This window comes from Phragmites australis, chromosome 15 (assembly GCF_958298935.1).
Source record: "Phragmites australis chromosome 15, lpPhrAust1.1, whole genome shotgun sequence".
NCBI lineage: Eukaryota > Viridiplantae > Streptophyta > Magnoliopsida > Poales > Poaceae > Phragmites > Phragmites australis.
Window position 1 is genome coordinate 16,735,084 of NC_084935.1, and position 144,179 is coordinate 16,879,262.

Consider the following 144,179-nt stretch of genomic DNA (forward strand, 5'->3'; position numbering starts at 1 on the left):
TATGATAATCTTGCAGTTTATTCGTAAAGTCTTTACTAACAACTTTATTCCAAAAATATATTTTTGGAATTGGTACGAGAAACTTTGAGATTTGCAAAGTTCAAGAGGCTCCTAAAATATAACATGTTTATGATCACTAGGTTATACACATTGTACTCTTTTTATTTATGAGTTTTTCTTATCAAGATTCTCATATAATGATTTTAACGAGGCAATATCAATACAAGTATATACGTAACATTATTTTCTCCTAATTTTTCTCACGGTTGTTTTAAAGAGTTTTTTTATATCATATTATAATTATATTTCTCATCATATTTTTCCCACAGGGTAGAAGAGTCTTCAATTTGATATATACAGATGACAATATTGAGGGAGAGAGTTAAGAATAAAAATGATCAATAACCACCGATGACAATTATGCCTGTCGCTTGGGATAAGCATCTGTCCACATTGTATATATTCATCAACAATCAATGAAAGAATGATCGATGCACTCCATTCTTGAGTATTTACTCTCTCAATTAGTTTCTACTAGCAATATTCTGCATGCTACAGTGGCAACCGTGCAAGCCATCATCTCTCTCATTTTTCCTCCACGTGACATCCGAACCTACAAGGCTTGACGGGGCTGCCATCTAGCCTGGAGCGTTGTACATGCTCTGAAAGACATGTTTCGACTACTACATTTACACGGTCAATGAGTGATCAATATGCCCAATCTCCCATATTGTGCTTATGAGTTAGCGCATTTGTTTACCATCTGCCCCATCATAGAGAATACGCATTCGCACGGTTGCTACATGTTTCAATGAAAAAAATCTGGGTGTTGAATGCTGTCAGGGATCCAAATTTGGGTGTCGCAACCACAATACATGAGTTGTGTGATTTTTTGTTTGCGTTATGTTGCCAAGGATGCACATCCCATTAGTAAGTTCTCCACCTGGCCTGATGATTCAGGTTCGTTGCTAGGATCAGACCAGTGATTCTCATACAAGCACAAATACAGCACCCGAATTATGGCCCAAACCGATTCACATCATTACGGGCAACAATGCCAAGATTTCTGATAGACCAGCACCGGAAATATGGTAGCAACTACACCACGGCAAAGATGAAAAATTCAGATCATCCTACATCTATTCTTCCAAACAAGGCAAAATCCGAAAACCTACACATAGTTGGGCAAGAAGGAAACAAATAACTTTGAGCCTACAGCAGACCAATGTACGGCACAAATCTCAAGCAGCAAACCTAGGTGGCCACAAATGGCTGTGTCCAATCGAGAGCCCCACAAACTAAACATCCAAAATATTCTCCCAGTTACTCACAGAAAGTACTGATTGCCTGATTGCAAGTTGGTGTATGCGGCGAGGTCCCATCACACGGAACATCTCAACTCTCAGGTGCTGGGGTCGGCTCTGAGGCAGCCGGTGCTGGTCTTTGTTGGAGGAGAGGAGAGAGCGCCTTCACAACAATGCTCATATTGGGCCTGAACTCTGCTTCATATTGCACGCATAGAGCTGCCACTGCAGCAAGCTGCAGATGAGAGTGCAAGGAAATTCCATCAATAATGGCACTGTTCGATAGGATGGTCAAAATTGAATTAATGTCAAATAGCTTTCACATAGGTACGAGTTTGCGTGTGTAACTGCACGAGAGGGCGAAAGAGAGACCTTAGCGACTCCCTTTGGAGGATATTCACCCTTCAACCTAGGATCTACACATTGTTTGACCTTGTCTTCACTTAATCTTGGAGTAGCCTGAAAGAAAAAATGCACATCAATAAAGTTAGACATGGATATTTCCCCACCTCTTTCCTGATCTTGCTACTGCGGTATTCTGGCAAAGGACGAACACCAATTTTGTACCAATTATTACCTGGAAGTAGTGAAAACTGGCACTACTTGATAAAGCTAAATTATCGATAGAAATTGTGTGAGGTTGACGACCACCCACTTTTCAGTCACTTTTCAGTTAGATTTGTTGTCCAGATACTAATTGGTTCACTACTAGAACCGGAAACAGGATTGTTTTGCTTCAGTTTAGTTTATCTCAGTCAAAACGGAGTAAACTCAATTCCAAAGTGACCTCTAACCAACTAGGCTGTTTTTTGAGAATCCATTTCAGTCTGGCAATGGCAGTATCCTGTAGTGACCAGCTAATTGCTATCAGGATTTTGAAGAATGAAAATGCAACAAGTTGCTATACTATTATTGATATTCATTCCACCATCCTCAACATACTGTCATCGGCCAAATTCGTATCAATCATAATTCCTAAATGGTGTACTGCTTTCTCCCACCGCTATTTGTTTACAATTTTTTGGAGTTCCAATTTTACCACTTGATATACCCAAGTGACTAAACTTTACCCAGCAGCAAGTTAGCAAAATAACTTACCCAAGTGACTAAACTTTGTTGTCCACGAGGCATTGTGTGATCTACTGGTTTCCTTCCAGTCAGAAGTTCCAAGAGGACCACACCAAAGCTATAGACATCGCTCTTCTGTGTCAGCTGGCCAGTCATAGCATATCTGTACCAAGTAGCACCAAATTTAGAGACGGTGAGCAAAGCAGGGCTTCAAATATTTCTACAACTCATGCAAAGAACATAATACTATTTTATCTGCAATGTTGCAACAGAAATCATTGATCTGGCTAGATATACATTACTGTGACCTGATTTACTTTATTTAATAATTAGCTTACAAAAAATGGTATCATGATCAACCAATGTAGTCAAGCCAAAATAGTCAATAAAGGGGGAAAACAAATCTAACTTTAGTATATAAACAGCTTTAATGAACAGAATTTTCCCTAGTACGCTTAGAAAAGAAATGTCAGCAGGTATCGACAGCAGAAGAAAGATATATCTGAGTGTATCCCCATAATGTTAACTTTGCATATAGGGAAAACAAACACAGCAATTTCTGCTCAAGTAGGCATGTCATAAAAGGTTGCTGGCTAGGATTAAGTAGGTTATTGATCAATAAGATGGCACAGATAGCTGATAGCATATGGCAGATAACATGTCAGGTGGCTTGACACGAAGTATGAATGCATTCTGAAAATATATTGACTTTACTGTCCTAATACTCTCAAAAATGAAATATTCACCAAAATACACATACTGTAGTTTCTGGGCCAAAACCATGAAGACAGCTGTTGCAGGTACTTTTTGAAACTAGTTTTTGGCCCGTGCTTTGCACGTGGCAGGCAACGCGGTCGGGCGCGGGATGCAACGCGCGAGGGCGCATGAGCGTGCAAGCGCGTGCGGGACACACGGGAAACACGATCGGGCGCGGGAGCGCGGGCGGGGGCACGCGGGAAACGCGGAAGGGTGTGGGAGCGCACGGGACGCGGAGGCTGCGGGACCCACACAAGTGGCGCGGGAAGGGGAGGCGGGCGCGGCAGACCATCGCACGACGATAGGAATTTAACAAACGTTTTAAGTAGGAGAGATAATGGTTATGAAAGTGTCTACAGGCCTAAATATCAGAAGTTAAGAGTTCAATACTTCAAGACAAATCTACCCGTGTGATTTTTTTGTTTCCAAACTAAATATTTTGGAACCTATTGACAGTCAAAGTTTTAAAAGTTTGACTGGATCTTAGTCAAAGCGACATGTATTTATGACCTATTGACAGTCAGTTCAGGAAAATCTACTATGAATGCTAACTATAATGAATTGCCATTGCCGCTACCCAGGGTATAAAGAATCACTATGGGGGGCATATAGCCAACCAATGTATACAGATGAAAGTTCTAATAAGTTGATAGCTATGTTAACATATAATGGCATATCCATTTTATAAGTAGGGACAAATCAATGCCAATATACAATAGGACACCGATACCAAAACTGTACCGGCTAGACAAAATGACCTATAAACAGTCATTGCTTCAGTTGCGAGTGGTTTTAAGTAGTCACAAGTGATTTACAGGAGAAACGTGTAAATAACTAAGCACGATGTCATAACCTTCAAAATATGACCAATCATCGACCTAGCCAAGGTCCAGATTCACTAGTGGAACTGACTGTTCCAAAAATGGTAATCTTATGTATCTGTATACTTGCAAGTCCATTTGTTTGAAATGTAATTATATACATAGATGACCATTGGGGGAGAAAAAGTGACCCCAGTTTTTTTTTTATCTGTGGTTATTACATAAATGAATAACGACTGCAGGGAAAAAAAAGTGGCCCTAGGTTTACTAGCATATACAACAGTTACCAGAGACATTGACCTAGCGTTCATTCACAGCACTATGTGTGGGCTTGATGTTACATTTAGGAGGAAAATTGCTGTGCCATGTTTCACATTCCTTGTAACCACACCGCATGCCAATACTTTTCTGTGCCACAGAATGGTCAGGAGCACTGGTCGGGCAGCAATTTATCTTTTAACAGAGGTTGTACATAATGGATCCGCAACATGATTTTTCTTCAAAAAAAACTGTGCCTTCATCTGTCAGGGTGCATGTGTGCTTGATAGTTGCCACAGATTAGCTGGTAATATGCAGTTTGGAATCCGAGCCAGTTTGGTGAGTCTATTGGATTTTGACCTGAAGTCTATGGTGCACCCTGACCCTAGCCAGGTTGCCCCAACAGACTATGAAAGGTTGCACCACTGTAGTGAGATAATTATAATTTTGATCCATGCAAACTATAAGCAATTCACTGTAAACTATCAGTCTGATATTTCACAAAGAAAATGACCTGAAGTCCACAGGAATCAACCAGATGAGCATGGGAAAATATAGTAGCAAACAATAAGAGCACAAACAACAAATTAATCATAGAAACAAAGCATATCAAATCTTTAAGGAAACAGTTATTTAGTAATAGGCTTTAACCAAACTGACATGAATAAAGATTGTTAGGAATATAGAGTCCTTATCCATTATATATAGGTTAGGTTACTAGAGTCCTTATCCTATACTCATGTATTTTATATATTGCCCTCAAGAGCTACTATTGAAAACAAGTTGCTATTCCTAATATTGTATTCAGAGCCAAAATTAGGGTTAGGTTTTGTTTTCTTGCGTGTTGCAACTTCCACGCATCATGGCCTGTTTCCCCTGTGGCTCCTCTTCCATCGCTCCGATCTACCGCACACGCTCGTGGGATCCATACGCGTCTGCGTAGTTGAAGAAGCTCGGCACCTTGGTCTCGCTCGAATCTGCCCAGAGCAACCCGCCTCCTGCTATCCCACGACCCGATCGACACGCTTGCACCATGTCTCGTCTCTCCGCTCAATCGGACGGCCATGTCGCACTTCCTCCCCGTCGACCTCCGCGACTCCACCTGGCCGGTAGATCCGGACCGCCATCATGTCGTGCTGCGCCACCCCGAGGGCGACCTTGTGCTCCACCCGGCGTACCACGTGCTCTACGACCTCCCGACCTCGCCCGAGCTCCTCTTCGAGGACAACGCTCTCCAGAAGGGGCGCATCTAGGGCGAGGACTTCACCTTGTACACCGGCGTCGATTACCTCACATGCGTCGCGGCAGGTGCGATCGCGAGACTCCGCCGCACGGCCATCAAGGTTGGCGAGTCCACGAAGCTACGCCTCAACCGAGTCCTCAACAATTGCGGCTTCGTGGGGCGTGCATACGGCAACCGGCTACAAGTTCATAGATCTTTTGTCCATACCGTGCGAGTCCACATATTCTTTTGTCCATTAGTCAATTTCTTTACAACGTTATTGATGCAACTTAGCCATCTAGATCTTTCCGTAGCTTTAGTGACAACTTCATTTATTGTCTTTCTACTTGTCATTACTTTGTTTGTAAATCTTGATCTAGGGCGTTCTTGTATCATCTTGGTCTTTCCGTAGCTCTAGTGACAATTTTTGTTTGTCGTCTTGCTACTCATTGTTGTTTTGTTGCAATTCTTGATAAAGGGCATTCTTTTGTTGTCATCACCACAGCTCTACTCCTGTGCTCCGCTTTGCACTTCTTTGGCTTGATTCAACAGGATTAAAAGACTTCACTCTACGATGGCTTTGAAGAGACATATTTTGGATGTATTAGCCTAAGTTTATTACTTAGTGTCACCTCTTTCAAATGCAACGCTATTGCATACGCCTTACATTTGAGGGGGGTGTTAGGAATATAGAGTCCTTATCCATGACGTATAGGTTAGGTTAATAGAGTCCTTGTCATGTACTCATGTACTCTATATATTGCTCCAAAGGGCTACTATGGAATACAAGTTGTTATTCTTAACAGATACCATGGCAATACTCTCATTTTGCAATAAATGTTAAGATATTTTAGCTAGTTCAAGACTTATGATCTATGCCAACTGCAGACAAGCTGGAAAAACTGCAGTTGAATAACAGAGATGAAAACAAATATGGCATGCATGAGGGCATTAGTATCAATTAGGCAATTACTCTGAAGCGTGATATCCAAAAGTAGCAAATATGGCATGCAGGAGGGCATTAGTATCAATTAGGCAATTACTCTGGAGCGTGATATCCAAAAGTTCCCAATACACGAGTTGAATGGAGGCGAGCTGCCATATCTGGTGCTTGATTTAAGAGATTGAAGTCTGCAATTTTCGCCTTAAAATCCTCAAACAGCAGTATGTTGCTTGATCTGATGTCCCGATGGATGATTGAAGGCTGAACCTTCTCATGCAGATATTCTATGCCTTTTGCAGCCTCAATAGCAATTTTGACCCTCTGCATCCAGTCGAGCACAGGCCCAGGCTGTGCACCTTGAACGCCTTTTCTTCCTGTTGTATAAAGAAAAATGATGCAGGTCCATCACAGATAAGGATGACATCCTAAAGAATATATTTATGAGCATGTGGAATGATAAGGATACTAGGTGCTTGATGTCTTACCATGCAAAACATCATGAAGAGAACCCATGGTTGCAAATTCATATGTCAGTATACGATAATTTCCCTCCACACAGTAACCCAACATCTCAACAAGATTTTCATGTTTTAGCTTTGATGCCAATGAGACCTGTGGTAAGGAAACATAGATTTTTTTTATTTTTCATGTTTTTGCCTTCTGACATTGTCATCAAGGTATGGGGAATACGAACAGAAAAGGTAAGAAGCTAAAAGTACTGTGGGTGCTCACCTGTTTCAAGAATTCATCATTAGGCTCATTTTCGGATGCATCAAGTTTTTTTACTGCCGCTTGCCTCCCATCATCCAAAGTGGCATGATATACTCTTCCGTAAGAACCTTCACCAATCAGAGCATTTGATCCAAAATTGTCTGTCTTTTGTTTCAAATCTTCCAACGACAATTCAGGGACATCTATTGTAGGAGGGGAAATCTCTGGCTCAGGTTGACTAGCAGGAGATTTCGAAGACTTCTGCTTGGCTGAAAAGATAAAAATAAATCAACAAGGACTCAACATGTAAATGGCATGATCCATAAGATAATAGACCGGGATTTAACATGCACATTTAAAATTAGTCATTCAAATAGATTGTAGCAGAATACCTTAGGACACTTCTATTTAAATAGAGGACAAAGGGAATCATATAAGTATGAGACAAGACAAATAGCATCCATGTTTGCTTCTCACAACACAAGGAAGCCATAAAAGAGTATTAACTTTGTATGACTTAGGTCCCTTAAAAAGAACAGGGATAAATTGCGTAACCCAACGGGCCAAGAATAGAATAGGACATTAACACTAGAAAAAGATGTTTCAATAAAAACAAGGAATGGTATTTAAAAACATCTTCGTCTACCTGAACAATGGTGCATACATTAGATATAAGAAACACTGATGTGATCCTTGTATTTGCTGTGCATAAATTTAATATGAGAAAACACTACAACAGTATGTATTTTCTCTGCATAAATATGATATGAGAAGCACTATGATGGTATCCTTGCATATTCAAATTGCTAACTAGTGTCCACAGTGATATGCGAATCCACCTTATTCATATGTGAATCCTCAATAATTAATTCATATTACAACCTGAAATTTTTTTGTGAATGGACAGAAATTTGCTTTCAGCTACTATTCAAGCTGAATACGACCGACTGAGTTCCTAATTCCCATTGGACATCAAGATTCAAGAGAGAACTAAAGGTTTGCTTATTTATAACCATCAACTTGACCTAGTAGCACCTGAATTCACAAGATTAAGGGAGGAAAAAACAAGCATTGAAAGTTAGCATCGTACCGTCTATCTTATTGCTCTGAGCTTTGGATTGCTCCTTGTCATGGCCATCTTCCTCATCGTCAAAGTGGCAATTACAACAAAACCACTGCCTCATATCGTCCCCTCACCAGTCAGTCACCACTTCAGTACATGCAAATGCAACAAATGCACAAAAGAGTTAGCCATAAATGGAAACTTCAGAACACACGGTAAAGCCCATTTTCAGTACACAAACAGCACAACTACATGCAATCAATCACTGAACAGGTACTAGTGTACAACATCTATCCCCATCCGTCCGTACTCAACACACATATATAGTTAGCAAGACTTTACCAATTCGCTGCTATGTGAGAAAAGAAAAATGTGCAGATAAATAATAGGCCAACATTACTACTCTGATAATCACTTAGAGGTACCACTCTATTGCTTTTTGGGGGGCTTTGGGGCTCTGCATTTCAGATATCAGGCGCGTGTATATGCAGCAATTAGGGTCGCTTTCAGCCTTTCCAGAAGCGCGTGGAGAGTAGTATATACCAAAACGTGATTCCCAAATTCGATAGACCCAATACCTCCACTATCACCAGGGGCGGCGGACTTTGGGGTTTCTACCCACCCAAAAAAAAAATTGAAAAAAAAAAGATAATAAACTCTTAACAGCACTCCACCACGCAGCAACCAAATACAAATCCGCAGAAAGCAGGATTGATTGGAGAAGAATCGGGCCCAGGAAGGAAAGATTCGGATTCGAGGGCTCGCAGCAAAGAGAAGGCCCTGCAGAGGTAAACTAAATACTCTTCTATTGAAACCAATCAATCCAAGCAAGAAGCTAGGGCTTCCTTACCAGCGAAAGACGAAAGCAATCGAAGCCCGGATGGATGGATGGATAGATCCCCACTCCACAGCAGTCCGGCCGACGAGGAGGAGGAGCACGCTTAACGAGCGGGCAGCAAGCCAGCAAGAGAGGTGGCGCCGCGTGCTTTCGGTTGGGACTAGAGAGGACGGCTGGACTGAGTGTGGCGTGGAGGCGTGCTCAGCGAAAGAGGGGGGCGAGTGCGACGACAGTGTGAGCCTGCGGGACCACCAAACAAACGTCAAGTGGCCCTGTTTCTCTTTTCTATTTTTGGTTCTTTAAGTAAAACACAGTACTTTTCAACTTCTCTGTAGCATAATGTAGATCATAACGTCACTCTTAATATCTTGTTTCTTAAGAGAGAGTAAAAAATTATTATTAAGAAATAAACTTATAATATATGTATATGTGTTACTAGTTTGTTGTGTCTTCTAATATAATTTATTGTCTCACAATTATTTAAAATTGTTCAAAGAACTAATTTTTTTCGTAAAAAATAAATTTCTTCGCTCTCATTTTTAAATTACTTATCATATCATCTTTTTTATAGGTATCTAATTAATATTTAAAAAATTAGCATTAGGAGTAGTCTAAACTCTCATATTAATGTGTTTCTCTTATACTGATTTTTCTTATAAATCATTACCCGGTAGTCTGCGCGTAACCTTTATAAATCACCTGTCGGTCTGCGCAGGTGACTGACAATCGGTACGACATGTTATCTTAATTTGAGGATCAATGTAACAAGAAAGCAAATCATCGCAGTTGTATGGCAAATACGGTGCAATAGTGTCTACATCATCTAGTAACACTAAATTTTCACTGTGAGACATTTGTTTTAGGAGACAGTGACCCCATTCTCTTACACCCTTTCTGTTTGTATAATATCTAAAAATGGCAATATATAATAAACATTGTTAATAGCTAATGAGGAAGAAATGGTGGGGAAGAAACACATGACGCGTGGGGGTCTGCTATTAGAGAGAGAAGGGGGTGGGTGGATTTGCAACATGGTGGGCTGACCGGATATGACAGCATTATGATTCAGGCTTTCAGGGTTAAGGTTAGGGTTCAAGTTGTCACGATTAGGGCTAATATATACCTCGAGATATAGAAATTAGGAAGAAGGCAGGATAAATGGTGGGTAGTTTTGTGTCGCTAAGGCACCACCATCGGAGGGTCAAGTCACAATGGGGGTGTCATGTCAAGAGTGGTTAGTGGTAGGCGGGATTGAGGCGTCAGTAGCACGAGGTGGGCGGCGTAGCAAGGCAGCGGGGACACCGTAGCCCATGGGTAGAGGAAGGGGAAGGGAGGATGAGCCAGGTAGCCACAACACCGTCAGGGGCGTCAATGCTTATGATGGTCAGTGGTAGCTTAACGAATGCAGGGGCAGTGGTGGAGGGGCTATGGTGGCCGGAGGTTGAAAAAGGTGGTGAGTGGGCTATGGTTGGCTTGGGTCTGCCCAACGGACCTGAACAAGCTCCATGTAAATGGCCTTATTGCTTAAAAAATTACTTTTATATTTTTTAAATCAGAAAATTGTAAATATATACGTCTATTTTGAAATTTTGTAAATCTATATTCATATCATCTATTGAAGGACAGCATACTACTTATCGCCTGGAGCCGGTCCTAACATATGGTGGGTCCAGGATAACAGCGTCCCCGCTACAGAGTATCTCCAGTGAATCTCATTAGGGGTGTTCCTACTTGACCTTGATGACGCAGCTCTAGGTTATACAATAATTGACTTTAGTTCAACTTTTTCTATGGGTGCAATAAATTTGGTAGGTCATGAAGTAGAGTTCTTTAATACTTCTATTCATAATACTTAGCGCTATGCATTCGTCCCTTTGGGGCTTGAGGTGAATAAGTGTTTTTTTGGTTGGTTCGAGGGGTGTGGGGGAGCGTTATGTTTCTTCTTTCCATTCATCTTGGTTCTGAGCTTTCTTCACATTGGCTTTGGGCATGGAAGGCATCGGAAGTATCCACAGTACATTTGTTTTACTGTCCTCGTCCATGCGTATGGGATCAAGGTTTATAAAACTATTTGGACCTTGAAAATCACTTATCGACGGTCACTGAAAAATCACGATTATTGTGATAACCAGACAAAATTTGGTAAGAATTCGGTCAAAATTCACTCGATCAAATTTGAAATTCGGCGAGAATTCAGACTGAATTAACTGAACGGTAACTGGTCAGTTTGCTACGGTTACTGATCGCATTTAGCGCATTATTGAGCGGTTTTTTTGCATTTTTCGAATTGTCGGTAACTTTTCTAATTCGTCAGTAAACATTCAGTTTTAGCGATTTATTGAACGATTTTCTCGAATTTTAGTGAAGTTAAAAAAATAAAAAATAGTTCAATCTTGTAAAATCAATAACTAATTCATCTGAGCTTCAAATCAAGTGAAACAAATTTTGTTGGTTTCCTTGTAACATGATCTACATGATAAAAGTATTTGTAATCATAAAAAAGTTGATTATTTTTTGTGAGAAAATGTATTTGCTAAACCTAGTTAAATGCATAGTTTACTCTTTACTAATCCAAAAATTATGAAATCAATTTTTTTAGTCTTCTTACATGATCCTATGTTTTTTAAAAATACATGGCTCATGAAATAGTTATTGTTACATGCATGATTGTGTAAATGTGGTGCAACTAGATTAATTCATAACTAATCCATCACACCTCAAAAATTAATGAAACCACTTTTATTAGCTTATTTATAATATGCTTTATGTAGAAAAAATAATGCTAGACAAGAAAAAATAAATAACAGTGCTATTTCTTAATATATTCACTTTATGCTTGTAAACTTTGTAAAAATTATGAAGAAATTAATAAAACTTTAAATAAAGTGAAACTAATTTTAAAGATCCTATTAAGATACCCCTACATAAGAAAAATATTTGTTTATATGTTAAGATTTTTCTTAACATAAGTTAATAAATGAGTTGCACGCTTCAATTTTTTTTCAACTTCCTCCCAATAGAATAGGATGCAAATGATATGTTTTGAAATAATTTTTCATAAAATGCCTTAGAATTGTTTCTAGTTTTATATTATTTTTTATTTTTTATGTATTTGAATTTTTTAATTCAAATTTAAAAACTGGTTGGTTTATATTTTCGATACGGAGCGTTAAGCTTGGTTACCCGTGATTTTTTAATGGTAACCGTCGATAAGTTGAATCCTGTATGGGATTGAAAAAGATGATTTGTGTGCCTGCCGCCACCATGATAACTTCTTGGACATTTCCCATTCATCCATCGGTAGAGCCATCAATTTGCACCTTTTTACCCTGGCTAGAAGTTTATACTGACTCTTGTGCCACAATGGTTATATTGACGGCACCTGCTATGTGAATCGTTGAGAGAAGAGAGAATTTAAGCAAGCCAAACTCCCTGACAGGAAAGATTGAAGGCATCCATGACAATGTTGGGTCGCACAGTACACATGAACCAGCGGGCGTGCCACGGTCTTTCGTGGGGACACGAAGTCCGTACGCTGCAGCTGCCTCCCATAGCATTTGTGCCATGCAACGAACATAATAATTTAGGCAGACGTGGTCAGCGTAGAGAACATCTTTAATTGCAATTTGCAGTTAGTGGTTGTCGTTGGAGTATAAGAATATATGGTTTGTTTAATAATACACTTTAGACAGCATTGGCACACGCATATAAATATACCATTTTTTTATAAAGGGAAATCCTTTCGGAGAAATCAAGTGAATATGTAATTTGGTTTATATATGATAAGTCATTGATAGTATACTCAATGAGATTAACATATTTGTTAAGTATATATTTTATTAGGTCTCATAGATGCAACATATAAAGAAACTATTAAATCTAGGATAAAGATTGAATTGAATTGGACAAGTCCTAAAAACTATGTACACATCAGATGATTCGATGCAGAGACATTTGTGTATGCTGGTTGATCTGGCAATGGAGAAATTGTGTAGTCCGGTGCTTGCAGTTGTGCATGCCAGAGTCTTTATCGGAGCATTTCCCAAAAGATTCCTTCGGTTCAATGGAAGATGGAATTATACATGGCCGATGGTCCGGTGATTAAAATTATGGACGCCGAATGCTTCACCGGAGCAATTTCCAGAAGTGTTCATTCGGTTCGATGAGAGAAATGAAGTTGTACACACCGGATGTTATGATGCTTGTACTACTGCTAATGCTAGAACATCTAGTGTTCCTGATTTTTTTATGAAGCTTTCGACAGAGAATTTTGATTATGACTAACTGGATGGAGAGAAATGGAGTTGGAAAAATTTATGTACTTGTCTTATGATGTGTAGGCGATAGATGCAACTTGACGGTCAATAGCGAGATGATCGGAGCTAAGCGGGGTGCTTGGTGTCGGACGATCAAGGAGGGCCAGGCAGAGTCAATGATGATCCTAACTGTAAATATAGAGAGCAAGCAAAGCATGAGAAGATATATAAAGATGACGTGTTGATAAAATCAAGCGAAAGAGATACCAATGCAAGTGACAATGCGGTCTGAGGGATTGGGAGTGGGAGAGACTTACCGACATTCGAGATTGCAAGACAGAGTAGACGTGTCATCATCAGAAGGTTATTTGAGAAGCAAGAAAGCTAGGTTACTTAGGGAGCAAAAAAGCTATGTTACTTGGAGAATAAGAAATCTAGATTACTTGTGGGGCAATGAATCTAGGAAACTTGGCATTCAAGGAAGCTCACAAAGCCTATAAATATGGGGTGAGCTGTGAAAGCCTCCTTGAGCAAGCCATTTGAGAGTGTTGTGCTAGGGTTCCAAAAGAGAGAGAGGAGAGCTTTGCCTATGGTTTAGGTGAGAGCTATGTATTTAAAAATATTTTATAATCCGTCAAAAATAGGGTGTTCCTTTGCAAGTAATGAATATTGTGTTTCCTCTTACACTTGTGTTCACCTCTTTCTAGTTTCCCTCTTGGCTCACTCGCATGATTGCAAGTTTTTTTTTTTGGTTTTGTTGAGATTTTCATTTTTTTTGGAGAGCTGAATTTTTGTATCGTGTTGAAGTTATTCTTCTCGATGCTAGAGGGATAAGAGAGAAATGGAAAAATATCAGTTTGTCGTGCTATGAACACATCTAGCATGTAAAGCTAACTGAAAGATAAATGACCCTCTTATATATTTTGGTGATTAATATCAATATGATCAATGAGACTAACAAGGTTTGCTAGTATGTAAAGGTTTAGTCTTCTGGATGAAGAAGATGGACTTAGGGTTCCAACCACCCCAAAGTATTCAACATAAAGGTTAAAGAAAAGCTCTATGAAGATATATGACATGTTGTTTATACAAGTAATCATAGTATTGAGAGCATTACTTGTGTAGATAGGTTTGTTTCTCTTTAACCGTACTAAAAAATGGGTTTATGTTTAGTAGATTGATCTATTGTCTTTAGGTTAGTTACCCAGTAAGTGATACACACTATGTTTGGGTAGCTCTATTAGACCAGATGAAGACCGACATCAAGAAAGTGAAGCCATCGAAGTTAGGACAAAGTATGAATTGAATTGGATAAGTTCATGTTGGATTGTATACACCAGATAATCTGATGTGTTCATTGGAACATTCATTAGATCAATTATGGAGAGAGCTCTACTCTGGGGGAGATCTTTGGAAGTTGTACTCACCGAATGGTTCGGTGACTTCATTGGAGGATTCATTAGGGTAAGTTTCTGGAAGTTCTACTCCATAGAGTTAGCTGACCGAGGAGTTTGGCCCTTGCTAGGGGCTCCAACTTGAACTAGGGGTGAGCGGCAATTCACTGATACCACAGAAAAAAACTCATAGTACTGAGTTTATATTCTCTCTACCATTTGCATCCCACATTTATTTTTTGCACTTAGTATTTCGTATTTTCCTTTCCTATAATTTCCATGTGTAGTATATAGGATTGGTTCCTAGGGTACAAAACTTTAGTATGGTAGAGTAGAGACACTAGGTAAATATAGAGCGCATTTAGATAGAAATTGATTTGGATTTATCTAGCTGAATTTGAGCCTTAGTTTTAGGTGACCCTAATTCACTCACTCCCCCACCCCCTCTTAGGGCATCACCGATTCTTACAATTGGTATCAAAGCCTACGGCTTCTATTTGGATATTTAGGCTTGACAACCTAGTAAGAAAGTGATGTCCGATGATTGGATGGATATTTTTAGGGCTCCATACTTTGACAGCATAAACTTCCCCCATTTGGAGGTTTACAAATGCCGGCATGAATCCCATGAGTAGGCCTAACAATCCCACAAATGTCGATAGGAATAGTTGCAATTCAATGCTATAGCTAGAAATATCTTATTTTTATATCTAGCATTGCTATTTTTAATTGTGTTTATAGTCTCACCAATACGCATGATATTTGGATCACGCTCATTGAAATTCATGATGGTATTAAATATGTCCATGAGGAAAATATCATGTTGCCAAATCTAAGTTGAGCGATTTTGTTATGCTCCCCCATTAAAATGCAAATGACATGTACTCCCACCTAAATTTTATTGTCAATAAGCACAATGGGTTAGGTTTGACACAAGGATGAAGATGTGGCAAGGATAATGCTTCAAAATCTTCTTCGTAAAAAATGCTACAACTTCACAACCGCAAAGATTTGAGCAAGATGACATCCACACAAGTGCCTAGAAACCTTACCACACATGATCTCTACATGAAGATGGGTGATAAAGCTTCATCTTCATCTAACAAGAAGAGCCCTTCTCTTTCAAGCAAACAAGAGAAGATGGATATAATGAGGAAGAAAGAAGAGTCAAACTCATCCTCAAGTGAAGAAGAAGAGGATGAAGATGAAGATAATGAAGACGATCAAGATGACACAAGTGAAGACATCGAGAAATTGGATAAGTACATGAAGAAGATCAAATCCTAGGAATATCCAATTTCAATTGATGACCTAGTCTTCAATTCAAGGAAACACAAGAAGATTTACTTTGAGTGTGGAGAAATTGGGAACTTCACCATTTATTGTCCAAGAAAGTCCATGAAGAAGACTAGGAGCAAGCTCAAGTAAAAGAAGAAGGAAGAGAAAAGAAGGAGAAAAGCCTGTGCATGCATAGGGGAGTAGATGGACGAAGATTCAAGCTCAAGCTCTAGTGATGGTGAACACCGTGGCAAGATGGCCGCACTATCCATCAAGAAGACAACTTTATCCCCTTCATCATCATCATACAAGTGTCTCCTGGTCAAAGGTAATGAAATCGATATAAGTGATGATGACTCTGATTTTAATTCTGAATCTCCCACATATTATGAGCTTGTTGAGATTGTAAATGAGTAGCAAAAGGCATTAGCAAAATTAACTAAAAGGTTTGAGATCCTTAAAGAAACTCATGCTCCATTTGTTGCTAATTATGAAGAATTAGTTAGCAAATATACCTTGCTTAACAAGGAGCATGAAGAGCTTAGTGCAAATTTAAGAATCTTGAGCAACAATCTAAGGCCTCCAAGAAACCATCCATCTCACTTTTTCATGTTAATTCTAAGATGAATGCATCTACTTTTTGTGATAATTTAATTAACATATCATGTTCTATGACTTGCGATGAAAATTTTTGTGTTGAGACTAACCTTGCAAGGGAGAACAACAAGCTTAAATAAAAAGTAGAAAAGCTCAAAAAGGACTTGGCAAAAAATTAAGCAAAGCAATGTCAAACCTCCGCAAGATATTAGTGGACATGGCCATGAGCTTGAGACGGCAATTCATAAGATTGGATCAAGACCAGGGAAAGGGTCCACCAAGAAGAAGCTTGCAGAGGGAGCAAATGTGGCTTGCTATCTTTACCATGAAGAAGGTCATAAGTCCTATCAATGCAAGCAACTCAAGAAAAGAGAAGAAGAAGGCCAACAACAACAAGAAGAAGGGCCCCCACTATCTCCTTAAGAATAAGAAAGATAACAAGGTGGCCTATAAGGTTGGCATGCAAGATAGTGAGAGGAACCAAACCATTAGGGTGCCCAATGATGTCATTACCAACATTAGGGGCTCCAAGGAGAAATGTGGCTTAGATTTTGAGGGACTCGAGAGTATTTGGAGACGTGGCTCACAAGAGAAAATGAAGTGAAAATTCATGTAAAAGAAGCCAAGTACAAAATTCAAGCTTATTGTTGAAATTCTTGATCATCATATGCCCAAATCCTTCATTCAAACATAAATTAGGGTAACTAGATTCAATTCTATGCATTTGTTTCATCTAGTCTCTATAAATGTCTAAAATTGCATGAACATGTTTATTTACTTTGTATCTGCATTTTTAATTCGGTATATTTTAATTTCATGCAATGTCTATTTGCCTCTTTTTTATGGTAGGTTGTGTCGACGATTTGTGAACCGTCGATCTTATGAATATGTTAAGGATGTAGGGAATACTCCTATAGCCGAATTGTACACCAAAACATCAAGATTTATATAGGTTTAGGCCTCCTGAAGGATAATAGCCCTACGTCCTATGGTCTTGTATTGATCTTCGAGACAGATTACAAGAGGGTCTTGGCTAGCATAGATAGGATCTAAATCTAGTTGAGGGCTCCTTGCTCGTAGTCTTGGTAAGATATCGATGTAGATCATGATTGTGGTTCTATTTTTTCTTGTCCTCCGTAGGTCCACTGGCTCTGTATATATATATGAGAGTTATTGTGTAGCATTTGAACTCCTTTCCTTCCGAATAGGATTATGTCATCCTTAAACTTAGGGATAGACTTCCTTGTTTAAGGGATATTCTAGAACTTGTCAGCAGCTTTCATACGTCCAGGGAATCATTTCCTGGATACAATCATATGCTTCGAGAATCCAAGAAACACTAGTGGATTCATATACGTATAGGATAGTCATATACTACTCATCATCAAGCCCCCCATCAGTACGTGAAATGAGTTTGTGATGGATCAAAAACATAACCTAGACAAGGGAACATCTTGACAGGTTGTTTTCTCGAGTTATAACTTGGGTCTTTGGGTAGGATGTACATCTAACCGGGTATCCAGATGTCCTCAGGTCATCTAGTCGGGACTTTATACTTTCTCGGGTAGCTCCGTAAGCTTCCAAGAAGGTGCCTCATCTGAGTAAGGATTCCGGGTCACCCAAGGGATATCTTCCCAACTTTTCGGAGTCCTAAAAAGGGTGGGGAGAATTGGCTCTTCACCTGGTGGTTTTTTGAATTTGAACCATCATGGTAGAAATTTCATGTGGTGGTGAAAAGAATATTTTTCTGGCAAAAGATTAGGATGACATATGGAAACAACAGCGCATTCATCGAGGTAGTGCTCTGGCTCTTCTAGGATTTCGTACCAACAGGCCACGCATGCACCGGAAGAGATCCCAAACAAAAAATGTGATGGGACCCTGGCACTTAAGATCATAGCTCCGAGTAGCACTCAGGACCGCCACGGTAGCTAGTCGAAGAATCACCGAGTCCGCTTAGGCTTTCTTCTGTCTCTTGTGCTTGGAAATACAAATTTATTCTTTTGTTAGTAAAAGAACAAAAAAGAATGTAAATTAAAATGGCCAGACTTCTAGGGAACTTGATACCGAGGAGATACCAACAACCTATCATGTTTATTGCTACTCGCTTCCTCCTATGGATAGGGTAGGATGACTTCATTACTAATCAGGTTAGTCCTAGGTCCGGTGTGAGTGGGAGTCGTCGTAGCCCCCGAGCACTCGAGGACACGATAAGGAACCTCTGTCACATCCCACAAGTTCGTAACTTAGAACATCATCTCCACGCGAAGGAAGTCACTTTGGCACATGCACAATATATTGCCATTAGCTCTTGATATATTGTGTTCATCCAGCCTCGACTAGTTATCTGGGAAGAAAACTCAGATAAGCAATCAGATATAATAAGATAAAACTACCGACCGGTCATTATGGATTAGCAAACCAGGATAAGAAAAAAAAATGAACGCTCATACTTCCCCTCAGGTTTACAGAAACTCTTGTTTCCTAAAGTTGATTATTGTGTGTCATTGTCCGGGCTTATCTGGGTGCGCACGATAGGTAAAGATACCCAGATTGCAGCTTATCGCCGGTGCATCCATCTTACGGGTGACATAAGTTTAGTTTAGGGAATAAAAAAACACAAAGAGAGTCAAGTGACCTTACGAGAAATGTGAAACTTTACTAGTGTAAACTTACTCTTAGTACTTATAGATAAAACTTTTAGAGTTGGTCGACGTTCCAAGAATTATTAAAGACTCATCCATCCTCCATTGCTAAGCAACCCAGGATGAGTAGACTCGACCACCATGTAGAGACACTCCCCCTTTAGGGATAGCTTGTTGCTGTTACGTTGGCTCTGAATTGGTCATAGAACTAGGTTCCTAGCTTGGAGGGTTCATTATCGGATGACATGGTCGTAGTAACTCCGAAGGGATTTGACATTTGGCTGATCATATCATTGCTTGAGTCCTTTCTTAGTAGAGATATCGAAGGATACAAAAAGGAACTTGAAGCCCTCAGACACTACCGGGAAGGGATCCTAGAATATCTAGACCCCAAGTCGCGATAAGCGGATCGCCTTTAGAGCTTGAGCGGGTTGATGGACACAACTATTGTGAAACTAGCACTTGGCGAATCTTTTTATCATCTCACTTGCATCATGGAGAATCGTAGGCAAGTAGAAACCTTATCTGAAAGCCTTTTTGACTAGGGTTCGGAAGAAAGCATGAGCTTCGCACAACCCTCTATGGATTTCTTCAAGTAGTTTGCTACTCTGCTTCCACGAGACACATGTCATGAGCACTCTGTGGGCACCTCTTTGGCAGACGACATCTTCTACCAAGGTATACGTCCTAGCCCACAGGAAACCTGCTCGGATAGTGCCTTGTACTCGAGTATGACTCAAACCTGAAGAACTTGTGGATTAGATATATCCACGTATCTTCGTACTCGAGCGGAGTTATGAGTTCCCCCATGAATCCTTGTGGAGAGTCAATTCCTGGTGATGTCCGAAGCTAGTTATAGGTCTCTTAGACAACCACTCCTTCAGTTGTGTCATCTTACGATGTCACGGACATCTTTGAGAATCTTTCTTAAAAGATCCTGGAATGTTCTGGAGATTGTGAGGTAGCTAGTCGGGCAAGACTCAGCGAGACAGTTGTGTTTCTTGAGTCTGATGAATTTCTTTTGTAGCTTCCTCACCTCCACAAGGTAAGTTGTCATGGTCTTATATGAGGTTTAATACTCCATGCCAACTTGCTTCACCACTAACTATGAATCTCAATTCATGAAGAGGCGGTGGATGTCGAGTGCAAGAGCTACTCGAAGACTGGTGAGCAATCCTTCGTACTTGATAGCATTGTTTGTAACCGAGAAGTCAATCTGCAAAACATATAGCAGGCATTCTCCACTCGGGGAGAGGAGGGTTGCCCTAGACCCTAAGCTGTTGAGCATTAGCAATACATCAAAGTACATTATGTACCTCGGGCGCCCAGTCGTGGGCATTCTAGGGTTGGTTCCTCGTCCGAGTAGCCGGATTTTGATGCAGTCTTGGGTGAAGTCAGCGACATGGCTCCTGGTAAAGATACATCATTGTTTGCCCTAATCTCCATGAACGGCAATAACTATTGGCGATTTATGAACCGTCGATCTTATAAATACAAGAAGGATGTACGGGATATTCCCTGTAACTGAATTGTACGCCAAAACACCGAGATTTATACAGTTTCAGGCATCCCGAAGAATAATAGCACTATGTCATGTGGTCTTGTATTGATCTTCAAGACAGATTACAAGGAGCGTATTGGCTAGCCTAGATGGGATCTAAACCTAGTCGAGAGCTCCTTGCTCATAGTATCAGCAAGATGTCGATGTAGATCACTATTGTGGTTGTTTTTTGTCTTGTCCTTCATAGGGTCTCTTGGCTCTGTATATATATAGGGGTTATCGTGTAGCATTTGGACTCCTTTTCGAATAGGATTATGTCATCCTTAAACTTAGAGATAGACTAGGGATATTCTAGAGCCTACGAGAAGTTTCCATACATTTAGGGACTACTTTCCCAGATATCGTTGTATGCTCCGAGAATCTAGGAAACCCTAGGGGATTCGTATACGTATAGGATATCCGTACACTACTCATCATCAAGTTGCTATGTGTTAATTTGTGTTCTTGAGCAATATAGATGCTTTATGAGTTGTAGGTTAGTTTGTGGCACATATGATCAATTCATATCCTTTATGTGCTATGAGTCTAAAATATTTGGTACACTCAATTTGTCATCAATGACAATGTGCATGTCTCCCACCAGTAAATCAAATACTTATATGCATAAATTTAAGGGGAACATATCCTATGTTTTGTGATTTTGAGACTAACATGTTTATGATGTTATTTGTTTAGTCTCATGTTGAAAATGATGACAATCCATGAAGGTATGTTATGTTTGCTTCTTTTCAATTAGTATTCTCCTATTTTTGTATCATTTATCTAACTACCTTCCATAATATAGCTTAAATTCCCTCACTTGACTTAAGTATTAAATTGTGCATACATTTTACTATCCACCATATGTATACACAAATTAGGGGGAGTTTAGTTTATATTATGAGGCTTCATGAATTTTGATCCATATGCCTTCCACATCCAAAGGATCATGATTTGTGAAGCTCTCTCTTTTGCTTTTAATGTTTTCCAAACAGGAGAATTTTGGGGACTAAAGGAAGAGAAGAGATGGTCAACGGATTAATAGGGAGCCTTACATTCATCATGCTCATGAAATGGGGATGAACTTAAGATAATAGCATGGTATGTATATTTTCAAACTTTTCATGCATTCTTGCAATTTGCATCCAAGCAAGTAGTTGTATGTAATTCTATAATTATCTCTTGCTATGGTTGTGTTGTCATCAATCACCAACAATGGAGAGAATGAAATATCAATGAACCTAGCAAAGAGTTAATATGTTTTGGTGATTAATGTTAACATGGTTAATGGGACTAACAAGGTTTGCTAGTATCCCAAAGTTTAGTCCTCGTGGATGAATAAGATGGGCTTGGGTTTCCAAACACCTCAAATGATTCAACATAAAGGTCAAAAAAGAGCATCATGAAGATATATGGACATGTTGTTTTGACAAGTGATCATGGTGTTGAGAGCATCACTTGTGTAGATAGGTTTGTTTCTCTTTGGCCGTACTACAAAAGAGAGATTTAGGTTTAGTAGCTTGATCTTGTATTTTTAGATTAGTTACCTAGTAGATGATGCACTCTAGGTTTGGCTAGTTCTATTAGACCAAAGAAAGACTCAAGACATCAAGGAATTGAAGTCATCAAAACAAGTAAAAAGTACGGATTGAATTGGATAAGTCCCTATTCGATTGTATACACCGGATATCCGATGAGTTCATCGAAACATTTGTCAGATCAATTATGCAGAAATCTCTAGGGGAAGATCTCTAAAAGTTGCACTGAAGGGATAGTCCAGTGATTTCATTGAAGGATTCACGAGAGTAAGTTTCTAGAAGGGGATGCAGCTGGAGAATCTTAGAAGATATGCACACCGGATGATCCAATGTGCATCGGAAGATATCACTGGAAGGTATCAATGGATGTTCCAATGATCATGGATAGTTTCATCGGAGCAATTGTGCAGAGGGTCTGTTCGGCTTGGATTTGGTGAGATACACTCACCGGACAATGATGAAATTCAAAGCTAGAAGCAAAATGGCTAGTTTTGCATTGCACTCACCGATATTCTGGTGCTAGAGAACTTGTGCTCATCCAATGAAGGGATCAGTAACATCCTTAGAGGAGGGGTGAATTAGAACACTTAAAACTAATCAGCTCCAAAATCATCATAAGATAAACCTATATCAATTTCTATCTAAATATGCTCTAGATTCATCTAGTGTGTCTACTCTAATGTTCAAAAGTTTGCAACCTATAGCCAAACCTAGAATACTACTCTATGAAGGTAAACATACAAGGATAGATTGCAAGAAGTAAATGCGGAAACGTAAATATGGTAGAGAGAAAACTCGGCACAAAAGATTTTTATCACGTGGTATCGATGACGTAAACGTCACCCCTAGTCCACGTTGAAGCATCCACCTAGGCTATACCTCCCGAACAGCACCGGTCACAGCCCTTGAGTCACCTAGGCCTCAAGTAGGTTGAGCCACTAAGGCCGTGTTTGTTTGGGCTTCTGCTTTTGAGCTTCTCTGAAAAGCAGTGCTTTTGGCTTTTCTGAAAAGCTGCTTTTGGAAATAGGTTGTTGGCTTCTACAATAAATTTTTGGCTTCTCAGCACATAGCTTCTCAGAGAAGCACATCTCAGCGAGCTTCTCAGCTTTAGTTCATTTTCCTCAGAAACAGGCTTCTGGCTTCTCCAGAAGCCACTTCTCCAGAACCTCGTTTGTTCTGGCTTCTGGCTTCTGGCTTCTGCCAGTAGCAGAAGCAGTTTCAGAAGCAGCAAACAAACACAGCCTAAGCCATCAAGACAAGGCCTCACCATAAATCTCTCTTCTGGTCACTTGCCGTCATCTTCAGTTTGAAGCTTAAGCCAACAAGGCAAGGGTCTCCGTATCCCCGTATAAGAGTCTTGCCGCCACTCCACACCAAGTTGGAGGCTCAACAAGCTTGAGCCATCAAGACCCAAGGTGTCGGCGAGTCACCAAGACTTCAAAATGCCAGCGTACCACTTGGTACAAGCTAGGATCACTCCTTGATCCTCTCTCTAGGTAGTAATACCTAGACACAACTCTCTCTAGGCCTACTAATCATGTGTTTAATTTCCTTGGATGGTCACTTTAAGCACTTTGGTGGTTTGGATGTCTTCTCAAGTGTATGTGAGTTTCTCTGAACTCTAGCATCTTCAAATGACTGAGTGGAGGGGTATTTATAGCATCGACCCTGCGGACTAGTTGTTGCCCCCAATGGCTCAATTTTACTATATATGCTAGATGATTCGGTGTAAACAACATTATACTCGCCGGACCATCCGGCATGTACATTTATAAAAAAAAAACTAGCCATTGGATCTCCACTCAAACCCACTGTGAACACTGGATGTTCCGGTGCGTTCACCTGCCCATCGCTAGACCATCCGGTGTGTTGTGTTGAGCCTGCTCTTGCGTGTTGAACTACTAAGAGACGGACTATCTGGCGTGTAGCATCTACAAATCCTTCCTTAGGAAATACTTTGGCGCGCACCTTCTTCATACGCCAAACCTTTCGGCGTGTACAAGTGCCATGAGCTGAAACACTTCGACGAATACAACACATTTATCGCTAGACCATCCAGCGTATTCATTTTTCTTGAAACTTCTCTAATTCAACCAATCTTTGTTCCGACTTCGGTGTCTTTGTTATGTATTGCATCTATGAGACCTACTAAAGCATATACTTGATAAACATATTAGTCCTATTGACTATGTTATCATTAATCACCAAAATCACATATATATATACCTAAATATGGTCGCTACAAACTTCCCAAGGGCATGTTTGCTACAATCTCCCCTTTTTTAGCGATTGATTAGAACACAACCAAAGCAAGTGGCAAATAAATAATACCAATTGTAAATAGCACAAATAATGAATAGCAACACTTGCACAATACCTTACCACTTTGCTTCGATGCATGTTCTTACCATTATGTCCCCCTTTTGTTGTGGCTCCCCTTTTCTCCGTCGCTGCTATCTCCCTTAATCGACCCATGCAATAGTTCTTCTTTATTAGCCTCTGTATTCCTGGGCATGTTACTTCTTTGCTCCTCTAGGCATGCCACCTTGCATTTTTCTTTAGTCATCAAAATTCTCCCCATTTATCAACAATATTCAAAAAGGCTACGAAACACATATGAACTCGAAGAAAAACATTAGAGAACATGGGAGAGAGCTTTGTGAACCATGATCCAATAAAATTATATGAATTGAAGGGTTTTATTTCAAGGATATGGTACCAATTGAAATTAAATCACATAAATCACAATTCATGAAACTCATATAATATGATCTAAACTCCCTTTATATGTGTACATACATATGATGAAAGAAAAATATATGCATAACTAGATAATATGTAGAGATAGGAAGTTTAATCTATATTATGCATAGAGGTAGCTTAAATGAACAAATAAATTGATAATAATACAAATTGCTAAATAAGCATTACACACCTTCGGGGACTTGTAGATTACTTCATGGGACTACAAAAGATATCACTTAAAATACATGTTAGTCTTAAAATCAAAACTCATAGGATATGTTATCCCTAAATGCATGCATACACGTGTTGAATACTTGTGAGATATATGCACTTGTTATTGATAACAATGGGGAATTTACCCTATAGATTGGACTCATGGCACATAAAGAATACCAAATATAAAAACATGCCATAAAAAGAACCTATGACTAATAAACCATGTAGGTGCCTCATTGGTTAGCAAGGAAAACACAAGCAACCTACCATATGAAAACTTACACTGGGTATTGTAATAAATTGAAATGTGCACATACAATCCTAGACAAGGCAAATATATACATCAATTGAAAGGATTTTGCATCTAGTACCATAACCTTTTTTGCCTTTAGATGGATATTTGGGTATATGATGTTCATGGCTAACGCACTAAATCTTATACACTTGGTTTCTTTGCTTGAATCTTCACTTCATCTTATGAGCCAAGTCTCAAATCCCTGAGTCCATTTGTGGACTTCAAGTCTTATTTGAAACCCAAACCAATTGGGCCCCTTCATGTTGGTCATGACTTCCTTGGGAACTCAAATAAGTTAGTTCTACTCCAGTCCTTTCTCCCAACCATGTGTACAACCACTTTGCCATTGTTCTTCTTTTTGACCATGTAGTGGCCTCTTGATCTTAATCTTATAGTTGGACTTGGTGTAGAGGTTGAAGATCTTGTTGGAGAGATTCATCATCCTCTTCTTCTCATTGGTCTCCTTCTTGACTTGCTTGCATTGGAAAGACTTATAACTTTCTTGAAGGCACTTGAAGCATATCACGGTGGACCCCCTCCGCAAGCTTGTTTACCATGCTTTCACGGTTATCTTGAGGAGGTTGGAAATATTCTTTGCCCTTTAATCTTGTCAAGTATTTCCTTGAGCTTCTCCACTTCTTGCTTGAGCTCATAATTATCTTGTACAATGAGTTCATTAGATAGTTCTACAATAATATTCTTAATACATCTCTCATTACAAAGGAGTGAGCTAGATAAAACAATTAAATCATCACAAGAAATGAAAGCATCTACCATAGGATTAAAATTAAAGAGAGAGATAGATTGCTTCAAAGGAACCTTATGTTGAGATTCAATGCACTTAAATTTTGCCTTAAGATATTCATGCTCCTTGTTTAGCAATTCAAACTTACTCAATAATTGTTTATAATTAGACACAAAGGAGGCATGAATGTCATTAAGGGTATTGAATTTCTTAAGTTCTTTAGATTGTTTCTTTAAGACCCTTTGTTGCTCATTGATCAATTCAAGAAGTTCTTCTTGGGCAAGAGAATCCTCATCGGATTCATCATCACTTACATCACTTTTCATACCTTTGGTCATAAGACACTTTTATGATGACTTGCATGATGATGATTTACGTGATGATAACCTTGAGGAAGAGCATCTCTTAAAGCAGTGGATGATGAAGCTCTCACCACTTGAGCTTGAATTTTTATCTTCACTCACTTATATTTCTATGCATGCAAATTCTTTGCCTCTTCCCCTTGTCTTGCCCTTATTCTTGACCTTCTTCTCCTTCTTGATATGGTTAATTATGTTGATCAAGTCTTTTATGGAGATTCGATAATCAATCTTGGTATTAATCCTCTTTATATTTTTCTCTACTTATGAGATGAGCTTGGCGACCTTGGGATCAATCTCTTCATCACTTGACGTTATTTGCTCATCTTCTTCATCACTCTCTTCATCTTAATCACCGTCATCTTCGTTTGAGATAGCATCTTGCTCTTGTCTCCTCATCTTTGCCTTCATGTGTGAGTATGGTGCTTGCTTGCTTACGAGAGCAAGATTCTTGAAGTTGGATGAGGAAGAAGCTTCCACCCCTATGTTCATAGTCATCTCATGGGTAGTGATCTTGCCGAGTATTTGGCTTGGAGTCATCTTGGTAATTTCGTTGTTATCGTAGATGATTGAGACTATTAATTTGTACTTTAGAAGAAGAGTTTGAAGTATTGTTCTCACCACTTGATCATCTTCAATTGACGTCAAACCTAGCCCATTGATCTTATTGACAAGAATATTCAAATGTGAGTACATGTCATTAGCACTTTTATAGGCAAGTTGTTTGATACTATTGAGCTTAGAGACTAGCACATGATATTTTTCATTGCACACAGCTTTTGTGCCTTCATGTATTTTAATGAGACTAGTCCAAATATCATGTGTATTGGTGAGAGAATAAACACGATTAAAAGTATCGAGGCATAGATATGACAAAATGATACTCTTCGCCATAGCATCGGATTGCCTCTCCTTGTTTGTGATGCGAGGTATCATCCCTTCCTCAATGACTTTCCAAACATCTAAACTTTTGGCTTGAAGAAAACAAGTCATTCGAATTTTCCAATAGGGGAAATTAGTGCTGTCGAAATGTGAAGCGCTATGGGTATCCATCCCAACTCCGGACGTAACAACTCTAGGCGGTTAAACCTATCAAGAGCACGAGGTTCTGATACAAATTGAAGGGACCGGTGACGTCATAAGAGGAGGTGAATTAGGACATTTAAAACTAATCGACTCCAAAAACTTCACAAGATATATCTATATCAATTTCTATCTAAATATGTTCTAGGTTCATCTAGTGTGTCTACTCTACCGTTCAAAGGTTTAAACCTATAGCCAAACCTAGAAAACTATTCTATGAAGGTAAAAATACAAGGATAGATTGCAAGAAGTAAATACGAAAATGTAAATATGGTAGAGAGAGTAAACTCGGTAAAGGGATTTTTTTTTCCTGTGGTATCAATGGCATAAACGCCACCCCTAGTCCATATTGGAGCAGCCACCTAGGCTATAGCTCCCAGATAGCACCTGGTCATAGCCCTTGAGGTACCTAGGCCTTAAGTAAGATGAGCCACCAAGCCACCAATGTAAGGCCTCACCACAAGCCTCCCTTTCGGTCACTTGTTGTTATTCTCACTTCGGAGCTTGAGCCAACAAGGCAAGGGTCTCCACGTCCCCGTACAAGAGTCTTGCCGCTGCTCCACATCAAGTTAGAGGGTCAATAGGCTTGAGCCACCAAGGCCTAATGTGCCAATGAGTCACCAAGACTCTAATGTGTCGCGTACCACTTGGTAGCTAGAATCACTCTTTGATCCTTTCTCTAGACCACAACACCTAGATACAACTCTCTCTAGGACTATTAGCACTAATCACTCTCTAGTGATTTGCTTAATTGTCTTGGATGATAATTTTAAGTACTTTGGTGGCTTAGATGTCTTCTCAAGTGTATATGAGCTTCTCTAGACTCCAGCACATTCAAATGACTGAGTGGATGGGTATTTATAGTCTCAACCTTGCGGACTAGTTATTACCCCAATGGCTCAACTTTGCTGTATATGCCGGATGATCTAGTGTAAATAGCATTGTACTCACTAGACCATCCAGCATGTACATCCTTAAAAAAATTATCTGTTGGATCTCCATTCAAACCCACTATGAACACCAGATGTTCCGGCATGTTCACCAGCTCCATCGCCAAACCATCTGGCGTGCTGTGTTGAGCCTGACCGAGCCACTGAAATCTTTTTGCAATAATTGCTCTGGCGTGTTGAACTACTAAGCGTCGGACCATCCGGCGTGTAGCATCTTCAAATCCTTCCTCAGGAAATACTTCGGCGTGCACCTTCTTCATACGCCAGACCTTGCAGCGTGTACAAGTGCCATGAGCTGAAACGCTCTGGCGTGTACAACACCTTTATCGTCGGACCATCCAGCATAGTCATTTTTCTTGGGACTTCTCCAATTCAACCAATCTTTATCCCAGATTTGGTAACTTCTTCATGTATTGCATCCATATAACCTACTAAAGCATATACTTGATAAACATATTAGTCCTAATAACTTTGTTGTCATTAATCACTAAAATCACATACATGTCCATAATATGGTCACTATAAACTCCCCAAGGGCATGTTTTCTACATCCAATCATCCGGTGTTCACAGTTTCTTTGGCCGAGGAGGCAAAAAGTAGTTTTTGGGATGAGTTCCTGCCACCAAAGTTGAGCACATTGAAGATCAATGCATTAGCACAAGATTAAGGGCTTGATTAGTGCTAGTTTAGGCCTAGTGTGGGTGATTAGCCTAGAGTTGGATCTAAAGAGTTATCCACACTTATTACTCTTGGTGCTTGTCAGCATCTAGACGACTTGGCGGCATTCGTGTGTTACAAGACCCTCCGAGTAGGTTGTGGAGCGGCCACAAGTGTGTGAGAATTTGGAGTGCATTTGGGAGAGGATTAATTGGAGACCCACTGGTACGTCGGGAGCTTTAACAATTATCCATGGAGTTAGCCAACAGGAGAGCTTGCCTCTTGCGAGGGGCTCCAACATGGATTAGGGGTGAGCGGCAACTCACTGATACCATGGAAAAAAGTCATTATGCCGAGTTTACATTCTCTCTGCCTTTTACATTCTGCATTTACTTCTTCCACTTACTATTATTCATTTACCTCTTCTAGAATTGCTATGTGTAGTTTATAGGATTGGTTCCTAGGATGCAAAATTGTATTGCAGTAGAGTAGAAATACTAGATAAACCTAGAGCATATTTAGATAGAAATTGGTTCAGGATTATTTTGTTGAATTTGAGCCTTAGTTAAGTGACCCTAATTCACAGCCCCATCCCCCCTAGGGCATCGCAGATCCATACACTAACTCATGTGATCTCTCTTCACCTTGATGACATGGTCTTTGTTCCGAGTTCTCCATGATGACCGAGCCCAAGGATGGAGCCCCCCCCCCCCCTCTTGATGGCAAAAAGGGGCCATGGGCCCTCCCAATTTTACAAATTGTTTAAGAAAAAATTAATTATCATCACTTTCTTAGAAACAAAAGTGCTAAATTAAGCATATATCTATAGCCTTGGCCCCCTCTACCGAGCCAACTCCAGCATGACAACAAGCACCATTAAGCCAAGGTCGTTCTTCTTTCACTTGCGGTCCCAAGAACTATTTAACATGGCCTTGCTAGTATGCCCAAATCAAGTGTACAGCTAAGCCAGACCCATTCAATGTGCCCATATGAGTCAGGAATGGCCCTATCCCATAGCCCGCCTCATCCCCACACTTACCACCCCCTTAGCACGCTAGGATACCTCTCGCACCTCATTCGTGTTGCCTCCTCCTGCTCTCTCTCTCTCTCTCTCTCTCTCTCTCTCTCTCTCTCTCTCTCTCTCTCTCTCTCTCTCTCTCTCTCGTGCCGCAAGAGATCCAGTGGTGCTTGCTAGAGGGACTTGGCCAGCTGGTGCGCATGTGCCACAACATTCGTCTTCTCTATTAGGTACTAGTTGTGGAAGGAATCGATGTAGTATCCTCCACACTTCTCTTTGTACCCTAATCCTTTTTCTTTTGCTATGTATTGCCTTTTTATTTCCCTAGAGAATTAATTTTGGATTATTTGGTTGTTCGTGTAGAGATCTGTTAGAGTACATTTGTTTTGTGTATATGGTTCAACTAGATCTACTTTGTTGGATCTGTTTCTTTTTTATGCCTATTGTTGCCTGAGGTTGCATTGCTTGCGGTGTTTCATATGAGTTTCCCTATAGAAACTGCTCCATTTTCTGAGCTCTAGAACATAGTCTATGATGTAAACTGACACTGGATGGTGCATCTGATGGTGTCGTAGGAGTGCCAATTTCTTATTGAAGTAACTTGTGTAGTACAAGCACCACTAGTTTGACTAATTCATATGCATTCATTTTTCCCTCTATAAATGGATTTCTATTAGGCGCCATCAGGTGATTGTAATGCGTGTTGCTTTTGTTGTTGTAGTCATTACCTGGCCATTTGTTGCGTTTATGCATCGTTACCTTGCTCGTCCTTCTGTGACCTATGGCCCTATGCTAGAGACAGACCAAGAAAGGCAGGCTAACTTGAGGTTTATCCACTATTCCAATGACACCCAGTGCATCAACCTACTAAGGATAAAAAGTGCTCCTTTTTTCTAGCTTTGTGATCTTTTCCACAGTAGGGGTTTGATGAGGGATAATATCCGTAGGGGCATTGGGGGGCACGTGGCAATATTTCTCCATTTTGTGGGTTAGAACCAAAGGTTCAGATGTATCAACTTGGCCTTTAGAAGGTCAATTGAAACCATTAGTAGGTATTTTGGAGAGATGTTGTATGTTATTGGTGAACTCAGAGATGAGATGATAGTAGCTCCAGCATCTTCTGTTCCACTAGAAATTCAAAACAGTTGCAGACGGAATCCATATTTCAAGGTTAGACTATGTCAATTCAAGTGTACAAATACATTGACATGTGCATTGGACTTGTAGGACTGAATAGCTTCAATTGATGGAACATATGTCTTAGTTAGGGTTCCCAAATCCTGCAAAGCTGCTTTTCTTGGAAGGAAGCACACCACAACACAAAATGTGCTAGCTATTGTAGACTTTGATGTAAGGTTCACATATATTCTAGCTGGATGGGAGGGCTCAGCACATGATGCACTTATCCTGACTAATGCCTTACAGAGAGAGGATGGTCTCAAGGTTTCCCAAGGTAATAGAAAATCAACCAACCATATAATCTTGAATCTATTGTTCAATTCCGATTCCTTGGTTACCAAATGCTTGATAAATTCTACCTGGTAGATGTTGGCTATGCTGTCAGGCATGGATTCTTGCCACCATACAGAGGTACAGGGTACCACTCGAGGGAGTATGATGGAAGGATCCCTTAAAACGCCAAGGAGCTATTCAACGTAAGGCACTCATCCCTTAGGGTCAAGAGAGAGCTTTCACTGCATTAAAGAATAGGTTCAAAATCCTCTACAACAAATATTTACATCCCTACAAGACTTGAGTTATTTTGATTCTTATATGTTGTATCCTACACAACTGGATACTTAGGTATAGTCATAATGAATGTCCCTTCGAAGTCTACTTGCGATACCAATCAATTTGATGAGGCAGTCCCAAATGCTGTCATTATGGACAACAGGATGTGGGCAGCTAAGAGGGACACCTAAACAGAACAAATGTGGCAGAACTGGGGAGGCTTAAGTCACATGTATCCGCATTCCTGTAATGCAAGCTTAACTTGCTGTCATTTCCTTCTTGTAATATTTCCTTCAACTGTAAGGTTCACTTGCCTGAATTTGTTAAACTATTAGTGATGCTATGTGCTGTGATGTTGCAGCGAATATTGCCATCCCAGTTACGCATCTTTAACAGTTCAGCAGTTTGCATTTTGTCATGGAACAACATCAGTACATTATACTACAGTAAGAGTCAGTTTGGTTCCTTGACGAGGTTGCCTCGCTTTGCAAGCACAGGTGACTCTCACATTGCCGGCGTAGGCGAGTTGAGTAGAATTCCCTCTCGCGTGATAGCAAGCCTGTAAAAGATTGGAGTAACTGACAAACTTACTTCTCCACTCGGCACCAAAAATATCTTGACGTACACTAATCTTTATTTCTTAAGTGCATACCACGAGTTTCCACAAATGTGGGACACCAAACATATCTCACACCCCACCAAGATAACCAGAGCCAAAAACACAGACGATCAAACATACGCCCGGGTCTCACTAGGAACCGAATCCATCCCACGGATAAGATGTGCCAGGTGGCGGCACCCCAGTGGGGAGAATCGACCCGGGAGGCAGGCGCACACGCTGGCTGGGGATAATCCGCGCCCGTGCAATTTGAGGCCATTACACCCACCGTATCGTACACCTCAACCATCACTCTCTCCATCCGAAACAACTCAGCAGAGAGTGCAGCGCGTGCCACCCGAGGCCGCCAGAGCTCGCGCGCGCCCATGGCAAGCACCAACATGGCGTCGGCCACCTCGCGGTTCATGCTGGCCGCGGGCGTACCCACCACCGGCAACGGCAGCGGGGGAGTGAGCGGCCGTGTCAGCTTCGTCTCGGCGTCCAACCGGCTGGGCAGGAGGCTCGTGGTCCGGGCCGAGGAGGAGGCCGCTGCCGCAGCTGAGCCGACACCGGCGGCCGAGGGGGAAGGCGCCGTGGCCACCAAGCCCAAGGCCGAGAAGCCGCCGCCGATCGGGCCCAAGAGGGGCACCAAGGTCTGATTGAGCATGTGAACTGTGCGCTAAACCTGTACAAGCATTGTACGCGATTGATTGCTTAACTGGCCTCTGCTTCTTGCGCCATGATCGTCAGGTGAAAATCCTGAGGAGGGAGTCCTACTGGTACAACGGACTTGGAAACGTCGTCACAGTTGATCAGGTAACTCGTTCCCCTGGTTATAGTCATAGTTGCTTTTCTGCTCCAGCAGAAAAATATCTGTTCCTGGGTAATTTATAAAGCACTCTTTCGCGCAATAAATAAATAAGCGCAGAACTGTATATATAGCGCAACAGCCACAAACTAACCCTTACGATATTCAGTGTCTGAAAAATACCCGATTTGCGTGTTTTAGTGGGATTAGCTAGGAAGTGAAAATGCTAAGAAAATCTAAGATTTAGATTGAATAAGTCTATGTTCTACGATTCGCCATGGAATAACTTTAGTTTTCTTCTATAGCATTGAATAGATCGTTTTTGTCTCAGGTATGCCATCCGAGTTAGTTTAGCTCCGTTAACAACATTTATTTTTCTCAATTGACAAGATTACCCCTTAGACTCATAAAGCAAGTCCAAATCTTGCTAGCTACACTATTCCCTAGATTATGTTAGACATCAGATAATGCCTCGTTCTAGCAGTATCACTGTCCCGCAGCCTTGTTGCCTCGAGCCGAAAGTTTGCGCATCCAGCCGCACGCATGGACATCGTTGTCTCGTTCGCGTGTGTTCAACGTTCACCATGGTACGGCTCAGCACGCAGACACCCACCTCGAAGCATCCCTACACTCGCCTCTGCTCGCATGTAAAGATGGCAACGGAGAGAGATTATTCACGTGCTCGCATGTAAGAAATCTGATGGATGCATGTTTGGGTTTTAATACTTGTATATGGGTATAGGTACGGGTTTGATCTTAAATTTGATGGGCAAAAGGTCGCGGGTAAGAAAAAGGCATATTCGTACCTGTGAACCCGTAAACCCGCTCCAATTACGTTATATGTGGATCCAAGTTATCACTAGGTATATAATCTAGAAGCTTAGATATATAAATTCATCCTAATTACCTGCAAGCCTGTGCTTTGGACGGGCATACGGACGCGCCCGCGGGTAGCATTTCTTACTCGTGGCGGGTAACGGGTACGGGTGCGGGTGTGGATATAAGCTCGCGGGTACGGGTTTAGGTAGCCTCTATCCGTGGGTATTTTACCTGTTGTCATCTTTACTCGCATGACCGCTCGGCGCGCACACCTATACCACGTGCACGCTTGTTTGGGCATGTCCCAGATGCACCACCGCGTCAGGCAGCCTAGAAGTGTGCTAGACACATGTGCAGCAACGCCAGTTGCCAAACCATCATATTGCAAGGGAGGAGTACGGGGAAGCTAGAGGAGCAGAGGAGAGGACGCACAAGGAGACTGAGAGGTAGAGAACTGGCATGCGAGGGTGTCCCTGCCCTTTTACATATCTTAGATCATCCCTAACTGATTCTTGTCAAGTCTAGAATCTCTTTAGAAAGGTTTTTTTTTCTTTCAGCATTTTAACGATTTTTCTTCACGGTTTTCGTCACAAAGGGATTCTTAAGGTCATTCCTTTTAGGATAGGATTCTCTTTCTTTTTTTCTTCACGAATCCCTTTGAAATTAAACTGTTGGAGATTAGAGAAAATAAAGGAAATACGAACGGTGGAGGGAATCGAAAAGAAAACGAAATAAAGAGAATATTGTTAGGAATGGTGTTAACAGAGCTAAACCGATGGTGTAAAAATGAGTTATTGAATGGTATAAAAAGAAAGAGAACTTATTTGATGGTGAATCATAGAATGAAGATTTATTCGGTGGTAAATTGTAGATTAATTCGAAAATGCTATACTCGTATTGGTAGTTTCAACGTACCAGTTCAGCTATTTGGTGACTACGAACTAAGGCGATGGAATTAAACTTTGCAATATTCGTGCAGGACCCCAACACCCGTTACCCGGTGGTTGTGCGTTTCAGCAAGGTGAACTACGCCGGCGTGTCCACCAACAACTACGCCTTGGACGAGATCCAGGAGGTGAAATGAGGGCCCGGATTCCGTTTTTGTGGTAGCTTGTGGAATGAGGATGGTGTGGAGCTGCTGCTGTGTTAGCTCCACAAATCTTGTGTGTAATAGTCGAATCTCTGTGATCATTATGTGATTGGTCGCTTCACGATGGACTTAATAATCTCTTTAAAATTACTGTAGTTCTTTGTTGTGATTTTGTACATGCTCATAAATCTCCCCTCTAGGACCATGCATATGCCTTACTCAAAATTCATTCATGCTAGCTATAGGGTCTAGGTAGCATAGAATTGACAATTCGGAGTTGGCGTAGCTACCATGAGATGAACTGGGGAATCAGTAAGGGGCACATCTCAGACTTTGGTAGTGTGGCGACCAATGTTTAGTGTTACATGATCATGGTACAAATTGAGAAATATTACAACGTCGCCAAATTACACATCATACTCGAGCTCCAGTTTTAACCGCGCTAGTTGCAGCTTTCATAGAGTAAGTAACATTAAATAACTTCTGTAACAGCTCAATCCCAAGACTTCAAAATTTTCTAGTCCTGTCAAGCCACTAAATTACTTGAGGCAGTTCTTTTCTATCCCTGTTATGCAGAGTGTTCGGACTCTGAAACACTCCGCTTCTCATCTTAATGCTCTTCAAAAGTAGGCCTGAAAACAAGATCCACCAATTGCTTGAAACAGAACTGATATTGGACTGATGGCTTCAACACACGTGCATTCTATCCAACTATCCAGATGATACAGGCTCCAGTTTGGGACTTCGTATAAGAATACAGCATTCATCACACCATATTGAAGCCTAGACATGTCATATTGCCTGGCAAAACCATGCATCATCCTTTGCAGGCATACTTAGTCGCAATACAGTCTAATCACGGAGTCAGCACCAGCAGTGAACAACCAAGGTTGTTTTGGATGGAACTTGCAGTCCAAAACCCCTGCAAACCCAGATCAGCACAATTGATGGTTAACTATTGCCTTGAGATATCAAGAGAGCAACAAGATGAAGATCTGTGTTAAATCAAAATCTAACAAAATAACTTTTCAAAAAGTTTAGATAATTTAATTTCTTGGTTTGCCCTGCAATGAATAATTATCTTTGCACTCACAACAATGCATCTCCGTGAATCCCAATACCACTTGATCCAATAAAAATGATCTACTTTCTACTTCAGTAACAGATGTAGCTATTTTACAAGTGAAACTAACAAAGCATTATGGATTTCAACAAAGTTCATTGACCAATTCTAAGAAATTCTCAGTGAAGTTAAGAGCCAGCAAAATCATTCTATTGAGCGTTGCAATCCACAATGTTTCTCAAATGCAATTTCTTAGCTCATTACATAAAACACAAGTCATTTCTGGTTTAATACAAATAGTTCTGACAGTATGTTCTACGCCTCTTGAAAAAATGCAGAAAAAGGAAAAAAAACATAACATAATTCTGTAACCTTGTAGCTAGGTTTAAGACAAGTATCTGAACTGCTAGGACGAAAACAAGAAATAATCTATGCACGTGAACAAAAATCTAGACGGGTGAAAATTATTGCACCAGTGACATGCATACCTCTTCCATCTGAACTAGAATGGCCACGAAGAATTTCCAATGGTACAATGAGTGGGTTCTGATTAAGATCAGAATAGACCATTCCATGAAATACATATACTGAACAATCCTCAGAGGATGAGGCAAAAAGAGGGTACTTTCGGTGAAAAGTGACACTGGTGATATCCTTAGAGTGGGTCCTGAAATTTAGCAAGTAAGTCACTGGTATTTCAAAACGAAAAAAGTAGCAATAGAATCAAAGACAAAACTGCGGCAGACAGAACTGTGGACATTTTTAACTTCGTCCTTCGTGATGCAATTGGACAAATAATATATGTTGATGGCAATTGGAAAGGTGAAAGCAGTAACCACAATAACAGCAGGCAGAAAAACATATGGCCCATGTTTCAAAAATATTGCAATACAGTTATAAAAGTATTAAGTTGGCAGAAGAAATGATGAACATCATAAATTAAAGCATGAGCAACCTACGAAAGACATCTTATTCAAAGGAAGTGGAAAGACATAAGGATCAGCTTTATGATGCATCTAAATTTTTTTATTCGTTATTTCCCCGGTGAAACATAGGCTTCCTGCATTCATACCAGTAGAATAGTTCATTTACTATCTAAAAGAATTAAACTGTGCCAATAATAGTAACCTTGGCAATCCATCCATAGAGATCTTTTTGACAAAATTACATTCTTTTCTTTTATTAAAAAGGGGATTGAAATAAGAGAAGAATCATACTTTAGAGTCTTGTATGGCCGCGTAGATAGATCAGTATCAAACCAACATAGTTTACCATCTTTGCTTCCGACAATAACATTATCACCTATATTAAAAAAATGTAAGTAATCACAATACTAATACACTCAATATAGATAGTAACCTACTACCTACCACCAGATAGAAGCAAATCAAAGAAACTCCCTAGAAGAGTTAGCGATTGGCAAAATTACTATATAGCTGATTTGTGACCTACCACCAGGATGGATCGAGATAGATGAAATCTCCCGGAGACCTGACTCCAGCTTCTTGACCAACTGTGCCTTTTGGAGATCATAAACCTGAACAAACTTCTTAGTAGCAACAAAGAACATCTTCTGACTTGGGTGGAATGCTGCTGCAACGGGAAGGCCTGGCAGTTTAGAGAAAGGATGGTGGGAATGCTTCTTTGAGAGCTGATGCAACAATACAGCTCTTGTATCCCGTACAAGGGAATTAAGGTGTACAATTGGATGGGGAAATTAAAATGATTGGCATACAATATTCAATATGTGCCCATGCATGTGAACATAACAAAGAATTGAAAGGGCCTACACTTAAAAAGAAAAAGAAAACAGAACACCCACCCACCCTTAAAAAGGAAATAGCTCACCGTAACGGTGCTTTCACTATAGAATTGAAAACAAATGATTATGACTTTATTGGACTGCTAGATGGAAAAGGTAAGATGGAACTGGAGAACATTCCTTTATTCTTATCCTGGTCATTGTCCAGATGTAACACATGGAAATAAAACAAAGTCAATAAGACATGATTTAAAAAGGATATCACTTGGCACAACTGTGGTGAAGTAATCTCCCTTAAAATGCCAGTCCACATTTGATACAGCCTAAACAACAAATAAATGGTAAGCAAGCAAAACGAGGAGTTATTAAGTTTCAAAAGGAAATAATATTCAAGGAAAAATCTAGGGACTAGACCTTATGATGAATCAGGGTGATTCCATCAAGTTTTTCATTCTTCACCCACCTAACAGCTGGTTTCTTATCATCTGTGACACAATAGTAGTATTTCAGAAGAATGAAAAAGGCAGAAATACACTGGAAACACTGATTCACTGACAACTCAAAACACACCAGCATCATCTTCGGGAGCCGATTCATCAATTCGGAGGAGCTCTTTTGACTTCATTTGCACTTCTTCACTCCCCACCTCAACATTAAGAAGTAGCAGGTCATGGTCCCTGCACCAAATAAAATGAATGACACGAATACATAAAGCATACAAAAAGGATGAGTATAGTTGAGAATAGCATAGGCTTACACAATAGCAGCAAGAATAGGCCTATCAGGTGCAGGATTCCAAGCAATATGACGGACATCACCACCGACATTCCAAACTTTTAAACAACGACCAGTTTCAACCTCCCAAATACGAATTGTACCATCAGAAGAACCTTCAGAAAAGAAGTAACTGTAACTGGGACATTGTCACGTTTTATGAAATAATTTTCTGAATTGGAGAAGCCTGCTCATGGCATTAACTCTGTATATGCTGCAGAACACGGCCCTTGAGAATATGGCAGCATTGGCAGTAACAGTGGTTTTCGGAAAGTAATTTTGATTTACTACTTTTGGATACCATACTAATTAAATTTATCCCAAATATAAGAATGGTACCACACCACAATATCAAAACAGCCATAATTATTTGACTTGATTAAGAATTTGTAGATAGATGGGTCTCTTTATCGTCATGCCATATTAGGTATTTATGTCTACACTTCGCTCAAATGATAGGTTTTCCCCCATTGCATGTTCTCTCATACACGATTTTTTATTTAAAGAAATAAAAATTGCTAAAATATGACAATTTTGCAATTGTGATTAGGGTCGCTCCTTTGTTAACCTTAGTGAAATTTAACCAGATCTGTTCGTTTTAGTATTTGAGTATTTTTTTTATTGGGTGATAAAATCTTTCTTTTGATGTCTTGCTAATTTACTGTTTTGACAGGGCATATCATGGCCACAAGTTTCGCTTAATAGTTAAATTATGAAACATTTCACTTCCCTTCCCATGTAAATTCAATAAGACTATAAGAGATGAGATATTTCCAGTTTTTGTCAAAAAAATATTGAGCTCTGTGAATTTCTGCAGTAATAGTCTGATATCCATTAACAATTATAAGTTCTTTATCATAGATGTGCATAAACAGCATCATGTTTGGAAAAAAAAATGGTGCGAGTACAGCATCAGAGTTCTTTGTGCATTAGTTAATGTCAATCAATTTGAGTATCAGAATGTTCTGAGCATATATATTCAGGTAAATACATAAAATAAATATCAACAGTACATACCAGATGCAATCCACTGCCCTGTTATTTCAACTGAAAGGGATTTCACAGGAGCGCTATGGCCCTTGAACTCAAGGTAACAAGTTTTTGGGTATGGCCTCAAATCCTTTTTACTTGGTAACTTGGGCTTGAGTGACTCAGGATTGATATTTATCTGTGGAATTATCAAATAATCGAAACAAATCATAAACAAACATATTCTTTCAAAACAATAAATGGTATGCAAATAACATAGGGGCTCCACATACACGCTTTTTGCGGGTTCTAGGGCATAGATAAAGATCTAGACACCGATCAAAACCTTCTCTCAAAGCCTTCTCATAAGCAGGTACACTTCGAAGAGACTCAAATCTGGTAAAGTACACAACTCAAAAGTCAAATTACTTTAAGACAATGGATAACGAAAAAGAAGAATGACAGATATAATACCGTCTTGGAATAAACTTCGGACGATCCTCCTCATACATAAGCTGGTATGAATCTATTTCCTCTTGTGTGGGAATATATTCAACTGATGGATTATATGACTCTTCGTGACCTGAATACACCATAAAGAATCAACAGAAAGTTAAACATGCATATTAATGCTGAGTGAAAACCTGTTCCAATACTTTCTGAAAGATTAATATAGAAGAATGAATAATTCTGAAAAAAAAAGGAACAATAAACTACCTGGTAAATTTGGTTTAGGAGCAGGAATGTAGCTCAAGCCTTGTCGCTTATTGTCTGCTGTATCAGTTTCATCTCCCCACAAGTGATAAAAGTTAGGCTCCTCCTTTGGCTTGTCAAACTTTATCCATCCATTACGAATGGCTCTTACAAGTTTAACAACCTGCCACCAGAACACATGAGCTCAAAGTTATACTAAGCAGTGATGCAAATAACTTAGGCATGTTTCTTTGCCCCTGGATAGTGGATTATGGATTGTGGATTGTGGATTCTTCAAACAAACGGCCAAATTCTGGAAGTCTATTCTGCAAATATATGTCTGGATTATGGCACAATCCACAATCCACTCAAGGTGAGCTTCTACAATCCACAATCCACAATCCAGTGGGGGAAACAAACAGAGCCTTAACATGCAATGCAGTTGCAAAGCAGTTTAAGGGAGAAGATCGAAAACAAGCCTCGTGATTTCTGACACTATTATGCCGCTATTCACAACACAAGATTTTTTTCCCTGTTCGAACAAAAAAAGAAGCTACGCGGCAGAACAACACTAGGTTATAGAACTTCACAAATGCACTACTTTTGGTGAATGCATAACTCAGTCAAAACAACCACTGTTACTGCCTAATTACGCAGTATTTTAAAGTTGCAGGGCACTAGGCAGACAGGCGTGTGTGTTATGGACGGGCATGTGTGCTATGTGCTGCGGAACTTGCTGTGAACTGTACTGCGTGGCAACAGTCCGAAAAAATAGTTTAGGTTTAGCTCTAAATAAGTTAGTTGCTATCTTCGATATTAGAAGACAAGATTTGACTAGATTAATTATCAGTTAGAGATAAGATTAGATTAGTTTTGTTAGGGCCAGTCCTATATAAAGGAGTTCAGGGCGTCTATTCCAAAATAAGCAATAAGCAATGAAGCAATCTAGTTGCCTTCTTCAGAGTCGTCTGTCTCATCAATAGTCCATTCTCTCATCCTTAGCAGCAACCACCGCCCATCCATCCTCAATATGGTGTTTATCCTGTCATGACACAAGGATCATTACAGGCTGCCACCTAGCATTCCTGCCACTTAAGCACCAACTAGGCAGCTGAATGTTCTCCAGGTGACAGGGAGGGGTGGGGGCACATGTGACTATTTTAATTTTTTTCACATAATTGCATGTTAATAGTAAGACTTGGACTGCCTAGGCGAGTGACTACCAAGACAACGGATTACCCATAATCAGTGCAGCAGGCACCGCCTTGCCAAGCCACCACCTAGGGCTAGGAGCCTTATTTCTTATCAGCTAGGTGCTAATTTTTGAAACACTGTAATTTACAAGATGCAATGAAGTAGTACATTGAAAATTAAAAAAGATTAAACAGTCAAAGATAGCAAACCATAATCAAACATAGAATTGAATGTTTAATGCACGCAAATTCGTTAGATTATTGCATATAGAACACTTCTCAACAGGATCAATTATATAAATCTAGATATTAGAAATCTGTAAAGGATTCAGTAACAGGACACTCATGATCCATGCAGTCAGGTATGTCATGGAAGAAAACTGAGAACAATTAATGAATATGATATAATATATCAGGAGATAGAGATGAAATGGAGAATATACCTTCTTCTGCTCCCACTTTGAGGGCACAAATCGCCTCTTTGGCTCAGGGGCACTAGAAAGTGGATGACCTTTATCATCATATTCAAACCAATCAACATAATCCTAGAATTAAAGTTTAATCAGCCCGCTGCATTCATGCATTATAAAACATGTGGAGAAACAAAAAAAAACAGTGAATTGTAAAAAAGCAATCCATTTTGCACAAATCCGGATAACATCCATTGACACAATGCATAATTAATTCAAAATAATGTGTACTTGTCATATATCAGAGAAACTTAGTGACACAAAGGCCATACATCCGGCCATATTTCAGCAAAGGATAAGTAAGAAGTATATATTGTACTCAACTAATGATAGTATGAATTTTCATCTAAAAGTTTTAATAAAAGTGCACATGCTTTCACATCCACGAAGATAATATTAGGCCTAGTGGTGACCTTTTACTGAACATTTAAACTTAGCACCTATACAATAGATAAGGATTGTAATACATACTGGATATGGATCAACATTGGTGTGTGGAGTCTTTCCCTTCAACATTCTACTAATTATCTTAGCCTCTTCCTTTGTAATTTGCACCTCCTCATCATTATACTCATCATAGATCTTTCTCCTATACTTGGCGACAAAGGAAAGGAATGATGAGACATTAAATTAAATTAGCAAGAAAAATTATACTAAATGCAAACAACCAAATGGAACAAGGTTGAAGGATAAGGAAATGGTATGAGGCAAACAATCAAATGCATCTGCTAATTGGCACAGGGAGATACAAAATTTGGATATTTGAACCAGATGGTTTTCATTAACTTCGTCAAGCATGTTCAGCAAGAAACCAAGAGGTCTGTAATCTGGAGTCTTAAATCAAAATGATTGTCACTAACTCTGTTTGATGTTTCTGTAGGAAGATTTTGAATGTACAGAAATGTCATACGGCTAGATTGAGTCAAAAAGATTTAAAAGAACTTTTTCATTCCATGTTCTGTTGTGAGATTCAAAGATGTACAGAAATGGCATGCGTCTAGGCCTTCATGATAGCAATTCAAAGCCCAAATTTTGAAATCAGTATAGAATTAACCAGAAAGATGATCAAATATGGCCAACAGATCCGGACAACAGAGGCAAAAAGTATGACATCCTAGGCTCCATAAAAATTTTAAGGCCCAACCCCCACACAGGATGAGCAAACAAACATGTAGCAACTCACTTGGACTTTCATCGTCACTTCACCCAAAATGATTAACCAGGAGCTGCTACGCTTTAACTGTTAAATACTAATCTACACTTAGTCTCTAAGTGGGTCTAACCCCAACAATACAATATTCAGGCCACACGAACCACTACTAACTGGGCTGGGTTGTGAACAAGGATTAACACTGAAAATATCATACAGGCCACCATAGGATAGGACAATTCAAAGAATAGAACCAACGATATATGTCACCATATCAACCAAGCCCAGATGAACTGATGAAATTGGCATAAGCTATTATCCCAACACTGACAATTAGATCACTGAAACTCGCTGTGGCTAGATAACAAAAGAGCACTCTTTAATGTAGGAGTCACATGTATAGTCATGACCACAGTCATGTCTCCAGTTAGCTCATTCAGCCCAATAGAGATGTTATAACTTTGCAGTGTCTCAAATCTGCAGTCTCCGAAACACAATTTTGGCAGCAAATTCTTAACCATGACATGTTAAAAAAAATACAAGGGAGAAATTAGCTCAGCAACACTCCATGACTCCAAAGATGTGTGAACTGGAAAATAGCATCCAATGTGAGTTCGCTAAGTACCAGGGTAACTTGTTTGCAAGGAACCAATAACAGAACTATAGCAAATTAACAATATAATAGTGTTTCCAATGACTAGTATAGTTGTGACATTTTAATGTAACCGGTCTCAAAACTTAATCATACAATAGTGGTTGCAGAATAAAGCTGACTGAGTGAGTGAAACAAAGCACCCCAACATCTATTTTGGGCCAGAGGAAGTTTCCTCTTACTGTAAGCTGTCATATTAATTTGTAAACCGGTGATCCTAGCTTTTCACACAACTATGAGCCTCCACTCTTCAATTATCCAGCAGGAAACATGGCAGTACACCTATCTTCAACTACCAAAAGCACATCATTACATCGAGAAAGAAAAACTAGATAGGTTGGCTAAAGTGCTTCAACTACGGACAACACAACCTCTCAAAAGCAAAAGGGAAAATTGCTGAAATAGCACTCTTCAGAGTTCTTGGCGTCTAGAGGCAGCATAGCAATTAACTCTTAGGCCTTACCAATTCTTGGCGTCATCAGCGTTCCTGAGGTATGCTTCAATGCGGCCCTCCCTATCGCGCTTCTTGATCTTCCTCCCGGAGATATCATACCCGATGTGCTCCTCGTTCTTGTACCACTCTAGCGGCACGTCCCCCACAGTGTTCTTCGGCGCCACCTCATCCTCCGAGGAGTCACTCTCTACCGCCGCCTCCTCCGGCTCGTCGGACTCGGCCTCGGAGCCCTCGCCGCTGTCCTCAAAGGACAGCGAGCCCTGCAGCACGAGGAATACATGCGAAACCCCTCAAAACCTTCTCAAAAATAGAGCTCCGCAAAATGGCGGGAGGGGGGAGCATAAAAAAATCTTCCACCTCGTCGCCCTCGGACCAGACGTCATCGCTCCACAGCGAGTCGTCCGCGGAGAGGTCGTCACGCTCTTGCTCGTGCTCCCCTTCGTTGTGCCCCATTTTCTGGTGCCGGCTGGGAAGCTTCTTCGGCCGCAGTGGCCGCGCGCAGGGGAGAGAGGTGGGAGGCGAAGGTGGAGGCGGGGCGGGGCGGTCGGGCTAGGGTTTTAGGAGGGGAAGGGGACCTCGCGTCACGCGGCCGATTGGATTGGGCTCGTGACTCACTTAAAGCAATTTCTGGATGGGCTGGTCAACAAGGCCCGATACAAATTGTATGTTCATGGTTTCTTACAGGTCCAGTAAACTTTGGTGTCCAGTCGGCAAAACTTTTTGTTAGGACTACCGTCTACGGCTGAACATCGGCTGCCACACCAACTTTCATCCCAAACGAAAGTTTGGCTATTGTTAGGCCAGCTCCAGCAGCCTCGTCAAATCACTGTACCACCATGTTTTTTCTCGTTTTGCTGATCCGAGCAGTCATCATTGCGGTCCGACAGATGTCACATCTGGTGCTACAGGGATGTAGCCGAGTTGCTGTAACAGCAGAGCAACGGCAAATATATAGAGAAGGTATGGAGCGTCTATATTACTGTTTATAGAAGATGATTATGGACCTCATAAGAGATTAAAAGTAATAGAATGTAGAAAATATAATAGTTATTAGAGATAAAAAAATAGAGAATATTGTAATAATATTAGAAGATATTGTAATAGTATTATATGGTAAGACTTTTTTAAATATCTGCTAGAGATGATCTAAGATAAAAAAAAAAGTCTAGTTTACCATCGACTCTCTAGATCTAGAATAGTTTAGACTAAACGATTTACTTAAAAAAGGAGGATTCCAATTTTAAAATTCCATACAAATCATAGTTCAATAGTGGGGTTTTTTCCACACACACTACGGACGTATGCCGTACTTACACAACCGTAAGTATATCTCTATCACACGTCTATAAATAATACTGTTTAAAATATTTATATGTGTACAAATCATGAGCAATAAGATTTGAATCTAAAAGATCTTCTATAATATTACACCGTCACCGACATACGAGCCTGATCTCATATGTCGGCGAGATGCATTACGGCTAAGAATCCCGCTCCTACACTAAGAGGTTGCTCTCAGTCAGCATAGTTTTGATATGGCCAGCTGTCTACTTACATCAACTCGACATGATTTGCCACCGTATTCAAGCTAATTTCTAGCTTGCCGCAGCAAAGAAGAGAAATGGTTCTATGTTTCACTAAAAAAACCATAAAAAGGGTCTCTAAAGTTAATAATCTTGGAAATTGAAATGAATAATTAAACATGAGAGGCATAAAATAGAAAATTGGTAGAAAGTTGTAAAGTAGAATGACATGCATTTAGTAACAGGAACGATTTAGTAGTTGACAAAGAGTTACATATATTCGTCTAACAAACACTACTGTAAAAAGGTTTAACAGTGCCGGTTGAAAATTAGTTTCATTGCTAATTTTTTAACTGACACTCTTTATTTGACACTGATATTTGATAACTATCAGTGCCGGTTGTCCACCCGGCACTAATGCTATTTTCAGATAATAAAAAAAGAGAAAATTGACGACTACGGGAGCGGCATCCGAACTTTTTTAACTTACACTCTTTACTTGGCACTGATATTTGACAACTATCAGTGCCGGTTGCCCACCCGGCACTAATGTCATTTTCAGATAATAAAAAAAGAGGAATTTGGTAGCTACGAGAGCGGCATCCAAACTGGCTCGGATGCCACTCCCGCCGCCGCTCCCTCGCCGCTGCTGTCACTGGCACTGCCAGGCACACCTTTAAACGCGGTGGCTCGAAAGCTGCCACCATAGCACATGCACTCAGCCGCTGCTCGCGCTCTGCTACTGCTCGGGCGCCGCTCGTGCTTTGTCGCCACCGCGGCTCGCGCTCAGCCATGTATTGTTGTAGCTTGTCACCGTCACACATGCACGAACCACAACATCAGTTAGCAACTAAGCATCAAGTTGATGGATCCTTCTTGTCATGTTTGAGCAAAGGGTGGGTGTTAAGGGTCGTTGTTAAGGGCCTCCAACGGCCCCTTGGCTTAACCAGTCCGGCTTCCCGAAGTCTCGGCCTCCCGAAGGCTCAGCTTCCCAAAGCCCGACCTCCCGAAGCCTAGCCCCCCGATACCTTGCTCTCTCGAAGCCTCGGCCTCCCGAAGCCCTAGCTTTCTAGAGTCCTACCTCTCAAAGACTTCACCCCCCGGAGCCATGCCTCCCGAGGCCCCTGTCTCCAGCTGCTCGGACTGGCTTTCCGGAGGCTACAGGGTGAGTCATCAGGCCTCAGGAAAGATCTGCCAGAAGGGGAGCATCGGTCATACTTTACCTACAAGGAAGTGATTGGCATTAAATGCCTAAGCTGGTGGACGCCGCTCTGACATCCCGGCGTAATGGAGGCTATCCTAACACCCCTGACAGTGCTGCGTCGGACCGCAGTTGGCGACCGGCTCACCCCCTTCAGGGGGCAGGTACCACGATAGTTATTACGGTGAATATTTATCTTCTGGTAGGGTAGAAACTAGTTATCTGGGATAAGACCCAGTAATTCGGTCGGATCCCAGATATTTGTGCATTGTGATAACTTGTACACCAAGCTACGCACGGCCCTATAAATTGGCGCCCTGGAGGCGGGACGGCAGAAGGACACAGAGGTGAAAAAACACCAAGTCACATTGTGATGCTCCCCCAGATCGATCCATTTTTTCTACCATCAATACATTCTTGGTGTTCCTTCCTCTTAAACTTCGCCTCCAAGCTTGAGTCTCCTCCTTAGAATAAACTCTTGAAATACTTGCTGGGGCAAGATGAACTCTTGCTCCAACAACGGGGGTGTCCAAGTTCATCGAGTTGTACCTAGCGTGAAAGCTCCAGCTGGAGAAGTACAGGCTGAAGCCGGAGCACCCGTTTGTGGAGGACTATGCGATATGCCAGATGTCCATCCTGTCTGATGGATTCTTCGACATGGCCGACCGGGACCTGATCCCGGGACCTGATCCGCTTCAAGAGGGCCTCCAACTAGTGCTTCTCCGAGAACGACGTTGGAGGGAGAAGGAGATGGGGCGGGGAGGAGGCCGGCAATGGGAGGGAGAAATAGATGGGGAGGGGAGATCGACACATGGGCGAGAGAGAGAATGGGGAGAGAGCCGGACATGAGTCGCAAAGAGATAAGGATAGAGAGAGCCGACGAACGACGGACATGAAGAAGAGACCGATGAGCCGAAACTCGATTGAAATAAATTTTCGGGTTCGGACAGGGCATCAGTGCCGGTTAGTATTAAAAATCGGTACTAATACTATCAGTGTTGGTTTTTATCTGAACGGACGCATGGATGTCTGGTTCTTATATGAACCGGCACTGATACCCTATCAGTATTGGTTTTAGCTGAACCGAAACTGATGAGTCAACACTTATGACTAGTTCTGTAGTAGTAAAGTGATAACCATTGGTCAATAAGACTGACCAAGTTTGTTTTCCTTTCCATCAACTAAGAGAGTTTTAGAAGATTGACTGAGTAGTTTCTCAGGATTGTTCATCCTTTTCCTTTCGGTCTTTCGGACTTCCATACATTTGTATAATTTATTTTAATCTTATTAATGAAAAAATATTTGTAGGGACTCCCTTACTGGAAAAAAACAAAGTTTATTTTGCTTTCATAAATGAACTAGTAGTGATGATAACCATTGGTTGTTAACTATATTGGTGGAATGTCAACTCCAACGAGAGCCAGAGCGTCAAACTTAAACTTTGCAAGATTGCTTAAAATTGCCCACTGCACGGACTAGTAAAATTTTATTTTTTATGTGTTCAAGTATATTAACTTTCATGACACAAAAAACTTTGATGGCAATGAACCTGTATGACATGTTCCATAGTGAATACATGATGCAATCGACAATTATTATCATATCTCTTAGAGGTTGTGTTAAATTTCCGGGGTTCTTGATGTGATAGGGTAATCTCTGATGTTAAAGGGATTTATTATAGCATCTCCAATGTGGTCCCTCCTTGAAGATATGTTTTTAACACACTTTGTGCTCCACCCAATTCTATTTCACCTTTCCATTACTTTCTTTCTCTTCTGCACAAATGCCCATGCAAGTGTTGCTTCATCTCCCACATGCCTACAGCACAACGTTTTCTTAGTTACCTATTGACACGCAATCGCTATCTACGTGAGGCGGGTCCTGGCATTTTGGGGCCTCAGGGTGAGATAAAAACAAGAAAGCCCCTTATTCGGCAAAAATACTTATTCTTTCAATTATAATATGAATTTCAGTTTCAATGCATAACAAAAAGATTTCGCTTTTAGGCTCTTAAAAGTACACATCTGTGTTAATTCTTAGAAATACTGGCAATTGCCTAACATTTGGCATTCTATCAAGCTATCTACTCGTTCTCCTTTTCTTTTTTCCCTTTTTTCCTTCACCTTTAGTTAAACTCAATCTAGAAATATCCTACCAGACAAAAGTACTTACAAAAAAACAAATGCACCAGGGTTTGATGATCGAACAGAAACCTAAAAAGTACATGAAAGATACATGGTATTAAACTTCAACCGTATACTTATGTGAAAAGGGTCCTGATAAATAGATAAACATATATATCATCTTTACAAAAATAAGTGAAAGGATATGACTCAGAAAATTGAATTAACTAAAGAAATCTTACCGTGAACTTTCAACAGCAAAAAATTATAACTCTGTTGTGATATCAAGAAATCTTGAGTTTTTTTTAAAGCAGAAATCCCAAAGATTTTTGCTTTGCCATTGGCGATCTTAATTGCCAAATGAAACAGAAGGTGATTTGGGGATGAGAGAAGAGATCAAGGGGATTAATTAGCCGCGACCGTAATTTCACTCAGAAGGAAGATGAATTGTCACTGCTCGAAGTACATGACTCATTTGTTTTGTTTTGTTTGCTGGTTGCCTTGCTAATGAGCAGATTAAGCGAATTAAAATCATGGCGTTAGATCCCAATCACGGTTTGGACCTCCCGTGACCCACTTAAACAACTTTAGTTACTACAGGTATGTAATTTTCCAGTTGAGGTATAGTTTCTACAGGTATGTAATTTTCCGGTTGAGGTATAGTTTCTACAGGCATGCAAATTTCCAGTTGAGGTAGCTACTTGATCGTGCGGGACAAGTTTAATGGCCTGTAGCGTAATTTACTCAAACGAATTCTGCGTCAGAGTATAGTAGTAACTTCGCTGATAAGGATGCCTGGTGGGCCATTAAACTTGTTTAATTTGCTGATAAGGGTGTGCCATAATAGTAGTGGACCCATAGTGATATCGACTATTTATTAATCTTTGCGTGATAGAGGTTTGTGTGGCATTATTCATGCTTGTGAATGTGATGGAGAAGTAATAATGGTTTTCTTAGCGCATCTCCAATCCGTCGATTTTTATTCTAACATTTCTCTTGTTGGCTCCGGTTCCATTTCACCTTTTCATGTTCTCGGCACAAACAACCAAGCAAATGTTGCTTCACGAAGCAACAGCTCTTCCCCCATGCCTGCAAAACAACACCTCTTAATTATTTACCGCCGGACAATCACTCATAGTAACATGTAGTGTAGTGGACTTTCAGTAGGTGCTACGAAGGCAAAGTCAGAAGGCGCTTGATGGAATTTTGTAAACTGAAGGCAGAAAGAAGGCAGACTGAAGTTGCCTTCGTCATGGGTGTAGGTGTTTTTGGTTGGTCTGAGACGTAGGTAGTAGGTGAGCAGAAGTGGTTCTGATATTTTAGTGGTTTAGGATGAAATTAAAAATAAGATTTTATTATTAAATATAAATTATTTATATCTAATTTTTATTTTATTTTTAAATCGATATACACAGTATACATATATATATATATATAGGGCTTTTAAATTTTAGAGGTCCGAAGCGGTCGCCCTCCCTCCAGACCGACCCTGTAGGTGGGCTTGGTACACGAAAAATGGACGAATTGACTTTGGCCGATCATGTCCGTCCATTTTGTCTGTCATGGCTGCAAGTTTGGTTGCTTTTATCTGGGTAAAACGAAGGGGGGGGGGGGGGAGACTTTTTATTACTATCCGTAGCTAAGAGCATTTGGTCTGACTCGGTGAGTACATGCGGCGCTTCACATCGTTCAGGGCATCTAACTAGACACAGATCAGTATATATACAAGGTCTGACTCAGTGAACTATTGTCTAAAGCAACATTTCTTGTGTATTTTGATTTTTTTTTAAAAAAATCAAATTTTATAAGTTTTAATTAATAATTAGTTAAATTATGTACATATTTAATATACAAAATTTGTTTCGATAGATTTGCATTTTAAAGTACATTTAATATAATGTTAATTTTATAGCAATTGACAATATATTATAAGAGAAATTAACAATGAAAGTTTACTTTTGATGACTTCTCAAAACAAAATACATCTTATATTTTTGAATGGAGGGAGTAATAAATTGATAAATTCAGACCACATGCATGCCGCAATAGAATGTGTCAAGTAAAGAAGGATGAGGCTGGAGAAATGGTGTAATAAATAAGGAATTTGTTAAAATAGCATTTAACCTTTTGATTGTTTAAGCTCAAAATAAATTCTAGCAAATTTTATAAATTGGCAAAACTTGAAAATTAGGATGTTAAAAAAGTGTGTTAAATTGAGAATGCAAGTGAGACAGCTAATTGACTATAATTTTCTCATCATTAGATTATCCTGCTGTCAAATCCTGATTTTACTTCAGGATACAACCAGTATACATGTAAATAGAGAGATGATCACATTAGTGACAAGTGATAACGTCACACGTCACTAAAAAGGTCATTAGTGACAGGTGAATTTATCACCCATTACTAATTACCAAGTCCCAATAATGGGGTGGTAAATCCACCCGTCATTATGACCTAATCATTAGTGACGGGTGGTAAATTCACCTATCACTATGACCCGATCATTAATGACGGGTGGTAAATTCATCCGTTATTAATGATATATTTATAAAGAACGAGCCCGGGAACCCTAGCCTCCAATTTTGTCGAAGTCCCGCCACGCCCGCTACCCATTCATCCTCGCCTCCTTCTTCTGGTCATCCCCGAGGCTGCCGTCGTCTCCCTGTCGTCCCCCTCCCTCAGGTCGTCTTCCCCTGCGCACTCTTCCCCGACTACCCCAACACCGAGGAGCCCACACCGCTGCCACCTCCTCCCCGACGAGCACCCCAACGCCGAGGAGTCCGCACTACCGTGCTTTGCGCCGCCATCGTCCTCATCCGTCAAGGTAGGCCTCCCGCCGTCCCTCCATCAAGGTAGGCCTCCCGTCATCCCCTCCTCACCAACGCCTGCCGCCATCGTTCTCATCCGTTATTGTGAATTACTTCTGTGTATTATGCAATAATTTTGTGTGCCAGGGGTGAATACAAATGGTATGTCAAATTATATTACTCGATGATGATAGCAGCTAAGTGAGGTTGTGTGTGGCAGTGTAGTCTACTTAGGTGCGATAATATGAACTTAGCAGTTTAGCACAGATGAATCAGGTGTGTTGTTATCTTACCCATTTAACACTTACTATTGAATTCTTAAACTCTACGTGTTCCTAATTTTGACCCTTAAGTTGTGATTTCTATGTAGTATTTATGGTAATATAGGAGATAGGTAATCAATAGTTAGTAGTTTAGTACAACCATATAGAATTTTTACTTTTCAATATGCATACATATGGAGGCTACGATGCATGATGTTCATGGGAATGATTTGAGAATTAAGAGTGTGCTATCACACATATTGATGATATGAGATAGCCAATTTAGCATTTGGGTGGCGACATCAGTCATAACCCACTTTCTGAGAGTAAAACTTGATAACATAAATATGTTCTTGATGCTTATATGCTTGGCATATGCAATTTCCATGTTTACCTATTTTTATTCTTGCTTATGTTCAGTCCTGACAGCACACATGAATTCTTATTGTTGTTTATCTGTTGTTGTATATTCGTGTCACTAATGTATGCATATTACACAATAAGTTCATGATGGTTAAAATTAAATTTGAAAGAAAATCCAATGAATTTAGGTTGTGTAACCTATTACGTCGTCTCCCATTTGGGAGTGTTTAATTATAAATATGACTTGGCAACTCGTCATATTTATAAGAAGATGCTCCCGAACTGTCCACGTACTTTGGATAGTTCGAGGATATGTGGCCCGAGTAGTAGGATTCTGTGCTCTTATATAGTTCTAGAGAGAATTTCGGTGGCGTCTCTCTATTGTTCTCTAGATACACACCCTCTTAGCTCATTGTCGAGACGTATATTTGGAGAACAGCGGGGAAGTGCTGCCAAAATTTTCTCCAAACCGTACAAGAGCATGAAAACCTACTCGGGCCACATATCCTCGAATGGGATTAGGACCTATTTTTACCTATTAGAAATTAGGTAGGATCCTTTGCTTTAGATAAGAAATACATCATATTATCATAAATTCATATAAAAGTGAATATAGTTAGTAAGACTTATACAATTGTATCTGCATATTCGTATCTACTAGATGTCTGCCAACGAGTCATCAGAATCCTCTGACGAATCACAAGCTCTCAATCAGATGTTTGTGCAACTAGGTCCCAGCGGAGCAACAGTATGAAATCCAAGGGCACAAGCATAGTGGGCGACTGAAAAGATTACCATCACGGAAATCGATGATGGCATCGTGACTACAGAGAAGAAGGCCCTGCAGATGTTGCGGAAGCTCGCAGGTCTTAATGCTCAAGAGAGGGTGCCATTGACCCTTCTGAAGTTTGATGACCACACTGTGGATCAAAAGAACGCCTTATTTAATGATGGTGTTAATATGTTTCTGGAGTTCCCGGAGAACATGAAGGTGAAGGCTTGTTGGGTTGCTATGAAAATGATCTCTAAACTTTGGAGAAGCCACAAAAAGCAAGCTTGTAAACGAGTATATGCCAAAAGATTTGGAGACCTTCAGCAAGTATCCATATATTAAAAGAGAGGACTAGGAAGCTTTTGTGGCGTTGAAGAGCTCTGAGACGTTCCAAACGAGGAGTTCAGCAAGGAAGCAGCTTCGGATAAAGAACAAGCAGAATCATAACCTGGGCACAGGCGGATATGTGGGGAAAAAAGATAAATGGTAGGCAGATGATGCAAAGTTAGCCAACAAAGGCTGTGAGAATCCTTGGTTGCAATTCCCAGGATGATTGCAATCGTATTTGCTCGCGAGAGATATGCTGTCAGATAGTGGAGAAATCACCTTCAAATCTAGCGAAATTGAGACAATCACTTAAAATGTGAAATAAATAGCAACCCAATCCTCCGAAGATTCATTCACCTGGGTCAGGGAATATGATGTTCTCTTCACTGCGTTGGGAATCCCTGAGCACCCAGGTCACGTTCGAGGTGTGTCCAGTTCCTAGGGCTGGAAGTTAAGCTTTCCCAAACATGTCGGGATGTATAAGAAGAGAAAAAGGTCAATCCCAATTGATGTGGAAGTATTGACCCAGTTTATCAGAGAGATCGTTTATCAAGACGTTCTGCAAAGGTTTGCGGCACAAAGAGTCATAATTCCTAGTGCACCAGCAGGTGGTAGCCACATTGATGGACATAAGAGTAGTCAAGCCTCTAGGAAGGTTGAACAACCTGTATTCTCTCCATCTGTGGAGCATGATACCATAGACCTTCTCAATGGGTGCACACCATGCTCGCTGGTCATAAGACCTGGAGGCTACTATATTGAGGTTGCAAAGGGCCAGGTGCATCCAAATATCCAAGTGTTACATATGGTCCCAATATGTCCTAGCTATGCCGTGGTCTTCGTGGATTTTGTACATGCTAATGTCGTGGGCGCAGATTTGCCCATCCCCCCTAATGATGAGATCCAAAAATTGAGTCAAGCTCGTCTTCAAAGGATCCAATAGAAGAGAAGGGGCATCATGGTGCACACGGTATCTAGGAGCAATTTTCCTAGACGTTCAAGTTCCCTACCCCAACCTCAGCCTCGAGATGCGCTCGTTGTGTTACCTTTACCCACTCCACCATCTACAGTTAACCAACCTAAGGGTAGCCTAGAGAAGAAGAAGAAGTCTTTGCCCACTCCACCATCTACAAGTAAGCAACCTGAGGGCAGCCCAGAGAAGAAGAATAAGTCCAAGCTAGGGTCCAAGAAGCAGCTACCGAAGAAATCCAAGTTCTCTGATAAGGACTCAATCATCGAGAAGCGTTGGATAGGGGGAAGCTTGGATTAAGGAAAACCCAAAATTCAAGCTTGGGAAGCAATTGATTCCGGCAAAGCCACTTCGATGGGCGAGACAACCTTGTGTTGATTTATATAATTACTACCTACAAGGTTGTAGAGAGAAGAAGGTTTCCATTATCTTATATTATCAAAGTCGTCACTTCTTGACTAGGGATGGCTACTTTCTCGTGGGCTTCAACGACTTATACGATCTCTTCAATCTTGATGGCTTGGACGTGGGGTTATTGCGATGCTTTACATTGTAAGCCCTTTCTAACTAGACGTTCATTAATTATTACCATTAAATTCTCCAATCTAACTAATTTCTTATCTATAAATACTTGATACAAGAAACAAGAAAGAAGGAGCCATTCGGATTTCTTGACCCCTAAAATATGATGATTCTTTGATGGAACAACGAAGGGAATTTGTTGTGGAATATGTGGCTAGGGAAATGAGCCACTTTTCAAAGAGGGACTACCTGATGCCTACCCATAACACAGGTGGTCATTGGATCTTATTTGTCATTACCTCCAAGTGGAACTTGGTCTGGTACCTCAATTCATCAAGACCAGTGGTGGGATCTAACGGTGAACGGGGACAACGTGACTTTATTTTCATCAAACAAATCCTCGACGAGTAAGCTCTTCATGACTTAGGTTACATATTAAACTTTTCAAACTTACACCAAATGTTGACTATTGGATTCCTCTTCGCATGTAGAGCTTTTGACATGTATATGCATTGTGATCCAAAGTACGATCCGAAGGAGCCCCGCACATTGACACATAAGACCGTCTTCACGGTAAGTGCTAGCAGACATATTTGTAAATTCTCTACTGCTACATTTTTTCATTTCGAACTGACGGTTTTTTCCCTCTCCAGTGCCACCAACAACCACCGGACAACTCATGTTGATTCTACATTATGCGTCACGTGCTGCTATTCATGGCAGCAAAGGATATGAAATCCCCAGATATAAGATAATTACATAGTCTTTTCATAGCTGCTTTTATTCATTACAAATATCTGATGATAAAATGATTTTGCTCATGCTAATTGCATACTTTTTCTATAACTACTTTCATTCAGCAGGAATTCAGCTTACCGGATGGTAACATCGAGAGTCTACACTCTTCAACATTCAAGCACAGATCTTCTCGTTCTTAATGACCAAAGTTGTCTCTTCAAAATGCGAGTTCTATTGTAGGAAGGCAGGACTCTGACTTATGTAATTTGTGGTTGCACTTTCGACTTATGTAATTTGTAACTATCTTGATGTGGACTTGCACTATTATACGTTTTGAAGACTTTTTATTTTATAATTTGTGGTTGCATATCTCGTGACTTGGTCCCTACAATATGGGTATATATTTTGAAATGAATGATGATAATGGTATGAATGTATCTGGATGTATCTTATTTACAAGAGAAGACAGCTGTCAAATCCTGACATTGCTTCAGGATGTAGCTAGGAAACAGGTAAATCTTTTCGGGGATGAGAATATTAGTGACGGGTGGTAAATTAATCCGTCATTGATGACCGAATCCCAGTGACAGGTAGCTTCTAACCCGTCTCTGAAACTCAGTCATTAGAGACAGATTGAAAAGATACCATCACTAATAACTCATAACACCCCGTCGCTAATGACTCGGTCACCAGTGCACATGTTATAGCTACCCATCACTGGTTCTAGATAATTAATGACGGGTGATAACTTACGAACAAATATTACATGATCAATAAAAGAGATTTTGTTATACATCAACTTTATTTGAAACATAAAGTTTTATCTGTCCTGTAGTGGCACAATTAATTTCCACAATAAAAATAAAAAATAAGTTCAGCACAACACAACAATCACAAACTAATTCTGTTTTTTAAATCTCTAATCAATATCAATAACATTCTCAGCAATGGAATTTTTTTAATCTTTGAAATTTGTCGCAATCAATTGTTACCCTTACCCAATCTAAGGCCATCTCCAGCCGAGGAGGTATTTTTTCAGATTCGGTTGCTACAGTGATTTGTGGTGTACTGTTCATGTACTGTAGCGACTCCAGCAGAATCGGAACCCGGTGGTACAGTGCGCTACAGTATTATGGAGAGAGAAAAATAGACTGTAACAATGCGCTACAGCCAGTGCACTGTTCGCAGGGACTGACAGTGGGCTGGAGGAAGAAAACAACATTTTTACTGTAGCAGTACTGTTTACAGAGGCTGACAGCGGATCTGGAGAGAGAAAAAGAGGAGTAGAATGTAGAAAATAGAGTAGCTGTTAAAGATGAAAAAATAAGAGACACTGTAATAGTGATAAGGGATGCTATAATAATATTTTTAAAGATGAAAATTTAAAATAGCTACCGAAGATGACCTAAAGATCTAAACCGATGCGCCATATAATTCAAAGTTCATATAACAGACAAAATGTTAAAAAGACAGGTCTCATTTGACAATAATTAATCAAAGACTAATTTTCTATAGTAAAATAGAAAAATAAGTATATAAGTGATAACCCTTATAATCTGTCTCTCTCTTTCAGTAGCAATTTATATTCATCTATATAATTATTATGTATTTATCTCTTCTTAAATCGAACGGGACATAGGTTCACAACCCGATGTGTTTGTATGTCATATATCAAAAGTGACCCTACACTATCCCAGAGTACGAACCAGTATTAAAAGCCTTTTTCTTCTCGAAGGACCAACCAGTTGTTCATGAGCCTACTTATCAGTGACTGTGGAAAGCACGAGGAGGTGCGGGCGCTCAGGCCTAGGCCAACTCCAACAGAGACAGCGTGTGTACTTTTTTTTCTTCCTACTACAGTAAAATGTATTTTTCTCTGCATCGTATCCCTGTTCAACGCAAGTTCTAAATCAAATTTTTCTGCTGCTACAGTAATATCGTCGGGACAGATTATGCGCCTACTGTAGTATGTTCCGTCGTTATGCTGAATATGCAGCGAATATGGAAGAAGAGGTGAGTAATGAAAGATAAGAAATATGATATCTATTAAAGATGGAAACATAAAAAAAATAATATTATAAGATGTGAATTTTTAGAATTCCTCTCGAAGATTATCTCAGACTTTTATTCTCCTCACCGAATTAATTTTGCGGTTCGTTCGAGCCCCGGCAAAGGGCGCTCCATTTTGGAGATTTCGCACCTGTCCCTCCGTCGCCATTTTCCTTCTCCCCTCCACCAACGTCACCTCAGCAGTTGGTGAAATCCACCCCCGACAACCGCCCTCGTCCGCCCTCCCATCCACCTCGCCTTCTCCGCCACGCGCCACGAGGGGTTGGGGAATTACGAGGAGCGTCCCTCCCCGGTGAGTTCGCGGAGGCGAGGGTGGTTTTGGTTTGTGGTTGTAGCAAATGGAGATGGAGTCCTCGCCGTCGTCGTCGCCGCCGTCGTCTCCGGCCGGGTCGTCCGACTCCATCGACCTCAACTTCCTGCCGTTCCTCAAGAAGGAGCCCAAGTCGGAGCCGGCGTCACCGGAGCGCGGCCCCCTGCCGCTGCCTGCGCCCCCGCCCCCGTCCCCGCCGCAGCCGGTGTCGGCGGCGGCTGCTGCGGCCTCGGCGCCTCCGCCACCGGCAACGCCTGACCTGTCGTCCGCGGCGGTGATGACGCCTCTGCAGTCGCTGCCGCCGAACCCGGAAGAGGATGCCCTCCTCCGGGAGTACTACCGCCTCGCGAGCCTCTACCTCTCGTCGGCGGGGGCCGGGGCGATCGTACCTGCGCCTGGGCCGCAGACGGGCCCCCCCGCGATGGTGCAGCCCGCGTCCGGGTCCGCCGTGAAGAAGCGTCGGCCGCGGTCGTCGGAGCTCGTGCGGGTATCCTCGCTCGGCGTGCGGGACCAGATCTACTTCCGCGACCTCGTGCGCCGGGCGCGCATCACCTTCGAGTGCCTCCGCGGGCTGCTGCTGAGGGACGACGAGCGTGCGGAGGCGCTTGGGCTCCCAGGCGTCGGCGGGGACCGGCGCCGCGTCCGCGCGGACCTGCGCGCCGCGGCCCTCATGGGCGACCACGACCTCTGGCTCAACCGCGACCGCCGCATCGTGGGGCCGATCCCAGGGATCTCGGTGGGGGACGCCTTCTTCTTCCGCATGGAGCTCTGCGTGCTCGGGCTCCATGGCCAGGTGCAGGCGGGAATAGACTACGTCACCGCAGGGCGGTCTGCCTCAGGTGAGCCAATAGCCACATCCATAATTGTGTCTGGTGGGTATGAGGATGACGATGACCGTGGTGATATACTTGTGTACACGGGCCATGGCGGCCGTGACCCCAACCTCCACAAGCACTGCATCGATCAGAAGCTCGAGGGCGGCAACCTTGCCCTTGAGCGCAGCATGGTTTATGGTATTGAGATCCGTGTAATCCGTGCTGTCAAATTAAGACGCAGCCCTGTCGGCAAGGTCTATTTCTATGATGGCCTCTACAAGGTCATTGATTACTGGCTCGACCGTGGCAAAGCCGGGTTTGGTGTTTATAAGTACAAAATGCTGCGCATTGAGGGGCAAGAACCCATGGGTACTGTGAATTATCGAGTAGCTGAACAGCTCAAGGTGGATGTGTTTGCTGTGCGGCCAACAGGGTATTTGAGCTTTGATATTTCCATGGGCCGAGATATCACGCCAGTTGCACTCTATAACGATGTTGATGATGATCAGGACCCACTCTTGTTCGAGTACCTGGCACGCCCAATATTTCCAACCTCTGCTGTCCAAGGGAAGTTTGCTGAGGGTGGTGGTGGTTGCGATTGTGCCGAGAATTGCTCAATTGGATGTAACTGTGCAGGTAGGAATGGAGGTGAGTTTGCTTATGATAAGGCCGGAGTCCTGCTACGAGGCAAACCGCTGGTATATGAGTGTGGGCCATACTGCAGGTGTCCACCTAGTTGCCCCAACAGGGTCAGTCAGAAGGGGCTTCAGCATAGGCTTGAGGTGTTCCGATCAAGGGAGACCGGGTGGGGAGTTCGGTCTTTGGATCTCATTAAGGCGGGCACGTTCATTTGTGAGTTTAGTGGGATTGTGCTTACTCATCAGCAGTCAGAGATTGTGGCTGCGAATGGCGATTGCTTGGTGCGTCCAAACAGGTTCCCTCCAAGATGGTTGGATTGGGGTGATATATCTGATGTGAATCCTGAGTATGTGGCACCAGATCATCCTGCTGTGCCTGAGTTGAACTTTACAATTGATGTGTCACGGGCGAGGAACGTGGCTTGTTATTTCAGCCACAGTTGCAGTCCAAATGTGTTTGTCCAGTTTGCGTTGTTTGATCATTACAATGCTTCTTATCCCCACCTCATGATCTTTGCCATGGAGAACATTCCGCCATTGAGGGAGCTAAGCATTGACTATGGAATGATCGATGAATGGGTGGGAAAGTTAACCATGTAGCTGGAGTACCTATTTAGAAGGCAATACCCTCTTTGTTTTCCCTTTCTTTTTGAAGTTTTCATAATGCTTCACTTGGGGATCATCAAGGTGACCGCTGACTGAAATTTCCTGTGCTGGTAATTCTCCTAATTCTTCATGTGGCTTGTTTATTCTGTACTTCATAGGATTGTTTTTTGGAAGTAGGTATCCATAATTCCGTTCAGAACATTAGTTATCTATGTGGCTAAGTTCCACGTGTACTGCTGATTTTTGCATTTCATTTCCCTATGTAATATAGATCTACACTATTTATAGTGCAAGGTACTGTTTTGCCTCTTATTGTTATCCTACTTTATCTACCTCATTGCTGATTTAATGATTGCCATGGTTCATAAATCCATGCGGCGATTCCTCAAAAGATTGTATGTCATGCATTTATTAAACTGCCTAATTTGTAAACTAATTGTCCCTGAATGCACACACATGCATTGCCTTGGCCCTTGCTAGTTGTCTGCACATAGCACCATAGCATATCTGAATAGACACAATTGATTTTTATTTTCTTCAGTTAGAAAGATAATGATTTTATTGCATAGCCAGCTCCAGGTATCGTGATAATCTCTAGTTTTTTTTCCCCTTTTGTTTGCACAGTTTCCGGAACCTGGATATGCAATTTTTTCCTATATATGAAGAGTCCTGATGCTAAACTGTCAAATTTCTTCAAGAATACCTATGATACCAGAGATTGATGAGTGGTGATAAATAGTCCTGATGCTAAACTGTCAAATTTTAACAGAACTTTGTAGCAATTAATACTGGTGAACTAAATTCCATGCTTCCTTTGGTGTGGGGCTTCCAAGGGTTGCAGCCTTGGCCACCACCGCAGCTCGAGGATGAGCCTCGAGCTGTCGCCAAAGGGGGAAGTAGTTGTCTTGTGCAGCTGGCTGGCCATAACCTGCATACGAAAAAACCTTTGATCCTGCTAGGCATCACAGATTGCTATTATGTGTTGTGCACTATAATAGATTGTGACATTAGAAATATTTTGTTTTCCATGGTCAGCAGCCAAAGAAACCAGGTTGCATGGGTTCAATTATTTGTACAAGAAGATTATTGGGTTCGTAGGACTGATGTCAAAACTGTCACAATCAGAATCAGCACCCATTTTCTTTACTATAAGATTGATGAGTGTTCCCAAGTCACCTTAATAAAGCTGCACTGCAATGTTCATTTAGTGAACTAAGGTCTCAGGAACATATTATCGTGGCATGATCTTATCCTATCAGCCAAAAGTATTGTCAAAAATGCTACTTGGATTAGTGTATACGTTTTCCTCCTTTTTCATATAGTATAAAAGATGTACTGTCTGTTGGCTAACCAGAGGTTCAAATGCATTTGGCATGGTAGCACACTATATTACCATCTGTTCCATTCATAGAACATAGATAAGAAGTATGAGCCTTAGAAACATTTTCTTTTATTGCTTTGCAGACTTCTAATTTCAATTGTATATTCCCTTGAGATAAAATATGGTTCAAATATTTGTGACCAATCAAATAACCCATACTCACTCATACCCAATGTCTCTTTCCAGCCAAAAGTATTGTTAATCATTGATTGTTCCATGTGTATGCTATTGCCACATGTATATTTTGAAACATCCACAATTTTAGACTATTGCCACTTACTGATTTAATTGAACATCTACTCATATACCTGATGTCAACTCATGTTTGTCCAAAAAATGTCTATTGCTTCATACACATTTTTTTCGGCACATTAATGTTCTGTACTTTTTACTGTAGTTTTGCACTTCATATTATTTCTGCACATTATTGTCCTATTTGTTCTTTTGTCTTGTCATTTGGGCTATATTCAAATATTCTTAGTGGTAATTTTGTTACTAAATGTGCAAATTGATTTCAGTCTGAAGCATATTTGATGTCAAGTTGTCAACTCCTGTTTATCCAAAAAATAGTTGTGTATTGTTTGCCCCTTTTATTGTAAATTTTAGCTAACTGTTTCTTTACATGCCAATACTAATTCTTGTCAATAATTATCTTTAGAAGTCCTTAACTTGACGATATCCTTCTTGTTTCAGTCCAATAATGGAGGGTCCATTTGGGACGACGTACCAGTGCTGGTGGCAGGCACACATAAGGAGGGCCAAACTCCAACTCATTGTCATTGACTGGACATCCGCCACTCATTGTATATTTTGCGTGATAACCTCAGTGACTAACCAATTTCGGAGAGGTACTCGCCTTTGAAACATGATGTTTGCTGCTGTTGGACGTTTGTCATGGCAGGCCCTGAGTTTCAGTCTTAGCCTTCGTTTTACTGCTATTGCTACCGAACTCCTTATGTACATATATCTGTATATTATCTAGCTGGAAGTCTGCCCACTTCTGTTGGTAAATGGTGGTACCACAAGTGGGCCAGCCTTGTCCAGATCAAGGAACTGAAGAATTTGCGAAATGAGGTCTGTAGGAGGAAATTATTTGCAGGGATAGTGTCTATTTTTGTTTTGCAGAATACTGCATTGCTTCCTATACCAGGTCACTGCGTCTTTCGTTCCGTGGAAAACCAGAGAGCAACAATGTGGACCTATCGGTGATGCTGGGGGCTGGCACTGTCAAGCTACCGGTGTATTCCGGACATAGGCGAACTGCTATTCAGGCTGTGATGGACAATTGGATATTGTCCTGGTGATGTAGAATTTTCCACTCACAATGAAGGTTGCCTGTTCGGTTAGGCTCCTGCTGTTGCGTCTTCATCTATTGTCTTGCTTAGTTGCTCAGGGTCTAAATTTTAGAGACCGTTGAGCTCAAGTTTTGTCAGGTTAAAGCCCCATCACGCCATGAGCCAGCTTGAGAGATCCTTGAGGTTTACCCATGAGTAATCACTGTAACTGATTGCCAGATAACGGCAATATTATTCGCACCATAATCGGTGTTTGGTTGTTATTTTGCAGCAACCTACGTTATTCCCTCATTTTTTTTTCTTCTTTTCTGCTGCTATTGGCAACTCTATATTATCTGTCATTTTGTTGGATGACTTTTTTTTTTCCGAGCCACATGCCAAAACAAACGTCAAATGCATTAGGAGCAATTATAAGGCCTAACAAGCCCAAGGCCTAACGGTAAGTGAAACATGAGTTAACAAGCCCAACGCCCAGGCCCATGAATATATCAATATAAATAATTGATATGGAAGGTCTATAAAACCGAAATTATAAGGGCTAACAAGCCCAAGGCCCGGGTAAGTGAAACATGAGCCTACAAGACCGAAATCACCATAATCTACATGATAAGCAATATTAGGAGCAAAGAAAATATTAGAAATTGATGCGTATTTGGAAAGCTAGGTTAAAAAGATACATGAATCTGAGTAGGGGTGACAACAGGTTAGGTTAGGGCCGGGTGGAGTAAGAACGTATCTGACTCGAAACTCGAAACATGAAACCCAACTTGACACCGAAAATTAAATCAGGTGCAATCACCCCGATGAGGACATGAGACCTAACGGGGACCCGAAACCTGAGCTATCTTTTCCCACTCTGCCGTCGCGAGTTCCTGATACGGTTTGGGATTTCTCGTGTAGGTTGGGGTTGTTGTGGCTTGCGAGGCGTTGCTGGTGGCAGCGGATGTGGTGGTGAAAGATGTGTTGCCGTCATTGTGCGGGGCGAAGCCTTCGACGCCACCGGCAGCTACAAAGGCTCCGAATGAGGTGCTCAGCGAGTCGACGGCGCTAGCCAATGTGGTATTGAATGAGGCGTCTCTGTGACTCCACCGTTGCACGGGTCGTCTAGCTCTAGCATGCATGCGAGAAGCTTCACCACGCAGCTGTCGTCCAGTCTTGCTCAGAACCAGCACGCGAGGAACTTCGCGGCGCCGCCATATGCTCCTTCGGGTGGCCACTGCCCCAACCACACGGAGCTGATCCCCTCTCTCCACTCAAACGCTCCAGCTAGCAGGGGAGAAGCTCGATCGTGTCGGTACTCCTATGGCTTGTGGAGGTGGCGCCATAGACGAGCGGTCAAGTCGTAATCTCATAGACGAGCTGCTGAGCAGATAAGGATCGAGATGCGCAAGTGGGCTATGACGCATGAGTGGCCGAGACACACGAGTGGACAAAGGCCAAGTTAGTCTATATTCGGGGCCTGTGGGGCACCCGCTGGTGCAAAACTAGTCTAACTCGCCCTGACTCAGACCAGACCCTGACCCGATAACTCCGCAGGGTGGGTTCTACACCCAAACCCGCCCTCACCTAGTCTAAAACCTATAGGACCTCAACCTGATCTAGCCCACTGCCACTCTTAAATCTAAGTAACATATGAATGTAGTAGGAACACGTGCAAATAAAAGATTGCAAAACTACAGGAAAATAAGAATAACTATTAAGAATTGTGCCTTCAGCACTGCTATTAAGCACTGCTGCAGCAAATCTCAACCCCCCCCCCCCCCCAAAAAAAAATCAGAGCGCCACCTCAACGGCAAAAAAAAAAAAAAAGTTCATGTTCCGTGTGCAGGTTGCAACCGGAGTCCCAATCAACAAACAATGTTCATGTTCTGTGTGGTATTCTATAAAACATCCGTATTAAAGAATTGTTTAAACCCTTTTGCATCAGGAAAGGTTTTATATGCACTGTTGAAGTAGATGAAATATCAATAAAAAAACGCAAAGCAACAGCTAAAATACGATCAGGAGAAATTGTAAAGATCTTCTATCAGTGCTTTCTCTCTATGAATGACAGCAGGTTCAAAACCATTATAAAATTAAACACCTATAAAAAAAATAGAGGCAATTATTTTATGTTCCATCTGGATGGCCCCAGATATGGAGATACCTAAAATGACACAGCAAAATTAAAGCTCGAGTGCATGAAAATTATCAACTGCTGGTGTATGGACAGTACACTCTGACAAAAGTCACGTTACAACTGAAACCCACAAGAGTCACGTTAAATTCATTTATTACCAATGCAACAATGTCTTCTTTTCAGCATGGATGACTATGGTTCTTTTAAAAAAATACAACAGAGAAAAGAACAGCGTTGTACTGCCTCATAGTCCTTAGAACACAATCGTACTGCCTCAGTCCTTGATGCCTTCCTAACACTGCAGTACAAAATTCATATGGAAGCTCAAAGCCGTGCCTGTGCGCTGGAAAGGATCCCAAAAGGTCCAGAAAGTAGCATAACAATCAAACAGAATTTGTACCATTCAAACATAGACATATGGTATCGATGGTTGGCACGGTAAAAATGCGAGATCCAGGCAATAGCTTAAAAGCACCAACACAACAGCAATATCGGAAGCCACTACATTCAAAATCTACCGAGATGCTGCAATAATAATTGGGACTGAAATGATTTGGGTTAAACGAAAGAATGTTACGAACAAATCTGTTAACACAATGAAAGAAGACAAGGGGTCGGTTCTTGACATTCGACATCAGACACCTGAAGCCAGTCGAAATCTTCAAATCTTCCACTCATCCTTCCTGTTAGACCGGAGGACATCACCGAGTATTGCTCTTTTCGCCCACAACATAACTTAAACCCCCCACCAATGCTATCTATCTATGCCCCATTTCTGCCTTTCTTCGACTTGTTCTTGTTTTCTTGTGTCTTCTTTTTCTTCTCTTTAGGTGTTGTCCAGACGTAATCAGAAGGAATGACAAATGGGTCCTGGATGTCCTCCACACGGCTGCTCGGCCCTGGTGTTGTCGAGAAGTTCTGGCGGTAAGGAGCCTTGATCCACTGAATCCAGGAACTTGAAGAAGACTGTACCGCTGGGCTCTTGCTATTGTCAGGGCTTGAAGGAGGTGTGGTGAACTCCTCTAGTGGCTGTAGCTCTTCAAACTTTGTGAATGTCACAAGCACCCTGATTGTAGGTACAACTGGAATGGCAACCTGAGAAAAATAACTAGTTACTTAGTTACACATTCATTAGTCATTACATTGACATAAAAAGCACCAAGGATACAAGAAACAGCAAATAATTACTCAACAGATAAAGAGCAATAGAGCATTACTGTGCAGTTAACGTAGGTATCCTCTAAACATGCACTATTCTTTTTGTTTAGCAACAGATAAAGACGCATACTTACCATCATTGTTTGATGTGATATTAGAACTGTTAATATCAACAATGTCAGATAATATACTGTATCGTATCAAGATTTGAACTAGAATACATACATCACCAGATAATCGAATAGTTTAAGATGAATTTCCATAAATTCGAGTTGAAACTTGATACCCAGAATCCCAGATAAATGTGTCAACATGTTTTTTACATTTTTCTCCTTTTGTGTTTGCCCAGTGTCCACTCTTTCCTGCTATCTGCTTCTAGAGCATGCTGACACATGCTACAGAAAGTTGTTACCAGGCGTACGTGCACCAATAGTAATTTCAAAGAAAGAAATTATTTGAAGGGCAACCATCTAAGAGAGCACTTTCGGTTGAAAACTGAGTGAACAGATTTTGAGGCTCTGCATTCGATTATTTCTTATTAGTATGTGGTAACACTAGACAATAGTGTTTGTTTGTGAAATCTTTTATTCTTAATTTTTTCTCCCCAATTTCACTCATCTTCTGTTCTTTGCTCCTGGGTTCTCTCTGGTAGCCCTCATAGGGGTTTTCCTGGCCCTTTCCAACAAAATAGCAAACGAATGCTCCCTACTTGACATATACTGTTTTAAAGATACCAAGGCGCCATGTCGAACTACACCAATGATAAGAAAACAGAATCGGTGTAATAGTATCATCTGATACGTTGCCATCAGAAATAGACAGAAACGGAAGGAATTGCTACTGACCGCAAAGTTATTACTCCCTCCATTTCAAAGTGTAAGGCGCGGTTTGACTCGTTGTGGTCTCACAGGCTATATTTTGACTGTTAATATCTCATATGTTACATTGCTCATGACAACAAATCAAGATTAAGTTTCCCCTAAAAAATCATGATTAAGTGAAAGTAGTTCGAATTTGAATCCAATGGCACCAATTTTGCATCACAAAATCTACAAATTATTAAGCTAATTAAATGGTCAAAGATTATGAAGTTTGAATCTAGAAATGCAAGTGCACCTTATAAAAAGAAATGGAGGGAGTACCTACCAATAACTAACTAAAACTGTACGGAATGAGCTGTGAGGAGGCACAGCATAGAAGCCCATACATTGCGTTGGAACGTTAGGCCTGATATTATATCCTAATTCAAAAGACGAGTAACTCTTCAAGATGCTTTCAGCAAATAGAAGCTTTTCAAAATAATAGACAGCTTTACACATTTTTATGCCTACTAAATATGGTATGTCTAAAGCAGTTCTGTTATATCTATGGTGTCTGAGCTAACAAACCACCTAACTAGCCACAAACCAACAGAAAAAACTTCCAAACACCATAAACCTAAGCCACAGTCAGACTACTACAGTGGTGTAGGACTACCTTAGCTAGGTATGAATGATATGGGTAACAGAAGTTGGCAGCTATCAGAAAAGGAAACAAACATGTAAAAAAAAACTTATCCTCAAATATTTTTAAGTGACCATTAAAGTGGTAATTGGTATGAATTTAAGCAATCAACAAACAAAAAAGGGATTGTCCAAATATGATATGCTGCATTGATTCATTGATGTAGAGAATACCAAACATCTAGCAAAGCAGAAAAGCCTGATGATATAAGTACATCAACCTTGCGACCTACTTTATCCTATTCTATTACCATAGAGCCTGCATGTTACATGGTTACAAGTGTCAAAAAGTGCTACGCCTCATATCATTATTGTTTTATAGCACAATGCAGGATAGAAAAGTTTCAGGAAAGAACAGCCATACAAGTGGAAAGGCGTAACTGCATAGGGGCTCTCTTGGAATTAATATCAGACTAAAGCAATTACGTTTCATACACACTGTGGAACCCACCCAAAAACCAAGAAATCACTTTCTTTACTATTAACTGTTACCAACAATATACAGCTAAATGTGCCCACAAGGATCTCAGGTTCATGAAAGAAAAGAAACCACAAGTATCAATGAATAAGCATGTCTTCAACCATGCAAGTGGCAATAATTTAATATGATGGTGATTTTTTTCCTAAATGTGATTATAATTAAGGAGTTACAATTCTAAAAAATTGGAATCGCAAATATGACAGATACCATAACCAACATAGTAAAGGCTAAAGAATATTGAACTATCGTCAAACAATCAAGCAACCACAGGGTTACTAAAGCTTTGACAACCAACATTAAACGGTACACACATTGGGGGGGGGGGGGGGGAAATATAATTATGGCGAAGATATTGCATCATGAAATATCTAAAAGGCCATACCTTGACTGGAAATGTTCCTGGAGGCAGTTTTGTTGTAAGTAGATCCCTCAAACGACAGATTGCCTTCACCTTGTTTGCAAGAATATCAAGCAACGGCAGGAGCTCCTCAGTCCGAAGAGGGAAGTTTGGAGAAAGCCAGAGAACAGGCCGTAGACCTTTCTTATACTCGCTTTCTTTGGTACTTTCTTTGCGCCTATGCCCATTCTCTGCAGAAGCAGCAGGTTTCCAATGATCCCTTTCCTTTACCCTTCTGATGTCATCTGTTCTTACTACATCTACTGAATGCCTTCCTGGTCTCGTTTGTACATTTGATGGCGATTCAGCGAGGAGGTCACTCACCTTCTCATCTACACAGAGCGAACTCCTAGGAGGTGCAATCTTCTTTGTCCCCTCCTGCTTGCTAACCTGACTTCTCTTTGCCCAATTACTAAACCAACCTTTCTTATCAGGCTTACTCTCCCCATTTCCAGAAACGCTCATGTCCTCAATCGGTATCTCCCTCTCCCTCGGCTCAAAGCAACTATGTCTAGGGCCAGCAAATGAGTTGGACTGGTCTTCGCCGACACCATCTGGAGAATCTATCTTAAGTGCAGCCTCCAACTGCTTCTTCTCCTCCTCAGTTAGAACATCATCAAACCCCTCACTCTCTGTGTCATTCTCATTGCAAGCTGAGAGGAATTCCTCATCCGTCATCGCACCAGGGACCCTCCTTGACTTCACGCTGACCACCACATGGTGCATGTCATACACCTTGGCTTTCCATGGACCAACAGCCTCTGTCCTCTCCTGCCGCCGCCATGTGAGCTGCGGGAGCAGAATGGCTTGGGTGACGTCAATACCCGGACGGAAGATGTTGGTCTGCGACATTGCGGTGACCTCCTGCTGGACCTCCACATCCGAGGCCGGCGCACCAGCCCCATCCAGTGCGTTCATAATCTCCTTATCCTTGTGGTTGATCATACACAGCGACCCTGGTGGAACCTTGCCGTCCTCCGACCCCTCCCCGAGAAAGAGTATGGTCTGGTCGGAGCGCTGGATCTTGAAGCCATCGAAGCCGGCGAGCGTCATGTCGGCGCGAAGGTTGGCTCCGCGCTTCCAGACCCTGTAGGTGTCGGAGGGCGCGATGCGGGAGATGAAGGGGATGACGGAGCTCTCAAAGTGGAACGTGATCTCCATGTAGAAGTCCCGCATCCGGCGCATGGCGGCGACGACGCGGGGCAGGCGGCGGCACCACTTGGCCCAGGCGAGGGGCTGGTAGTGGCGCACGATGACGCGCGCCAGCGCCTCCTCGCGCGCGCAGATGGCCTCCTGTAGCGCGCTCCAGCCCTGCTCGTTCTGCAGGCTCCAGTCGGCGCCGGCCGCCATGAGCATCTCGGCCGCCGCGGCGTCACCGTGGCGGACGGCGAGGTGGAGCGGCGTCTCGCGGCCGGGGACGTCGCGACGGTCGATGACGGCCGATACGGCCTCCGCCCGGGCCTCCTCCGCGATGGAGTCCGCCTCCGTCCGGATCTCCTCGGGCCTCCGCGCCCGCGGGAGCGCGTCCAGCACGCGGCGCAGCGCGGCGTGGTCCCGCGTCGCCACGGCGTGGTGCGCCAGGCTGTGCGCGTACCTGTCCGCGTCCATGCCAGCCATCGCCGTCGAACCAACCCCCAAGAAACGGCGCGAATCCAAGAAACGCCTCTACTGCTGCTCGCCCTGATCTGCAACAGCAGCAGAAGCAAAGAATTGAGCGGAATGGGTGAGGAAATCAATCATCCAATGAAATAAGAACAAAAAAAACTTCCTTTCTTGCTTACCAATCGCCCCCAATCTTGGGGTTTCTTCCAGCTTCTTGCCTTGCCTCTTCGGGGTTCTCTCCTCTCTCTCCTGCCTCGGCTGCTGTTGTATTACTCCATACTCCTTCTCTTCTCTCTCCTCTCTCTAGACCCAGGCTAGAGTAGACTGGCCAGAGCCTCCCCTCAAGATGGCCTTGCCCAGGAACAAAGGAAAGTATTGGAATCTAGAGAGAGAGAGAGATGGAGATTGGGGTATAGAGGGAGAGGGACAGCAGAAGCAGCCTAGCTAGGGGAGGCGGGATTGGAAAGTGAGAAAGAGGGAAGGGGGAAGAACTTTTGTTTTTTTCCCCCGCTCTCCCTTCTTCTATCTCTACGCATTTCTTCCGTTTCTTTGGCAAAGGAGAACCGTTCTGTTATGCGATTTTGTGCTGCATCTGTATGCATGCTTTGCATCACGCAATTTACCACGCCGCTCATTATCCGACAATAAATTGTCGATTTGTGGCCGTTTGCAATTTTCGGCGGCTTGCTGTATCATTGTACGAAAATGCTAAGATTCATACGTCCGAGCGCGTTCTTATTCACGTAAGCTCTAACTATTTCAATCTCAGTTTGCTCTTGCAAATCCCTTCTGTTTCACTTGACTTCATCCCTCGTAGCCCTGCGCACTGCATGTGCTGGTCGCACGATCACCGTATTACTCGCTTGCATCTCGCAAAGCTCGAGCTTCCATCCTCTTGCTCATTCCTATCTTAGAAGGTCACGATTGGAGCTACGAGAAATTAATTTGAGCTTACGATTGAAGCCTCTAAGGCTACGATTGGAGTATGGAAGACCATCAACCTGCCTTGCAAGGTTATGAGTGGAGCTTTGTGTGGACCACTTTGCTTCCAAGTGTGTATTGAGGTCTCCGATTTTGTTTCCTCTATCTTCTCTTTGCTGATTATGTCATATTTTCTCCATGTTGAATGAGATCCTATTCGATTTGTTGCAACCCTTCATCTGTTTATTATGTATGCCTCTTAATCAGATATGTTCAACATGTGAGTTTCGATATTTTAATAATTCTTTTGGTTTGCTGTAAGATTAAATCCAAAATATTGGAGTTACTTTCATTTATTCTTTGATGTTATTTGTATGATTCAGGTCAAGATCGAATAGAATATTTGCAGTATAAAATTTACGTTGCAATATTTTAATTCAATATGTGCAGCAATCGGAAACAACTTTTGCAACATGAAGTATTGGGATGTTGCAATTGGATTAGCTTCTTTTGATGTTGTATCAGGTGCTTTGGGATGTTGCAATATTTATTTTGAGATGTTGTAGTAGCAATTTTTGAATGTTGCAATTGTTTAGGGCGGTTGATATATTTAGAGGGTAAGAAACTCAATTTACAGAATCTGGGACCCTTTTCATGTCATATTTTAGTACGATTGCACAAGGAGTCAAGCTCACTTAAGATCTCTTACGTGAACTCAAGGTCAAGTGATGATATGGGTTTTGCCTAAAAATATTACGTGTAACATGACGGGATGTTGCGGTAGGAATTTTTTTTCTCATAATCAAATACATACAATGAGCTATTTTGGTGCTTTTTTATGTTGTAAACGTTGACTTCAGATGTTGCAAATATTATTTTTCGATATTGCAACAAACCATTAAAACGTTCGATCCATCGGACGTCTGGACGCTAGCAGCTCGCATCATTGTATGATGTATATATGGTGTGCACCATGCATGAGGAGTGGTGTTTCATCCGTGGTGTCTGTTTCAACTACATGTTGAGTACGTTAATGTGTTTCAAAAGAATAATGCTATGCTTAGAGACTTAGAGTGATGGTTTTTTTAAGTTTATATGGGAATTAAGCCACTTGTTTGGCAAATTCCCGAGGAACCCTTGAGGTCCAACTGGTTAAACACCATGCATGCCGTATTGTCCTTGTCAAATATCTAACTATAAGTATATACATATAAGAAGCACATTATATATAGATATGATGTCTTGTTCGTATATTTAACGACTCCAGATATTGCGGATCTGAATCTGCGGGATCCGGTATACTCAGAGATCACGAAAGCTCATACTAGGAAGGTCTCGATCGAGTTAACCGACTCGAGTACGACTAATATCCAAGATGGATTCGGCTGCCTTGTCTTAATCAACAAGACGGGAAACTCCTCATCGATCACTGTAGGATTCAGGATAGTGATAGGGCCTATATAACCCCATAACTTTGACATCCTAGAGCAGTTCAACACAACTCAACTCGACGTATGCATTAAGACCATAGGAGATACGCGGCAACTTCACTTCTAGTTTAGTTTAGATCTGATCTACTTCTTATAATTGGTCTAGAGAATACATATACATCAACCTCCTGTAGATATAGGATATTACTCCAGCCAGGGGCTGAATCCGTCTACATCGTGTGTCTTATTTTGTGCTCGATCTCTGATCTTTAAGGTACCCCAGTCTAATTATAAATACATTGTCAGAAACAAATCTTCGACAGTTGGCACGCCAGTTATGGGCCTTTTTCTGTTTTTCAGGATCGATCATGTCTCAAGTGTGCATCCGCGTCAGATTCTAAAACACCGGTTTCTACGACCACTTTGAGTCCATGACAGTTACCTTCGAATCACCTCCTGTCATCTCTGAGATCACCTTTAGAACTATAATTTACTGTTGGGACAATCAGGGTGGATTGATCCACACTGGTATTCTCGAGTCCAGCCCATTGGACGCATATCGCGAGGTGGGGCACCTCAACTGGGATCCCAAGGAGCCTAATGTTCTCCAGTTCATGGACACCGATAGAGACTACGGAAGTCAGAAAAGTGACAATGGCGGCTCCATTGACGACTAGAGCAATCAAACAGATCTATTCGTGTTTATGGCTAGATCTAGTGATGCACCCATCGAGCAGAACGCTGAAGATCCAAATGTTGTGATGAACGATGATGCAAAAATCCCTGAAGACCCAGTGCTGCAGGAACTGATGCCACGAGGCGCTAGCGTCGTGCACTCTCCTAATATAACTCTTCATTGACGGACTACAGGAGGTCAAGTTCATCCTGATCTTCAACGATGACTTCCTGTGGATACACCTCCACCAACAGTGCATCAGAGATCAAGGAACGAACTCCCTCAAGATAGCAATCATGGAGTGACATTGGTCTGACCACAGATAAGCCTGGGTGGCGGTGTTTTCAGTACCCCGGAGGCCATTGTTCAGGGCGCCCACATGATTCTAATATTTTTCCTTGAGTTGGATTCGACAAATCTATGGACCCCGATGGTCAACCAACTTAAGACCCTACTCGATGCAGATCAAGTCCAAGCAGCTCGAGCAAATAAACCTAGTGGCTCTAGGCACCCCAGTCGGCAAGGTGCTTGCTCAAGGAGCAACGGACGCGGGCATCCCCACGGGATTGCAGACGAGAAGCTAGGGTAGTCGAATTTGAGCACAACCATCTAGGCTGAATTGTAATTGTTTTATCCATAGACGTGGAGATTAGGAAAACTTAAGGAATCACATTCTTTACGATCGACACGATCTACAGAGAGTGATAGACAACCATCGCGAGGAACGCCGTGAGGATGATCATTGGTACAACGACCATAGATCTCCGAGACGAGATGATCGACGTGGCTCCCTTGGTCGAAAGAACAGGTGTGATAATTCTTCACCATCTCCTCTCGAGGAATTCGATGAAGGCTGCGAAGCTTTCATGCATGAGCTTCAGTCGATATGATGGCCCAAAAATTTCTAAACGGGTATGATTCAAAAGTACAATGGGAAGCTCAACCCTAACAAGTGGCTGCGTATCTATACCACTGTTATTAGAGTAGCCGGTGGTGACAACAGGGTGATGGCCAATTATCTATTAACCACCCTTGATGGACCTACGAGGTCTTGATTGCTAAACTTGCCGCCTAACTCGATTCGATCATGGGCTGAGCTAAATGCTCAATTTATCGCAAACTTCAAGTGTATGTTCGAGCGCCCGGGGACAAAAAATGATCTTCATCAGCTGAATCAGGGTAAGGAAGAATCCCTTCGAGATTTGATTCGCAAGTTTAGTGACAGGTGTAATACGATCCCGAACTTCTCCAATGAGTGAGTCATCATCACCTTCAAGCAAGGCGTCAAGAACACGGATTTGGTCGGGAAGTTGGCTACCCGGAAGATTCATACAGTTAAGGAGCTCTTCGAGTTGGCCGATAAGTTTGCAAAGCGTGCCGAAGCCTAGGTATACGCCAAGAATCCTCAACCTTGTAAGGATAATCCCGAGTCCTCGAAGAATGAGGGGAAAAAGAATAAACCTAGTGACAAGCACAAGGGTCTAGACATGACTATAGCTGTGATCGATAGGAGCAAGTCATGCAATACCGGAGATAACAAAGGCTTGAGCCGAGGTGGTGGGAAGTGGTGTCCCATCCATCGGATCAACCAACACGACTTTGACGAATACCATGCAATTAAAAAGAATGTTGATGATAAGCTCAAGGCTGCCATTGCTAAGTATCACAGCAAACAGGCCAAGCCAGATGCTAAGATGACAAGCCCAAATTCCATGAGGTTGATCAAAGCTTGGTGCACATTTTCAGAGGATCCGCCTCATATGAGTCCAAAAGACAGTACAAGGCAGTCGAAAGGGAGGTCAATCTAGCATCAATCAGGCCTCCTTGTTACCACAAGTGGTCAGAAGTCAAGATCACCTTCGATCAAGCTGACCGTCTAGACACAGTTCCACACTCGGGTCGGTATCCAGTTGTGGTCCAGCAAACTATCCTCAACATCAAAGTTTCTCGGACCTTGGTCGACGGGGGTAGTTCGCTTAACCTCATCTTCGTCAAGACCTTAAACAAGATGGAGATCGAAAGGTCGTAGCTCAAGAAAGGAGCTGGACCCTTCCACGATATAATTCTGAACTCATCGACCATGTCCCTTGGCCAGATCGAGCTGTCGGTCACATTTGGCGAACCCGACAACTTCCATATAGAAAAATTAACTTTCGATGTTACGAACTTCGAGACAGCCTACAATATGATCCTAGGCTGCCCAATGCTCAGTAGGTTCATGGCTGCAGTACACTACGCATACCAGATGCTCAAGATCCCAAACCCTAAAGGGGTCATAACCATCAAGAGAGACCAACACACAGTAGTTAAATGTGACAAGCAGAGCCTGAATATGGTCAAATATTTCTGCCAAGTGACAATCACTTTGAAAGGCACGGAGTCCAAGTGCCAGAAGCATCAAGCCGCCGCCAAGATCAAGGACTCTAAACTCATGAGCCTCACCAAGTCCTCCCATTCCGACGACACCACCAAAGGAGAGAACACCAATGGTGCTAAGGACAAGAAGGCAAGTGGTGGTGACAAGGCAGTTCCCCTTGACCCATCTGAACTACCAAGACAACCAAGATAGGGGTCAACCTTGATCCTAAATAGGAACTCGAGCTCATTACTTTCCTCTGGTCAAACCAAGATGTGTTTGCATGACAATCGTTTGATATGCCTGGAGTCCCTAGGAAGGTGATCGTGCATCGACTAGCTATGAAACCCGACACTAAACCTATAGTGCAGAAGCAGCGAAGATTTGCGAAAGACAGAAAGCAAGCCATCCAAGAGGAGGATGGCAAACTCCTAAAAGTGGGCTTCATTCGAGAGGTTTGTCATCCTATGTTGCTCGCAAACCCTGTTCTTGTAAAAAAAACCAATAGCAAGTGGAGAATGTGTGTCGATTTCACCGACCTCAACAAATCTTATCCTAAGGATCCTTTTCCTCTTCCTCGCATCGACTAGATTATTGACTCTATGGTGGGTTATAAATTGCTATGTTTTCTATATGTCTATTCGGGGTATCACCAAATTAGCATGGGGATAGAGAATTAAGAGAAAATTGCTTTTATTACTCCTTTGGGTGCATTTTGCTATGTAAAAATATCTTTTGATTTAAAGAATACTGGTACTACTTATCAACGGTGTATTCAGAATTGTTTACAGCCCCAAATTGGGCGCAACATTGAATTTTATGTCAATGATATTATAGTCAAGCCTAGAACTAAAGATGTATTGATTGTTGACTTTAAGGAAATATTCGACAACCTCAGGAAATACCATGTGATGCTTAACCCCAAGAAGTGCACGTTTGGCGTTCTGTTTAGCAAGCTTCTCGACTTCCTTGTGTCAACTCATGGCATCGAGGCCAATCCGGGCAAAATCGAGGCTCTCGACTAGATGCGGTCACCTCTAACACTGAAGGAAGTTCAAAAATTGATAGGATGCATAGCAGCCATTAGTCGATTCATCTCCAAGATGGGCGAGCGAGGGATGCCCTTCTTCAAGCTTCTGAAGAAGAACTACCGATTCGAGTGGACGGAAGAGGCGGAGGTGTTTCAAGAATTAAAAAGGTATTTATTGTCTCTGTTGATTCTAACCCCACCTAATGAAAAAAGAGTTCTTTTTGTACATTGCAGCTACCCCAAAAGTCGTATGGTTCTGGTGGTCGAACGGGAATGCCGCGAGAAGAAGGCTAAGATCCAGAAGCCGGTTTACTACATAAGCGAAGTCATACATGATGCTAAACTATGATACCCACAAGTGCAGAAGTTGCTATATGCCGTCCTAATGACTTCCCAGAAGCTATGATATTATTTCCAAGCGCACAAGATCACCATCATGATGACATATCTGCTGAAGGATGTTATACGCAATAGGGATGCTACTGGATGAATAACGCAATGGGTAGTCGAGCTCAATGAGTTAGAGGTAAACTATGCACCGCGTACGAGCATCAAGTTAGGAGTATTAGCTGAATTCATTACCGAATGGACAAATGTTGAGGAAATAAAGCTGAACTTGGTCGAGGATCACTGGGCGCTCTTCTTCGACTGATTGCTTACGCTTCAAGGCTTGGGGGCTGGCATCGTACTCAAATTTTGAACGGGTGATGAACTTAGGTATGTCATTCAATTAGAATTTAAAGCTTCCAACAATGTTACGGAGTACGAAGGACTGGTAAGCAGACTCTGCATAGCTATATCGCTTGGAATCAGGTGACTACTCGCGAAAGGGGACTCAAAGCTAGTTGTAAACCAAGTACAAAAGGAGTACCAGTGCTTAGACGATAACATGACGGCTTATTTGAACAAGGTATGAAAGCTCGAGCAACGGTTTGAAAGGCTGAAAGTCACGCACATCCGAAGAAGACAATTCCACCGTTGACGAACTCGCCAGGCTTGCTTCCTTCCGTTCTCCAACACCTGCAGGAGTATTTGTCAAGAAACTCCTTAAACTAGCTATCTCGATAGTTTCAAGCTCAGATGCTGCCCAACTCGGCCAGTAATCTAGTCAGGTCAGTGAGGCAGGATCCACAGACACGATAGTTGCACTTCTCAAACACGAACCGACTTGGATGACTCTATTCCGAGCATATCTCGAAGGTCAAAAGATACTTGACGACGATGTGTCTATAGAGAAAATTGCTTGTAAGTCCAAGTTATACGCTTTGATAGATGGCAAGCTTTATCGAATGGGGAGTAACAGAATCTTAATGAAGTGCATCACTCAGGAAGAGGGCAATAAGATATTGCTTGATATCCCTAGAGGCATGTGTGGTAATCATGCGTCTTATCGCACCTTGGTCAGAAAGAATTTTCACCAAAGATTCTTTTGGCCGATTGTCCTCCAGGATGCTTCCGAGCTGGTCAAAAAGAGTGAAAACTACCAATTTTTTTGGAAGGTAAATCACTCGACCAGCCTAAGCTCTATAAATAATTCCTCTTTCTTGGCCTTTCTATGTCTTGGACTTGGATATCCTAGAACCATTCCCAAGGGCCCAAAGTGGTTTGAAATTCTTATTTGTAGCTATAGACACATTCACTAAGTGGATCGAGGTCGAACCCGTGGAAAAGATAACCGTAAAAGCGACTAAGAAGTTCATGAAGAGCGGATAATTATAGACAATGGTAGCTAGTTTAGAAGCGGGATCTTTACTGCATAATGTGAAGAATTTGGCATAAAAACTTGTTTCACTTCAGTAACTCACTCTCAAAGTATCGGTCAGGTTGAGCGTGCCAATGGTATAGTCTTGTAGGGTATCAAAACTCCTGTTTTGACAAGTTTAAAGCTTACTTAAAATGCTAGGTGAAAGAACTTCCCTCGGTGCTATGGACCATTCATACTTCGACTAACAAGGCCACTGATGAAACTCCTTTCTTTTTAGTTTACAGAGCAAAGACAGTGCTTCCGACTGAATTATAGTGTGGATCGTTGCGAGTGAAAAGTTACTCAGAAGAAGGGCAAGAGCAGTTACGAGCGGACGATATCAATCTACCAGAGGAGTACTGGGATCGAGTATCCATTCGAGCGGTCAAGTATCAACAAGCACATAGTCAGAAAATCTAGCCTAGGAAACTCATTGCTGGGGACCTTGTTCTATGAAATGTGCAGAAACAGGCTAGGTGCCATAAGTTATCACCTAAGTGGGAAGGAACCTACATAGTAGTCGAGGTTACTCGACCTAGATCAGTACAATTATCTACTCCAAACAACGAGATATTCGAACACTTGTAGAACATCGACTAACTCCGATAGTTTCATTATAGTTAACGTAACTTGAAATTAGGTCGATTACATTTTGATCAGATTGACTATCCTATTACATATTTTTCTCTTTCTAACCTACGTGGCTAGCGCAAAGTTGACAGAAAGGATCCGCCTAGCTCTTACAAATAGTGAAGATTCACCACTTCCAAGAGTTTAGAAGTATGTGGACCCCTACTTGCCCTTGAACAAGTTGAGGTACCTTTTCTGCTCCTCTTTGGGGTGGCAGCTGATCGCCCTGGGGACTGGCCACCGGCTAGCATAAGGGCCAGGGAGAGTGGCTGAGGTGAAGGCCCCGCTAGAGGCGATTTGGCGATTATTGATGGAGAAGATGATCGTGCTTTCTTCACTGCTGGAGGCTCAGGGGCTCCATCGCTAAAGACCCCATTGGCGACTTGGTCGATGATATCATCAAGATCACCACCATTTTCATCTCCCTCCTATGTGACCCTCGTCATCGATTCCTATGTCGCTCGTTCCACGGTGTTGGCATCAAGGAAACGCCGGAGGTGGTGGGTGAAAGGTCGATGACCTCCAACGGATATTCGATTCCCTCTCCTCCTAGGCCTTTCACTTGATTCCTCCTCGTTAGGGGAAATGATGATGATACCGGGTGGAACCATGGCGAGAGACCTTTGGGTGAGAGGTCTTACTCCTTTGATTTTTGGACATTGGTTTGGAGATGACGGTGGAGTGGAGGCTATGGTTTCAAGGTCTACAAGTTTCTACTAGGTAGTGTGTAGGGAGAAAGGAAGGAAATGGGGTGAGAACAGACAACCTCAATTTTCCTTATTTATAGCTGTGGAAATGGGTCATACTATGGAAACAACGCTATCAAGATCCGATAGCATTGGGCATGATGACGATGTCGCCTCGCTCGCACGACGTGGTTGGTGGAAGTCGAGGCATCTCTGAGGCGTTATGACTTGTCAAATCTCTGCAAAGAGGGGTGCGATGTCATTATGACGCGTCAAATCAAGGTTGCGGTGAAAACGAGCACAAGCGGGAGTGGATTTTTAAAATTCACTTACGCGATTGACCGGATTGATTCGATGACTATGATAAAATTGCAGCCATATGCTCGGGGACTGATGCCTTTGAGTGTGTGGTTGAGAAGAAAGAGTCGATGCTTATGCTCTACTATCCGCTCGATTCAGTCATCGAGCAGATAGTCAGGGGCTATGTCGTATATTTTTATGCTTATACTTCACTTTCTATTTAACTATCATGTTAAATAGAGACCAGGGAGTTACATTGTTTAATGCCAGTTCTATGCTCTACTTTCTACTCGAACTTAGCTATTGAGCGAAGAGTCATGGGCCATATTGGGTATCTTTTGATGCTACAACTCTATTCTCTATATTGATTATCACATCAAACAGAGAGCCATGGGCTACATCGCATACTTTTGATACTACGGCTTTACTCTCCACTCGATTCAATCATCGAGTAGAGAATTGAGGGCTACATCATATATTTTTGATGGTACATGTATGTTCTTTCTTACTCCCCGATCGAGCATTTTCCTCTCGACCAGAGAGTCGAGGGCTACATAGTACTACCATATTATGTAAATACTTGTTTTTTTGCAAAAGTTTATCTGGTTTTATGTCGACTGCTTTGGATAGAGCCAATGGAGGCATGTGTCATGTCGATAATAAACAACTACACCTCATAAGGTATAACATCATAAGAGATTGTCAGACGTCTCATGCCTAACGACTCACGAGGTTCTAAAATTCTAGTTGATCCCATATGTGTTTCCTATCGAGTTCATGTTCGTATGTTGGTCAAATACACAAGTCGGTGAAAGTTTGCAAAAAATGTCATCATGATATTTCTTTTTCTTGTTGTGTACTAGTCTATTCTCTTCTTTCAGTTGCTTCGAGCGTATATTCGAGGACCAATGCATCTAACAATTTGTCTAGTTGAGTTTTCAGGCATCAAGATATATTTAGTCGGCAAATCTCGAGGATGGTTATAGCATGCACTCATCAGTTTTTGCATCTACTTATGCTAATTTAATTTCATCTACAAAGGAATAGCAGGCAATAGCATAATAGACAGGCAAAATAACAATATTGTTACAAATATTCCCAGACCACAAAATGAATGTTTTGAGTCAAACGGACCATTAGCTTGAGGGACTTCCCACACTGTCATCGTCAGGTAGGCTGAGCCCTAATGACTCAACAAATGCAGGAACTACAGGCTTGATGCTGAGAATAAATTATGTTGCTTCCTTTGTGGTGCAGTCAAACCCCTTTGTTACTACTGATATGTTGAGTGCAGAGTTGTAGCTCTTGAGGATACCAAGTACTATTTCAACACTTACGGAGGCCGATTAGTTCATGCGGTCGAGGGTATGCTCCTTCAACGCCTAGAGTGCTGAGATCGCAGCGTCTCATTCGGTAGCAGCAACGTTTCACTCAGCAACAACAGCGTCTCACTCAGCAACAATAGCGTCTCATTCGGCAGCCATGGCCTTTCATTCAACTCTCATTGTATTCACATCATTTTTGACCTTTTCCTGATATTTGGAATTACCATCGATGGTTTTCATAGCGTCATTGATGAGGGTCTCTTTGTTGTTCAAGGAGGACTTGAGAACTGGAGAAGCAAACATAAATTGATTATCATTAGTTGTCCAATGATTGAATCCTGTACTTGTTATCAGGGAGTGGACTTACGTTTGATTCTTTCTTGGCTAGCATTAAGCTCCTTCTAGCAGTCAATGTAGTCAATCTCCGAATATTGGGCCTTGGCAACAGCCGCTTGAGCACCTGTGGCTTTGAGGATAACCTCTATCGCCGCACAAGGGTCATTAGTTGGGATCAATATCAAGGTCTCAACTTTCTTAGGCTGCGGGTCTGCTTCAAGTGCGTCTGAGGCAGGATCTTCCACTCAAGGAGCTAGAGGCAGCGTAACATGAGAGGTCAACGTCAGTTTGCTGAACAACCCGCTTGTGATTTGTTCTTTTGCTTTCTCCAGAAGTGATGGCCTGTAATTGACAGGATGAGGAAGGGAAAGGAAGGCTGCTAGTCAAGATGAAGATTCAATCCAAACCTCTTGGTAATCGGAAGGCGCGAGACGATGTTTGATTTTTGTTTCTTAATGGTTATTTTCCTCCACTTCACACCTGCAACTAGGGCTGGTTGTGTTGAAGGGATGGCCTGTGAATCAGACGAAGTCAAGGGAGCAATTAGTTGCTAGAAATCAGCCAATAGTAATTCATCATCCTGGATTTATCAAGTGAATATTGAAAAAGAAGGACCAATGAAAGGGCGATAACTCGAGGCGAGTTACCTCTTTAGCCGAGTCATTAGGCGTGGAGGTCTCTGTAACACCCTAGTTTTAGAATTTGCAATTTTTTTAAAATTTTCAACATTAGTAAGTAGCTTTACCAGTAGAATAGGTTTAAACCTATTTTCATAAACAATCAATCAATACAGGTTATTATTTTGTGTGCATTGCATGATGAGTTTTGCTAGGAGCCAGGTAAATTTATTAGAGTTCCTTTTCTTTTTCTTTATCTTTGGTTTTTTGAGTGAAAAAGATTTAAAAAAGGTTTTTACAAAACTTTGTAGTAAATTAATTAAGAATCTTAATGGTTGGAATTCAAAATCTTTAAATTCATCATCTATTCAATCCTTGATTATACCTGATCCTTCTCTAGTTCAATTCAAATCTTCTCCAAATTCTTGTTTAAATCTAATTTCTCCTCTTTATCAAATTCTACCCAATCCAAGTTCAAATTCCTTATCTACTCCCATTCTTGTGAGCCTCATTTTGCGTTTCTCTCAAATTCACTCCAAGCTCAATTCAGATTCAAACCCTATTCAAATTTTTCTGCAAAAATTTCTTTTCTAAAACCCTAGATATTGCTAAGGTATCATTGGACCCAATCCTACCCAAGCCCAAGCCCTTGGCCGGCACGTAAGTCATTTAGAAGGCCCAACACAAAGGATCCACGAAATCTGTAAATATTCACGGAGTCCCAAATAGCCTAATCTTTCGATACAGTTTCGGAGTTCAAAACAACCTCAAATGCAAATCTTAACAATACCAAAGTTGAACCTATGGAAGTCCGCTTTTGGATAATAGAGCTAGGAGTTAAGGCCCCCGAAATCAGTGCTGCGCGGATAAGTCTCAGTTCAAACAGTTATGACCCGAAATCAGTGATGCTTTTTTTTGGAAATCAAAATGGCGTTTTTAGAAGTTCTAATGAATACAAAAGTTGTATATCTTTTTTAGTGCTACAATGTAGAGCCCAGAAACATCCAATTTGGAGTCCTAACGATGGAGATATCGTCCTCAGAATAGAGAGCTAAGAAAAAAAAAATCTTAAGCGACTCAAACTCGAATCCGAATCGTGTCCGCCTTGGACTACACCTCAACCAGCTGCCCCTTGCCCTATAAATAGGTCTTGAACGTCCTCCCCTACCCCCTTTACATCCCTCCAATCCCTAGCCTCCACAGCAGCCCTGCCCAGGCACCGACATTCACCGATGTCGTTGTCGTCGCCGCTCGTGATGCGCTATGCTGTTGTCTCCATGAATCCTCCTTCTCCGATCGTCAAAGCAAGGTGAGAATCCATCCTTCTCCTTCTTTAACCATGTTTTACCATCATACTAAGTCTCTAGTCAAGCTTTATCCCCGACCAAAGCTCGATCTATGCCGCCATGATCGTCGTCGTCGCAGATAGTTGCACTGTCACCGATTGGCATCGATGTTCCTGGCTGACCAATGGTCAAATCATCATGCCCTTTTCACCAGTGCATGACCCATGATGTTTCCCATGCCCTCACCAACCGAGTCATCCAGTAGATCAGCCAAACCACCAGGATCAAGGTCGACATGCCCGCTGTCCGGTTTCTAGACGCGTTCTACGTGCGCATCGAGTTTGTTATCACGTTCCCGTCAATCCAAAAGCTGTATGGATGTGCCATCTGCGTCACAACATTCGCCATGAAGTGTTCTACGTGACCCTAGGAGTTCTTCACCTGTTGTGCATCGACTCCACCGGAACGTGTTTGCCAACTGCAGCATATCGCAACCGCCATCCATCTCATCTCCGCTATTTGTTCTTCCTCTCAGGGGATGATCTACTTAAACCCGTGCTATAGCATTGTTTTCCCGGGATATATGAATGTCTCTATTCAAACGGTTTCTCAAATTTCATAGCCAATCTCTTGGAATGCGAGCGTCTTTGTTGCTGCGTCTGTTCGTGGTCACCACCAAAGCTAGAAGCAACCATTATTGTTTTGCCGCTACCTCAGATGACCCCTTCCAAAACCAACCCTATATTTGAGTTAGCTTTTCCACATTCTACTCTATGCTTCCCTCGTTTTGCTGAAACACCATTGAAGCCCAACATCGATGTTAGTGGCCATGTGCCTGATCGCCATCTCCAACGAAACCCAAGCCACTGTCGCTACGTAGAGTCATCGGCATTATCTTTAGCCCAGAAGCACAACCTCCAGCCTTTTTGATCCATCATAGGTGGTCGAGACTAGATCTCAGCGCACCCCTTCTTAAATCCAAGTCGATACTTGCATAGCATGCAAAGTTAGCACTACATCATCCTCCTTAGCCTAGTGAGTCCTATACTTCTTGAACCTTATTCAATGATGTTATCAAGCCTGACACAATGATTGTGTGATAATGCCAATTCCCATAGGAAGATAACTCCAGTAAACTAGCATTTCCTTTTCAACCTAATCTATCTTCCAAAAGTTCGTTCTCTTTTATTCTAACTTTGATTTAGGTGATTCTTGTGTCTAAATTCTTCTAAAATCATGCTTATCCAACCATAGTATTTTTAAAGTGTTTTTAATAATGTTTGGTGTACTGTTCTTAGTTAGTTTTATTGTGTGCTTTTCTGGTGTGTTTCGAGAGTAGACAAAGAGCAATTCAGAATCTTCAGGACCAACTCTTTGAAGAGTCTGAGCAGCAAGTTAGAAGAGGCAAGTGTCCTTGAACATTTTGATCCTAGTTTTTCAAATGCGTTCTTTATTTTCAACATGCATGCTGTTAAACTTGAATCCTATTTACGTATAGTACCCTATTTCATATATTTCTTATCGCCTAGTTGTCAGTAGTAGTTTTGTTGGGTAGCTTATGCTTAGCTTTGCATAAGGGTATGGATGGATAGTCAGTTAAATATGACTAATGAACTATGCAACTATGAGTTGAAAAATTCTGTTAATGGTATAGTAATATGGAACCTTAGGCCTTGAGCAAAGATGTGTTGGTGATGGTGGTCATAGTTATGTTGTTGGTTTAGTGTTTGCTCAAGTGACCTAACTAAGAACCGGTTCATGGAGTAACAACCCAAGAAGTATCGTGCCAACCACGAGACCTGATATGGGACAATCTTGTCCTATTAATTAGTGGATTTTAGTTTTTGTGTGTGCCAAACAGAAGAGTGGATGTGCGGGAATGGCTAAGATCATAACCATTTGGTTAGTGGTATGAGATGTGTAGTGGAAGGGAAGGGTGAAAACTTGCTGAAAACTACAAGGCGCAAAAGGGGGCTTCTGGGTGGCGTGAATACCACTTTGACGGCGGTGAAACCTAGCGGGCGTGCACATATTGGATGAAACTTTGTAACGGCTTTGTAGTGATTTCCGGGCGACACACCATAGGCGTGTGTTAAGTGCTTGGCCGGCACGGTAACAAGGAATTTACGATTCGTGGGGAAAGCTGGACAACCTCTGCAGAGTGTAAAATCTGATATATCAGCCGTGCTCACAGTCATGAGAGACTTGGATTCTCACTTGATTAGTTGGTTCTGTTGGATGGTTCTTTGTTACCTATGACGGGTATCAAGTCGGATGGTTTGGGAATCTGAAGTGGTTTTTAGGAAGTTGAGAAACATATGGAGATGTTTCTAGGAGTTGGAAGTCTTGTGATGAAAAAAATAGTTAAATAGGATGATTTTATAACTCTTCATTAGCATTGTTGGCATTTATGCAAATTTAACCCATTACAGCTTGTTCCTTTATTTAAGCTTACATGTCATTTATTTCCCACACTTGCAGAGTACGATATATACTCACACTTGCTATTTCTATCCAAATATACATCAAACGCTGCTCAGATATTAAAGAAGAACTAGACTACTTTGCTGACGAAGATGACCATTGCTAGGCTAGTGGACCCCCGGTCGATTGCCTGTGGAAGATGGGAGCTTCGCTATGTTTTGCCAGTGTGTTTTAGTTGAAGACCTTGAAGTCTTTCTATTTTGTTTAAGTTAAGAAGTTGTAATAATGACACTATGTGTGATACACTAATGAAGTTGCTGCATGTATGAAACTTGATCCTGACATACATGTGGTTTACATATGGTTTTGTCCCTTTATAAAATCGGGTGTGGCAGTCTCTCGAGGAGGCAATTGAGGGGTTGCACTTGTTGTCCATTGAGAGAAGGCCACCCATTGGGACTAGGCATTAATAATCATTTGCTCGATGACTAGGAAGGCACATAAACAAGTAGTCATTGAAACACTCAATCTCAATACCAATGGACTTTTTCCTTGCGTGCATTTGGAGGGAGGTTAATCGGACGATGAAGAATATCTCTTGGATCAAAGAGAGCCTTCAGCCTCTTGACCAATCTATGTATTCCCCTTGTCGTTAGCACCAGAGGAAGTGTGTTCTTGGTGAAAGTCTGGAATATGAAATAAAAAAGATAAGTCAGGTCAAATAAGCAATAATTAATGCTTCTCTCCTAATCCAAGCAAATTCTTACTGGTGGTCGAGGATTCTTGAGGGAGTAGGGCTGGATATAGCACTGTTGTCTCTCCTTGGCAAACAACTTGCTTAATCGAGCAGTGGTATCTTGTAAAGACAGAGCTGAAGAAAGGAAGAAATCACTCGGTAGAGATCAATTGTGGCTGCAAAGAGCATTAAGGGCTAACTAAGTCTTACATCCGGCCGCGTCCCAGGGGCTATTGCTTTCTCCAACATATTCCCAAGCGAAATGATCTCACGCTTTCAAGGGGCTTAGCCTTCAACTGATGAAGTCTTTGATCACATGCCACCCGGTTAAGCCACTATGCCTAAGTTTGCCAATCTTCTTGACGTAATATGCAGTATGGTCGAGCTCGTGGTGCTTCTTCAACCATGGTGGATTTGGGCGGGACTAAAGACCTCTATAGACCAAGGGAGAGGCGAAGGGGTCGGGATTGGAGACATAAAACCAAAGTTTTTTTTTTCAATATATTTGCCTAGAGGAGATTAGAGCAACCAGGATATAGGAATTCTTCATTGCGTTTCGCAGTTGGAAACCACAACCCCTGACATATTTATTTTTAGTATTCTTCTTTAGATGGTAGAAATACTGAAAAAGATTTAAACTCGACTCGATGTTGAGGAAGGCTTCACAAAGATGAACAAAAACACTAAGCATGGTGATTGAGTTTAGGTTTAGGTGGTGAAGCTTGATTTAGTACCAATTGAGTATATTGAGAAGAAACTTCGAAGGGGAACATTGAAACCATAGAGAAAAAAGGACTCAAAAACCACAATCTCGTGGTCAAATTGGCAGGATGGGAATTCCTCACCCCATGATGGCTTCCAGCTGGCCAAATTGCGAGGAGGAATGATGCCTTAGCCTTCAAGTTCCTTGAGCCTTGATTCTTGCATGACGAGATCACCCATGCCTCCATTAGCAATCTCATCTCGTCTAATTGCTTAGGGGATGCGTCGACAGCCTTCGAGTTGGAGTCTTTCTCCAGCGAGGAAGGAGTGGTGGCGTTCCCGAAAGGGCTGGAGGCAATGGGGCGGAGATATCTGTATGGTGGCGTGCGTTTGGGCGAAAAGGAGAAGGCTTGAGTGAAAGAACTGGCAGTGCAAGGGTGAAGAATGGCTACAGTCCAGATTTGTACGAATAAATATTTTAGAGTTCAACGTTTTCTTTGGTAACTGCTCCCGTCGCTATGACGCCTTGTTCGGTATGAAAGACAGGATGATGACGTTGTGCAAATCTTTGCACACCCACTAGAGAGTGTTGAATGGCCCTTATACCCAGTTTCAAATTTCAGAGATGTTTTTTTAACTCTTGTTAGAGATGGATGTCGGGAAGTCGAGTTTTCAAGCTTTTCTCAAGTCTCGAGTGCAGGCAACGATAGGACACTCAACCCAATAACGTGCCACTCGATACTCTAGACAGAGCTTTTCCTTGCTCGATTCTTTCGACTGCAGGTTTGATCTACCTACTCGATCAGGTTTGGTCTTGGCAGTACTCGAGTAGACGCTTGTGGAAATCCTCCTTACTGAGCTGAGTTAAGGGGCTACTGTTGAATATCTAACTATATGATATATACGTATAAGGAGTACATCATATATGGATATGATACCTTGTTCGCATCTTTAACGACTCCAGATATTGCGGATCCGAATCTGCGGGACCCGGTATACTCGGAGATCACGAAAGCCCATACTAGGAAAGTCTCGATCGAGTTAACCGACTCTACTATGACTAGGATCCAAATTGGATTCAGTTGCCTTGTCTTGATCGATAAGACGAAGGACTACTCATCGATTACGATAGAATTTAGGGTAGTGCCAGAGCCTATATAAGACGGGGACCTAGTCCCTTAAAAATACAACTTCTATAAAACCCCACAACTTGGACAATCTAGAGCAATTCAACACAACTCAACTCGATGAAAGCATGAATGCCATAGGAGATACTCGGTGACTTCAACTTTAATTTAGTTTAGATCCAATCTATTTCTTATAATAAGTCTAACCACCTTACTTGTACTTGAGAGAATACATACATTAATCTCTATACAGAACGTAGGGTATTACTATAGCCAAAGATCCAAACTTGTCTACATCGCGTATCTTATTTTGTGCTCGATCTCTAATCACGAATATACCCGGTCTAATTACTGACATATTATGAGCAACAAATCTTGGACACTCCCTTCCTTACAATCTCCTTCTCAAACAAATTCATCCGTATTTTATGTTTTGCACCCGTTTCACATCTTGGAAATTGGAATTGGCTGAATGCATGCATGCACAAGCCCGTAATTCGAGACACGAGATTCCCTGCACGTAAAGAAGGCAATGGCAGAAACAGAAAGTGTAAAGATAGTTAAACCCCGATCATACCGGCATGATTTCCAAGACCCCACAAAAAGGTTATAAACGCCACTTTAATTGGACCACAGAATTATTTGGGCAGCATTCAAAATATTTCATGAGCTCCTGGAAATTAAAGGGACACCCGGCTGGTACAGATGCTGAACCCTCCCTCTCTCTTAGCAAATTTATTTTAGTATTAAAAAAGAGGTGGAAATTATAAATGTTTTCCTAATTATTTTCTCATATTCGTTTTTTTCTTTACTCGGCAAGAGAGGTGGAGGAGGGAGATGGATGATTAATGGTTTGGATCTGGGGGGCACCCATGTGTGTGGAGAGATCGATCGATCCATCAGTAGATGGGTCTCACATTGTCACATGGGCTCGATCCAGTGTGGCCCCCACAGGTTCAGGAGCTATTTTTTCTCTCTTAATTTCTCGGTTAATTAAACTTGGCACAGCTTCCTATTGGTGCAGCGATAACGATGGAATTTCCCTGGTTTAAGAATTTATCCAAGCCTGGATAAGAAAATGAGTGAAACGCCAACATGGCATTATTGTCACGTGACCTTAATTATAGCTAAGTCCATTATTGTCACATGACCTTAATTATAGCTAGGTCTTCTTAAGTATACGTCAGATGTGAATACACACTCACGCATGTTTTAACTACTAACCATCCAAATGTGCATATACTACTACTCTCCAGATTTAATCTCAACTCGGATAGGTAAGTTCTACCACGACAACCCTAGCCAAATGAGCTGCTCAGTTCGCAATTATAGGTGTGTCTTAGTGTGTACTTGTGCCATTACTACAAGGAATCGTGATTAGGTGAAGTAAGATGTCGTGCTAGCATGTACCACCTCATTTATTTATCAGATTTGTGCAGATGATTTAAGAGGGGACCTGCGATTTTTAAGATTAAAAAGCATCCGTGTGCATTCATCAGGCTGATGTTGATTGTTGTGGCACAACTAGTTCCGAATTTCTTTCACCATCTACAGTAACTTGGTGCTGTTTTCGTTCATACTGAAAAGCTAAATACTCCTGCATAGCACAAGAATCAAACTAGCAATGTCAAAAACAGGTTGAATGCCCCCTTTTAAACGCAAAAGGAAAATAAAAGAGCACAAGAATAATCAAATCTCTACTACAGTACTTGGAAGCAAAAGATTTGTAAGAGGTTGTGTCCAGTTGACGGGCAGGTCAGGGGAGGCGGAGCAAACCGTGGTCGGCGGCGTTTCGGGCTCCTGTCCGCCTCCATGAAATTCTGCGGGGATTAGGGGCGCGGATCAGGGCTTGGCTACCGGAACCAATCCTGATCCAGATTAGTGGAGGATTAGGATTAAGCTAGCGTGATTTGCGAGGAGGCGTCGGCCCCAGCTAATCCGGGATTTGTGTCGGGATACCTCTAGGAACCTGGGATATCGTTTTAGTGAGGCGAACAATGATGGCTTTGAGTTCACAGCATAGCAAGGCCTGAACTTGTGAGAACCTCACAGCTTCAATACTATGTCCGTATATTTTACTATTGTTGATGTTGATAATAAGGTTTGATATTTATAGTTACTATTCTAGAATAATTGATTTAATTGACGATCAATGAATAGTACCAACGACTAATAAATAGTATCTACGACCAGTGGGCAACACCTTCAACTAGTGAATAGTTCCCCCGACTAGTGACCAGGTGACACGGACAGATGTTCGGATCGAGAAAGTAGTTGACTCGAAGAAGGTAGAACTACAATAAATAATACTCGGGTAGATATATAGGTATTTATGTAGTTGAATAGAAAGATATATTAGTTATAGAAAGATTGAAGATCATAAAGCATAGTCAAATCATATTTGTAAGTTTTATTCGGTTTGTAATAGGACTCATGATCTTATACGACTAAGACATACTGCCCTTTAAATATGAGAGGATTATGGCCGATTGAAATCATCAACCAATAGATTAAACACAATTTACATTATCTTTCGCCTTTTGCCTAGCTTTGTAGTCACGTTCTCTTTTTCAATATACATTGTTATCTGTTCTTGATCTCGACGACCAAGGATGAGCCGCCAGCCATCTGCGCTCCGACGGGGCTGTCCTGAGCGTGAGTGACAACACATCACCACGACCGAGGTATCCAGGGTGCTGCTCGTCGAATATTGCACACAAGATGCTCAATGTTTGGCGTGGCATCTTTTCTCATCAACATACTTTTTGGTGACTCCGCTGGGGACGAAGTTTTTTTTTCTATCTCTTGGCCGAATTCTAAACCCTAGGCATGTCTACTGCAAGATCGACAAAGACAACATCATCATGGCATCCTACAATGAGTTACCAAAAGAAGCGCGTTTGGCAATCGAAGCCAACTTGTAACAATGTTGGCAATAGTTGCTCTCACGTTATTTGAAGACTCGGCAAGGTGCGTTCAAGAAAGAAGATTCTCCACTACTTGTCAACCAAACACCTGAGGTACCAAATAATGTAAGTGTTCAACCATGCCCATCGCATGAAGAAGTTACTAGTATGATTGATCAATTTGTTGGTGCAAATATGGCTAATAGTGTTCAAAAGATAGTTGATGATACATTGGTTGAAAATATTTGGCCTTCAATTTTACAAATTCATGAGGAGCAAAATTTGAAATAGCCTTTTACTAGTAATGTTAGCACTCCAATTATTCATACTGTTGCTAATAAATTACCTAATGCTTGAATTCCTCATGATAGCCGAAATTACATGGGTAGTGTTGCATCTATCATGTTTCATCTTATGCTATTTAAATTGATGTGATACAAAACCCATATCAAACACCATATGCTAAGCACCATGTTTCAACTTTAGCTCAAGCTCATAAAGCCAAAAGTTATCCCAATAAGTAAACACCCTATTACCATATTGTAGCATATAGTGTTCCGTCTATACCACCATAAGGATCGGGAATCCCTTGTGGGCTGATACCTGAACAAAACTTTACAACACTGCCTCCTATCACTTCTTATGTGCCGAATGTGCCTACACAGCCGCTTGAACTAATAGCTAACCCTAATCGGATTATGGCTGATTACACCAAATCATACAAGATCAAGTAGCTAATGTGCTAAGAGATCAATTTGACTTAGAGGTTAGGAGAAAAGCTTGTGCATAAAAGCCATATCTTGAGCACTATAACACAATACCATATCCCTGTGGTTTTAAAGTTTCTGATTTTATTAAATTTTTACCGAGGAGGATAATAGAACAACTAGAGAGCATGTGGTTTACTTTCTTGCATAATTAGGTGAAGCTAGTTCCAATAATCTGCTGAAAATTAGATCATTCCCTTTGTCATTATCTGGAATAATTTTACTTGGTTTACATCTCTTGCTCCTAGTTCTATATATGTGTGGTCTCAATGAGAAGAAAAATTCCATGAATATTTTTATAGTGCTGATACTGAATTGAGGTTTTCATATTTAATATCGATTAAACAAAAATACAATGAACCCACTGCTGATTCTATTAGAAGGTTTAGAGACACAAAAGCGATGTTTTAACTTGACACTTTTAGTAAAAGACTTGGCCGAACTAGCTTATTTGGGTTTATTATCTTTTCTTAAGAAGTTAGAAGATTATGATTTTCAGGATGTTAGTCAAGTCTTGCAAAGAGCTCTAGCAAAAAAAAAAAAAAAAAAGCCGAGCTAAAGAGTTTAGGAAGGAATTTTCAGAAATCTATTGATAAAGTAAGAATAGATCGTCCTAATGTTCACATGCTCGGATATTTTTTTTTGAAAGGACGATAAGAGAGTTGCCAAAATATATTAAAGTAGAGGAGAAAATAAAAGGACAAAGATTTCAACACGCCCTTACACTGCAGCATGCCAATGGAAGCTAAAACGACATTGCTCCAAAATTCAACTGGGAGGCCTAAACCACTAAACTGCTAAGAACAGAGAAACCAAAGCATGAGAAGAGGCCAAAACAGCTAGCAAAATGGGGCACCACCAAGCACAGCCTACCAGCCTACCAACAAGAAGCAAAAACTGCTAAGACACAAGCCACACCCGGTTTCTTTGGTCGATGTCCTCTTTTATTTTTCGCGCAATTGCGGCATCCTGACTTTGGCCTTGGAAAACCCGATGATTCCTCTCCTTCCAAATATTCCACCAAAAGTATATAACTCCTCCGTTGAAATCCCTGCGATCTTCCTTGTTGATTTTGCATCTTGCTTTCCGCAACCATGTTCGGATATTGGAGAAATCATTTAGGCTCGGCACATTGTCCTAACCGCACCAATGCGCCACCTGTTGCCAAACTCGATGCGTAAAAGTACAATCCTTCAATAGGTGATTAGTATTCTCATATGACACAGCGCACAATTTGCATTAGCGGTCATTTTGATCATCTAACCCCCCCTTTTTTCCAAATTATCCACTGTAAGGATCTTCCCCTGAATCGCTAGCCATGCAAAAGTTTTGCACTTAGGTTCTGTCTTTGCCGTCCAGATATGTTGTGTTTGTAATCGCTTAACTGCCCCCATGAATTGGATTTTGTATGCGCTGTTTGTGGTATACACCCCGTCCGGTGTCCATTTCCATCTAATTTGATCTTCCGAAGAGTGGCCACGTTGCACCCGCTGTAATGTGCTCCATAAGTCGATGAATTGCGCAAGTTCCTCTTGAGTTGTTAAGTTGTGCAAACTTCGAATCTAATTGTCGCCCTGCAATTCTTTCTGCACTGATCTATGCTTTCTCTTTGCAAGTTTGAACAAATCCGGCGCAATTACTTTTGGTTCCAAACCATTGACCCAACTGTCATGCCAGAACTTTGCCTTCTCGCCATTTCCAATAGTGACTACCGTGGACACCATGAATAAATCCCTATCTGTTTTGTCACAAGACGGTTGGAAGTGTGTCCGTGGTCGGTTCTTGTCTGTCCATTGGTACCCCAACCATGTAACTCTCAAGGCTCTTTCAAAATTTTCTATCTCCAAAATACCTAGACCTCCTAGCTCCTTTGGCCGAGCTGTGGTGTTCCAGTTCACTAGTGAATGTGCCCCTGAAACCTTTTTTGGGACTTCCCCTTTCCAAAGAAAAGCTCTTCTAATGCGATCAAATCCTCTTAGCAAACCATTTTTGCAAAGGGAACACCGTTAGGTGATAAGTCGGTTGTGTGGAGAGGACGGTTTTTACCAGAGTATCTCGTTCGCCCAAGGAGAACAATTTGCCTTCCCAACCTAGGAGTCTTCCTCCTTGCTTATCAATTAAAGGTTGAATTTCAACTTTCTTTAACTTCCTTATATGCAGTTGGAGGCCAAGATACCTGGATGGGAAAGAATTGAGCTGCCCTGGGAAAGCCGTAAGCAGATCATCCAAATTAACATTTTGGCATCTAATTGGAAACAACTCTGTCTTAGATAGGTTCGTAATCAGGCCGAAGCATCTCCCAAACGCCATAAGAACCTCATTTAGAGTTTTCAGCTCTTGTTTGTCCAGATTTGTGAAAATGGCCACGTCGTCGGCATATAATGAATATCTTAGTTTTGCCTTTGCAGGCAACACCGGGTTCAGGAATCTTTTCTCCTCCGCCATACACACCAGTCTTTGTAACAGATCAATCGCAATGATAAAAAGCATAGGGGAGAGAGGGTCCCCCTTCCTTTGACCTTGCGCATGAAAAAATTCCTAACTCGGCACCCTGTTCAGTAGAACTCGAGAGGAAGATGAGGCCAATAATTGGCAGATCCAATCACACCATTTCTGTCCGAACCCTTGTCTGACCAACACCTCAAGAAGATATCACCAATTGACCGAATCGAAAGCTTTCAAAATGTCAAGCTTCATAAAAAGAGACGGCCTCTTTATCTTGTGTAATTCGTTTGTGACACTTTGGACATAAACAAAGTTGTCATGAATGCATCGTTTTTTGACAAAAGACTTTTGGCTTCTTGAGACGACGTCCTGATGTCTTGGTGCAAGCCTATTTGCCAACAACTTGGATATGATCTTGGAGAATCTATTGATAAGGCATATTGGTCTGAAAATTGGTCACACGTGTTGCATCTATTTTTTTTTTTGGAGCAAGCAGACATTTGCATTGTTGAGGATATGCAGGTTTGAGCACCTCAAGTCAAAGAACGCTTGCACAGCTGCCATCAAGCCAATTTTGATTATAGGCCAGCATCTTAAGTAGAAAAGTCCAATATAACCATCCAGCCACAGTGATTTCTTTGGCGGCATTGATCTAATTGTCGCAAGGACTTCAGCTTCATCAACTGGTTCCTCTAGCTCATCTAAATCCAATGCTTGGTAGTTTAGGGTGTCCCAATTCAGAGCAAGCTCCTTGGTCTTTGAAGTACTTATAAACTTCCTGCGCCTTTGCCTCGACCGAGACCACCACACCTTGATCTGTCTCCAAGCTCTGAATAAAGTTTTTCCGTTTTCTCGAATTTGCTTTTAGCTATTTTTTTTGAGTTTACATAAACTTTCCTTATCCAAGTTAGTCTTGAATGTTGCCTAAGCCTTGTTTTTCCATTGGCAACTAGACCCACCACTTTTCCTTTGGGAAATTTTCTAAATTCAATCTCATTTGGAGAAAGGGCTCTCTTCTCTTTTGCTTGGTCCATCCTGAAAATGACATCTTATGCTATTGTAAGGTGCAGTCTTGTGTCTCCTATCATTCTCCTCTTCCAAGCTTTGAGGTCTCTTTTTAGGTGCATAAGTTTAGCATGAAGCCTCAGTAGAAGATCGACAACTTGTACCAATTTATTCCAGCTAGATTGTACCGTTTCCATGGAACCCAACATCTTGACCCAATATGATTCGAAACAAAAGGCACTATGGTTTGTCCTTAGAAGGTTTCTAGTCAATAGCAGCGGGCAGTGATCCGACCCATTTGATGACTGAAAGGACAACGATGTCGCCTAGAGGGGGGTGAATAGGCGTTTTTACAAAAATTCAACCCTTTCTATCGTTGGCCTAAACTTGCAGCGGAATATAAACTAACGAGTTTTTCACAAGAGATAAAACCTAAATATGCTAGGCTCAACTAGTGCACAATCACCCTAAATAAGTGTGGAAATTACAATCCTAAGGTGACAAAAATTACTCAATTCTAGCAAGAGATATGCAATAAAACTTAAATTGAAAAAGGCTGAAAATACTGTTCATATGCCTGAAATTACTGTTCACCGGAGACTCCGGTGTAGTCCGGATACTCCGGTGTGTACAGGTCCGGAAACTCCGGTAAAGGCCGGATTCTCCGGGTTCTGTACAGAACAGAGCCCGAAACTGAATGAAATGGATGTGTAGAGAGTTTTAGCTCAAACCAAGTGATGTCGTGTGTTCCCGGAGATGATTTCAAGTAGATCCACGAAGAACCTACACTCAAATACACACAAACAAGTAGATCGAGCAATATGCACAAAGATTTGAACAAGAACTCAAAAGTAAAGAAACAAGAGAGGAGACACAAGATTTGTTTCCCGAAGTTCGGATTCACCACCGTGAATCCTACGTCTCCGTTGAGGAAGCTCCAACGAGCCGGGTCTCTTTCAACCGCTTTCCTCGATCCACTCGTGATTTCTTCCCTTGCGGAGGCGAAATCGAGCCTTTCACAAACTTCCGCGGCAACCCACAACCTTGGGTGCTCGTCGGCGACGCCTAGCCGCCTAGGAGGCTTCACCTCCAAGAGTAACAAACACGACAACGAACTTCTTGCCGAGAACTCAAGTGCTCAAGAATGGATTTTAGCTCACTTGCACTCAATCTTCTAATCTCTCAACCCAACTCACTTTTCTTCTCAAATCACACACTAGAATGGAGTGGGAGAGGTTCTTTTGGCTCTAAAAATGTGTTCTTTTCGTGCCCTTGCAGCAGCCCCAAAGGATGGGGTGAGTGGGGTATAAATAGCCCACTTTAAAAAACTAGCCGTTGGGCTCTTTTCTGGAACTTACCGGAATATCCGGCCTACACCGGAGTCTCCGGCCACTCCAGGTACCGGAGAATCCGGTCTTCACCGGAGTCTCCGAGTACAGCACAGCTGACCTCCGAAAAACGGCGATAACTTTTGATTCTGGAGTCCGATTTCGACGATTTTGGACTCTATGGAAAGCTTATTCAGAGGGCTACACATCCCAACTGAATTCATGACCTAAAACACATAGGATCAAATTAGGAACACTCCAAAACCCATTTTGGACACTTCCGCACTTTCCGCTCCGGACTCTTAACAACAAACTCTCACTTTGGGTTTGGTTGGGAACTCTTGAGCACTGAGACGCGACAATTAGCTCACGTTGCATCCCTCTTAATAGTGCGGCATACCTATACTCAAATTCAAAGATAAAACTCGTTTGAACCACTTTGAGCATTTGAAAACTTTCAAGTACCGCTTCTTTTTCTTTCAAACCTTGAGGGTTACCAACTTCCATATATTCTTCACTCCATCTCTTCTTGATTCTTCATATGATTGATGTGAATCATCCATAGCTTCCCATAGCCTCGCACGGTCCATCGGCGCAAAGCCTTCACTCGCTCTTCACCACCGCCTTGGTCCTTCGGCGCTAAGCCATTTGCTTGCCCTTCACCACGGATGGTCCATCGCAGCCGAGTCTTGCTTGCCCTTCACCGTCTTGCCATAGAAAACCACTTTGTATTCGACATCTTCAATGAATTCACTTTTTCATATATGGAGTCCACTCTTGTTCTTCACTCTTGGCATATATGATTTCAATTCAACTTATGCCTTTTTATGGATCCTAACCCCAACTCACTCTCAAGCACAAAGTACATGGGTTAGTCCATAAAACCTAAATGACAACATTTATACCTTAAGTTACTTGATCTCCACAAGTAACTTATTAGCCTTCATGCATATTGTCAATCTTCATATAGAACCTAACCCCATTCATTCTTAAACACATAGCACACGGGTTAGTCCATAAAACTCTATTGACAAGTCATACCTTTAGTTACTTGATCTCCACAAGTAACTTAGCCTTCAAGCTTATTGCTAATCTTATTGAGCTTATTCTTCTTCTCATGAGCATCACTAAAAGCTCATTTACTTTTGATGCAATTCTTTGAACTCATGGCATTTCTCAAAGAATCCATGCTTCATCATTTATGCATCTCCTATGGAATAACCTAATAGCAATTCTCAATATGATTGTTAGTCCATAGGCATTGTCATCACTCAAGCTTCTTCTTCTTTTTATGAGCATCACCAAGAGCTCATTTATCTAGATGCATATTTCTCCTCTATGCATCACATCCGAGCATCACCTAGAGCTCATTCATCTTGATGTACTTTCAATCTTCCTATTCACCTAGAGTTCATGCATGTCTCTTCTCTATGCATCACCTATTGAACAACCTACTAACAATCTCAACAACATTGTTAGTCCATATGTATTGTCATTAATTACCAAAACCACACATAGGGGCTAGATGCACTTTCAATCTCCCCCATTTTGGTAATTGATGACAATCTCACTAGATCATTATATTTGATAAAAATTAAAGTTCTGAGTATACATATAGTCCGAAGATGAATGTATACAAAGAACAAGTTTTGGAAATACCAAATATCACAAAGATATTTGAGATTGCCAAAACTAGTTTTACTAGCATCAAACACCACAAAGCTTTTGATGTTAGTAAAAAACCAACATATGTATATAGTAAACTCCCCCACAATCTATGCATGCGTGAATGAATTTTGAATATCATTGCATATATTGTCTATCTCAAATTTTGGACGGAGTTTTCTTTATACATATCAAGCAAGCATGACAAAGTATGTATGAAGATGAATATGCTCATGCAATGCAAACCTTTCACCTTATTTTTCAAAGGCAACCATTCAAATTCTTCCCTAATTGACATTTTCCCCATATAAGCAAATTATCCTCCATAAGCAAAGTCCTCTTACAAAATATAACATCTAGTCCAAATTCTCCCCCAATTGACATCAATGCCAAAATGGAATCATCGAAACGAATTCTCCCCCAATTTACATCAAATTGGTAAGAATTAAGTAGGACTTGCTAAAAGAGAAATTTTTCTCCAAAACACCATTAGCCCTATCCCACAAGAGGGAATCATCGAAAGCTAGTGCATGACTTTATATAGTGTAAACTCCTCATAATATGTGTATTTCTCATAATTAAAGTTAAACCAAATACACTTATCCAATTACGAGCTATGTGAGGAGAACAAGCTATAAAATAGGTCAAAGGAGTTCAAAGAGATGCCAAAGGAGATTTCAAAAGGAAATACCAATTAAAACTTCAAAAGATATCAATTGAATACCTACAAGAGATACCAATTGAAAAAGATGCCAATTAAAGTTCCAAAGGATATCAATTGAATACCTATAAGAGATATCAATTGAAAATTCAAAGCATACCAATTGAAACAATTGAAAGAGATACCAATTCCAATTGAAACTAATTCAATTGAAGGCAAAACAAGCACGAGTCCGAAATAAATATCTAAAGCACAAGTGCAATGGATTATGCTCTAAGTTGAACATACCAAAGTTGTTGACAATATAACGGATTTCTCGTTTATCACAAAGTGTCAACATCTCATAAACATATATGTCCAAAAGAGCAATTTAAAGTGGACTATAAACCTCAAGCAAAAGATTTTGTAATTTTCATCAATATTGCATATAGGAGCAACTCAAGCATTTGATATGAAATCTTTTGCATATTTGGGATTGGATGAATCATAAACATGATTATAGAGTTTCCACAAAAATATGCTACTTCAAATTGCTCATATTTGCAATAAAGAGGTTTTAAGCACTTGCAAGAAAAACACATTTTTGCAAGATATTTTCATGATATGATGCAATCTACACAAGATTGAATCTTTGAAATAAGATTATACTTGAAAGGACCTTCATTATGATTAATTCAAGCATCCAATGCATCTTCATTGTACCTAAAACTCTTTTAAGTACAATTTGGTCCCCAAACTCATTGGGTCCGAAGAGGTTAGCAAAAACACCATATAGAGCAAACTCTCCCATAAACTTGTGCATATTGATATGACATAGAAGTGATAACAATTTAAATTCATACCAATAGATAGAAACCAATTGAAAATATATATCACATGAAGGTATATACCAATTGAAGTCAAATGAAAGCTTTATGCACATTTTAGATAATAAAAATACTTGAGAGAGGCTTACTCTAAATGTAGGATCAAAGAAAGCAAACATGCTATAGATATTAACATTTAAGTCAAACAAGCATGCTCGTCACTTTCAAGATCCAATGAAGATATAATTTGGACAAAAATACCAAATGAAAGACAAATATCAAAAGGTTGTCCAAATTACATCTAAGACAAAGATCAACAAATGATCGCTCTCAAAGTTCAACAAGTGAACTAAGCAAGATTTGAGCATATAAAGAATAGAATTGCATTCATGCTCAAAAACTTATCTCAAGCAAGTATATAGAAAATGATATAAGCATTGAGATAGCAAGCTTCCAAAGACTCCAAAAAGGAAAATTTCCTTCAAGAAACCAATATTCCTAACATAGAAATATTTCACATAAAAGGAAGTCACTTGAAAGCAAGAATTGAAATAAAGATGATCAACAAGGATTACCACTTGTATTATTACCAATTGTAAGAAGACAATGGTATATGGAGATATCACAAGTCGGTAATTGCAACAAGGCATGGATCAACTTTCTTTCAAAAAGCATGAAAGAAGGATTTTAGAAATTAAACACATGCTTCAAACACATTCCTCACAAAGTCAACTATTACAAGAAAACACAAATAAAAACAATAGTTGATACAGTTCTGTTGAACTGATCCGGAGTATCCGGTGAACACCGGAGACTCCGGGTGGCACTCAGTCGCCACACAGAAAAGACTCGGAAACTTGCTGGACTCTCCGGGTTCTCCAGATACCGGAGTATCCGGTGAACACCGGAGACTCCGGTCCTCTTCATCAAAAGAATAAATGTTAACCGAGACTCTCTGGCGGAGTCTCCCTCGGAGACTCCGGTAAAAATATTTTCTCCTACCGGAGTATCCGGTGAACACCGGAGACTCCGGTCTTTTTCAACAAAAATAAATGCTTAACCGAGACTCTCTGCCGGAGTCTACCTCGGAGACTCCGGACTAAAAACACCAACTACCGGAGTATCCGGTGAACACCGGAGACTCCGGACAATTAAAACAATTTTTGATTTGATCCGAATGAGAAATGATTCAAATTAAAAATCTTGAAATTGAAAAGATCACTAGATAAGTACCACGAATCTCAAGTTTCAATTTAAACCAAAAGTGGATCAATTAATGGATTCTTGCAAAAATGAGAGCTTTACATTAGCTTGACATACCACATAGATGCTAGATAAACAATAATATCAATTCTAAATGGTATTGCTCAAATGTTCACAACTTATGGGTATTTAAGATGCATAAAGCATAATACTCCCCCATAATGTGATAATCCATTAATATCTCCAAAAGAGAGAGCCAAGTAGAATTCAATAAGACGAATAAGGTCAAATAAGGCTCCAAAACCACTATCAACACATGAAAGTGCAATGCATCCTACACATACTAGTTATATGACTCACACATACTAGTTGGCAGGAAAAGCTAGATGCACTAGAAACAAATTCATAGCACACTTAGCAAGCAATCAAGACATGTATAAATATGAAACGAGTAAGCATGTCAAGATTGCAATAAAGTCTACACATGCTAGCATAAGCATAAGCTCTAAACAAGCATAGATACATAACCTACACATGCAAAGAGCTAGAAACTTCTAGAAAAGGTGTAGAACAATAAATCTAGCACAATGAGCAAGAATATGAATTTAAGGTATTGTGATAGAGAGTTACCTTCATAGAGTGACATTGGATAATAATAAATATAATTCCACAAAACTTGACTCTTTAATCAATTAGATAAATCTTCAAATAATTAGCCAAGTCTCCAATGCCCTCTATTTTACCAAGAGACTAAACACAAATTTTACTTGAAAAAATATTAGTCTCAAAGCACAAAACATAGGATGAGCTCCCCGTATATATGTGCATACAAGTATTTGAATTGCTTGTAATATGCACTTGGTTCATTCAAGAATCTAGAGGAGTTTACCCTATATTTTGAGTTAAGGTACAAAATGAATTTACAATGGAAATACTTGTGCTAAGAATGAACTTACAACCATGAAATCATATAAATTAAGTTCATCTTCCATAGCCATCACAAAGTATCCATCACCTACATTATTAACAAGATCATGCTCTACTAGAGAGCTGTTAAAAGTATCATATTACACAAAGTATAAATTTTGCTCAAATTTTACCTAGCCACATTCAAATGCTCACGACCAAAAAAAAACGTGAATATTTGCATCTATGCTAAGCTAAGTGGCTAGATAGCTCAAGTTAGATACTTGTTACCGAGATGTCATTGAAGATAGAAATAAAGCAATAATTCACACTCTTGACACTTCTTTCCAAATATCATGAGAAAGCCCAATTTGAAAGAGTCTTGAGATGAGATATTCAATATAGTTCTTCTCAAGTAAGCTAAGTCTTCAATACATCTCCAAGTACCTATTTAGCAAATTAAGTACTTTGTGGTACCCAAACCATGTTGGGTCCTTTAAGGTTAGTCACAAGAGACTTAGGCATCCAAATGGCCTTTGTGCTAGCAAATGATGAACAAATCACCTTAGTAGCACAAGTTCCAATTTTAGCTTTCCTAAGCGATAAATTATCAATTGAAGAGTTAGGCTTAGGAATGTTACCAATAGGACAATTTTTACCAATATGTCCCTTGGCCCGACAAGTGTAGCAAATGCGGTGCTTATCCTTGCAAGATGCCTTCTTATCTTGCTTCTTGCTTGCTTCCTTGCCGGTGAGCCTCTTCCTTGATGACATAAGACTTTCATTCTTCATGTAGAGGCATGATGCAATTTCATGTCCCTTCTCATTGCATCCATAACACTTCCTCTTGCTTCTTCTTGTTTTCTTCTTTGGAAGTGTGGTATTGTCATCAACCTTGTTGGAACACATAGAGGCATAGTGTCCCATGCTTGAGCACTTGAAGCACTTGATATGAGCTATCTTCTTATTGGATTTTGCTTCAAATCCATTATCTTTGTGCTTCTCACTTTTCCCTTTGCTATTAATATTACAAGCAACACTAGGAAAAATATTAGCTTTAGAGCAACAAAGATTAGTAGGCAATTCATCATTGGATATAGAATTGTCATTAAATGAATTGCTAGAACTATCACATGTTAAATCGATATTATGCAAAGAATATGTGCTAATGTCCACATGAGGTTTATAGGATTTTACCGTTGTGATAAGTACCTCATGAGCTATTTCTAGCATGGCGTGTGAGTCCACAAGATTTTTATGAGAGCACACAAGCTCATCATGACTTTCTTGCAAAGCCACATGCTTGCTAGTAAGCTTTTCAACTTGAGCCTTTAACTCAATATTTTCTTTCTCCAAAGATGCTACATAAGAATTAGAGTTAGTAGCACAAGCATTATCAATAGAAGAAATAGTAGATTTGACCTTAGATAAAACATTGCAATTAGGACATGATTTTTCTAAATCCACTCGAGGCATAACATCTAATTTACCAATCAAAGAAATATATTTAACTTTAAGATCCCCATAAAGATTAGACAAAGAATTATGGGATTCTTGAAGTTTTTCATATTTCATATTTAAGGCTTTAAGTTCCTCAATTTTCTCAATGAGGAATTCATCTTGCCTCTCAAGGCTTTCTTCATGACCTTGTATTATACGCAAGAGTTTGATCATTTTAGGCATATTCTTTTTACTCAAAAGATCAAACCCGAGCTCATCACTATCACTAGCACTAGAACTAGCATTAGCATTATTTATCTCGCTTACCGATTTCCTTTTACCTTTTGCCATAAGGCATAATGGAGAATCAATGTGAGGGGATGAGCATCTTGGAGAGGTGGACACTTCTCCACCTAGGCTTTTTCTCTCATAGACTTCTATTTCCTTCAAAATATTAGTCTCACAAATAATAGTAGAAATAGATGCATCACCATGAGAGCAAAGAACCATATCATCATGATGAATAGACATTTTAGCACTAGATGATATACAAGGTTTAACAACATTACTAGATATGAAAATTTCATTGCAAGTGTTGTTAAAGTCCAAATGAGAGATTGGGCACTCACTTATCACACTCACCATTTCATTACCTTGCTCATTATTAAATGTTGATGAAGTGGATGACGGAGTGACATCCTCTTGGACAAAAGAGAAAATCATTTGGTGCTCTTCATGGTGTGATGATGAAGTAGAGTATTCCACGAATGACGTCTTTGGAAGAAGTTCTTCTTCATCACATTTGGGCTTGTCATATCTTTCTTTAAGAGTAGTCCAAATGAGATGAGCGTCTTCAAGCGGCAAGATTGATTCAATAACATCTATGCTCAAATCATCAAATAAGACATTAGTAGCTTGAGCATTGAGATGTATGCATTTCTCTTCCTCTTCGGGTGATATGAGTTTATCATTAGGAGGAGAAATGCTCACATCTACAACTCGCTCTATTTGAGGACCCATAGCCCTAAAGATATTAAGCATGCGAGTACTCCAATCACAATAATTAGAACCATCTAAACGGAGTGGCTCTACGTGCACTAATCCACTAGTCGACATCTTTACTCTCTAGGCGGTAAAGCCCGAAAAGAGAGACTTGGCTCTGATACCAATTGAAAGGACAACGATGTCGCCTAGAGGGGGGTGAATAGGCGTTTTTACAAAAATTCAACCCTTTCTATCGTTGGCCTAAACTTGCAGCGGAATATAAACTAACGAGTTTTTCACAAGAGATAAAACCTAAATATGCTAGGCTCAACTAGTGCACAATCACCCTAAATAAGTGTGGAAATTACAATCCTAAGGTGACAAAAATTACTCAATTCTAGCAAGAGATATGCAATAAAACTTAAATTGAAAAAGGCTGAAAATACTGTTCATATGCCTGAAATTACTGTTCACCGGAGACTCCGGTGTAGTCCGGATACTCCGGTGTGTACAGGTCCGGAAACTCCGGTAAAGGCCGGATTCTCCGGGTTCTGTACAGAACAGAGCCCGAAACTGAATGAAATGGATGTGTAGAGAGTTTTAGCTCAAACCAAGTGATGTCGTGTGTTCCCGGAGATGATTTCAAGTAGATCCACGAAGAACCTACACTCAAATACACACAAACAAGTAGATCGAGCAATATGCACAAAGATTTGAACAAGAACTCAAAAGTAAAGAAACAAGAGAGGAGACACAAGATTTGTTTCCCGAAGTTCGGATTCACCACCGTGAATCCTACGTCTCCGTTGAGGAAGCTCCAACGAGCCGGGTCTCTTTCAACCGCTTTCCTCGATCCACTCGTGATTTCTTCCCTTGCGGAGGCGAAATCGAGCCTTTCACAAACTTCCGCGGCAACCCACAACCTTGGGTGCTCGTCGGCGACGCCTAGCCGCCTAGGAGGCTTCACCTCCAAGAGTAACAAACACGACAACGAACTTCTTGCCGAGAACTCAAGTGCTCAAGAATGGATTTTAGCTCACTTGCACTCAATCTTCTAATCTCTCAACCCAACTCACTTTTCTTCTCAAATCACACACTAGAATGGAGTGGGAGAGGTTCTTTTGGCTCTAAAAATGTGTTCTTTTCGTGCCCTTGCAGCAGCCCCAAAGGATGGGGTGAGTGGGGTATAAATAGCCCACTTTAAAAAACTAGCCGTTGGGCTCTTTTCTGGAACTTACCGGAATATCCGGCCTACACCGGAGTCTCCGGCCACTCCAGGTACCGGAGAATCCGGTCTTCACCGGAGTCTCCGAGTACAGCACAGCTGACCTCCGAAAAACGGCGATAACTTTTGATTCTGGAGTCCGATTTCGACGATTTTGGACTCTATGGAAAGCTTATTCAGAGGGCTACACATCCCAACTGAATTCATGACCTAAAACACATAGGATCAAATTAGGAACACTCCAAAACCCATTTTGGACACTTCCGCACTTTCCGCTCCGGACTCTTAACAACAAACTCTCACTTTGGGTTTGGTTGGGAACTCTTGAGCACTGAGACGCGACAATTAGCTCACGTTGCATCCCTCTTAATAGTGCGGCATACCTATACTCAAATTCAAAGATAAAACTCGTTTGAACCACTTTGAGCATTTGAAAACTTTCAAGTACCGCTTCTTTTTCTTTCAAACCTTGAGGGTTACCAACTTCCATATATTCTTCACTCCATCTCTTCTTGATTCTTCATATGATTGATGTGAATCATCCATAGCTTCCCATAGCCTCGCACGGTCCATCGGCGCAAAGCCTTCACTCGCTCTTCACCACCGCCTTGGTCCTTCGGCGCTAAGCCATTTGCTTGCCCTTCACCACGGATGGTCCATCGCAGCCGAGTCTTGCTTGCCCTTCACCGTCTTGCCATAGAAAACCACTTTGTATTCGACATCTTCAATGAATTCACTTTTTCATATATGGAGTCCACTCTTGTTCTTCACTCTTGGCATATATGATTTCAATTCAACTTATGCCTTTTTATGGATCCTAACCCCAACTCACTCTCAAGCACAAAGTACATGGGTTAGTCCATAAAACCTAAATGACAACATTTATACCTTAAGTTACTTGATCTCCACAAGTAACTTATTAGCCTTCATGCATATTGTCAATCTTCATATAGAACCTAACCCCATTCATTCTTAAACACATAGCACACGGGTTAGTCCATAAAACTCTATTGACAAGTCATACCTTTAGTTACTTGATCTCCACAAGTAACTTAGCCTTCAAGCTTATTGCTAATCTTATTGAGCTTATTCTTCTTCTCATGAGCATCACTAAAAGCTCATTTACTTTTGATGCAATTCTTTGAACTCATGGCATTTCTCAAAGAATCCATGCTTCATCATTTATGCATCTCCTATGGAATAACCTAATAGCAATTCTCAATATGATTGTTAGTCCATAGGCATTGTCATCACTCAAGCTTCTTCTTCTTTTTATGAGCATCACCAAGAGCTCATTTATCTAGATGCATATTTCTCCTCTATGCATCACATCCGAGCATCACCTAGAGCTCATTCATCTTGATGTACTTTCAATCTTCCTATTCACCTAGAGTTCATGCATGTCTCTTCTCTATGCATCACCTATTGAACAACCTACTAACAATCTCAACAACATTGTTAGTCCATATGTATTGTCATTAATTACCAAAACCACACATAGGGGCTAGATGCACTTTCAATGACAAGGCTTGCAAATGCGTATTTGGGAACATACATTCCCAATCAGAGGTGTGGAGGAACCTGTCGATGCGAGTCAAGGTTGGATTTTGCTACTGGTTAGACCACTTGAATTTCCTGCTTGAAAGCTTGAAGTCATGTAAATTTAATCCATCAATCAGGTCCTTGAAGTGCTGCATCATTTGTCTATTCAGCCTGTGGTTATTCTTGTCTTCTTCTTTGTAAATTAAATTAAAATCCCTGCATAAGAGCCACTTCAACTTCATGTATTGTTTTAGATCCTGAATTTCTTGCATGAAGGCAACCTTCTCGGCATCCTCCTGCGACCCATAGACAACCGTTATGGACCATGTCGTATTGTCACTCAACATCGTGATTTCGGTTGAGACTGTGTGTTGGGACGTTCTGCTGTTTGACAGAGAGAAAAACGAGTTCGAGCAAGCAAGGAGAATCCCTCCCGATGTTCCTTGAGCTGGGAGCACTACGTAATGCTGCGCAAATCTAGTCCCTAAAGTTTCATTCACCAACTATTGTGACCACGCTGAAACCTTTATCTCCTGGAGACAAACAATTGTTGCCCCAGATGATTCTGTGACCAACCTGACATTTGCATGTTTTGCCGGTGCATTCAACCCCCTCACATTCCAACAAAGTATATTACAATTTGCTTGTGACATTGGAATACCAAAGAACGACTTGCTTGCTGTAAAATAAGAGCTTCAGAAGATCGCCAGAGAGACCAGGTTCTTCATTGTCAAGGGAAAAGCTTGGTGACCAACACATATAGCTCAGTAAATTCACAGGAACACACAGACACATAGTGATCACTTGAAGGAATGAGGATTTCTTGCCACTGGAGACTACCTGATGGACCACATACAGGTCTTGTTGCCACCTTCTGAACTGCCATGGCAAACCTCCTCGGATGCCCAGATTGCAAAACAACCCAGCGGCCCACATCGGAGGTGTAGAGCCTGGGTGGTTCTTTGCCGAGACTGATGAACACTACTAGCAATATAACCCACAAGACTCCACACATCACAAGTGACAATGCTCCAACAGAAACTAACATGACAATGATACAGACGGACTGAACTAAGAGACATGGATTAAAGCTAACGGCACTTGTTGTTGAACAGCTTGCTGTTGCATCATGCTTGCTGAGCAGTCTGCTCCTTGACCGGCGCCACCCTCTTGGCCTTTTTCTTCTGCTGCTATCGCCCTTTGTCCACCAGGTCCGCTATAGCCAACATGGTCTGCTGCTCCAGCGGCCGGTCAACCATCTGCAAGTAAGAGTTAAACAACTCTAATTTATCAGCATTTGTTGATGCTGAGCCTAGTTTCTTTGCTAAAACTTCAGTGGCGAGCTACATAGAAGATTTGCCCTGTGTATTTCTCGATTTGAGACGTTCACTACTTCTAGAAGGTGTGGAGTTTTGATCATTCACTCTCTTTTTCCTAGCCATAGGAGGCTTCAGAGATTGAGGAGGATTTGCAGAGAGTGGTTCTTCCAGAGGTTTAGTAACAAGCTGTAGAAAAGGAACATCACTGGTTACCTGAGTGATATTCTCCCCTGGGACATCCCCGGTTGGAATAGCGGCCACCAAGCTACTCTCCACCTGCGCAGACCTGATGGCTTCCTGAGATGGAAAGTACTCTAGAGAAGGCATCGGGGGGCTATCCAAGCTTGGTTTAGGGGCCCTCACAACAGCCAACAGCACCCCATATTGTCCTGCAAGAGAAAAGGAATCTTGAACCGAAACCACTACAGTATCAGTCTAGGATACTGCCTTGGGTGGGGAGGCCGCTGGTGACCAAGGCAGGCGCGACAGATGGCAGGTGAGACCTGCAGAGGTGGAGAAGGAATCCAATTCGGCGAGCATCGAGTCAAAAACCACAGAATTTGGGTTGAACGAAGAGCCGATGAAGAGGTCGATCGAAGGCCAATCACCTTCAGTAGGCAAGAGAAGAAGCTTTGGGCGGCATGGCGAGCACACCATGGTGACCAGCGATGCGAAGAAGACTTTCTTGTGCCAAATCCTCTTCAGGACAGGGTGGTGTTGGCGACAAATTGGGCTCCTCGGAGGCGAGATCGATAGCAGAGTGGCGGTGTCAACACGGTGACGCCCGTAGCGGCCATGGTCACCCCCACCATGGACGGCGATGCCTTCGTCGCAGTACGGACGCGAGAGACACGACCAAAGAGAGCGGATCTGGTGACAATGATGACTATGTCATTGATGAACCCTGTCGACTTCATCCTCCGGATCGCACCGGCTGCCACCGCCACTGCAGCAAGCACGCCGATGAATATGCTCCGCCTGGACACCATCATCGGGAGAGCCATAATGCCAATCCAGAAGCCACTCCTATCGCTGGTTGCTATGGCGAGGGTATGGAGGATTACCTGTGAGAAAGGCAAGGTCTTGGAATACCTCTAGATGGATGAAGAGCCTATAGCATTGCCCGCCTTTGACATCCGTTGGCCTATCTTGATTGATCTCCACCTGAACTCGAGGAATTGAGGTTGACGGCAGCTCTCTGTCGGCCTTGGTGATGGTCAACCACAGAACCTTGGGTATGAGATTGGGGGTGTTGCACCACGCCCAAAGAACATAGGTCCACGTGCGCTCCCACTGCCTAGATTGTTCTTCAACAAAGTGCAGCAAGCACTGGATGCCCATCACCAATTCTGCCACTTCCTCAAACCACGTGTGAGCCAGGAGCCCTTCGATGTGCAGATAGACTTGGAAGCCCTAGCTTGACGACTCTGCATATCGCCTGTCACTCCACACCGTAAAGCGAAAGTCCCGGCCCCGATACGGTAGCGGATGAGCATTGATAGCCTCATCTCTGACATGCATGCTAGCGAAGATGGTGAGGAAATCCTCTGGATGATGCTTCACCAATTGACAGTCCTTGCAGTCTTCTCAGGAAGCTGTCTGGTCGCGAGTGCTGCGGAGCTCTTAAATCCGTGCTGGAGGAAGAAGGAGGCTTTGAATGCTTGCTTTCCTTATGCTACCAGTCTCTTGGCTTCACCAAAGTCCATTCCTTAGCGAGCAAATCTCTGTCTCGAGCCCCACGTCCCGCCGTGGTTTAGGATTCGATGTACAGGAAATCTTTCACCTGTCTTCCGACTCTACAAGAAGATTGATTGCAGATCCTCTCAAATGGCTTCAGCCGAGAAGGGGAATGCCTATCTTCAATGGTCGCTGCACGAATAGTCTTCTTAGCCACCTATTGTCTGCCGTCCCGTGTGGTTTTACGCCCATCACCATGAATGCGCATCGAAACCAAGAGCTGAGAGGCCTGGTGCACCAGTGAGAAATCTGGAGAGCTTACTTGAGCTACCAGCAGAGATCTTTAAAATACTGCAGAGGTGACCGGACAAAACAAGGTGCCCTTGCTGCTTCCGGAGTTGCTGAATGGCGGAGCCTCACCATTACTCCCACCAACGGCTGGAGGTGGATCTGGAGTGGAGCAAAGGGCTTTGAAGGCCAGAGCAACGATCGACTGAGTCCCCACCTTGACAACTTCAGCAAAGGAGTGGTTGTCACTCCGAGCAAGATGGATCTGACCAGATGGAGCATTGGGCGAAGGAGCTGACGCCGGATCTGAACTGGACACTGGTAACGCCGAACCAAGCGAAGCAGCTGCCTGGCGTGAAGAACTAAAACGATTCCTGTGAGGATGAGGCGAGAAAGGCAACGGAGAACAGATCTGGCGCAAGGAGGGGGAGGGTGGTGCGGATTTGGGTGGGTTGAAGGGGAGATTTGTGGGAGAAGTAGTTCGGTAGGGCGAGTCGCCAGAGCACCCGAGAGAGCATACCGGCTACATCCCCACACTACTTGTTCATTCATTCACTACTTGAGGGGTCATGAATCTGAAAATTCAGACAATGATGATGTTGATACGTGTGTAGCCGAATGGGCTTGGTCTTTTAAGTCTAAACCATTAGTTTGCTCTGCTCTAAAACCGATTCCTCCTAAAAATCGGCAGGAAGAAATTAAATTTACTTTTGATGTAGCAAAGTGTGATATGATTTTTGATTATTTGCTACAAGAGAAACAAATTAAACTATCTCATGGTCATATAATTCCTCTATTAGTAGAATTAAAGAGGCGAGCTTATTGTAAATATCATAATTCTTATTCTTATGCTACTAACGATTGTAATATTTTTTGTCGACAGATTCAATCAGCCATTAATAAAGGACGATTGAAATTTGCGAAGATGCAAGTGGCTAAGCAACCATTCCCAGTTAATGTAATTGATCTCCAAGATAAGAGCATTCTAATTCGGCCAGTTCAAGCAAAATCAACCAATGGCAAGAACATAATCGTTGGTGAAGAAAGGCCTAAACTTTGGGGAGAACAAAAACTAACTAAAAGGGGTGCTACTTGAGAAGACTCCTGAAGGCAAAGAATCAATTCAGATCATGATAAACACTTCAATCACTGGGAGCATGTCAATGCTAAACCAAAGATGATCAAATCAAAAAGCTCGGAGGTTGAAAAGTAGAAGGTTAATGAAGCAAACGGGCGTGACAAAGTTGAAAAGCTCAAACCTACTTTAAAGCAACTTTTATCTAAATATGAGAAGGATAAGACCGTTCAAAGTCATGTGAATCGGTCAAGCGGGTTCAAGCGGTCAAGATCACCTTTGAAACATGAAACGCGTGATCATCCTGTATGTACACATATACATACGTGAGATCCATATGAACCATACCTATCATAAGTTGACCCCTTATAATTGCTTCAAATCTTACCCCTTTAGTATATATTCCTTATATTCCTTTTAGTATATGTAATATATTATAATTCACGTGTGGAACCTTTCAATGATTGACTTATACACAAATAAGTTAAATAATGCTTTACAAACCCATCAGCATCACGATTTTATGAACAGATCTTGCGATCCCAAACAAAAGACGATGATCCCAGACCTAAGGGCAGCTCCAACAGGCTCCTCATACTACTGTACCGGCAATACTGTGGCAAGATTTGCCGATCGTCTAGATAGCAAACGGCTGGAGTCAGGAGAGAGGATCACTATTTTTGAAGGAGCTCTCCAAATGCGATAACACTGTGCATAGGGTATGACGATGAGCTCAAAAGTAGAGATAATAATAGAAGGTAGAAAATAGAGTAGCTACTGGATATGAAAAAAAATAGATGATACTGTAATAATATTAATAGATATTATAATAATATTATAGGGAATAAAATTTTAAAATATCAGTTAGAAATGATCTAACAACTTATGGCCTCGCAAGTCAAAACCTAGGCACCCTGTTCAGGTTCAGTCTTCTCATTGAACAATGCGCTAGCTAGCTAGCATTTTGTTATCTTAGGCCAACGTCGTTGGTCTTGGCCCAGACCCAAGACACTATCTACTATTAATGTAGACACCAGAGTACTACATAATCTAGTTTGGCTAAGGGCCTAATGGTCACAGATGTTTGCACCAGATTCCAGGCACGAGAGCTAGCAGTCGTACCTGAATCTCTTCCATCCTCTCTCTGTTATCAGGTCAAAGATGCATCTCTTTCTCCAAGGATTTGAACCCTCCTTTGTCCTCACGACTGCTGAAGAGGAGGGTTTATAAAAACAGGCCACATGCTCCCTTCTTAGCTGGCACGCCTGCAGGGATATGGCCTCACCACTTTCGCAATTCACATAGCTTTTTTTGCCAAAAAGAAGAAAATGCCCTCACGCTTTTCGTCGTGGAAAAAATGGATCAGTGACACTATGAAAGAATTCAGCAGTAATATATATTTAGGTTCATGATGAGAAGGACAACGGCCAAAAGCAAGCAATTGCAGCCAAAGGAAGACATTGTTGGCACAAGAGATTATCTTTCACTAAAAAGTATGGTGAGAGTTTCTTCTAAGGAGGAGCTTAAGTTTGTAGACGAAGTTTAAGAGAAAGTAACAATGTAAATGTATTGATAGTAGAAAAAATTAGGGGTTTGGTTGGATGGCCATGACCCTGTATTTATAGGACTATCCCTGGTGTAGCATACAAGTTATTGCTACTGACAAATATTTAGGACCGGCCGAATTACATGGTGCAGATCCAAGTAAAACTACTTTTTACCTTACTCAAGAGATAATATCTACCACGGCAAATGTAGGAGCTAAACTAGCCTCGGGGTCAGTGCAGGTCCGGTCGCCAAATGCGGCCTGGTGCCACACTGTCCCGTGTGTTAGGTGTCCTTCACTTGCGTCATCATGTCAGAATGGCGTCCACTAGCCTTGGTACTGAATGCCGGTCACATCCTTGCAAGGGAAGGATGACTGGCGTTCTCCCTCTAGTAGATCTTTCTTGAAGCCTGATGACTCACTCCGTAGCCTTTGGGAAGCCTGTCTAAGCTTCTAAGGCTAGGGCTGCGGAAGGCATGGCTCCGAGACGCTGAGGCTTCCCCGAAGCCCGGAGGCCCGAAAATGGCCTTCGGGACTTTGGTCCTTAGGCATAGGCTAGCTGAGCCAAAGGACCGTCGGGATCCTTAACAACGACCCCCAACAGTCATACTTATCTAACTTGAGCACATCAATCAACTAAATGTAAGGCCATCTTCAGTAGATATTTTAAAATATCGTCTTTTATAATACTATTACCGTCTATGCTGGAGAGTGAACCGAGGCAGGACATGTAGCAATCCGACTGCTACAGTGATACGAGAGGCATTTATTGTCTCTGTTGGACAAGGCCTAAGGTGCTACAAGTCGTGGGTAACATATGTATAACAAGTCGATGAGCGACAAACAACCTCTTCAATTTTCACCGTCCTCTGCTCCACATGCTATTGGCGTTTATCAGTGTCATTCTCACTTCGCACAATTGGCATATCTCATTCGAATTTATAACGTCTCCGACATCTTAATTCTTAGACCATCTCCAGCGGTTTTCATTCGCGAGTTATGTTCCTTTGTAAAGAGATTTTTTCCTTTCAACGCTCTAATGATTTTTCTTCTTAGTACCCTTTACGAAGAGATTTTCTCTCGTTCCCTCCATCCTAGGATTATCTATTCTTTCCTTCACGATTTTTTTCGAAGGAAAGCGGTTAGAGATGAGGAAAAATAAAAGGAATGAGAATGGAAACGAAAATCAAGAAATAAACGAAATGAAAGGAATATGGTTGAAGATGGTCTTAGGGGCCTAATTAGTTGATGCCTAACTTTGCCACACAATACCTTAGACGTGTCACATATTCTTAGGCATGTGTTTGATTCAACGCTATAATTGTTGATTGCCAAACATTCTTAGCTCTCTATCCCACATGTCATAGACTTATTTTTGTGTCAAATGTTGCCACAAGTGTGACGCTCATTTTCTTGACCATACTTTTTATGATAACCACATTTTATCTAATCTTAGTTGTAGCTTAGTTAGGTATCAACCAAACAGACTCTAGGTCATGGAGGAGCTAATTCTTATGGTTTGTCAATGCTCACCGTAAAGGAATTTAATTGGCTGTCCTGATCCAATGTTGTTCGGATAACGAAGCTCTTTCTTAGTGTGGCTACGAGTATTTTTAAGTTTGTTCAAAGAAACAGAGCTCATATGATGTCTGTCAGACTATGGGAGTAGGTTTTGTTGTGTCATGATTTGTTCAAAGATTTGACGAGCAGGACGGTGGAATTGGGGATTTTGTTTTGGTGAAGTTTTGTTTTGTTATGGTTGTACCGAACAAGCAAGCACATATGCCAATGTGCAACATTTCAGTTAAGCTTCTTATAGGTCAACTTGGAGGCTAATGTCATAGTTTATGGATCATCAGTAGGTGCCATTATATATGTTCATGCTTTGTAGTAAGAAGCAAATGGCTTGTGTGTGCAGGCTTGCTGGTAGCCAACGGTGGCATGCATGTCAGCGTCTCGTTCAGACAGGAGGCCGCCTGGGATCCAGGAATCGGTTCCTTTGAGATTCCATTGCAGTGACCAAGTTGAGACGACAGCTGCTATTAGATGTGTCGGAGGGTCTTGTTTGCAAGAGTAAAATATACGAGCGGTTCTTAACTTACCACGTCGGGACATCTAGATCTCTAAACTCTTAAAATACAGATCTGAATCAATAAAATTTTTATCAAACGACGCCGCCAGGCTGTCGTTTGCATGTTGTGTACCATGTTGGCGTACCACACAGGTATAACTTTATGCTAATTAAGGAAATTTGGATCTCGAGAGGCACGACCGATCCCCGCCTCCTGGTGTCGCCTTCCACTTCACATACGTGTGAAATACACCTCCCTATCTTCTTCCTTTCCGCAAAACTTGTCGATCAACTTTTCTATACAAAATTTCTTACAAAGAAAAAATATATGGAAATTTCAGATAAAAAAGTTTTGATAAAAATGGAAGAATTTTTTAGATAAAAAGGTTTGATAAAAATGACAAAAAAATCAGATAAAAAAGTTTAAAAAAATGATAGAAAAGTTTTCAAATAATTTAATGTGGAAGAAAGCTTTCAGATAAAAAATGTTTTGATAAAAAGTCTGGAGGAAAGTTTCTAGATCAAATTTTCATTAAAAATTTCAAGTCAAATTATTGCAAAGAAAAATGGAATCCACATTCTCCGGTGCCAGCGCCGCTATGAGCTCCTCCTCATCTTGTAGTGACATACCTTCAACGACTCCTTAAGCCCCAACCAACCCGCTCTCCTTCTCCAATGGTGTGCATATGGCACCCATGGTGATGAAGGTGGAGGCAAAGCGTGGAGATGGCTGGAGGCAGAAGGGGCACGGGGAGAGGTGGATGCAGCACTCTGGAATAAGTGGTGCTATGATCCAACTAGGGGGTGGAAATGCATGGCAGGAAATCCGAATTATCCGAATCCTTATTCGTTAAAAATATAAATATGGATATTTGTATTCTCATCCGTATTAATATGGAGACTAAAATGGATGTATCCGAATTCGATTGGCAAATCCAGATTCGGATGCGGATATCCGAATTTTAGTGGGATCCGGATGTAAAATCGGATATTATCCGCATCCAACAGGGACCCAACGATTTTTTTTAGCGCGCAGCACCCCGCTGAGTGCCCCGCTCCGCTCGCGCCTCTGTCTCGCGCCAAAATCAACCCCTGCCCCCCCACGCGTCTGCGCGCCTTATCTATCGCAGTCGCCCGCTTTCCCCATTCATTCTCTTCTCTCCTCATCCAAAATTCCCCACAGGCCACAGCACCCTAACCCTACCCGCTCGCCGGCGGCAACACGACGGCGCCTCCACTATGGCTGCTCCTGTGCTCGCTCTCCTCCCACGACGGCGGCTCCACTCCCACGGCGTGACGCTGCTGCTTCCCCCTCCAAATCTGTGCTCCAGCAGGCAACACAGCCGCCCCTCCTGGCCTCCTGCGCACTCCCCCCACGACATCCCTCCTTTGTAGCTTTCACTACAGTTTATTTCCCAAGCTCTTGTGTTCAGAAATAACAACACTGCAGTACCCATGGAAGACTGCATTTATAATCGGCTTTTGCATTGTGTGATTAGCCTTAAATGATCCCTTCTAGCATACGCGTGTGGTGTTTTGTGATGAATATTGTATTGCCAATTTACCAAACTCTGTTAGTTTATATATAAAAGCTTTGTTCCCAAATTACAGTCGTGCAAGTTGCAAAAGGACAAATGAAGCAGTACAATGAAAATGGTTTTCAAAAAGCACAAGGTCATCGAGAAATAAGCAGGTACATCCATATATGTGAATGATTTTTAGCTGCTCATGTACACTACAACAATATGCAGCCTTTTCATTATCAAATTTGTTTCTTGCAGAGGACAGTGCCATCTGTAACTGGAAGAGAGCCAAATGACAGTGCCAATATGAATGCAAGTGAGAGGAATACAGAGGCTGATGCTATGGATGCTACTCCAATTGGTGCTAAGACTAATATTGAGTCTCCAACTGGAAGAACTTTAGCCACCAAAGTCAGATCTCCAAAGAAGAAAACTTCAAAGGTTTGGCAGCATTACACTGAAATTTTTGTTGAAGAAAAGGTGGATGACATGGTTATCAAGAAGCCGATGGCAGCATGCATCTATTGTGATGATGTTCTCTGTGCCCCAAACAAGCAAGGTACAACACGTCTATGGAATCATTACTATTCATTTCATGATGAAAACAAAGCAAAATCTAGCCACTTGAGGGTCCATGTCAGTGATATGGGAATCAGGGGTCCCTGAGTCCCGAGACCAGAACAGCAGAGTGCCACGTTGCGTCCTCCCTCAGGGGATTTGATCATATGTATGAATTCAAAAAAGTTCTGTAAAAGCTTATGATTCCTATGCCTCCATTTATGCTTTTGCTGCAAGTAGTCTTGTGCAACAAACTGCAGCTAGAACTACTAGAAATGCTAGAACTTCTCACTGCTATACGGACTTAAATGAGGAGTCAATGAGAAAAAGATTAAATTCATTTCTAAGGGACAATATTGAAACCGGCCAAGAGCAGTCTGACCTAGATCAATATAGCAATGAACCATTGTTGAGTTGGAAAGAAGGTGAATACTTCGACATTTTGACCTGGTGGAAGGCCCATGGTGCAAAATATCCTATCCTCGCTCGAGTTGCAAGGGATGTTTTGGCTATCCCTGCGACAATAATAGCATCTGAATCTGCATTCAGTTCTGGAGGAAGAGTTGTTCACAAATATCGTAGCCGTTTGGACTATTGGAGGGTGAACTCCTCAAGCGGGGATCCGGAGGGGTCCCTTTGAGATTCGGCCGGAGGGATGATTTTGAACCTGCCTTGTATGTGAAATAAATGGGAGTAAATGAGATGCAGGTGGAGTGAAATGATCGGATGCAGGAGGAAGTAAATGCTCAGTGAATTTTTAGACAGGTTCGGGCCGCACTGAGCGTAATACCCTACTCCTGTGTGTATGCTATAAATGTTCTGAGGGTGTCTCTCTGAGGATCTGCTGTGCTACAAGAATGTTTGTCTAAGTCTAGAGCTTCGTGCTTCTTCCGTCGTCGTCGTCCGGAGTTCGTCCGACGTGTTCTTGTGTCTTTTTATCGATCCAAGTCTCGGTCCCTTTCTCCGGGGAGCCCGCCCCGCTTATATACCCGTCGGGGCGGTAGCGTGCCCAGAAAGGATGGTGCAAGTTCCAAGGCGCCATAAATGGAAAGCAACTATCATGAGCTGCAGCTCGAGGTGACGGGGAGGGTTGAAAATGCACCCCCGTCTGGTCTTGTTGGTCATCATTCTGCTTTTTGGCGATTGCTGCGGAGAGGGCCCACCGGGTAGCTACCGAGCAGCCCCGTGTGCCCGCCTGGTTAGAGCAAACCTGACACAACAGGGCGGCAGGCGGTCTGCCTCGAGTTCTGCGATGTTATCCCAAGGCGCGCCGGATGACGTGCGATGGGACCCGTGCATTAAATGTCCCCACGCCTCCCTGCCAGACCATGGCAGAAACTGACAGCAAGCGTGGGGGGAGTGGTTGGAAGTGACAGGCCACGTGCCCTCTTAAATGCAGCATCGGACTTCTCACTAGTTGACACCTCACCGCTAAGCCCCTGCGGGGACCACCGGCGAAAGACTTCTCAGGCCCTCGGGGAACTGTGAGTGCTCGGGGACTATTGTTCACAGCCCCAAGCACTCTCTCCCGGATATGACCTCTCTTGGTCCACGGGGAAGTCGGGTGCTCGGGGGTCACTGTTGACGGCCCCGAGCACTCTCTCCCGGATCTTGACTGCTCGGGTCCTCGGGGAACTTGGGTGCTCGGGGGCCACTATTCACGACTCCGAGCACTCTCTCCCGGAACTGACTTCTCTTGTCATCGGGGAACTCGGGTGCTCGGGGGCCACTGTTCATGGCCCCGAGCACTCTCTCCCGGAACTGACTTCTCTTGTCATCGGAGAACTCGGGTGCTCAGGGGCCACTGTTCATGACCCCGAGCACCCTCTCTTGGAACTCGGCCTTCTCGGATCATCGGGGAACTCCGGTACTCAGGGACCACTGTTCATGGCCCCGAGCACCCTCTCTTGGAACTTGGTCTTCTCGGACCTCGGGGAAATAGCCTCTGAGGGAGGACGCAATGTGGCACTCTGCTGTTCTGATCTCGGGACTCAGGGACCCCTAATTCCCATATCACTGACATGGACCCTCAAGTGGTTGAGACACTTATTTGCACCAAGGATTGGATAAGAGCATCAAGGATAGGTAATTGCCACTTCTGTACTTCTCAGAACTGTATATTTGTATTTCCAGTTGACATTAGTCACTGTTAATTTTCCTTGTATCTTTTTGTCTATTTATTTCAGATCAAAATGGCGTACCTTCAATTCTTGACGATTTAGCTGGTCTTAGTATAAATGAAGTCCAACAAGATGAAGGTATATGAACTATTTAGCTAGACTTCGTGCTGTTAGTTTTAGATACTCAGATTTATTTGTTTATACATATCGTTTGATCATCATGTGTTGTAAGTGCTCCATGCTGGTGACACCATTGTGGATCTGGAACTGGAAGAAAATTAGGACGGCACTTTCTTTAGGTGACTTTCTATTCCTTTTGAATTTTTTATTATCAAAATTTCCACTCTCATGATGGCTATATGGAGTAGTCCATTTCTAGGTGTGAAATAAATTGGTCACCAAACTTTACAAGTTATGAGAACAAAATCAGCAGAGCCTTTGTCCAAGACATATATAGGACAAGAACATATGTTCTAAAAACCCAGGAGGAAGTATTGATAGAGATGATGACATTCAATGGTGTGACCAGGAGGCAGATGGAAACCAGCCAGCCTTTCCCTTGCATTCCCCTTCCGACCAACCATTTGTTAAGTCAAAGAAACAATGGTGTGACCATTGATGTGCAGTCCTAGATCAAAGTACATGACATTCAATTCAAATCCAAGAGAACTAAAATTGAACAAAACACTTCTAGAAGATTATTATTTCTTTGACTTTATTTCACTTTGATATGGCACTGTATGAAATATTATCCCTTATGATTTTAGTTGACTTCGATCTGGGAGATTATTGGGAGTCTACTTTGGTTGTAGTTTTCTTTGACTATCTATGAACTTGCACTTAAATTATATTCGTCTAAGTTGAATTTTAGGATATGCGTTTCTGAGTTGAATTGAGTAAATATCCGAATGCGAATTCGAATTCGGACTATCCATTTTGTATTCGCATCCGAGGATATTTGGATTCGTATTCGCATTCAGATTAAAATGTGGTAAATCGTACTATCCGAATTCGATTCCATGCGTATTCGATCCGTTTCCACCCATCCGACACAGGGGTGGACCCATGGCCTATACTAAGGGGTCTCTAGCATAGGCTTTGCCTAAGTCACCAATGATGGCACCCCCTCCCCCAACCGGCAAAGCCCGCACATTCGAGACTCCTCCCAGATCGCCTCCTCCTGCGTTGTGAAGCCACTGGGTTCGCGCTGGGTCACCTGCAAGGTGAGGTTTGTTACATCCGTGCGTATCTGTATGCGATTAAGTAGGCTTAGATTTGGGTGGGGTTTGTTGCACAGGCTGTGTTCTTGTTCCAATGGATCTTGGGCTGAACCAATTGCCATTAGCGCATGGTCTCTAGGAGCATCCGCTTCCGGTCATGGCTTTCCACACATGCCATATCTTTTGTCATTTTCTACCTTCGGTAGCATAGTGTGGACAACTGTACATAATGTTCCTGGCAAAAATAAATGAGTAAATAAATAAGGACACATCTAAAAACTGTATGTAGATGCTTTAGACTTATGACATACACATATGTTTTTAGTAACAAAAATGTGTGAACATGAGCATTTTATCCTATTTTTGGACTTTTTTGCATCTAAACTTGTAACACTTATCGGTGACCCACTTTAATGTGTGGCAAAAGATAAAGAAAACATTTGATAAAAAATTATCTTTCCGTCTACTCTTAAATGTTCTTATGTAAGCAACTTTGGAAAAAAATCATAAGCAAATTAGAAAAGATTAGTGAGCAATTCAAGAAACAAGTTAAAGCAATTCAAATCAGATGTTCAACAAATTTTATGAATATATTAGAACAATTCAAAGACATATCAGATCTAGCTGCTACATATTTTCAACAAAAAATGAGAACAATTTGTGACCAATTTTGCTGCAAGCAAATTGGTTCAAACTCGCAAGTAGTTTTGTATATTTTGAGGAGCAAAATAGTTGTGTATGCTATAAGACTAACGCATGTATATGTAATATTTAGATTTTACCAATAAATAAACTGGACAAATGTAGGGTAGTGCTGGTTATAATTGTTTCATTGGGGATTAGGAGACTGGTAAAAAAATACAAATTTATACCATTTTTGAGTCTGGCTGCATGGTCAGGTTTCGAGTCTGTTCAAATCAAGGGAAAAAAGTCCGGAGTCTCGACTAGACAAACCTCAGAAGGTCTATTTTTATATAAGAAAAAAGATACACATCACCACATTTGTGCTATTTAGAGTACAGTTACTTCCAGTCACAGTGTAATTTGCAAGAAATATATTGAATACTCTTCACTGACTTGTCATGTTTAAGATGTCTACAAATTACAAAACATTGCCAAAAGAAAATCCACAATATGCTGCTAGCTTTAAATTCTTTTCAATTTAGAAGATAATAGGTCAAAGAGTTGTATCATTGGACAATGATATGTTTGTTGAACTATTTGGATTAGTCACATAAAAGTCATATGAATAGAGTAGGTTCCTTGCAAAAAGGTTTCCATAATTTATGCTATTATGAATAGAGTACATTCAGAACGAGATCAGGTATGAATTATAGATGAACATGTTGTCCATATGTAATAATTAAAGAATGAATCTAATCTTGCTGCATTCTTTCAGGTCACTGGTCTTTAGTTAGAATTCCACTGATATGGATTCTACTTTAGGGCATGTTTGATCCAAACACCTCTTAGTAATATTTATTTATTGTATCAGTAATTTTATTGTTTACTCATGATGTGTGTGGCTGCCGTTTTTTCCTCTGCGCAAATTCATTTTATTGTATCAATAATTCGAACTACCTAATTAGTGTTAGGAAGGAATTAGTGTTGGGTCAATTGCAAGTTTGCAAATTGTAACCCTATATATTTTTGGTGCACATCTTTATACTGAAAACTGTTGAAATATCTAGTGCTTACAAATTAGCACCCTTTGTTGAAATTCAACGTCCGCCACTGATCCGGCGGGTGGCAACGTATGGCCGCATGACCTCAGCTGCGTCGTGCGTCGGGTGAAGGGAAAAAAATAACTGGGCACTCACTGCGTCGGGTGGAAGGGGAAAGGGAAGAAGAGAATGTAGTTTTGTGGCCATACACATGTGAACGTCGGAGGAGTCTGGGAAGCGCGCGTCACAACTCACAACAACAGTCATGCGTGATTAGGGCCGCAAGCGCGTGGGCCAACCAGGAATTTCGAGTTTAAGAACCGCTGGTTTATTTTTCTCTATTTGGAACATAGAAAATTTTAGAAATAACTCATCAGAGTTTTAGAAAATAATGGTTTTATACAAAGCCAGGAAACTTATTTTATTGTTTGTCTTGAACGTAAAAAATTTCAGAAAATTCTATATGGAGTCAAAAGTTATCACCAAATACTTATTTTCAGCTTTTCCTAAACTTATTTTTGAGACAAGAACACCGGGAGTTATCCAGGTTCGGACCTCCCTTAGGATAATAGCCCTACATCCTGTGTATTTTTTAATATGAGTCTAAATGAACTAGATGCACCCTCCTTCTCCATGTCTCCCTCCGTTTATATATCCAAGGGAGAGAGGACTTACATAGGAATCCAAACTAGATCCAGACCTAGCTAATTTTTCAAACTTATGCCCATCATTACGGTGAGTGCCCGCATTCCACTTGTCCTGTTGGTCCACAGAGTCTGTGCCATCAGTCCCACGCTCGCGCCATCCTTATCACCTGGTCTCTAGGTCCCGTCCCGACATGCTATCTGCGCTCCTGCAAAACCTATTGCCACAATTTATCAGGCCATCCCATAGTGTTTGATGCTACGGGATGGGGCATGACAAGCTTGTGCCAATGACACTTAGGTTCGCCTGGAAGGATGACCTAGGTAAGAGATAACACTTGAGTGAAAAAGTATGTAATGAAATTAGACTGATTAGGCACATACCTGCCTCACGACTTGAGAAAACTAGTTGCGAGGTTTCCCTCTAAGACCTGGAGACTGGTCGGAGAAACTGGTCGTGTGATTGCTGGCTGGACGCATCGGGGGATTATGCTCCTGCCCAATCATGAAATCCTACAAAATAGTGAGCCTATGATGCGTGCTTGCCCGATCTTCTGAAGGTAATATCGACGTTGGTGATCCTAAGATTCCAACCAGAACAGATCGAGAACCCTCACAACCACTACACCACTACTCCGTGGTTATCAACCATGTCAGGACGTGGTTGACCTCGCCAAGAAGGCTTTTCCTACAAACGATTCCAGAAGACAAGCAATAACAGGTAGATGCAATCTTAATATTACTAGTTACTAATGAAGCACTAGAATTGGGGTTCCACAAACTGAACAAGCGACGAAACAGTATAAAACAGAATAATCTAAGTAAAATCCAAGCCTAAACAATGACGGCTATTGTATATTTATAGGGGGGATGTGAGGGGGTCAACCTAGGGTTGTGCAGCTATAGAAATAGGCGTGCACAACCTGGATTCCGACCGCGACACGATTACAAGACCCAATAGGGTCCAAAATGGTGGTGCATCATCTTATTTCTTTGACTCTGACTAAACTATAAGGAATATTTGGTCGAGCATAGATCCATTGGAAAGGGTTTGTCATAAGCTTTCCATCAAGTCCAAGAACGCCTCAATTGGACTCCATATGTTAGAGTTATGCCCGTTTTACTGACATGCTGTCCTGAGACTTGACCATGACCACAACCACGACTTCGACCATGACCACGACTAGAGCTCAGCCTCGAGTACGAGTAGACTTGACTTCGAGGATTGACATCTGGGTAAGATTGTGGTGCTTTTCCCATGTTCCTAAGCAATAAAACATCACAAGAATTTAGTAGTAATCCATCCAAGGAAGCATGAGCAGCAAGTAACGAGTTCACCTGGTGCTTTAATTGTCGCGCATGTGTTCTTGTAATTAGACCTTGTACGATTTGAGGAATATTAATAGTATTGATTATATCTGAAGAAGTCATGGGCTAACCGTCCTCCCCTCTTGAATTGGTGTCGTCCTCGACTCAAGCCCATCTTCTTCTCCCAAGTATGGCTTCAAATATGAAATGTTAAACGTGGGACTAACCCCAAAATCTGTGGGTAGGTCTCATTTGTATGTATTATTATTTATTTTCTCAATTATCTTAAATGATCCATTAGCTCTAGACATTAACTTTGAGTTTCTGAATTCTGGAAACCTATCCTTTCTCAAATATAACCAAACTAAATCACCCGGTTCAAATTTTATTTCTTTCCTACCTTTACTTCCGTAATCCTATACTTTTCAGTCATACTCTCTATATTCTTTTTAGTTGTCTCATGCAGCTTAAGAATAAATTTAGTACGTTTCTTGGTATCCAAATTAAGTCTTTCAGAAGCAGGCAAATGTAGTAAATCAATAGGAGCATGGGATTAAAACCATACACTAACTGAAATGGACTTACCTTGGTGGTACGGTGTACCGACCTGTTGTAAGCAAACTCAATATGCGGTAAACACTCTTCCCACATTCTCAAATTTTTCTTTAGAACAACCCGTAACATAGTCGATAAGGTACGATTGACAACCTTTGTTTAACCGTCGGTCTAGGGATGACACGTAGTAGGAAATAGTAGCTTCATCCCTAGTTTATTCCAAAGTAATATCTAAAAGTGACTCAAAAACTTTGTGTCACGATCCGAGACGATAGTATTAGGCACTCCATGTAGTCAAACGATTTTCTTGAAAAACAAATCAGCTATGTTTGTAGCATCATCGCTCTTATGATATGGTATAAAATGTGCCATTTTAGAAAATCTATCCACAACTACAAATATGCTATCTCTCTCCCTCTTTGTTCTAAGCAATCCTAAAACAAAATCCATAGAAATATCTTCCCAAGGTGCACTAGGAACAGGAAGATGCATGTAAAGATAATGTGGATTTAAGCAAGACATATCTTTATTGCAAGTGGTGCAATGTGACACATAGAGCTTGACGCCACGTCTCATCTTTGGCCAAAAGAAATGAGCGGCTAGCACATCTTTAGTCTTCTTTGCTCCAAAATGTGCCATCAATCCTCCTCCATGCGCCTCCTGCAACAACAAAAGACGAACGGAGCTAGCAAAATCAGAGAGTTGGACCAATGTAGCATGAGTGAGCTTCTCTTTCAACAACTTGAATGCTTGTTCTTGTGTGGGTCCCCATTTAACAACTACTCATTTCTTTATCAACTCATTTAATGGAGCAGCAATGGTGCTGAAATCCCGCACAAATCGCCGATAGAAACTTGCAAGACCATGAAAGTTTCTCACTTGTGCAACAGTCTCAGGAGTTATCCAGCTCTTTATGGCTTCAATTTTTGTTTCATCCACCTCTATTCCCTGTGGAGTAACAACATAGCCAAGAAAGAGACTCGATCCATGCAAAAGGTGTATTTTTTGAAGTTACTGAACAAACATGCATCTTTTAAAGCATTAAAAACAACACGTAAATGATCAAAGTATTGTTCTTGTGTCTTGCCGCGATCCACTAGATCTTGGACTTGTCGTTGAATTTCCTTAGTCTCTTTCAGGGTGGTCCTATATGCAGCATGGTTTGGCAAATTTGCTATCACACCACAAAATTCCTATTTTGGGTTGTGTGCATTTTAAAATAATAAAATAACATTTTTCCTGAAATTTGAAAGCTTTTCCAAAATTTTGTTTAGAGTTTAAAAAGAATTTATTTTGTGTGATGAAAAATGTATTTATAAAATATTAGAATAGGTTAAGGAATTTCAATGTTGACAAATCCATGTTCCATTTTTCCCACATTATCCAAAAATCCTCCATGGACAATCTTATCTCGCATCTTTTTGATCGAACCCAGTGTGCACTGCTTTTCCTCAATGTTTTTCTCTCTAGCTTGTGGCTCCAAACCAGCATCGAGCCATCAACCTTGCATCACGTTGGATTGCTAGCATGACGACCCACATGTGCGCTAAAGCCAGCCCAAACCAGCTCTCTTATATGTGCATGTACCTGATTGTTTCCATCCACCTCCAATCGACATGGTCCCTTCGTATGAAAGCTATGGACGGTCAACTAAGTTTGAGTAAGTGCTCAATCAAAATGCATTGACATGCATCAAGTAAGAAAAAATCAGTGGCCACTCCATCCTCTTTCAATTCCAAGCAATTCAGAGTGGAAACCGCCACTTTAATGGCCGCTATTACTCCTCGTCGTCGTGTGCACTGCTCCGTTTTTGACTGCGTCGCGAACCGAAGACTCCATCGGCGTTCCCGATGATTCATTGAAGATCTAGCCGCGCCACCCACCTCACCATGTAGAACATTGAGGGCACCTCTGGATCCTGGAAGGACTCGTCCAGATCTTCGTCGACGCAGCGGGAACACGGGCCTTAATTATAGCGCCGCCATCGTCGGTGCCGTCGTTGTCTCCGCAATTCCTTCTTCCCCGATCATCCCAGCAAGGTGAGGAGCCCAGACTAGCCCTTTTCCCTCCTCCTTTACCCTGTGTTGTCATCCCATGTGATCCCTAGCCATACCCCTATCCCCTCGAATCCATCATCGCGCCGCCAAGGTCTTCGCCATTGCGGATGGCATCGGCTTTCCCTGGCCGAACAGAGGTCGGATTGCCATGCCCTTTGACCAGCACGTGCTCCTAGATGTTCCCCACACCCTCACCAATCCGATCGGCTATTAGAGCACTGACGCCACCGGAATTCGCATCAGCGTTGCTACATGCCACGGTCTGGATGAATTCTGCACGTGCACTGCAGGTTTAGTCCGTGTTCCTTGCTGATCTAGCGACCGTACGGGTGCACCAACTATGTCACAGTGTGTCCCATAGAGTCTTCTATGTGACCCCAAGAGCTCTTCAATGGTTGTGCAGCGACACAACCGAAATGTGGTTGCCAACCGAATCATGCCACAACCGTCACCCTTCTCATCTCCGCTGATTGATCTCCTTTTCAGGTGAATTGCTGTCCAAACGTCCACCCTAGAATTGCATTCCTCATCAATATGAAGCTCTGTGTTCAAGTACTTTTGTTGAATTCATAACCTATCCCCGGGAAAGGGAGCGTCTTCATTGCTGCATCTGTTCGTAGCCACCACCAAACCTAGCAGTGTTCGTCGCTATTTTGCCGCTATCTCAGAACCTCTCTACCAAAACCAACCATAAAACCGAGCTTGTCTTCTCATGTTCTACACCGTGTACTCCTTGATTTGTGAAACATCATTGCTTCCCAACATCAACGTTAGTGATCACCGCCGCCATCTCCATCCAATCGTGCACCTCCCCGCCTTCATCTTGCTAGTGTGTGTGTCCTTCTGTACCCCGGGTCAAGCTGAGCCCTCCATGAGTTCATGGCTGTGATGCGACCCCATCTGCACCATCTCCATCAACCCCAGGCCTTTTCCCTAACCGACGATGCCTAGAGCCCACCGTCGGCCGACTCCTCCATGCCAAACTCCTCTGCTCTGCTCTCTGATCTCTCTCTCTCTCTCTTGGTGAGAATCCCAAATAACCCCTCCAGAGATCCTTTATTTCTATCCTTATCTCCTATTTAGGATGTTTACATGTTAGCCTTGCCTTCTATAGTCAATCTTGTTCAACGAGTTTCTTCTAAATTTGAATACCACTTTATACTGTCATCCAATTCAACAAATTCCAACGGTTCAAATTTGTTCATGCCAATCAATCAAAATTGGTCGCGTCAGACTATATAATCTCTAAGTATTGTTTTAATAATGGAATCCATATTAGAATTCTTTGACATGTAGGGCCCACATGTCGTTACGCATACGTTATGGATTCGAGGTGTTAAAACAATATGCTAGAATTATGTTGGATATCACGCGCTAATATTATCGGATGTCCTTTCACACCTTTTTCTAGCAAACCCCATATTTCCTTGCGTCACCATCATGTTGTCGCACGTATCCAGTCTTTTATTCCTTTCCCTGTCGATATCATGCCATTGCCATAGTTAGGGTTTTCCTTCAGCAAATGATGTCATAAATCCATCAAGAATATTTTCAGGGAATATTCTATCTCTTTTTTCCTTTTTAACCTAAATTTAATCTTCTGAAAGCTTGTTCTCCAACTTCTGAACTTTGATTTGAGTAGTTCTTGCACCTAAATTCTTCTAAATCATATCATATCCAACCATAGTGTTTTTGTGACGTGTTGTCTCTGTTTGGTGTATTGTTTCTTAGTTGTTTTATGCTTTCTCTTTTGTCGGTAGATCTTGTGACCAGAATATCATGTGTCAAGAAGAATCGATGAGCTACAAGGTCGAGACTTCGAGATATGCCATAACAGAGTATACAAAGATAACTGAGCAGTAGCCAGGCAAGTGTCCTTGCTCATTTTGCACCTAACTTAGGGTTTTATGATAGTTGTTTATCCTTCATTGCATGCTTGTCTAATATGGAATCTCATGATAGAGTTTACTAGCAATTATCTGATTATCCTTGTCGCTGTTGATCAAATCATGGGAACTAAAGGGTAGATATCTAGTCATTGTCATAGTTGGGTTATAAGTTAAACTTGACTAATGTTTATACAACATGAACTGGGTCTGGTATCTTTTATAGCAACATGGTATAGGGATCCTAACAGGATGGTTTGTTTGAGGATGGTGCAAGAAGGCACATGTGTTGTGCTGCACGGTGGAAATGTGTATGTTTCTGTGTGGGGTCCTAAGGACCGGTTCTAGAAGCATGTAACCCAGCTAAAAAGCGCAACCATGAGGCCTATATGGGTACGGCCTGGCCAATTAATTAGCCACCCTTATGATTCTGTGGGCACCAATGGACGGTTGAGTGGCACAAGAGGGGGCTTCTGTAGCGATGGAATCATCTGTTAGTGGTGAAACCTCAGTTGGTGCCTACGGATCGGCGGGAGTTTTGTAAAGGCCTTGTAGTGATCTCTAGACATGACACCATAAGAAGTGTGCAAGTGGTTGATCAGCACGACAACACGAAGACTGTCACCTAGTAATGCGGGTGATGAAATCATGATTCGTGGGTGAAGTGTGCAAACTCTGCTGAGTATCAAACTGATCGATCAGCCGTGCTCACGGTCAATAGCAGGCTTGGACTTCTTCTTGATTAGTTAGGATCAGGGTGGTTGGTATGGATGGTCGGGTAGCTTGGTAATGGGATTACCTGGTGAGTTTGGTAGCGGAATATGGAATATCTGGTGAATTTGGTAGTAGGAGGGAATCCGATGAGCTGTTCCTCTTGTTTAAGTTGTGTCTTCACACTTAGTAAATAGGATGCCTATTTCTTGGAGTTATAAGTTAAGGTTTCTTAGTGCTAAACTAGTGTCTAACCTTTTCTTGATTTAAGCCCCCACGTCATACTTTTCTACACTTGCGGAGTACATTATGTACTCACACTTGCTGTTTCCAATAATAAATATTGCTCCATTGGAGAAGACTATGTGGAGATCAAGAAAGCTAAAGACTACAATGAAGACGGAGCATCCAAGGTTGTGTTGTCCCCAGTCGATTGCCTCGGGGTGCAAGAATATATTCATCCTCATCACCTGCATGGTTAGCTGCAAGAATATATTCATCCTCAACATCACTAGCACTTACATATCCACTATCTTCTGTCACAATTTACGCTCACTGACTTGGGCAATCCTTCACGACGTGGCCCATTCCCTTGCATCGGTGGCATACAATCCTAGTCGATCGGCCTGTAGAAGCAACCAAAGAAGAGCTCTTAGCTGGACCCTACACACTTACCTCGGGAGCATGTGACGGTGTCGAAAGTACTGCTAAATGCATCCTACTCGAGAAGGGGGCAATAGACTGTGTAGTTGAATGTGGGGCTATTTTGACTTATCCCGGCGTTGATTTTGAAGTAGTCGTACTTCCAAAATTGCTCCTGGGCCTCTGTTGTCGTCCCTGCAATTCTTTTTCTGCCAAACATGCAAGTTGAAAAAATCTAGGAACACTATCATATTCTTTGTAATCAACTATGTCCTGAATTTCACTCTTTAACCCTCCATAAAAGCGTGCCATTGCAGCCTCTTCATCCTCAATAATATGACAATGCAACATAATAATTTGTAGCTCATAATAATATTCTTCTACGGATCTATCACCTTGGTTTAAGCCTTGCAATTTCTTACGCAAATCATGTTTAAAAGAGGGTGGAACAAATTTGTTACGCATAGCAACCTTTAAATCATTCCATGTAGTAGGCGCTAACCCATCGAGGCAAACACTATTCCACCAAATGATTGGAAAATCTTTAAATTCACTAGTGGCTTGCCTAAATCTATGCACTTCAGGAACCAACTTTGCATTAAACTTCTGTTTGACTATCATCTCCTAATCTAAATACTTTTAAACATCATAAGCACCTGCAAAAGATGGTATAGTAAACTTAACCTTAGCAAATGGATCATCAGTAACACGTGGGTTATGTTGCTAAAAATTATTACCTCTCATATATTGATGGTAGAAGTTCAATCGATTCTGTTGTCGTGCATCAAAGGCGTCTTGTTGTTGCCTCAAAATTTCATCATCTACGACAGACTCCTCTAGCTGGGCTACGCCATGAGGATCCACATGCCCATGGTTTGGTGGCTGATTAACCACTCGATCAAAGCGTGTATTGAGCTGGGAATTACTATCATTAAGTCTTTGCAATGTAGTGTTTGTCTTCGCAAGCTTCTTATCAATGTAGTTATTAATAGCTTGTCGATGATCATCCAACAACATTGTGTGTTCTTCCCTCAAAACACACTCTTTCGCATCCGATGTTTCTCCTGCCATGGTTAGTAACAGACAAAAGATAACAAAACATATTATCCCTATCAACTACTAGGTGGTGGAAAGTGAAGTGGAGTCACACACTCTCAAGCGTCTTACCACGCTCTTGCAAGTGTTTTCACCAAACACAACAGTTGGCATAACCGGTGACTGGTTCGTGATACCTTATCGGGTGCGAGTGAGGTAGTTGTAAGGGGAGAAATTGTTCTGATCGAGAGAAGGTGTAGCTTGGAAAGGCAATGTTTAGTAGCAAGGAATAGCAATAATTGAAATCAGATTAGCAAAGCTGAATAAAAGTCTACAGTACTTGTCACAGTTGCTAGTCCGAACATGTTCCTAGAACTAGCTCATGCAAGCCGAAAACTATAACAGACACAAGCACAATAGAACAAAATGCGCAATGCAAACCTGATAGTTTTTTTTTAATTCTCGCTCTTTTTTTGCACTCTTTGCTTCTTTTTTATTGGCACTCTTTGCTTCGTGCTTTCTTTACTTTTTATTTTTATTTTTTGCGAATGTGACACAAGCTCAAAACTCTTGTTCTACTATCTTTTCTAAGACCAAAGAGGTACGTGGTTTAGAAACTTTTTCCGGAGAGGCAAGGGTATAAAGGTAATAAAAATATACTCTCTCTCCCTCTCTCTGAACTTTGGTTACCTCTGTTTCGGCTATGGTGGTCAGATCAGAGAAGCTGGGCGAATCCGACTAGGTTGTCACAGTGACTAGGTGGTCGGACCCGAGTGGGTGGTCGGAGTACCTGGTCGGACCCCAAGTGGGTAGTAGGAGTGACTGGTTAGGACCCCAAGTGGGTGGTCAGAGTGACTGGTTGGGACCCCAAGTGGGTGGTCAGAGTGACTGGTCGGGACCTCGAGTGGGTGGTTAGAGTGACTGGTCAGGACCCCGAGTGGGTGGTCAGATCAACTGGTCGGGACCCCGAGCAGGAACACAAACTCGGCTATAGCAGACTAGGGCAAGCCGAGTAACTCGACGACTAAATTAGCAAAGACTTGACGCTAGAAACTAGAACACAATGACTCGACCAGCAATAAAGACACCGACGATGGACTCAAACTCAACAACACAAAAACTAAAAACAAAATTGTGAAGGGCACAAAGTGGTTTGGACAGCGGAGAACCGATATCTAAATCCTTTTTTTGTGGGGCAATTTTCTGGACTCTAGGTAATGGAACTCGACGAAACAAAAGGGATAATTGAGATTACCTAACGGGCAACCGAGGCTCTGGTACAACTTGATGTGTGCTTGTCCAATTTTCCGAAGGTAATATGGTAAGTTTATTGATGGAGTTTCGACGTTGTGATCCTAAGGCTCCGACCAGAATAGATTGAGAACCCTCACAACCACTACACCACTACTTCGTGGTTGTCAACCATGCCAGGACTCGATTGACTTCGCTAAGAAGGTTTTCCTAGAAGTGAAACGAGAACACAAGCAATAACAGGTAGATGCAATCTGAATATTGCTAATTACCAATGAAGCACTTGAATTGGGGTTCCACAAACCGAACAAGCGATGAAATAGTATAAAATAGAATAATCTAAACAAAACCCAAGCCTAAACTATGACGGCTACTGTATATTTATAGGGGGGGACATGAGGAGGTTAGCCTAGTTGTGCAGCTATGGAAATAGGCGTGCACAACATGGATTCCGACCTCGACACGATTACAAGACCCAACAGAGTCCAAAACAGTAGCACATCATCTTATTTTTTTGACTCTGACTAAACTATAAGGAATATTTGGTCCAGCATAGATCCATTGGAAAGGGTTTGTCATAAGCTTTCCAGCAAGTCATGAACATCTCAATTGGACTCCGTATGCGAGAGTTATGCCTGTTTTATTGACATGCTGTTCTGAGACTAGACCACGACCATGACCACGGCTTCGACTACGACCACGACTAGAGCTAAGCCTCGAATCCGAGTAGACTTGACATTCGAGGGGTGATATCCGGGTAAGGTTGTGATGCTTCTCCCATGTGCCTAAGCAATAAATATCACAAAACTTTAGTAGTAATCCATCCAAGGAAGCTTGAACAGTAAGGAACGAGTTCACATAGTGGTTTAATTGTTGCGCAAGTGCTCTTGCAATTGGACCTTGTATGATTTGAGGAATATTAATAGTATTGGTCGTATCTGAAGGAGCCATGAGCTCATCAGCCTAGTTTCTAGAACTTTAAAAGACTTACAAGTCATGTTTCCATGCTCATCTGGAAGGCCCTACAAAATAGGAAAATAGTCTCGTTTCCGAGCAGCCTTACATATGGAACTGATGTTTGACGAGCTGTGTGATTTGTGGCTGACCTCCAAAGCGAACTTGACAATGCCAGGTCGGGAACTATAGACTGCATCAGGGTTACCTGTGACCAGTGTCTGTTCTGAACCTTGTGGTCGTGGAAACACCTGGGGTTTTGTCAGCATTGGGCTACTCGAAGTTAGAGCATGTTCACGAAACTCTTCGCTCGGTTCTGTATCACCCTCTCACCGCTCCACCAGGTCTCTACCCGAGTAGTTGGCCATCGAAGGTGGTTGACAGGCGATCTCCGATTAGCGAATCGAGTCTCGTGGTTCGTAGTTATTCAGTGCTTGGGCTGGTTGGTTGATATATTGGCCATGGTAGAGTCATAGCACACATAATTTCATCAGCCCGCAAGCATCCTGGAGGCCCGTGGGCTGAGAGAATCCGTACTGGAATGCTTTTCCGACTAGAGAGTGGTATGAAGCGTGGCCACCATTGATGCCTCCGAGGATGTTGGGAAACACTATGCTCCCCGCTTCCTGAGTGACGTATTTCAGTAAAAAGTCATTGCTCCTTTGGTGGTTAAAGCGTCCCTCTACCAAGGAGTATTTTTGCAAGCTTGCCGCATGACCTTTTCTGCTAACATGTCATCGTCAGGGGTTGCTTTATTCTGAAGGTAGTTCAAGATCTAGTCCTTCCAGGCCGTACTTGAATCTAGCAGGGTGACCACATGATGGCCACCCGAGGTTGATGGCACCGAAGGAGGTGTTGCCTCCAAAGGTGTTGCCTCTGGTCCTCTGTTTCCAAGTAGTGCATCCCTTCCACATCGGTTCGAGGCCGCAGTGGGTGGTCGTGTGAATTTCTTTTCAAAGACTCCAACCAGGATAGGTGCGCAAGAAGAGGCCAGATGGGCTAGCTCACCGGCCTAAGAAATTATCCTTGCGAAGGACAGTGCTAGACTTCAAAGCCGATATCGTCTAATAATTGGAAAAAAGATAACTGAACTATGTACCTGAGGAGGTCGCTAGTTGGTGGGGTCGAACTCGTTCTAGCCCCCAATCCCCTTATCATGATTGACCTATCGGCGTTTATGGTCATGTGCTCGTCCATCCCCGGTTTCAGACGTCCTTCTTGCCAGACGGCCCGTACCGTGTCTGCAACCTGTGGTCTACTGATGTTCTAAGCAAGCTGTTTCTTTTCCTGCTATCCGCAAAAAAGCGAATGTTCTTTCTTTCAAAAAATTGAAGAGTGGAAGACCCTTTTTTGTCCTCCGGATGAACCTACTCAAAGAGGGCTCATATCTGGTTAGCTTTAGGGTACTCTTTTACCTGATTAGGGATCTTACCTTGCCAGTGGCTCTGGATCATTCCGTAAAAAGAGGGGAACACATGGGATGGTTGGCAAACCACCCTAGCACGGAAGGGGACTTTCCGGACATCCCTATAGTTGCCGTGGCGGTTTACCCCCAGGGCACATGGCCTGGAGTCTATCGTCAGGACCTAGCAACGTGAAGGTCTTTGCAACCCTCGAGCTCGTCTAGATGTCTGCAGCCCATGACAACCCGAATCCTTGGAACCAGGCTCGTCGGTTGCGGTGGATCCAGCCATGGGTACCCCAAAAACACTACAGAAATTAACCAAAATGCGAAAAATGCGCCCCCTACTGGGCGCGCCAAATATCGAGGGTTGTCCCTGAAAATGATACCGGGGTATACCTGACGATGAGAGCGTGATCCGCAACCTAGGGTCATATGTCCTAGCTGTGTGCATGTGATGAACTCAAGAACACCGGGAGTTATCTAGGTTTGGGCCTCCCTTGGGATAATAGCCCTACATCCTATGTATTTTTTGATATAGGTCTGAATGAACTGGATGCATCCTCCTTCTTCTCTGTGTCTCCCTCCCTTTATATATCCGAGGGAGCGAGGACTTACATAGGAATCCAAGCTAGACCTAGGCCTAGCTAATCCTTCTAACCTATGCCCATCATTATGGTGAGTGGCCGCATTCCACTTGCCCTATTGGTCTGCAGGGTCTGTGCCATCGGTCCCACTCCTGCACCATCCTTATCACCTGGTCTGCCAAATTTGGTTCCCACACGACGTCTACGCTCCAGCAAAACATATTGCCACGCTGTAACACCCTAAATAACAATTTTTTCAATAATTTTAAATGTTGCTAGAATTAAATAGGAGTTGTTTTTTTTTATTCAATTTAGGTGGAAAATTAATTTCTAAATGTAATTTGGCCTAGGTTAGATGTTTGTTGCATTCAAGCCGTTGTAGATGCAATAAGGTTTTTATGCGTGGAAAAAGTTTACGAAAATTCGCTAGAAGTCGCTTGTTAAAATCCCTTTTGAAAATTTGTTTGAAATCTAAAAAGAAAAAGTTTTTAATATTGGAAAAGAGCTCTTGGGCCGAAATCCTTTTCTCCCCGGCCCATTCATCCTTCCTCTCCCTCCTTTCTTTCTTCTCCTGAACGGGCCACCCTTTCTTTTTCCCTTCACCCCGGCTCAATCCTCCTCCCCACCCTCTTCTTTTCTTTCCCGTAGGCCGCGCCCCTCCTCCCCGCACCAGCCCAGGCCACCGAGCTAGCCTGCGCTGCAGTCGAGCCACTCCCTCCCCACCCTCTCTCTCTATCATGCGGGCCCAGCCCGAGCCGCTGAGCTGAACTGCCGAGTCGAGTCGCCTGCCTGTGGCTCGCCTTCATCCTCCCGACGCCGGACACCCAACCGCTCCCAATCACCACGCTGTTTCCAATCCGAGCCTCCCCGCGCCATAAATCGCCAATCAAACCCCACCACCGCGACCCCCTCCCTTCATTACCTCCTCCCCGGCCGTTTCCCCCTTAATTCGCTCCTCATAACCAGGGAAACAGTCGCATTTTTGCCATTTGGGGCTCCGACCGAATCCTCCCAAATCCATCCTCTCTTCTCCCTCTCTCGGGTATTTAAGCCCTCCTTGGTCTTCGTGGCGAGGTTCCGGTCTTTCCCCCCCACTTTCCCCTCTTTCTCCCGTGCAATTTGGAGCTCGCCGCCGCCGTCACCATGGTTGCCAGTGAGAGTTCTGCCGCTGACTTAATTCGGTCATGCCAAACCATTGTTGACCTCTTTTCCTTCTTCTTTGGTGTCATAGAGACTCGGGCATCGTCTCCCGTAGCTTCTCAAAGCTCCTCCCGTCACCGTCGGCCGCTGCACCGAGCTCCAAGTGCCATCGCCCTTTCTTCTCCGTCGTTCGCCATCTTCGGAGCCTCTCCGCCACCGACGAGCACGCTGTGAGAACCCCCTTCCCCTCCTCTCTCTTTTACGCCAAACCCCGTCGAGATCCGAGGCTGGATGCGCATTCCGGCTCATCTCTGTCAAAGCGCCGCCATCTCCTCCACCGTCGGCCGCTGCTCGCCCCTGTTCAGCGCCGCCGGACTGAGCCAGTTTAAATCCCGGCCATTTGATCCTCATCCTGTGGCCTAAAATAGATACCCCTTCATCTTTTTGATTTTGGTCCACCGTGGACCCGTGGACCGGCCTCCAGGTCGTGGTCCACGGGGTCCATGCACCTATTCCTTGGAGCTTTCAGTAGAAAAATAATTCGACAAATGATTTATTGCGTCATAATTCATCTTTTCAGTATAAAAATAAATCATTTTATTCTCTGAATTCAAGTAAAATTTACAGAATAGCCCATATAACTTCAAAAGCTTATAACTTTTTACTCGTAGTTCTGATTTAGGTGATTTTGACGTCCTAATGTTCGTAGCGGCATGTAGAATCTTTTTATGGGGGGTTTTTGCATATATTTATCACTATTTGGTGTACTGTTCTTAGGATTTCCTTTGTGTGTGCTTTTTCCAGTATGTCGATTAGGAGCTGAGCAATTCGGCAATCTCCAACAACAATCTTTCGAAGATTTTGAGCAACACTCCGTCAAAGGAAAGTGTCCTTGAGCATTTTTACGCTGTTTTAGGATTCATGTGTAGATCATTATCCTTCTATTGCATGCTTGACTCAATGGAATCCCACTTTAGGGTTTATTAGTTTCGAATGATAATTCCTTGTCACCGTTGTTTCATCATGAGATATAATGGGTAGTTTGTGCTAGTGCAGTCATGGTTGGAAAGATGTTAACATTGATTAGTGATTATGGAACAAGAATCGGGGAGGGTAATTTTTGTAGCAACATGGTATAGGGATCCCAACAGAATGGTTGTTGATGTTGGTGCGGGAATGCACGTGTGCCGGTAGTGCACAGTTGGTTGTGGTTGTTCCTGTGTGGGGTCCTAATGACTGGTTCTTGAACATGTAACCATGTTAGTTTCGCAGAACCACGAGGCCTAAATGGGTATGGCACCCAGCCACCGACTTTCTCTCAGGCAGTGGAGCCCATGGAGGTAGATGACTGGCTGAAGGCAATTGAATGCAAGCTACAGATAGCTCAGTGTAACGGATGTGTATAGATTAAAGCTGCAGCTGGGACAAAATGTATTGGCCAAGGGTCAAGCAACATTGGGCCGTGTTTTATCCGCCCCAGTTCTTCGCCCTGGGAGCCCCAGTTATCTTCGTCTCGAAGAAGGATGGTACACAAAGGATGTGTATAGATTATCGAACCCTGAATGAAGTAACTATCAAGAACAAGTACCCTCTACCCCGCATTGAAGATTTGTTTGATTAGTTGAAAGGAGCATGTGTGTTCTCCAAGATCGATCTTCAGTCTAGGTATCATCAACTGAAGATTCGTGCCTCAGATATTCCAAAGATGTCATTTATTACTTGTTATGGTCTGTACGAGTACACAGTAATGTCTTTTGGGCTGACCAATGCTCTAGCCTACTTCATGTATCTGATGAACCAGGTCTTCATGTAGTATTTGGACAAGTTAGTTGTGGTATTTATTGACGACATTCTGGTTTACTCCAAGAACGAGGAAGAGCACGAGGAACACCTAAGAATGGTATTGCAGAAGCTCAGAGAAAACCAGTTGTACGCTAAATTGAGGAAGTGTGAGTTCTGGTTGACGGAAGTTCCCTTCCTTGGTCACATCATATCAGCAGGAGGTGTGTCTATAGACCCATCCAAGGTAAGAGATGTTCTGAACTGGAAGCCACCTCAAAATGTGTCCGAGATCCGCAGTTTTCTTGGTCTAGCAGAATACTATCGTCGATTCATAGAAGGTTTCTCCAAGATAGCGAAGCCAATGACAGAACTTCTAGAAAAAGGAGTAGAGTTTAAGTGGACAGCTGCTCGACAAGCCAGTTTCAATGAATTGAAGAAAATGTTGACCTCAGCACTAGTTTTGATTATGCCAGATACTCAGAAGCCATTTTCAGTGTATTGCGATGCCTCCCGGTAAGGTTTGGGATGCGTGCTCATGCAAGAAGGTCATGTAGTGGCATATGCATCTTGGCAGTTAAGGAAGCATGAAGAGAATTATCTGACTCATGACTTGGAGTTAGCCGTAGTGGTTCATGCACTAAAAATGTGGAGGCATTATCTGATTTGTCAGAGATGTGAGATCTATTCAAATCATAAGAGCTTGAAGTATATTTTCACTCAACCAGATCTAAACCTCAGGCAACGCAGATGGTTAGAGCTCATCAAAGAATTCAATCTGGGAATCAACTATCACCCAGGAAAAGCAAATGTAGTGGCTAATGCCCTGAGCAAAAAATCTCAAATCAATGCTATAACTCTTCAAGAGATGAGTCCCGAGCTGTGCAAGGAGTTCGAGAGGATAAATCTAAGTATGATGTGTAACACCGAGATAGTTGCTATGGAAATAGACTCGACACTTGAACAAGATATAAGGAAGGGTCAGCTTGAGGATGAAAAGATTTTGGAAATCAAACAGCTAATCAAAGTTGGCAAAGCCCCAGATTTCATTGAAGATGAGCAAGGTACAATATGGTACAAACACGGGATATGTGTTCCATACATAAAACCTATTCGGGATACAATTTTAAAGCAAGCTCATAATTCAGCATATTCCATTCACCCAGGGAGTACCAAGATGTACCAAGATCTTAAAGATCAATATTGGTGGTACGGAATGAAACGTGTAGTAGCATAATACATGGCTTTATGTGATATCTGTCATTGAGTCAAAGCCAAGCATCAGAGACCAGCAGGTCTACTACAACCATTGAAAATACCTGAATGGAAGTGCGAAGAAATTAGCATGGACTTGATAGTGGGTCTACCGTGAACTCAGTCAGGGTATGATTCCATATGGGTCGTAGTTGACCGGTTGACAAAGGTCTGAGTTGTATATGTCCAGGATTGTGTGTCTGCATGGAGTACCCAAGATAATTATATCTGATCATGGTATTCAGTTTACCTCACGATTCTAGCAACGCCTGCATGAGTTTATGGACACAAGGTTGAATTTCAGCTAAGCATATCACCCGCAGACGGACGGACAGACAGAAAGAGTAAATCAAATTCAGGAAGATATGTTAAGAGTGTGTGCTTTGAAGAATGGTAATAGTTGGGACAAGAATCTACCGTATGCGGAATTCTCGTACAACAACAGTTATCGAGCTAGTCTAAAGATGTCTCCTATTGAAGCCTTATATGGAAGGTAGTGTAGAACCCCGTTGTTCTGGAATCAGACCATAGAAAGCCAAGTTTTTGGTACAGAAGTTCTGAGAGAAGCAAAAAGACAAATGCAAGAGATCAGAGATAAATTGAAAACAGCACAATCAAGGTAGAAGAGTTATGCAGATTATCGATGCCAGGAACTAACTTTTGAAGTAGGAGATTTCGTGTATCTCATAGTATCACCGATCAGAGGTCTATGTAGATTCAAGGTTAAAGGCAAGCTTTCACCTCGGTTTATTGGTTCGTACAAGATATTGGAAAGACGAGGAGAAGTAATCTGGGAAAGAGAAAATGATCTGAAGACCGAGTTTCCCCATCTCTTCTCCGATCCTTCAGAATCTTGAGGGCGAGATTCAGCCTAAGGGGGTAGGTTTGTAACACCCTAAATCTCAATTTTTGCAATACTTTAAAATTTTTCTATAATTGAATAGGAGTTGTTTTTTATTCAATTTAGGTGGAAAATTAATTTCTAAATTTAATTTGGCCTAGGTTAAATGTTTGTTGCATTCATGCCGTTGTAGATGCAATAAGGTTTTTATGCATGGAAAAAGTTTGCGAAAATTCGCTAGAAGCCGCTCATTTAAGATCCCTTTTGAAAATTTGTTTGAAATCTAAAAAGAAATGGTTTTTAATATATCATGCGTCGAAATCCTTTTCTGCCCGGCCCATTCATCCTTCCTCTCCTTCCTTTCTTTCTTCTCCCGAGCGGGCTGCCCTTTCTTTTTCCCTTCGCCCCGGCCCAATCCTCCTCCCCACTCTTCATTTATCTCCCGTGGGCCGCGTCCCTCCTCCCCGCACTGGCCCAGCCCACCGAGCCAGCCTACGCTGCAGCCGAGATGCTTCCTCCCCACCCTCTCTCTCTGTCAAGCGGGCTCGGCTCGAGCCGCTGAGCCGAGCTTCCCACCTGCGGCTCACCTTCTTCCTCCCGACGCCGGACACCTGACCGCCCCCAATCACCGTGCCGTTTCCAATCCAAGACTCCTCACACCATAAATCGCCAATCAAACCACACCACTACGATCCCCTCCCTTCATTACCTCCTCCCCGGCTGTTTCCCCCTTGATTCGCTCCTCATAACCATGGAAACGGTCGCATTATAGACATTTGGGGCTCCGGCCAAATCCTCCCGAATCCATCCTCTCCTCTACCTCTCTCGGGTATTTAAGCCCTCCTTAGTCTTCATGGCAAGGTTCCGGTCTTTTTCCCCCAATTTCCCCTCTTTCTCTTGCACGATTTGGAGCTCACTGTTGCCGTCACCATTGTTGCCGGTGAGAGCTCCGCCACCGACTTAATTCAGCCATGCCGAACCATTGTTGACCTCTTTTCCTTCTTCTTCGGTGTCACAGAGACTCGGGCGTCATCTCCCGTAGCTACTCGGAGCTCCTCCCATCCCCGTCGGTCGCCGCACCGTGCTCTAAGTGCTGCCGCCCTTTCTTCTCCATCGCCGGCCATCTCCGGAGCCTCTCCGCCGCCAACGAGCCTGTTGTGAGAACACCCTTCCCCTCCTCTCTCTTTTACACCAAACCCCGTCGAGATCCGATGCTGAATGCACCTTCCGGCGCATCTGCGGCAAAGCGCCGGTGTCTCCGCCACTGCCTGCCATTGTTCAGCGCCACCGGACTGAGCCGGTTTAAATCCCTGCCGTCTGATCCTCATCCGGCAGCCTAAAATGGATACCCCTTCATCTTTATGATTTCGGTCCACCGTGGACTCGTGGAACGGCCTCCAGGCCGTGGTTCAAGGGGTCCATGCACCTATTCCTTGGAGTTTTCAGTAGAAAAATAATTTGGTAAATGATTTATTGCGTCATAATTCAACTTTTTAGTATAAAAATAAACCATTTTATTCTCGGAATTCAAGTAAAATTTGCAGAATAGACCCTATAACTTCAAAAGCTTATAATTTTTTACTCGTAGTTCCGATTTAGGCGATTTTCACATCCTAATGTTCGTAGGGGCGTGTAGAATCTTTTTACAGGGGTTTTGCATAGATTTAGCACTATTTGGTGTACTGTTCTTAGGATTTCCTTTGTGTGTGCTTTTTCTGGTATGTCGATTAGGAGCTGAGCAGTTCGGCAATCTCCAGACCAAGCTTTCGAAGATTTTGAGCAACTCTCCATCAAAGACAAGTGTCCTTGAGCATTTTTACCCTGTTTTAGGATTCATGTGTAAATCATTATCCTTCTATTGCATGTTTGACTAGAGAAAATTGGTCACAGGGTTTCCCTCTGAGACATGGATACCGGTCAGAGAAACAGGTCGTGTGGTCATTGGCTGGACGTGCCTGGGGACCTTGCTCCTGCCCAATCATGATGTGTAGAAAAGGTTAATATTTGACCACCGTGGGTTCCCCTGCCAGGGGAACCTATTATTCGTTAGACCGACACACCTTTAGCACTATCCTACATTAGGCCCAATATATACAATTGTTCACTAGGGAATTAAGGGTATGTTTTCTTATAGGCCTTCACTATGTAAGCTAAAAATTGGCATTGTTCATGTATTTTGGTTATGACAGTTTCGTTCATTTATCTGTTTATCCATAGGTAAATATTTTAGTAGAATCGAGTTGTTCTTTATTTGCTACCTGTAGGTATGTTCGTGCATGCAAATCATTACCTGACGGATATACATGTACGTGTATGGGTAAGGCATACCCATACTCGTAGAACCCATCAATATATATGACATGTGGGCTTGGCTTACCATAACCTTAGTATTCCAACCCCCTGCCACTCACACTAGTCCGCGTCCTTGGCTGGCTTCCTGCCACCAATCTACTGTGAGGAGCCACCACACCACATGTCTGCTGTCGCCCAGCCCCGCCCCAAGCCTCATCGTTGCCGCTAGCCTCGCCCCATGCCACGCATAGTCGCCAAACCCCTAACGCCTCCCCACCCTGAGCCGTGCCACCGGCTCTAGTCCCGCGCACCGGTTTCTTATCGGCAAGGCAAGCTTCTTGATCATATATAAACTTACCAAGTTGGTGCAGCTTCCTCCATCAATAATGACTCGAACACGATAATCCTTGACTGTGAGGAACATCTGAAACAAATTGTGGCGTTGTAGCTATTCCACTTGCCCCATTTGAGTGGTTGACACTCGATGCGTAATGAGGGTTTGATAATCCTCTGTGGCAGTGGCATCGAAAACTTTCTCATGGTCGATATCCGTCTCACGACCATCCTCATCACCTGCATGGTTAGCTGCAAGAGCATATTCATCCTCAACATCACTAGCACTTACATATCCACCGTCTTCTGTTACAATCTACGCTCGCTGACTTGGGCAATCCATCATGACGTGACCCATTCCCTTGCATCCATGGCATACAATCCCGGTCGATCGGCCTCTAGAAGCAACCGAAGAAGATCTCTTGGCTGGACCCTGCATACTTACGGATTTACTTACCTCAAGAGCGTGCGACGGTGTTGAACATACTGCTGAACGTGCCCTACCCGAGAAGGGGGCAGCATACTGTGTAGCTGAATGTGGGGTTATTACTTATCCTGGTGTTGTTTTTAAAGTAGTTGTGCTTCCAAAATTGCTCCTTGGCCTCTGTTGTCATCCTTGCAATTCTTTTTCTATCAAACACGCAAGTTGGAACAATTTAAGGACACTATTGTATTCTTTGTAATCAACTATGTCCATAATTTCACACCTCAACCCTTCATAAAAGC

At 42.0% G+C, this 144,179-nt stretch overlaps 5 protein-coding genes across 5 annotated transcripts; 2 read left to right on the forward strand and 3 right to left on the reverse strand.

The window, feature by feature from the left end:
* Positions 1-1,042: 1,042 nt before the first annotated feature.
* On the reverse strand, positions 1,043-9,218 carry LOC133892597 (PTI1-like tyrosine-protein kinase 1). The gene is made up of 8 exons (XM_062333464.1): positions 8,997-9,218; positions 8,174-8,293; positions 7,105-7,352; positions 6,858-6,984; positions 6,473-6,746; positions 2,403-2,535; positions 1,677-1,763; positions 1,043-1,539 (listed from the first exon to the last, which is right to left on the reverse strand). Exons 2-8 carry the CDS (start codon positions 8,265-8,267, stop codon positions 1,396-1,398), a joined length of 1,107 nt encoding a protein of 368 aa, XP_062189448.1. The 5' UTR covers positions 8,268-8,293; positions 8,997-9,218; the 3' UTR covers positions 1,043-1,395.
* A 23,696-nt stretch (positions 9,219-32,914) lies between these two features.
* LOC133891881 (photosystem I reaction center subunit IV, chloroplastic-like) lies at positions 32,915-35,501 on the forward strand. The gene is made up of 3 exons (XM_062332583.1): positions 32,915-33,282; positions 33,380-33,445; positions 35,236-35,501. Exons 1-3 carry the CDS (start codon positions 33,016-33,018, stop codon positions 35,338-35,340), a joined length of 438 nt encoding a protein of 145 aa, XP_062188567.1. The 5' UTR covers positions 32,915-33,015; the 3' UTR covers positions 35,341-35,501.
* Positions 35,502-35,643: 142 nt separating this feature from the next.
* Positions 35,644-45,094, reverse strand: LOC133891879 (ribosome biogenesis protein BOP1 homolog). Its single transcript, XM_062332582.1, has 16 exons — positions 44,884-45,094; positions 44,536-44,786; positions 42,742-42,859; positions 42,244-42,345; positions 40,632-40,791; positions 40,389-40,497; positions 40,208-40,310; positions 39,963-40,113; positions 38,929-39,061; positions 38,742-38,848; positions 38,586-38,656; positions 38,434-38,494; positions 37,862-38,089; positions 37,627-37,711; positions 36,898-37,076; positions 35,644-36,268 (listed from the first exon to the last, which is right to left on the reverse strand). Exons 1-16 carry the CDS (start codon positions 44,977-44,979, stop codon positions 36,183-36,185), a joined length of 2,040 nt encoding a protein of 679 aa, XP_062188566.1. The 5' UTR covers positions 44,980-45,094; the 3' UTR covers positions 35,644-36,182.
* A 13,173-nt stretch (positions 45,095-58,267) lies between these two features.
* LOC133892548 (histone-lysine N-methyltransferase family member SUVH2-like) lies at positions 58,268-63,527 on the forward strand. The gene is made up of 2 exons (XM_062333399.1): positions 58,268-60,687; positions 62,652-63,527. The coding sequence occupies exon 1, from the start codon at positions 58,547-58,549 to the stop codon at positions 60,569-60,571; it is 2,025 nt and encodes a 674-aa protein (XP_062189383.1). The 5' UTR covers positions 58,268-58,546; the 3' UTR covers positions 60,572-60,687; positions 62,652-63,527.
* A 2,334-nt stretch (positions 63,528-65,861) lies between these two features.
* LOC133892636 (uncharacterized) lies at positions 65,862-71,104 on the reverse strand. The gene is made up of 3 exons (XM_062333524.1): positions 70,692-71,104; positions 68,896-70,595; positions 65,862-66,467 (listed from the first exon to the last, which is right to left on the reverse strand). Exons 2-3 carry the CDS (start codon positions 70,525-70,527, stop codon positions 66,135-66,137), a joined length of 1,965 nt encoding a protein of 654 aa, XP_062189508.1. The 5' UTR covers positions 70,528-70,595; positions 70,692-71,104; the 3' UTR covers positions 65,862-66,134.
* Positions 71,105-144,179: the final 73,075 nt, after the last annotated feature.

Bases quoted from the DNA above. Each gene is read 5' to 3' on its own strand.
- LOC133892597 (XM_062333464.1), bottom strand. From the start codon at position 8,267: ATGAGGCAGTGGTTTTGTTGTAATTGCCACTTTGACGATGAGGAAGAT. The intron at 7,353-8,173 runs GTACGATGCTAA...TTATCTTTTCAG, and splicing joins TCAGAGCAATAAGATAGACG to CCAAGCAGAAGTCTTCGAAA. The intron at 6,747-6,857 runs GTAAGACATCAA...TTTATACAACAG, and splicing joins TCTTCATGATGTTTTGCATG to GAAGAAAAGGCGTTCAAGGT.
- LOC133891881 (XM_062332583.1), top strand. From the start codon at position 33,016: ATGGCAAGCACCAACATGGCGTCGGCCACCTCGCGGTTCATGCTGGCC. The intron at 33,283-33,379 runs GTCTGATTGAGC...CATGATCGTCAG, and splicing joins GGCCCAAGAGGGGCACCAAG to GTGAAAATCCTGAGGAGGGA. The intron at 33,446-35,235 runs GTAACTCGTTCC...ATATTCGTGCAG, and splicing joins ACGTCGTCACAGTTGATCAG to GACCCCAACACCCGTTACCC.
- LOC133891879 (XM_062332582.1), bottom strand. From the start codon at position 44,979: ATGGGGCACAACGAAGGGGAGCACGAGCAAGAGCGTGACGACCTCTCC. The intron at 38,495-38,585 runs GTCTAGTCCCTA...TTTGTTGTTTAG, and splicing joins TCACCCTGATTCATCATAAG to GCTGTATCAAATGTGGACTG. The intron at 37,712-37,861 runs GTAGGTCACAAA...TTTTTAATATAG, and splicing joins TATCTCGATCCATCCTGGTG to GTGATAATGTTATTGTCGGA.
- LOC133892548 (XM_062333399.1), top strand. From the start codon at position 58,547: ATGGAGATGGAGTCCTCGCCGTCGTCGTCGCCGCCGTCGTCTCCGGCC.
- LOC133892636 (XM_062333524.1), bottom strand. From the start codon at position 70,527: ATGGCTGGCATGGACGCGGACAGGTACGCGCACAGCCTGGCGCACCAC. The intron at 66,468-68,895 runs GTATGGCCTTTT...TATTTTTCTCAG, and splicing joins CAGGAACATTTCCAGTCAAG to GTTGCCATTCCAGTTGTACC.